The sequence below is a fragment of the Capricornis sumatraensis genome, chromosome 8, assembly GCF_032405125.1.
Source record: "Capricornis sumatraensis isolate serow.1 chromosome 8, serow.2, whole genome shotgun sequence".
NCBI classification, from domain to species: domain Eukaryota; kingdom Metazoa; phylum Chordata; class Mammalia; order Artiodactyla; family Bovidae; genus Capricornis; species Capricornis sumatraensis.
In genome coordinates, this window is record NC_091076.1 from 81,932,326 (window position 1) to 82,076,504 (window position 144,179).

The 144,179-nt window shown below is 43.9% G+C and overlaps 1 protein-coding gene across 1 annotated transcript; it reads right to left on the reverse strand.

The window, feature by feature from the left end:
• Positions 1-12,942: 12,942 nt before the first annotated feature.
• On the reverse strand, positions 12,943-98,850 carry HS3ST3A1 (heparan sulfate-glucosamine 3-sulfotransferase 3A1). Its single transcript, XM_068976884.1, has 2 exons — positions 98,252-98,850; positions 12,943-15,601 (listed from the first exon to the last, which is right to left on the reverse strand). Exons 1-2 carry the CDS (start codon positions 98,848-98,850, stop codon positions 14,980-14,982), a joined length of 1,221 nt encoding a protein of 406 aa, XP_068832985.1. The 3' UTR covers positions 12,943-14,979.
• Between the last annotated feature and the right edge of the window lie 45,329 nt (positions 98,851-144,179).

Sequence of the window (144,179 nt, forward strand, 5' to 3'; positions counted from 1 at the left end):
AAGGAGATCAAACCAGTCAATCCTAAAAGAAACAAACCCTGAATATTCACTGGAAGAACTGATGTTGAAGCTGAAGCTCCAATACTTTGGACACCTGATGCCAACAGCCAACACATTATAAAAGACCTTGATGCTGGGAAAGACTGAGGGCAGGAGGAGAAGGGGGCAACAGGATGAGATGGTTGGATGGCACCATTGACTCAATGGGCATGAGCTTGAGCAAACTCCAGGAGATAGCAAAGCACAGGGAAGGCTGGAGTGCTAAAGTCCATGGGGTCACAAAGAGTTGAACATGAGTGAGCAACTGAACAACTCTCCAGAAACAATCTGACATTGAAACTTCTGACCAGGATGCTGTGTGCATTAAAAGATGACGGTGGATGTAACATCTGGCATGGATGAAAAGGATACAGGAGTCATACAGAGCTAGGAGCTGACTAGCTCTGGAGGTCAGTTGACTTGGCCCAGACAGCCTGCCAGCGCCCCAGTACTTGCCACAGAGAAAGGTGGTCCCCATAGCTGTATGAATGAGGGATGAACAACCAGAGAAAGAGGAGACAATAGGATTCACTCATGAAACTTTCTTCGTGGTTTTCTTTACAAAAGTGTGGTCTCTAGGGGACTTCCCAGGAGGTCCAATGATTAAGACTTCTAATGCAGGAAGTGTAGGTTCGATCCCTGGTCAGGGAGCTAAGATCCTACATGCCTCTTGGCAAAAAAAACCAAAACATAAAACAGAAGCAATGTTGTAACAAATTCAATGAAGCCTTTTAAAATGGTCTACATTACAAACATTTTTTTAAAGTTCTTTTAAAATGGTCCATATCAAAGCATGCATGCTCAGTCATGTCCTACTCTTTATGACCCCATGGACTGTGGCCTGCCAGGCTCCTCTACCCATGGGATTCTCCAGGCAAGAATACTGGAGTAAGTTGCCATTTCCTCCTTCAGGGGATCTTCCCAGACCAGGGATAGAACCCTCATCTCCTGCATTGGCAGCTGGGTTCTTTATCACTGAGCCACCAGGGAAGCTTGACTGTAGCCTACTAGGCTGCTCTGAGAGATATAGACCAAAAGGCTTTGACAATGGCCTTCATTATCTTCATCCAGAAAATGTGATAGAAACCTCTGACCACCCCCCCGCCTTTTTTTTTTTGCCTCAAGGCTACAGCTTTACCCACTGAAAGGGCATTCATGGCCAAGCCTGTGATGACAACATGGCTTTTCTTGGTTGCTCTCGAACATAATGAAGCAGAGAAGAAAAAGCAGGCCTTTGGATTCCTAGCTTCACCAGTGGCTAATGAATCAAGCATGGCATCCCAGGATTCCATGGGTATTAATGAGCAGTACGTGCAGGATTTATGGGGGCATATGGTGGTGAGAAGGGACTCAGCTATGAACTGTTCCCCTGGAGTCGGGGCGCTGCGTGCCCAACGGGGCAGTTGGGTGCCAAGGAACAGATGTCTTCCTGCCCTGGTTACTCACCTGGGTTCTGTAATGAAGGAGGTCCTGGCTGACAAGTTCCTCCAACACATTTAAAACCACATTTCCTGTGAAAGTCTCTTGGAGGAGAAGTAAGTTAACGGAAAGCACAGTGAGGGGCCAGGATCAGGTTGCCTCGGGGAAATATATTCGAATTCACTCAAGACTATAGACCCGGCTGATGTAGCTATTCTGACATGACGTGGTAAACTTAGAGGGAGTTTTTCACTTCTTTCACATGCCTTGTCCCTATAGCAGGGGTGATATTCCCCCGAGCCCACACAAGAGAGGCCCCCCAGACCTCACTAGGAGGGGAACTGTTTCGTCCTGAGTGATGTGAATATCAGCGACAGCTGCCATTTATCAAGTACCCATCACTCGCCAAGCCCTGCTCTCAGAACCTGATGCACACAACTTTACAGAATCTTTGCAAGGATTCTAAGGATCTGATGTCATTGATATCTCCATTAACATAGGAAAGAGAAGCAAATTAAAAGCACCATCATCTGACTCTGTGCTCTTTGGAAACCCAGATGGAATACCCTCTGGGCTCTGGTATTCCAGATGTGGGTCTGGGGAGCTGAAATGTGATGAAGCTGAACATGCTATCAAAGAGGTCTCATACTCTTTGAGACCCCAGGGATCTTGTCCAGCTTTCTTTCTAAGCCCCATTTCCCCATTTGACCCCTTGAGCTCATGCCCTGAGGTCTACAACAGGGATGCAGACAGAGTCATCGTGTGCAGCAGCTTTGGCCAATTGGTAGCAGGTTCTCTAAGCATGTGCCTGGGGAGGATTTTCCAGGGATTCAGGGTTCGATACATCATTGCACTATGAACAGAGAATGGCATCTTCTGTGAGTGTGGGAGGCAGTGGACAACACAGGGGAGCCAGGTAACGTCCATCCCCCCACAGTGGTGCCATTGGGCCTCCACTGACCCTCAGTAGAGACCTGGAACAATAAACCGGCTCCTTAACTCCGGCGCTCTGAGACGCTGCTCTGTGGCGGCACTGTGCTGTCTCGCACCTTCACATCGCCAGCAACAATCCCATCCATCCTGGGAGGCTCGGGTCAGACATACTCCCCTGAGAGATGGTCCACGGTGATGTGGCTGGAGACTCAGAGAGGAGTTTCGCCAAATACTGGCCCTTGGTCAGAAGTAATTTACTTGAATCTCCACATAAAATAAGACAGACTGTCCCATAAGTAAGCGCCAGTGAATGCCAGCAACGGACCCTGTATTGTATGAAATGGGTGCCGTTTGTTACATACAATATAAAACACAAACAAAATCTATTTTATTTTTAAACAGGAATAACATGGAACAGAAAGCGGCCAACAAAGTACATACAAACAGATGGTTTTAAACTCTTTAAATCTCTGTCACAGAAGACATACACATTTCATGTTACTAGAAAGAGATAGGAAACCTGGTATAGTGATGCAACTTAATAAATATATTTAAAATGGGATTTTCCAGTTTTAAGCTTAATTTTATTTATTCAGTTTTTTGCCATTCCCAGCAGCATTCAGGATCTTAGTTCCCTGACCAGGGATCAAACTCATGCCCCTTGTAGTGGAAAGATGGACTCCTAACCACTGGACCATCAAGGAAGTCCCTTAAGCTTAAAATTTCAATTTATTATTATTGCCTATAATATTCTTTTTTTAACTTTATCACATCAAATGTACACTTAATACATTAAATGTAATTAACACATTAAACATTAGTGTCTAGTTTAAATTACCAGAGTAGATAAGTTAAAGAATTAAGAAAATTCTCAGAGAAACATTTTGAATAAAAGACCTCAGCAGCTTTGTAAGAACTAATCAAAAATTATGGACTGAAAACAGAAGAAAAATTGTATTTGCTCAGAGAAAAAGAAAAGGTCAATTGTCTCAGATGAAGCAAAATTTGCAATACTGAAAAGAAAATTCAAAGCACATAAAAGCTACCTTTTTGATGATTTAGTTATAGAAAAATATTTTTAAGGATCTTTGAAAGGCTTTTTTTTCTTTGTTAATGGTCATCAAATACAACCAAACAACTTGGAACTTCAAATAGAGTGCCCTGTTAATAGCATATATGTAAATATAACTTCTACTTCAACAAATATGAGAAAATAAATTACATTGAATCAACATCCACTACCACCAATGGTCTCCTTTCAGTTGCCTTTGCAATCCAGGGGGAATAAAGTAAATAAACATGTGCCATCGGCTTTAATAAAACCCAACCATCAAGGCAAACAATTAATTTGCTTGTTTTTTATGAACCTTGATACATTTGCAAAAATCCCTAGGAAGCCTAGATGTACCCTTGAAAAATTACAACTTTTTCTTTCAGAAAAGGCAGAGAAGCTAAAACTCTTTAACCAATTTGATAGATATATAAAATGCTAATAGTTCTAGCTGGGAGCCTTGTAAAGTTTTATTTCATAGCACATAAGTCCTATTTCATGGTAAATATCTTCATTTTATAGAAGTGCTACTAAAGAGCACTTGCATCATGTTGAGGTTTTGCAATTGTAATCATGAATTAATTCCATGACCTCAAAACAGTCTGATAAATACAACTTCTCAGTTTGATTAACCTAGTTTATATTTGGAGAAGTTGAACAATACCCTTGCCAGTATATGAGTTATCTTCTCTCATCAGGCTTTTTTTGCCTAAAGTTATCACTTGAAAAATCAATATATTCTAAACTTGCAAACCATCATCTTTCTTCCTCTCCTTTTTTTCCCCTTTTGACCACAGTGTGCAGTAAGTAGGATCTTACCTCCCTGACCAGGGATCAAACCAGAGACCCCTGCATTAAAAGCGCAAAGTCTTAACCACTGGACCCCTAAGTAAGTCCCTTCCGCTTCTAATAAAAACAGGAAATGTGAACTTATATTGTCTCCATACCTGATGATTACAGAAGTGGGATGTGGTATACACTGGTATTAAGTCTGCTCAATCCCTGTGCCAGTGACAAGAATTCTTAAAATAAAGACAATACTCTGCCATGTGGTTGCAAAGGTCTTAGAAAGGATGTGCCACTGAACTTAGGGGCTCCAAGGAATAGTCTGTGATGAACATGGAAAGATCCACCTTCAGGGGTGCTGATGAAAAAAAAGTTAATATTTGGCATCAAAAGGCTTGAGCAAACTTTAACATGGACACAATTAAAATGTGTCATCATTAGGGTTCACCAAGCCATCCTATTTTCAAGTTTGACAAAAACAAGCGTTTATCCTTATTGAGAGCTTATGGGAACATTTAAGACCATCTCACCTACTCTCTGAGGAGCCAGGTGAGCCTCTAAGAACTTTAAGGATTTATGGAAAGTCACAAGAGAGAATGGGGACATGAGGCCACGGGGGCTGCTCCCTGTGGCTTCTGACAGCCCTTCTCTGGCGAGACCCATGGTCCCTCCACCACGTAACTCTGAGGGTTTGCTTCCTGCTGGATGATTTAGAGTCAGCAAGCCTAGGTGGACTCTCTGCTGCCCGTGATTTGTTTCTGCAAAATAGGGGGTTGTGACTGTGGACTCTCAAACACGAACTCCGTCAGTGGGTTTATGCTACTCTTCTCTCCCTCCATCTCTGCTTCGAGAACTTCAGGATTCAGAAGTTTCCAGTGTGTGTTTGAGCAGCCTTCTAATTTCAGGGTGAAATAATCTTAAAATGGAGAGCAGTTATCCCAAGTTGCATAATCTGTGCGGAGAGGCCAGGAAATGCATAGGGAGATAGGGATATACCTGTGTAAAATTATTCATACAAATAGTCATGTCCTAAAAGATAGAGAGGGAGTCTGTAAGGCTTCTAAACAATAGCTACTAGAAACGCTGAAACTTACATAGTATTTGCTATGTGCCAGGCACTGGGCTTCCCTGGTGGCTCAGATAGTAAAGAATCCACATGCAATGTGAGATACCTGAGTTCAATCCCTGGTTTAGGAAGATCCCCTGGAGAAGGGATGGCAACCCACTCCAGCATTCTTGCCTGAAGAATTCCATGGGCTGAGGAGCCTGGTGGGCTACTGTCCATGGGGTTGCAAAGAGTCGGACACGACTGAGTGACTGGGCACACACGCACTATGAGGTGCCATGAGGAGCCAAATTTACAGAGACAGAGAGTAGAACAGAGGCTACCCGGGGTGAGGGAGGGGAGACAGGGAGTTATTGTGTAGAGTTTTAGGTTTAGAGTTTCTGTCTGGGAGGATGACTTTCTGGAGATGGATGGTGGTGATGCTTGCCCAACAACATTATGAATATGTTTAATGACACCAGATTATACACTTTATGGTTTAAGATGGTAGACTTTAAGTGTATTTTATCAAAGAATTTTTTAAAGATCCCTTTTTAAGAAGAGAGTTCCAAAGATCCCTTGGAAACTAAGTAAATTCCCAAGAAATTTAAGCCAAGTGGATTCAACTATTAAGACCTTAGATGTCAAGACATGAAATAATAGATATTGTCTTTTTGGGTCACTCGATTGTGGTCCTTGGGCAAGCAAGAGGCAAGAAGCAGAGTCCTCATTTCTAAAAGGTTATCAATGGTGATTCTCTCAGCAGTAAAGGATTCACAGAGTGAGGTTCTATCTCTTTCTCAAGCAGGGAATGGATGGTGCAGTTGGTAGAAAAAGTCAGAGTAAAAAAATCCACAGAAAATAGCATATGTCAGTGGAAAAACATGGTCTGTCTGGACCAGATCAAAGTGATGATGGAGGCAATGATTAACACAAGAATGAATAAGTTTCTTCATAGCTATATTTTACTGTTCAAGGTGGGAGGTAGCCTGTAAATTAAAGGGCCAAAAATGGATGGATTAAGAAAGTCTCAGTTTAGAAACTGTTATTAAGGACTTTTTTTAAACAGATTTTTTTTCCCCAGAATCCAGAAAAGATATGGCCATAGAGTCAAGGATTGAGAACACCAGGGCAGCAGGAAAAAGTGGGAAGTAACTCACAGTTCAAGGGTAGTCGTGGCTCCTCTGACATTGACACATGTGGCCGAGCAAGAGAGGAAGGAAATGTCTGGTGGCCAAGCTAGCACTGATTCTTATTAATAAAAGCAAATTTCAGTCACAATTTTTAAAAAATGTTTGGTGAGTTGGACAAATGATTGAACAGATAGAGAAAATGTATTTTATTTTTTATTATTTTTTGACAGTGCTGTGCAGCATGTGGGATCTAAGTTCCCTAGCCAGGGATTGAACCCATGCCCCTTGCAGTGGTAGCTCAGAGTTTTAACCCCTGGACTTCCAAGAAGTCCAATTGGTGACAGTCTTCAGTGGACTATGGCAAATAGTTAAAGTGATGGAAATGATAATCATTTTAAGAGACAGAAGAAAAATCGTTGTGACAGCCCCAGCCATAAAATGCTTCCAGACATTTCAGTTGGAATAAACTTGACAGTACAGTTTATCCTGTGCATTTAAAGAGAAAATGAGAAAAATTGAGGTTTAGTGGTACTGAATGATTCATGCAAGATTTCATCCTTTCTGGTCAAATCAAGACTATTCACAAAATTATCCACAAGTCCTGGGGTTTCATCATGAAGGCACAGAAAGAGCTGATGAATTGGAACATCATTAAAAAAAATAGAGAGAGAGGAAGAAGATAGGGTTAAGAAAATGGATGGATTGGACAAACCATGGATTCCTTTCATGGTCTATTTAAGAAGGAAGTGTTCCCTAGAGAAGGAAATGGCAACCCACTCCAGTATTCTTGGCTGGGAAACCCCGTGGACAGAGGAGCCTGGTGGGTTAAGTAAATCTAATGAATCTAATGAAGTGTTAGTTAAATCTAATGAATGTATAATCCTATTATTTATCAGCATGGCTATATCCCTGACCCGAAGCAATGAATGGGGGAAAATTTAAATAATGTAGGAAATGAGAAAGACTGGTTAGAAAGGTGATAAAGAGTCAGACAAAGGTGGGCAGCACAGTTTTAGACACACAGCAGACATCAAGGTAACAATACTAGAAAAAAAGCTGGTGGTATTGGTTTAGTCATGCAGTCATGTCTGACTCTTTGCGACCCCATGGACTGTAGCCCACCAGGCTCCTCTTTCCATGGAATTTTTCAGGCAGGAATACTGAAGTGGGTTGCTATCTCCTTCTCCAGGGGATCTTCCCAACCTAGGGATTGAACCCTGAGTCTCCTGCATTGCAGGCAGATTCTTTATCAATCCACCAGGGAAGCCCAGAGAACAATTAAAATGATGATGATAAAGCTGGAGAAACTAGAGTGAGAGTCAGTTAAATAATGAAGATGTCATTGGAACAAACTGGCCTGAAAAAGCAGGGAAGAGACTGCTGAGAGAGCTAAGGACACACGCTGAACGACTGATGAGGGAGACGGACTCTGGACATTTTGATCACTTGCGAGATTTGCAACTTGAGTTAGGAGACAGGATGAGGCTGGTCAAAAGAGATCTGCTTCCAATTTTTCTGTGTATTCATTATATATGGCTCAGGCTAGTCGAGTTTTCCATTCTGTTGATACAGAACTTTTTATTAATGGCCTCATCAAATAGCAGGGGCCAAACAGTCTGAAGAGGAGCTCATTATTTATGGCTGGGTGGAGGAAGAGCTGGATGTGTTGAGTACAGAATAATTTTACAGTTGAAAGCCGAGGCTGCTTGGTGCTTTTGCATCTTTGTGGATAAGAAGGGATAAGAAAGCTGCATCCTCAAGAAAGGTTTCAATGCCAGATGCTTAGATACTGGAGGGAAGGGTGTTTTTCTCTAAAAAGAACTTTTCCTAAAATGAAAAGTGTTAGTTACTCAGTCGTGTCTGACTCTTTGCAACCCTGCCAGGCTCCTCAGTCCATGGGATTCTCCAGGCAAGAATACTGGAGTGGGTTGCCATGCCCTCCTCCAGGAGATCTTCCCGACCCAGGTATCGAACCCATGTCTCCTGCATTGCAAGCAGATTCTTTACTGTCTGAGCCACCATGGAAGCCCAAAATGAAAAGACACATTCTAATAAAAGGGGAAGAGGATCAAAGAAGGCAGAAAAAAGGCCAAGTTTAGAAATAAAAAATAACATGATTTTGGGGCCAGGTGGTTACCAAAAGCGAAAAGTAACAGTTAAGAGTCTCAGTGAAAACAAAGGAATGAATCTAAAAAAAATAAGGATGCAAGATGACTTTTGGTATAGAATTTAGATATAATAAAATGTTGAGGGGTAAGAGGTCACCTAGAAGAGAAATGATATGGAAGCATGAAGGGCGGGGGGAGAAAAGGGTGCAAAGATATTTGTAAGTTATTCAGTTGATGGGACATGTGGAGTTTGTTGGAAATGCTGAAGAGCTATAACAGGTTAAACTTTTTTTTTTTTCAATTTAGAAATGAAAGAAACTATTCAGACCTAACTACAGTATAAACATGCTTTGAATCATTCTATATAAAGGTAAGTTATTATTATTCTAGGATATTTACTGGGACTCTTTGTGACAAAGAACAATTGATCTGAGCTTTAAAGGGTAAGATCAAGTGGTCTGAAATAAGAACTAGGGTTGGCTCTAGAGGTATCAGTTGATGGTAACTCATCAAGAACTCTTGTTCCCTCTGAAAAACTGCAGGGAAATAACCGTCAAGTTTTCTCACTTCCTACTGTTCCTTGGTTGACCAGCTGTTGCAGGCTTGAAATAAAGAAATCTGAGCTTAGATAAGGATTTGTGGGAAAACAGGTGGGAGAAACATGCCTCTGCCCAGACCAGAGGCAGACGACCTTTCAGGAGTGGAATGACAAGTCGCTGACCCTGGCCCTTGAGGTCAAGGATGAAGGGTGGGGCCCTAGAGGCCTGGGAAGTGTCCTTCCGAGAACACCTCCAGCTCCAGTCAAAGGCGTGCCCCCAACTTTCACCTCTGTTTCATCCATCTTCCTGTGGGCCCTGTTTTTCCTAATGTAAATACCACTGGGGAAATTGAAATCCATCTGACCTTCGTCTCTCCTGGTGTCTATATCAGATAGACTACTTTCCCTAGAGCTGAAGCTGAGAGCAGCTGCCTTAGGGGGACTGCAAGTATCTGAAGTGTGGAGTGGACAGCACGTAGCACGGTGCCTTTGAAGAGCGGGTAGAACTTAGACCAGTAGGTGAAGCCCATGAGGACACCAGGGATCTGTGGACACCGGTAGGTGAAGGCAGAGAGAAGGTACTTGGAAAGTGGACAGGAGCAGGGAGCTTGGAGGTAAGAGGGGAAAACCTACATCACTTCTCTTTGCAATGAAAAGAAGCCCCCAAGGATGATAAATACTCGATGTTTACTACAAGAAACATGTGGACCATAGTTTAACAATGTGTGGACTAGACAGTAACCTTGATGCCTCTGAGAAATTAGAAAGCTAGAAATCTAGCCTCATCACATACCAGCCAGCCAGAGCTAGCAAAGGACGCCGTTTCATCCTGTCTGACCCTTTGTACCTAAAAGATCAGACCCAGGATGATGGGAATGAAAAGGGCTCAGAGCAGAATGTATGATCCTTCTTTCTTATTACCTTTTGACAGTGAAATTAGAGGAGAGTTAAGATGTTGAGCATATAGCTATTAAAAGAACACAGCCAACAGTTGGAAATTTAACTAGAAAATTAGGGTTATAGCCTGAAACATACTCACTAAGTATCTTAAATGTCCCACAATGGATTCCTATATTAGAAGCTATTTCTATTTTCAGTTTTATTTCCTCCTGACTTAATAAAAATCCATTATTTTATTACTCTGTATTTGAGGTTGCACTGCTTTATAATTTTCCCCAATTCATTTTTTTTTTGAGTTTTAAAGGTTCTAAAATTTCATGATGTGACAAACAGGTTTGTGCTTTTCCTCTCCACTGTTCTTACCTGTGTAGCTGAGACTCTGAATGCAAATCTGTTTTCACATTGATGAAGATATTTCAAGGACCATAAACTCCACGTAACACTGATGCTTCTTGATGTTTGGGTTTTCAAAGTCCCATTCTTCCACACAAGCATAGGTGGGGGTTTTATTTCTATGCTAAGACACATTTTTTAAAAGATTTTTTTCTGATGTGGACCATTCTTTAAAGTCTTTATTTGCTACAATATTGCTTGCTTTACGTTTTGGGTTTTTGGCCACGAGGCATGTGGGATCTTAGCTCCCCGGTTAGGGATTGAACCCAAATCCCCAACATTGGAAGATGAATTCTTTAAAAAAATTTTTTTATATTTTTTATTTGGCTGCATTGTTTGTTCGCTGTAGTGCTCAGGCTTAGTTGCCCTGTGGCATGTGCAATCTTACTTCTCCCCACCAGGTACTGAATCATGTCCCCTGCATTGGAAGGTGGATTCTTAACTATTGGACCACCACGGAAGTCCCAGAAGGTGAATTCTCAACCAATGGACTGCCAGGAAAGTTCCTACACTAAGACTTTCACTGGGGTGAAAAACTCCATATTTTCCTAATTTGGGGAACCGTACCTTCTCTTTGATTCTATGGTGAACACATCAAAGACCTGGTAGAAAATGTGGCAGTAAGAATTCATCTTCCTCTGCTATTACTCATCCACTAGGGGTCAACTGTAAACCACCGCAGGTCCGTCTGAATTTAGCAGATTGACAGAAGCCTAGGCATTTACCTCTATTTCCTGACACTTGGTTGCATCAGGTGACAAGAAATACTGTCAAGGCACTCTCGTGGAAGAGGACTGAAGCTGTAAGCCTTGAACTTGAGAAATACTCTAGAAATGTTTAATGATCTTTTTTCATGTGAAGCTGTTTCCACTTCTCAGAAATGCAGCCATCCGTTTGTTACAAGCTGCTTCTGTGTCTCAGTTGTAAAAACCCAGCTCAGTAAAGTTTCTCTTTAGTACTTCTCTTGACAAGGCACACCCTTAAACTCTGATCTGCTTACTATAATGGAGTCATTTATAGAGTGAGAGAGAGAAATGTTTTCAAGAGAAAACCTAGAGTGCTGAGTGAAAGAATTACCAGTCAAGCACTAATTAGAATCTGTCTTTTTAGATCTGGTTTGGACACACACTAGCTGTAACTGGTTTACTTCTTCAGCTGGGAACCATCATTGGAACATCATTGGACATTTTGGGTGTGATGATTCTTTGTGATGAAGGCTCTCATGTACATTATTAGATATTTGACAGCGTCCCTGGCACTGATTCACTAGGAGTACCCTATACCCTACCATGCTTATTTAGAACCCCGAAATATCTCCAGACATCACTTGGGATGAAAAATTGTTTTGAGAACCACTGCCTTCAACCTTAGTTTTCTTATCTGTACAGTGACAGAATGTGAGTGGAAATAGGCATTGATTTAAGGAGAAAAGATGCCTTTACGGGTAATCTGCTACATTCATATAAACTATTATATCATTGCTTTACAGGCAGATTTTATTTATTCACATATTAAATGCTGTTTATCTTCATAGGTATCAGATTTGGTAGATCTCAGCTGACAGGATAGAAGTGTTTGGAAGAAACTTCTCCTCTTTACCAGCCAGCTTCCCTGGTGGCTCAGATGGTAAAGTATCTGCCTGCAACACAGAAGACCTGGGTTCAATCCCTGGGTTGGGAAGATCCCCTGGAGAAGGAAATGGCAACCCACTCCAGTACTCTTGCCTGGAAAATTCCAGGGACTGAGGAGCTTGGTAGGCTACAGTCCATGGGGTCGCAAAGAGTTGGACACGATTGAGCAGCTTCACTTTCACTTATCCTCTTTACAACTGCAAAAATCAAGAGTTAATTGATAGACACATCAGTGTTTTAAACCCCTGCACAACCAGCAGAAGAAAGGATTCAAGTGTCAAATGGGGATTTAATCCTGATCACTGTCAAGGTTTACTCTAACTTTGAGGATCTTTGAAAATAAGATAATTGGAGTGGGATTAATACTCCAGGAATAAGAAATATCCATTCTCTAGAAGCTTATTGATCTCTAGTCAATAGACTAAAATTTATTTCTCTTAGAATTTACTAATCAGAAGAATTTATACACTGTAGACATGGCTTCAAAAGCAAACAATTCAGAATGAAGCTGCAGACCTCTGGTTGTTTTCTACATCTGAGAGGAGAGCAGCAGGTCAGTGGACATGACTGTGGAGCAGACAGCTTGGAGGAGGGGTGACGAAGAGGCTCACATCAAGAGCACAGCCTATGTCTTAGGTGACGTAGCCAAATGGACATAAGAAATCTGAGTCCAAGTCCACACACAGCAAGGGGAAATATCACATAAAGGCAGAAATGGAAAATTCCTGGTCTAGGGTACACTGACCTGAGATATTCATACACTTGGTTAGGATAAAGAACTTCTACCATTCTTATGAAATCTTAGAAGGTTTTCCTGGAATGCTCTGTAGTCATCCATTTAAAAAGTTATATGAGAAAACAAAACAAAACAAAAATCTACATTCGAGAAGAAGTTCTTTGCACTCAAATCTGTTCTTTTATTATTTCTTAACACAAATAGATGAAGGCTGCTGAATACAATGGTTAGATGTGCTTGTTTCCTTGTGCGAGCCACCTTTGGGTGAGGCCAAGCAAATGCTTAGGAGAGAATCAGAAGCACAGACATAAGAGAAAAGATGAAAAGAGTGTAAAATGCATTTCTTGTTGCTGGTAGTGATGATTCAAGTAGAACAAAAAACAGGCTGTAGCGTCAGGAAGTTGAGGGCACAGAAGGGAAGGAGATCAGCTGGGAAAGGGGACCTGGATTTGGGGTCTACTTAACCCCCATAAAAGAGAATTAATAAATAAATCCAGAGATTTAAAGCAAGAATAGGATACCTAGAAACTTTTTTTTTCTTTCATTTTAATCCTGTGTTAGACTTCTCAAGAAATACATAGTTCACTCAATAATAGCATCTCTGTCAAATGCACAATAAAACTTCATATTTCAAAACAACATTGCGTTCTTTTGATTGACAAAACTGAGAAGAAAAAAGAATACTGTTTTAGAGTACTGGAGTGTCTGGTCCTTTATGTTTTGGCAGACATGGAAAACTTCCATGAGATTGGAGACATTTTCCTCTTGGGTTTAAACCTGTAATAAAATGTTGCTGACAGACTAATTATAAATGTTTTATATAGTTTGTGCATATGTGCTCTTCTCTAAACCAATTTAATTCCCATTAATGCTAATCTGGTTAATGCCCACTCACAGAGGAAAGGAGCACTCTTAATAAACTATTGATTTATTTGAGCTATTTAAATGGGGAACAGGCAGAAACAGATGGGAGAATAGAAAAAAAATCACTGTTTTACCCATATCTGCATTTCTTAGAGTATTTTCCAAATATTAATGAATATTATATTATAATTGGTATAAAGAGGAAATGGGGAAAAATAAAGTGACAAAGTGACAGCCCTCCCTCCACCCATAAAAAACTGAGGGCCTTGTAAATAAGATGATTTTTTTTTTAGTTCTAGCTCCAAGGTTAGAAATAAGATGTTATAAACAGAGGCAGACTTTCTTTGTTAAAAAAGAGGTTAAAAACTGAGGTTGATATTTGCAAACTCTTACTGAAGTGGGTTTTTCTTTAAGAAAAAAAATAAGGTAATCAAAACAAGAATAGGTAAATTCTGTCCCTACCACAGCTTGTCCTGCTCCTAGTGTGAGTAGCCACCTTGTTCTCCATGCAACAATCCAGTAATTCCCCTCACTTCAATTCAGTCGGGATTTCCACCTCTTGGGGTGCTTTAGCAAGCCAAGACTGCCTCTTAAAAGAAGTTGTGTCCAGGACAGAGTCGTTTCCTTGACCACAGCTGTGTAAGATGTCTGAAAGCCATAGGCTTGCCTAGAATTCAAAGCAACAGGAAACCCTCCCCAAACTAGCCAAGCATTTCTAAAGGATGTCTGTGCCTTTTCCATTCTCCCTGGGAAGAGTGGCACAAAACAGGGAATAAGTGGAAGATGGAGTTTTGTCAAGGGTCCACCATCTGGCAGTAAGATACATCACTTAACCTCCCTGATACTCAGTTTCTTTATCTGTAAAATGGGGCAAATAGCCTTCCTGATCTATGTTGTTAAATCACAGCTGAGTATAAGGATCAAGAAAGATGTAGTTGAAAACACTGTGATATCCGAGAAGTGATGGGTAACCATACAGAATTATTAATCAGGAAAAGGTTTAAGAAAAAGTGGCACAGGAACAAAATTAAAGGGAGAAAAACATCAAGAGAGATATCAGTTTTATCTGGGCTGTGTTAAAAAAGAGAGTGAGCTATACTCTCAGGAATTTCTTGAAAGTTTAAATGGTAACTGACACTCATACTTCATAACTGTGCACCTAAAACATAAAATAAAGATGGAAAATGGAGATTCGTGCAGGTTTCCTTTTTTATCGAAACCTTTGCGGTTGGTTGTTCATGCCAATGAGGGTGGAGAGGAGAACAATCTCTTTAACATTCATGGAAAAAAAAAATACTGAAACAAAATATCGGCAGCGCAAATATTAAACTGCTTTTTCTCTACCGATTGGTAAAAAAATATATTATCTTCTGATATTTTCTTTTTCTTTTTAAATTATAAGTTCACCCGTCCCAGCCGAAGTCGTGGCCCGTCATCTGGTAGAACTTGCGGTTGAAGGGCCGGTAGAAATCCCGAAGCTGCCGCAGCACCTGCGCGTCGATCTCGGGGTGGGGTCTGCCCTTGGTCTTGCCCAGGCAGTGGGGGCGGCCGCTGCCCTCTGCCTTCTTGAGGCAGGGGAAGCCCTTGGTCTGGTTGAAGTAGAAGTGCTTGTCCGAGATGATGCGCTTGAGGCCCAGGAAGTCCTGCACGCGGCCCAGCTCGCCGGCCGGGTCGCGCACCAGGCGCTCGCCGCTCACGAAGAGCATCTGGCGGGCGGGGAAGTGGCGCAGCCAGCGCTCCAGGTGCTCGGCGTACAGGCCGATCTGGATGGCGCTCCACGAGCGGTCCACCAGGCCCGCCGAGCGGTTCCGGAAGGCCAGGCTCTCGAAGCTGGGGATGTCGGGCCGCTTGGAGAGCGTCTGCGTGTAGTCCGACACGGCCCGCGTCACCGGGTCCCGGACCACCACCAGGAGCTTGGTGTCCTTGGACATGGCCGAGATGCGCGCGGGCGCCTCGCGCGTCACGAAGTAGCTGGGGGTCTTCTCCATGGTGATCTGGCCCTCCAGGGTCCTCGGCATCAGGTCCCTGCGCGGAGCAAACAGACCAGGGCGGGTCAGAGGTCACAGCTTTTTGGCCACACGTCTCCAAGTCAACACTTATTTAAAAATTGATTGTTAATGGGAGGTTAATTGCTATACAATGTTGTGTAAATTCCTAGTGTACAACAACGTGAATCAGCTATAGATATACACATACCCACTCCCTCCACCCACCCCTTTATCGCACCCATCGGCCCCATCCTACCCCTCTAGGTCATCACAGAGCATCAAGCTGCAATGTCAACACTTTTAATCCTGGCTCCATCTAATTACAGTTGTAGAAACATGAAAAAAAGCAAGCCGAATTTCAGAGCTGAGAGATACAGGAACGTCCCTCTGAAGCTTGGAGGTCAGATATTCTCTAACCACCTAAGATGTGAAGGCACCTTAGTCCAGAGTACAAGGAGTAGGAATCGACCTTCTCTGAGATCCTCTCCTGGTGTCACCTCTCCCTTACTTTCTGTCGCATCCAGCTTTTAGAGGGTCCTGAACATCTGCCATGAGAAGCTCAGGTCCCTGGGTGGAACAGAAGGGCACATGAGAGCCTGGAGCCTGACTGCCTTCCCCAAATGGGCTCTGTGAGCTTCTTTCTAGGAGAGCAAAAGTCTTAGGCACCCAGAGCCAGGCGGCCTGAGTTGAGGTACCAATCGCTCCCCTTACTAGGTATGTGACTGTGGCCTCGGAGAAGCTGCACAGACCCTCTGCACCCCTAGATCCTCGTGGATGTACTTTACGGGAAATAATAATACTATTTTGACCTCCTATGGTTGTTGTGGTGTTGTATAATATTAAAGGTATTAATATACCTCGACAGGTTAGAAAAGTGCCTGGCACAAAATAAGTGCAATGTAATTTTTTTATAATCATCAATCCACAAGGCTGTAAGAAAATAACCTTGATCAAAGTCTTTTAGGTGAATTAGAATATTGTAATAAACACAATTATACAGCAGTGAGATGGTGTTAAAATACCCTGAGCCCTTTCTGTGGTTTTCTTATAAACAAATAAATTATAGTCAACATAATATCATTGTGTAGTACACAAAATATTTCTCTTTATAATTTCTGAACTTTCCTATAACAAACAAGACATTAAATAATCCATCTTTTATCATCTAATAATTTGAAATGCCACTGTTACAATAAATATCATGGTCTCTATTGTCATGTTGTTACTATCATGTTATAGTAATATATTTTAATGTACATCAAAGTAAATTCTGACTCTGTTGTTCAAAACATTCTTGATGATTCTTGTCTGTTTATCCTTCCTGACAAATGTTAGAATCACTTGTCATGTGGGGGAAAAAAAATTCCTGTTGGAGTCCTGTTGGAGAGATTGCTACCTAGTTCAAGCATGAGAAAGGATGGGTTTCAGAGCCAGTCCAAAAGTATAAGCAGGTGAAATAAAACCTATGTATTTTTTGAAAAGTGTACTGCCATTAAATCCACTATTTATCATAGATTTGAAATATGTATCTGTATGTTGTTGTTTAGTGGCTAAGTCACGTCCAACTCTTTTGTGACCCCATGGACTGTAGCCCACCAGGCTCCTCTGTCCAGGGCATTTTCCAGGCGAGAATCCTGGATCCCTGGGATCTTTCTGATCCAGGGATCAAATCTTGTGTCTCATGCACTGGCAGGCAGGTTCTTTACCACTAGCGTCACCTGGGAAGCCCCAAGTCATCTAATACTGGTGCTTTTGGGGGTTGAGGATAAGAAAGGGACTAGAATCTTCAAATACATTTACAGTTTCTTCTGTGGTTACTGTTTTTTTGCAATGATCTGCTTCATCTTTGGTAAATTTTGTCAATTAATATTTTTCTAAAAATCACCCAGTTGAGTAGTTGTAGTTCTATGCCCTGTCTCAACTATAATTTTGTGGAGTTTTTTCCTTTCTTTCTAGTTTGGTAGATGACTTTTCAAATTTACTTATTTGCATTTTACTTTTTTAATGACATTTATTATTTTTCTATTCATGCTTTGCTCTTCCAATTTAATTAACTGAATGTTTAGTCATCTCAAGTAATAAAAACATTTTGACTCCTAGAGGAGAATATAGGCAAAACACTCTCCGACATAAATCACAGCAGGATCCTCTATGATCCACCTCCCAGAATACTGGAAATAAAAGCAAAAATAAACAAATGGGATCTAATTAAAATTAAAAGCTTCTGCATAACAAAGGAAAATATAAGCAAAGTGAAAAGACGCCTTCTGAATGGGAGAAAATAATAGCAAATGAAGCAACTGACAAACAACTAATCTCAAAAATATACAAGCAACTTATGCAGCTCAATTCCAGAAAAATAAACGACCCAATCAAAAATGGGCCAAAGAACTAAATAGACATTTCTCCAAAGAAGACATACGGATGGCTAACAAACACATGAAAAGATGCTCAACATCACTCATTATTAGAGAAATGCAAATCAAAACCACAATGAGGTACCACTTCACACCAGTCAGAATGTCTGCGATCCAAAAATCTGCAAGCAATAAATGCTGGAGAGGGTGTGGAGAAAAGGGAACCCTCCTACACTGTTGGTGGGAATGCAAACTAGTACAGCCACTTTGGAGAACAGTGTGGAGATTCCTTAAAAAATTGCAAATAGAACTACCTTATGACCCAGCAATCCCACTGCTGGGCATACACACCGAGGAAACCAGAATTGAAAGAGACACATGTACCCCAATGTTCATCGCAGCACTGTTTATAATAGCCAGGACATGGAAGCAACCTAGATGTCCATCAGCAGATGAATGGATAAGAAAGCTGTGGTACATATACACAATGGAGTATTACTCAGCCATTAAAAAGAATACATTTGAATCAGTTCTAATGAGATGGATGAAACTGGAGCCAATTATACAGAGTGAAGTAAGCCAGAAAGAAAAACACCAATGCAGTATACTAACACATATATATGGAATTTAGAAAGATGGCAATGACGACCCTGTATGCAAGACAGCAAAAAAGACACAGATGTATATAACGGATTTTTGGACTCAGAGGGAGAGGGAGAGGGTGGGATGATTTGGGAGAATGGCATTCTATCATGTATACTATCATGTAAGAATCGAATCGCCAGTCTATGTCCGATGCAGGATACAGCATGCTTGGGGCTGGTGCACGGTGATGACCCAGAGAGACGTTATGGGGAGGGAGGTGGGTGGGGGGGTTCATGTTTGGGAACGCGTGTACACCCGTGGTTGATTCATGTCAATGTATGGCAAAACCAATACAGTATTGTAAATTAAAATAAAGGAAAAAAAAATTATTACAAAAAAAAAAAAAAACATTTTGAAGCTACTATTTTCCCTTTAAGCACAGACTTGATCAGATTCCCCAAACTTCAACATGTACTGTTGGCCATTTGCATCACTTCACAAATATTTAGTAATTGCACTTGATACTTTTCCCTTTTGGTCCAGGCATTAGAATTGCTTTTACTTTTATTAAATTCTGATGGTTGACTTGCTGGTTTCATTCATAATTTTATTATTAATTTCTATGTTACCTTTGTAATAAAAAATGCACTGTGTGTTACATGAGTCTGCTTTTGTTCGATTTCCTGTAATTTTATTCCTCTTGTATACTTGCTAATTGTATATTATGAAAAATTTCAAATATACCCCAAAGTAGAGAGTACTATAACATACATCTCACATAACTTACATCCAACTTCAAAAAGCAACGGACTGCCAATTTCATTTCCTTCCTAACCCTCTGTGTCAACTCCCCCATCACCCCAAATGAATTACTTTGACGTTTATCTCAGACATCATGTCAACTGCTTCACAAACAATCTGTTGCCATGTGCATTTATACCTGGCACAAATTCTTCAACATTCGTGGCAATAAGCCACTGATGCTGGCTTAGTTTAGTGATACAGATCTCCTCACCATTTGCTTTCTTTGATATTCTAGTCAGCTTATCTTTACTTTTCTTTTGGAGGAGAAATGATAATTAGATATCTGATTCCTGTTGCTTTTTTCCTTGTTGATTTAAGAAATCTGCAATTCCTTTTTCAGAACTTTTAACTGTGCCCCCATCCCCCATTTCTTAGACACAGCTGAAGGTCTGGGTAAGAAAAAGCAAAGACCAGGGAGGTCTGTGTTGACACAAGGGAGACACAGACGGTCAACTGCCTGTGTAATGCTGGGGCCACACAAAATCCAGAGTTTGTCACCGTGTACGTGTGTATGTATACATATTCACAGTGACAAAATCTGTGGATTCGTCACATATAGACACACATATATGGGCTTCCGTCAAGGCTCAGCAGTAAAGAATCTGCCTCTAATGCAGGAGACTTGGGTTCAATCCCTGGGTCAGGAAGATCCCCTGGAGAGGGGAAGGGCAGCCCACTCCAGTATTCTCGCCTGGGAAAGCCCATGGACAGAAAAGACTGGAGGGCTACAGTCCATAGGGTCACAAAAGAGTTGGACAAGACTCAACAACTAAACAATGACGACAACAACAACAACAACAACACACACACACACACATATATATATCCCCCTTCATGGAACTGAGAAGTCGGCTAGACCAACCTACTTTGGAAGCTAAGTTACACTTTTATAAGATGAGCCAGGAGATCTATACAGAAACTGTTGGACTATCTCAGGGAAGAAAATTGGATCAAATGTGTGAAAAAGTTCTGGACTGTAAAAAAGCACACATCAGACACCACTGAAATGATAAGGAGGAGTAGTCCATGATTCTTTTTAAGAGTCAGCATTCTTGCCTCCTTTCCTATCATCTCTGACTTTTAACCACGCGACCTCATATTTTGCCAGTAGAATAGAGATAACACCCTTCAGATGGGAGCTGCTGGTGGGCAATCTCAGTCTTCCTGCCCTCCGGCCCCAGGGAGAAGTAGACTCCCCAGCGGCCTGTCAGCAGAGATTACAGTCATAGATTGTGCCAGCCCAGAGGAAATATTACCCATATCCCTGAAAAAGAGAAATGCTATTTTAAATTATCTTGATAGGGTAGGAAAAAGAGCTATCCAAAGTAGGAGGAGTTTAAAGAGGAAACAGCTAAAATAGAATTTCAGAGGAAAAACACATTAATTACTGTCATCTTCAAGATGAGGAAAGTGGACGGGATGGGGAGTCCGAGGGAACCAGGGGCTTCCTTTCTTCATAAAGGAAGAAATGCAAGTGCAAGTAAATCCTTGATGAGGCTTATATTGCAGAGAATTGTTGCTTTGTAAAAGGACTCATCTCAGAATTCTTTAAATAGCCATCTCCCTTTTAAATTCTTAGATTTGTTTTCATATTGCAACTTGAAGTTTAATGCTCAGAAAAGAGCTCCTATATCACACAAAACAAAATGCACATATATGTTGGAATATAGTATTTCAAAGTGTTTAGGCGAATTTAGACATATTCCTTCCTTACCCGAGTGAAGCATGTACTATGACTGTTTCGTATCAGGGCTCAGCCTGGGACACACAATAGAAGAGCCACTCAAGCATGATGGGAGCTTCTCAGAAACACTGGGCAAGTGAGGGGAGCAGAGAGGTGAGCGCAATGAGAAGACATGTGGGTTTGTCTAAAGACCAGAAAAGCTGGGGTGCAGGGTGAGAAATTCCAGTGAATAATGGACAGAGTGGGTCCTCAGTTCAGTTCAGTTCAGTTCAGTTCAGTCGCTCAGTCATGTCCGACTCTTTGCGACCCCATGAATCGCAGCATGCCAGGCCTCCCTGTCCATCACCAACTCCAGGAGTTCACTCAGATTCATGTCCATCGAGTCAGTGATGCCATCCAGACATCTCATCCTCTGTCGTCCCCTTCTCCTCCTGCCCCCAATCCCTCTCAGCATCTAAGTCTTTCCCAATGAGTCAACTCTTCCCATGAGGTGGCCAAAGTACTCGAGTTTCAGTTTTAGCATCATTCCTTCCAAAGAAATCCCAGGGTTGACCTCCTTCAGAATGGATTGGTTGGATCTCCTTGCAGTCCAAGGGACTCTCAAGAGTCTTCTCCAACACCACAGTTCAAAAGCAGCAATTCTTCGGTGCTCAGCTTTCTTTATAGTCCAACTCTCACATCCATACACGACCACTGGAAAAACCATAGCCTTGACTAGACAGACCTTAGTCGGCAAAGTAATGTCTCTGCTTTTGAATATGCTATCTAGGTTGGTCATAACTTTTCTTCCAAGGAGTAAGCGTCTTTTAATTTCATGGCTGCAATCACCATCTGCAGTGATTTTGGAGCCCAAAAAAATAAAGTTTGATGCTGTTTCCCCATCTATTTCCCATGAAGTGATGGGACCGGATGCCATGATCTTCGTTTTCTGAATGTTGAGCTTTAAGCCAACTTTTTCACTCTCCTCTTTCACTTTCATCAAGAAGCTTGTTAGTTCCTCTTCACTTTCTGCCATAAGGGTGGTGTCATCTGCATATCTGAGGTTATTGATATTTCTCCCAGCAATCTTGATTCCAGCTTGTGCTTCTTCCAGCCCAGCATTTCTCATGATGTACTCTGCATACAGGGTGGGCCCTAGGATGCCTTAATGTCCAGGCAAACAGGATTGGCTATTCCATTCACTTCGCAGGAGTGAAAATAATTTGGAGACATTTTATAGTAGAAATGGGTAGGATAAAAGGGTAGAAACTAGAATTACAAAGAAAAATTAGAGATGCTTATTTGTTTTCTCCTGAAGATGTCAAGGAGAAGAAGGAGTTTCACAAGAAGGAGTTTCACAAGCAAATGAAGAATTATTACCAGGTGCGTGGCACACTTTTGTTCTTTTTTCCCAAAGAAAAAAAGAAGAATTCACCATAGCCGAAGAGTAGAAGCAACACAAGTGTCCACAGAAGGCTGAATGGGCAGACAAAACATGACCTAGCCATACTGTGGAATATTATGCAGCCTTAAAAAGGGAACAGAATTCTGACACCTGCTGCAACATGGATGGGCCTTGAGGCCTTTATGCTGAGTGAAATAAGCCAGGCTCAGAAGGATACAGACTGAGGGATCCCACTTGTGTGAGGTTCCTAGAGGAGCTGAATTCACAGAGACAAAGTAAAATAGAGATTGCCAGGGCTGGGGGCAGGGGGAGGGGGAGTTTGTATTTGATGGGGATTTTAGTTTTGCAAGATGAAAAGAGCTCAGGAGAGTGACCACTTAGCAAGGTAAATGTACTTACTGCTACTGACCTGGGAAATGGTCAGTTAAAAATAGCTAGGATGGCCAATATTATGTCTATTGTAGCCTTATTTCTTTTAAAAAAAGAACTCACCCAGAAGACAAAGACATCAAATGGTATCGAGAGAGATGAATCAGACGGCCAGTTACAAAAACGTATACACTAGATGATTTCTCCTACAAAAAGCTCAAAAACAGGCAAAACCCACGTCTAGTGTTAGATGTCAGCTCAGCTGTTTGCCTTTGGTAGGGGGGCAGGGGCAGGATTAGTGACTGAGAGAGGCCACAGGGGCTTCTGGAACATCAGGAATACCCCAGTGCAGGATCTGGGTGCTGGCGACATGAGTGTACCGACCCTGTGAAACATCACTAAGTCAGATCCTAGGATCTGAGTCCTTCACTGAATGGTTAAAAACTTACAGCACATATAAAACCAATATAGTACTGTAAATTAAAATAAAGGAAAAAAAATTATTACAAAAAAAAGAAAAAAAAAGGGCATTATCATACACATTAACACATTCACTACAACCTAATTCCTTAATTTACCTGATTCTGAATCTCTTCCCTTCATTTTTCTCAAAAATGGCTTTTTTACAATTAACTCTTTGAATCAGGTCCAGATAAGGTTCACCTAGTGCATTTGATTGATCTTTAATTTCTTTTAATCTAAAATAAATCTCTTTTGTTGTTGTTGTTACTGTTATGCCATTTTTTTGTGGAAGAAACTAGGTTGGTTCCCCTTCCCCACATTGTGGAGTTTGCTGACTGTATCTTTGTATCATATAACATGTTACTCTTTCCATATTACCTGTAAGCTGGTAATTAGATTTGGAGGCTTAACAATTCTAGTAATCATTCAGATTTTTTTTTTTGTTATTCATAGGTAGTATATCGTGCTTCCTGTTCACATTTGGAAAGATGTTTGTTTGATTGTCCTCCTGTGTATACCTAGAGTAATTGATGGGGTCATGTTGGCATAGCCCTCTGTTGTCAAGTTGTGTTCCCCCATTTGGCCAATAGAAATCCACGGGGTGACTTCGGACAGTCTGCAGATTTCCAGTTCTGTCCACCTTTCATCTAATGGTCCTAATTTAACCTTAACTGATGAATGTTGCCTGAATCATTTATTTCACTATTGTTAACACTTTAAGAAGACTGAGAGACTTGTAGAAAATGAAATGAAAATTTTTGATTAAGAACTTTAAAAAAAAAAACAGTAAAAAAAAAAAAAAAAAAGGACCAATTTTCTACAATTCTCCAAGGAGCACATGGATTTCAAGAAGGGCATTTGCGAGACTTCCTTGGTGGCTCAGTGGTAAAGAATCTGTCTGCCAATGCAGATGACAGGGCTTCAGTCCCTGGTCTGGGAAGATCCCTCATCCAACTACTGCGGCCTGTACCCTGGAGCCCGTGCTCCACAATAAGAGAAGCCACTGCAATGAGAAGTCCATGCATTGCAACTAGAGAGTAGCCCCCGTCGCTGCAACTAGAGAAAAGCCCGTCAGCAGTGAAGACCCAGCACAGCCAAAAATAAGTAAATAATTTATAAAGAAGGGCATTTGCTAAACCAACTACATCTCCAATTTGTGGAAGTTCAGTAAATAAAGGGACAAGGTTTGAGCTCCCATCTCTAGGAACCAGTGGTCTTCCCAGGGACCCCTTGCGCCTCATCCCGGGTAAGTTATCAGAACAGGAGCTGCCTTGCCTCTGTCCCAGATGAGATTCTCCCAGCACTTATAAGCACCTCGGAGTTCACAGTGTCACGGAGGATGTGTCTCTACAGTGTGGACACAAGCACAGAGATAGCTGAAGAATGTGGTATGCTTGCAAAACATTTATCAATGGTTTTCTCCCGTAAGATAAGCTAGACATTATGCTCCAGTTTTTCGGAGGAAGAAACTGAGATTTAGGCAGGAGAAGCAGCAGGTCCAAGCTACCATGGCGGTCTGTGGGAGAGGACGGATGGTCCTCCCAGTGCCCGTGGCCAGGTTATCCCTGTCGCACAGGATGAGAGAAAAGTCAGCAGACAAGAGCGATAGGAAAAGGACATGCAGAAGGTGCCTTGGATGGAGCCAGTTCGATGGAGGCAGACCCAGAAAACGTGAGAAAGTTACCCCATACGGTGGCTGTGAAGAGGCTGAAAGGCCCAAATTGAACACAGATGAAGGAATTTGTCTGTTTGAAACAGGGGAGCTGGGTGAAATTAGACTGAAAAGGGGAGGGTGTGATTAATGTCAGTGAGAGATTAAATCTGAGTCAGCGTACAAGTCGGGATGGATCAGGAAAGCCCTGCAGGTAGTTAGATATATCTGGGGAGGCTCTTCCAGTGCGATCCCAGCTTGAGGAGCTGAGGACCTGGGTTAGGGGCTGATAGTGAGGAAGGAAAAGGTGGTGAGAAAGGGAGGAATACTGATGGGGGGACGTAGGGGGCCACACAACTGACTTACAGAACGAACAGAGGAGACGTTTTCTAGGAAGATCCCAAAGTTTTACAGGTGGAAAATGATAGAAACTTTACTTTTAAAAAGCCCCCCAAACAGATAGCTTAAAAAAAAAAAAAAAAAAGCAGTTGTGCTGCATAGCCAAAGGAACTCTGCTCAATGTTATGTGGCCTCCTGGATGGGAGGGTTTAGGGGAGAATGCATGTGTATGGATGGCTGAGTCCCTCTGAGGGTCACCTGAAACTGTCACAATATTATTTGTTAATTGGCTATACTAAAAAAAAATTTAAAAAACGAGACCATTGCTACACTCATTTTTATTTAAAAAATAACTAATGGAAGAAATACATCACTTAATTTATATAATGAATAAATAGAAGATACTGAAGAATCTTTCACATGAGGAAAAAAAAGGATTTCTGCCTAAGAATTCTAATGGAGTCAAAAGACAACACATGATTGCTTTTATCCTAAAACAAGGCTCAGATGGATCATACATCTCCATGAAGAAAATGGAGTTTCATAGGAAACTCAAAACTGGGAGTAGAAGTGTGGATTCAGCTTGGATTCTGTTGTTAAAAGCTATGTGACCTTAAGTGGATCACTTAACTTCTCTGGGCCTTGGTTTCTTCATCAGCAAAATAAGACCACCGTCTCCCATGTCTCAGAGGCCATCCCAGCTCTAAGGTTCCATGTATGTTCAGGGCTTCAACTCATTAGTAACCTGTCAGATTGAAAGTTCCGCCCAGCCTCGCACTTGCTGATCTCTTCTGAAGTGTGACTACCAATCAAATAAAAAGATTTTTGCAAATCATTAAGCAGGGCAACTTGGCATCAACAGAATTGATTTCAGGATCAATGAGGTTGAAGAGAATGCAGCTCCAGTAACGGACACCAAGGCAAAGTGCTGAGGCTGGTTCAGATGGAGGCTGTCTTGGCATCTCCCTGGTGCCTGGAGGCAGCAGAAAGACCAACCAGTCCATCCACCAGCTGAGTAATCTTGCTGCCTTCAGGAAGACAGGGACAAAGGAGACCCACCTCTGTACCTGCTTTTTTCTTTTTTTGGCCGTACCATGCAGCATGTGAAATCTTAGTTCCCTGACCAGGGACCAAACCCTGGGAACCAAGGGAAACCCATCTCTGCACCTCTCATCCTCTGTGGCCAAAACAGCAAAACAAGATGTCACTGCTAGAAAGTCAGATCCACAGAAAAGGACAGTCAGGAATTACCAATAACAGACCAATAACAGGCACAGAACAGTCAAGAATTCAATTCCAAGTGTCTTAGGAAGAATATGATGAAGACAGAAGCAAAAGAACCCATACTTAGCATTTACTGTAGACCAAGATATATTCTTTCTTGCAACTCACAACAGTGAAAAGCTAGAATTACTGGTGTAATTTCTCAGAGGAGGAAATGGGATCAGAGAGGTAACAGGAGTTGTCCAAAGACAGACAGTAATGAGTGAAAGGGACAGAATGAAAATCCAGGTCCATTCTGCCCCAAAGCACACACTCCTTCCACCTTCCTGGACCTGGGCAGCCAACCTGGGCAGGGGTCTGTTGGCAGATGGCAGATCCATCGCTGACCTTAAGTCACAAAGAGGGAATATTACAGGCACTACTTCCCTATGCATCTCAAGAGCGTGAATCATTCTGCCTGGAATCTTGCGAACAGGTTACAGACACTGCCTGTTTTTCAAAGGCTTTCTTCTGTAGGAGAAGGACCTGAGTTGTAAGGCAAAGGTAATTTACCTTGAGAAATAAATAAATCTGGCCCATGTACACATACATTTTTTTCCCCCTTTTAGTCTCTGCAACCAAACAGAACTGTGTGTCTGTTTCTGGAAACCTCCGGCAGCAGGAAATTCTAGGGAAAACATGCTCTTTTCATGGCAATGGAGTGAAGGTGGTTCCCAGGGGACCCCCGATGGTGTGAGCCAGGAGCAGAGGAAGCAGAGTAATCCCCGTGCCGCTGGGCCTGCGTCCCCCGGGCCAAGGGCAGCTATGGCAATATTTCTTTTCCTGCTGGCATTATGTGGGACCTCCACTCCAAACATGCCTTCTGAGGCTGGAAAGAAAACTCCCTCTTGCTGATTTTTTTGAGTTGGCTTCTGTAGGAAAGGAAGATGTATGGTTTTGGAACCGGCTCCCACAATGATCGAACCTCGATGTGCAAATCTGATAAGCAAACTGTCGACGAGATATCCAAGCATCAGACTTAAAGGCGGATACATTTCCCAGTGCCCTGAAAGCCAGTGTTCCTTCTAAACATCTGAACAATCAAGTAGAGAGACAGAAAGAGATGGTTCTCATCCTCCACGGGCTTATGGACAAAGGAAACCAGCTTATTTCAAGAAAGCAACACAATGTTCCTTGGCACTGCAGGGGAGGAGAGCGAAGTCAAGGATTCTTGGTTGATAATGTGGGGGAGCCTCATGAAAGGGCAGAAAATACATCTGGATCCAGGTCATGGAGAAGGGCAGTCCTGAAGGGGAAGAGGCAAGGGTTATCTGGGATCATAAATTCAATCCATAATCCTTGATGTCTGTGTGGGATCTCAGAGTTTCCCAAGCAATTCTATAATTTTTCTCATCTATGGACTCTTAGGAAATACAAAAATAGACCAGATCTTACAAGGCTCATTTCTCCACCCTCTTATTTTCTCCTTCTAAGTTTACTTCATTGGGAAACTCATGTGTTCATAAGATTGAAAATATCCTTTCTAACCTCATTTACAGCATCCTAAACTCTGTTTTATTTCTTTTTAAAGTTTTTTTTTTAATGTGATCCATTTCCAAAGTCTTTACTGAATGTTACAACATTGCTCCTGTTTTACGTTTTGGTTTTTTGGCTGCGAGGCATGTAGGATCTCAGCTGCGGGACCAGGGATTGAACTCACACTGCTGCATTGGAAGATGAAGTCTTAACCACTGGACACCAGGGAAGTCCCCAAAACTGTTTTAAAACGGTGTCTGGCTCTTGGGAACTGATGTACCTCTTCCAAAGTCCTCTCAAAATATCAAAGAATACCCAGAAAGAAAGCCCTAACCCCATTAAAAGCTAGACTTAACAGACCACCTAATAATACTGGCAGAATCTATAAAGACAACCAGAGTCTAAGAGAGGACCTGGAAAAAGATAGGGACTTTCCGCCTGTCCACAGTGGGTCTATCTCTGGACATCTGGTGTTCTTTATGCATCAGGCTAGGAAGGGATGATCATTATTCTGTCCAGGTGCACAGGTTTCAACACTAAGGGAGACAGTAAAGGAAGGGAAGCCTGGCATGCTGCAGTCCATGGGGTCACAAGGAGTTGGACACGATTTAGTGACTGAACAACAGAAATGTCTTAATGTTTCTAAATCTAGTTATAAAAAATGACCACAGAAAACAGTATTGGAGCTGGAGTTATTGCAAAGAACTGACTCACTGGAAAAGAACCTGATGCTGGGAAAGATTGAAGGCAAGAGGAGAAAGGGACGGCAGAGGATGAGATGGTTGGATGGCATCACTGACTTGATGGATGTGAGTTTGAGCAAGCTCTGGGAGCTGGTGATGGACAGGGATGCCTGGCGTGCTATAGTCCATGCGGTCGCAAAGAGTTGGACATGACTGAGCCACTGAACTAAACTGAACTGACAGAAAACAGAGATAAACTGAAATTAAATTAGGATCTAGAGCCTAAATAAGATTTATAAACTCTTAGAAGTGTGTGTGTGTGTGAGAGAGAGAGAGATTACAGAAAGACAGAGAGATCAAGAATAAGCTGAAGAAAGTCAGAAAAAGACAAAGACAATGACAATTTGATATCACTTATAGGTGGACTCTAAAAAAAAGGACGCAGATGAACTTATTTACAAACAGAAGCATACTCACAGACATAGAAAACAAACTTACGGCTACCAAAGGGGAAAGGCTGGGGGAAGAGGGATAAATTAGGTGTTTGGGAGTAACATCCAACACCTACTATATATAAAATAATCAGCAAGGACCTACTGTAGAGCACAGGGAACTATACTCAATATTCTGTAATAACCTACATGGGAAAAGAATTTGAAAATGAATAGATATATGTATATGACTCATTTTGCTGTACACCTGAAACGAACACAGTATTGTAAATCAGCGATACTCTTGAGTGCTCAGTTGTGTCAGTCGTGTCCAGCTCTTTGCTACCCTTTGGACTGTAACCCAGGGGAAACATGCCTGCAAGAAGAGAGTCAAAATACAATCTCTCCAAGTGGATGGACAGCAAGGTCCTGCTGCATAGCACAGGGACTGTATTCAGTACCCATCATAAAGCATAATGGAAAAGAATACATGTATGTATAACTGAGTCGCTCTGCTGTATCGCAGAAATGAGTACAACACTGTGAATCAACTATATGTCAATACAGACTTTTAGATATATACAGATGCATCTGTATATCTTAGCCCTGAAGCATACGAACTTGCTTCAGTTGTGTCCGTCTCTTTGGGACCCTCTGGACTATAGCCCACCAGGCTCCTCTGTCCACTGGATTCTCCAGGCAAAAATACTGGAGTGGGTTTCCATGCCCTCCTCCAGGGGATCTTCCTCACCCAGGGATTGAACCCAGGTCTCCTGCGTCTCCTGCATTTGTAGGCGGATTCTTTACCTCTTGAATCACCAGGGAAGCCCCCAACCATATTCCAATATACAGTAAACCGCCCCCCCCCAAAAAAATGAGCTGGAGAAAAGGAAGCAGATAGACTGTGCTCTTGTGGGGGCAGAATCACTGAGGGATAACTAGAGGGAGTCTCAAAGCAAACCCCCGAGCCAGCCTCGTGGTTTCACAGAGGCAGGAACCTCTGAAAAAACCCAAAGCTAGATAGACCCAAGACTTGGCTTAGACCCTGCTCACCTGAGCCCTGATTCACTGTTGTCTCCACGATTCAAAATTCTTCTCAAATTCTAGAAATACAGCGAGCTCTGGGTTTGACCATGCTGAGGTTTCAACTCCCTAAACAATAAAGTTCATCCCTGCAGGGGAAAGTCCCTTGTGGTCCTTTTGAGGCGGGAATGATGCATTAAATATGAGCCTCGATCAAAGGAAGGGCTGTTCTTCATCCTATCTGGTACTTTTAACCATGTTCCAAGATCAGCCATCCAGAGGAGATGTGGAATTCCTCGTGGGGTAGGCAGGGCCGGGGCTGAGGGTGGGGGCAACTCTCCTAACTCTAGCCATAGCCAGGGCTGCAGCCACGGCCAGAGGCACGCACACCCCCAGTTCAGCTCATTTTGGCTCCAGACAGGCTTTTATAAACGACTGGTCTGAGGGCTGTCAGCTTCTGTGCGGCTGCAGACAGATCCTCTCATCAGCCTGGAATTATCAGCCCTTCGCATACGTGCCACTACAGATAAGGCAAGAAATGTGCTTTCGTGGCTTGAAATTGACAATCTGACAGTAGAGCAGCGGAGACACGTGGGGGCAGGATGAGAAAAACCTTGACATTTTAGAAAGCCTCTTTGTTACATTTGGATAAGGATGCATTTTTTGTTGTTGTTGGTTTTGGTTTCCTTGATTTCTGTCTGTTAGGTTCTGGACACAGAGAGGGTGCTCCACAATATGCCTGCCAAGTTTATTTATTTGTATGTATTTTTGGCTGCTCGGGGTCTCCACTACTGTGCATGGGCTTTCTCTAGTTGCGGCGAGCAGGCTTCTCACTGCAATGACTTCTCTTGTTGCGGAGCACGAGGGCACTCGGACTTCAGGAGTTGCAGCACATGGGCCCAGTAGTTGTGGCATGCGGGCTCTCGAGCACAGGTTCAGTGGTCACGGCACATGGGCTCAGTTACTCCTTGGCATGTGGGATGTTCCCAGACCAGGAATCAAACCTGTGTTTCCTCCATGGGCAGGCGGATTCTTTACCACTGAGCCATACCATAGAAAGTGAAAGTGAAAAGTAAAGTCGCTCAGTCGTGTCCAACTCTTTGCGACCCCATGGACTGCAGCCTCCCAGGTGCCTCTGTCCATGGGATTTTCCAGGCAAGAGTACTGGAGTGGGTTGCCACTTCCCTCTCCAGGGGATCTTCCTTACTCAGGGATTGAACCCAGGTCTCCTGCATTGCAGGCGGACGCTTTACCCTCTAAGCCACGAGGGAAGCCCACACTATAGAAGTCCCTGCCTTTAAAGTTCAAAGCAGGAAAAATCAATGTGAAGCTGTAATTTTTCAGGGTCTGGGGCCCTGGCCTCCCTGGAAGTTCTTTCTGAAGTGTGCCATCAGGACCTGCCATCAGCTTCCCTGGGTTTGAGCTGCAAAAAATGACCTACGTTCTGTCTCACTAAGAGAACTTCCAAAATAATCTCTCTCTGGTGACACGAGACCAATCTCCAAAATCATGGTATCATTGTGAAGTGAGGCAAACGGACAAAACCAAGTTCGGGAGAGCGATCAGTGAGGGTTCACAGGTCCACTCCATCGACGAGGTTGCCACCTGTGCAGCCCAGGAGGAGAAAATCATGGCTCCAACAGGGACCAGGCAGCCTGCGGGTCAAATCCAGCTATTTGTCTCAGTAGCGAATAGTGAACACAGAGCCAGGTCCTTTGCTTACGAAGAGTCTGTGGCTGATTCTGAACTTGGACGGCAGGTTGAGTACTTGTGACAGAGACCAGATGGCCTGCAAAATCTAAACTATTTATGATCTTGACCTTTTCAGAAAATGTCTGCTGACCCCTGCTTTAGGTCATTATTGCCACCAGAACAAAATTATCATAAAAATCTTGACGGTAATGTAATTAGTATTTTGCTGGAATGAAGCATGAGAAATGAATTGTACTGCAGAAGATGTAATTGCTCATGATGTGTGTGTGTTTCCATTCATTACTCACCCACACATCGCTGGTCCATCCATAGATCCAACTGAGCAATAACAATTAAATCGAGTTACCTCTGGTATTTTGCCTAAACTTTCAGACACATAAAAACAATAGATTTAAGCATCATTGTTTTTTGTTTTGTTGTTATTAAGCAGTATTTCAAATTCAAGTATTTCTTCTATCAAAATAGAAGAACAGAATATATTTTGTTTAACTGTTTATTAGCTTGGTTTATCACTTTGGAAATGTTTAGACGCATAGGATGTTTAGATGTTGTCTAGGGACCTGTTAAGCACACAAAGAGGATGTACCAGGCCTCAGAGAGGTCATCACAGAGAAAAAAGGCAGACAGACAAAGCTTTGACTCCAAACAAGCCTGAAGGGTCCCCAGGAACTGGACTTTCGAAATGAAGCGACTCACAGGGAGGCTCTCCACCGCAGAGATGCTGCAGGCGTGTCGCCACCACCTTCGTGTGATGGAGCAGGAAGGAATCTCCCCTCCTATCAGTTCAGGGACACAAACCACCGCAGGTTGCAGGGTGTGATCCCAGAGGAAAACAGCAGCTTTTCAAAAGACCTTTTTTTTTTTTTTTGAACTGCACTGGGGTCTTAGTTGCAGCATTCAGGTTCTTTAGTTCTGGCATGTGGGAGCTACTTCCCTGACTAGAGATCAAATCTGGGCCTCCTGCCGTGGGAGCACGAAGTCTCAGCCACTGGACTGCCAGGGAAGTCCCCAAGGCCTTGTTTAAAAATTAAATTAAAAAAAAATTTTTAATGTACACATTGAAAAGGTTCATTGTGGAAAACTTGGTTTAGAGAAGCCCCAAATTCTTCTACATTCAGATGTAGTATCTTGAAGTCTATCCATCCAAGGCTATTCTATGCAATTCTTTGTTTTTTAAATGCAATTCTTTATAACACTTGTGAAGTGAGATCATTATGTATGTAAACCATTCTGAACTGCTTTTGCGCACTTAGAAATAGGAAATTCCTGACCTTAAATACATACTGACTTAATTTTAAATGACCATGTAGTAGGCTATGATATGAACTGCGACGAAGCGTTCAGAGAATTCCTTACTGTTGGCTACTTAGGTTGTTTCCAAAGTTAAACATTTCATTCATGTTTAATTATTCCCTTGAAGTAGAAGGGAAGGTGTGTATATTTTAAAGATTTTTGAATCATACAGCAAACTGGCCTTCTATGAAAGCATTTAAACTTTATCTCTGAATTTTAATATATTATTTTAGATATCTCAGTTCTACTTCAATATATTAAAGTATGTCTTCTAATGCATTCATTTATACTGTGTATTATGAATATTGCATAATTAATGCCAATAAATATATGGAAATAATTTTAAAATATTTAATACTTATGTTTTAAGCCAGTGAACATCTTCCCAGACATTTATTAAGAATGCTATTTCTAAAGACATTTCCTGGTTATGTATTTTGTCCTATTATTTTCTACTGAGATGCCTTTTTCTTAGATTTTATTTCCTTTATATTGATATAAGGAGTCTTTCAAAACACCATCTGATGTCAAGAAATCACACTGACATTCTTGCCATCTTCCCATTTCAAACACATGTAATTCACAGCACATGTTCAATAACTATTTGTTAAGTGAATGAACAAGTAAGTATCCGTTGAATTATTATTGTATGGTTACCTTTAGTTTTGACCCCAAGTGTAAGATTTTTATTTCGCAAACCTTTGTCAAGTGTCCACTTGGGTCAAGCACCCCACCAGAAAACGGAACAATGAGAATCAGAAAGACAGCAGCCCTGCTCTCAAAAAGCTTGCCCTCTTGACAGAAAGACAGAATAGCAAAGGGGTTTGGGACAATGACTGTAATAGGAGTGCTTAGATGTTCAGCGAAGGACCGGATCTGCCTAAGGGATTTAGAGAAGGCTTCACAAACACAGTGGTGCCTCAGTGAAGACTGGAGTAACAGCACAGTTGCACACAGTATGAACCTGAGACCCTGCAGGGTGGGGGTGAAGGCAGTCATCAGTGATGTTACATGCTGCTGCTGCTGCTGCAGCTAAGTCGCTTCAGTCGTGTCCGATTCTGTGCGACCCCATAGACGGCAGCCCATCAGGCTCCTCCGTCCCTGGGATTCTCCAGGCAAGAACACTGGAGTGGGTTGCCATTTCCTTCTCCAATGCATGAAAGTGAAAAGTGAAAGGGAAGTCACTCAGTCGTGTCTGACTCTTCGCGGCCCCATGGACTGCAGCTCACCAGGCTCCTCCGTCCATGGGATTTTTCAGGCAAGAGTGCTGGAGTGGGGTGCCATTGCCTTCTCCAGATGTTACATGCAGATTCACTTTTTCATGGGTTTCCCTAGAGCTTATCAGTCAAGTGGACCAAGGAGCAGGATTTTAGAAGAAACAGGGTTTGAAGCATGGAGGCGCAGAAGGTGGTGATTCAGGGAATTACAAGTGGCTCAGTCTTGCTGGAGGATAAAACAGGAGGGATTCCATAGGTTCAATTTACTGAAACAGCAGTGTCAGTACAGAAAACTTTATGCAAATGTGTGTCTACAGCAGCACCATCTCAAAATACCCAAAACAAGAAACAATTTACATGTCCATCATTAGGGGACTAGGTAAAAACTGCATATGCTATCCAAAAAACACTGTGCAAGGTTAAAAAGATATAACTGTATGTTTCAAATGAAGAAAGATCTCCAGTGTCATATAAGCCATAAAATGAAGATATTATCTCATATGTGTAAAAACAGATGATAAAAAAACACTCGTGTGTTAAAGGATGTTTCAGTGATTATTGGTCTGAGTGTGTTGATGGCTCCGATTCTTGGTCCCTCACACTTTCCTTGCCAATTGCCATGACTTTTACAGCTTTTTCGTCATGAACATGGAATCTATTTTCCCATGACGGGATGCTGAGTTCAGCCAGGTGGCTTGCTTTGGTCAATGAGCATTAACATTGTATAGTTATAACATTATACAATGTTATAGTTATACAATGTGTAACATTGTGTAGTTATTTCAAGAAGAGGTTTGAAAAACCTCCTGCATACGCCACTCATTTGTCTGGCCGCCACTGTGAGGTCATGTCTGGATGAGCCTTCTGGAGGGTGGACAATAAAGAGAACAAAGTTCAGTTACCCAATTATCCTAGCTAAGCCTACCCAAGACCAGCCTTCAGCCAGCTGATTCCCGAGTCATGTGGGTAGACCCTGGCAAGATCAAGACAGTCATCTGGTCGACTCACAGCTGACCACAGACACGTGGACATGTGAACAAGGCCAGCTTAAATCTCAGGCCAGCCCAGACCAGAAGAACCCTGCAGCCTTGTCAAACAAGCATCCATATGTCTCTGAGGTCTTGTGGTAATGTTATGAAACATGATTTTAACCATAATAACTGACATGATGTACTGGTATATAATATGGGCTTACCAAAAATCTGGACAGATGCTCACCAAACTATTAACAGGTTAGTGAGTGGAATTACTGATCAACGCACATGTCCCAACACGAAAAGTATTGCTGTACCCTCTAAGAAATAGAATTGCTCCTTCTGTTTTGACTCATCTTCCTTAACTTATTCATTCTTAAAATACTTTTATTTATTTATGACTGTGCTGTGTCTTCATTGCTGCAAGGGCTTTCCTCCAGACGAGGGGCTACACTCTAGTTCCAGCGCAAGGGCTTCTCATTGGGGCGACTTCCCTTGTTGTGAAGCTCGAGCTCTAAGGCGTGTGAGCTTCAGTAGCTGTGGCTCCCAGGCTCTAGAGCGCAGACTCAGTAGTTGTGACACACGGGCATGGTTGCTCCCCAGCATGTGGGATCTTCCCAGCCCAAGGATCGAACCCATGTCTCCTGCATTAGCAGATGGATTCTTTATCACTGAGCCACCAGAGAAGCCCTAACTCAGTCCTAAAATGCCAAAAGCAGAGTAAATAAGAAAATAGACCCCAATCCCAGATGTCTTAAAATGAAGTCTACATGGTGACAGCACTGGTTTGGTTTGCAAAATGTTTTGAATGGCCAGCATTGGTGCCTGTCTGCAACACTGATGGTCTGGACATGAGTGAAGCAGCCATTTAACCTTTATTTTAGCCTATTTCTTGGTAAGGATGTGTGTGGCTCCTGTTGGGGGTGGGTAAGGCTGTCAAGATAATGCTTGTGTCTCCTAAGAATGGGAAAAGCCATGATGAGAAACTGTTAGAGCTGCCTGAGATGCTGCACACACGAGCAAACAAGCTGAAGGCGCTCAGTATGGTGAAGCTGATGATGTGATGCTGATGCGATGAGGCTACTTTTAGCCACAGAAATGGCCAACTGCTATATGATCTCTCAGTCCATCCTAAAGGAAATCAATCCTGAATATTCATTGGAAGGACTGACGCTAAAGCTGAAGCTCCAATACTTTGGCCACCGGATGTGAAGACCTGACTCATTGGAAAAAGACCCTGATGCTGGGAAAGATTGAAGCAAAAGAAGAAGGGGACGACAGAGGATGAGATGGTTAGATAGCATCATCAACTCAATGGATAGGAATTTGGGCAAACTCCAGTATATAGTGAAGGACAGAGGAGCCTGGCGTGCTGCAGTCCATGGGGTCACAAAGAGTCAGAAATGACTTAGCAATTGAACAACAACAATAATATAATATCTCAGACTCCTTGAGCTTGATTTAGTTTGGACTTTCAGATGATGAAAGTAAGAGAGATCTTTTGTAAACACCTAGATACTCATGTATATAGTTATTTCATTCCCTTCATGCTGACCGTTTGGGAGAAGATATTGTTATTATTTAATCTTCATCAAGTCTAGAAAAAGAGCAAGTCACTAGACACTCATTGATTGGGCTGGACTGTTCTTCCTATTAAGCTTCAACAAATACTGTTAACTGCCTTCAAGGCATTTAAAATAACCATAAAATTCAAAGTATCAGAAGACCATCCCCTGGTATGAAGCACAGAACTTGGAGGTGGTTGGATGGAAAAATACTGTGAAAATGGGTCAAGTTTGGGACTAGAAGCATCTGGTTCCATTTCCTAATAATTATGTGACCCATAAGTGTCTTAATTTCTTGGTGTCTCAGCTTCCTCTTTCATTTAATGGAAATAATGAAATAACCCCATTATAAAAATCAAATTCAGTTACTTACTGCTTTCAAAATGCTAAGAAGCCGGCAAAAGACCTATGAAGAACTGACTAACATACCATTGCTGTTGGCACTCTCCATAGTTCTTATAATCGAAAGTTTTGACTTGTTATTAAGTCCCCTTTCCCTAATATGCCTTTAATGTCTAATTCGGCTTGGGTGAAGATGTAAAGAAATTATTCTAACAGGACAGTTCTGTTATCAACCAGTTCTCTTCAATCCATAGTAAGTTCAAGGAGAAACAAAGCTTTACATAAGATAGCAGTCCAACCATGCATTTAAATATTACAAAAGCCTGGCTGGGAGACACACAATAATTTGCCCAACACTGGTGGCGCCAGTGGTAAAGAACATGTTTGCCAATGCAGGAGATGTAAGAGATGCAGGTTCGACCCCTGGGTTGGGAAGATCCTCCAGAGGAGGGCATGGCAACCCACTCCTGTATTCTTGCCTAGAAAATCCCCATGGATGGAGGAGCCTGGAGGGCTATGTCCATATGGTTCCCAAAAGTCGGACACAACTGAAGTGACTGAACATTACTAATCAAATAGGATAAAGAAATCCAGGGCCCTACGCTCTGAGCCAGAGCAGCCTCTAAAATACTTCCTAACCAGTGCACATCTGTAGAACCAATCCATAGTGATTACAGCTAACAACGCTGGGTACTTCGCTGGTGGTTCAGTGGCTAAGACTCCAGGCTCCCAAGGCAGGGGGCCTGGGTTTGATCCCTGGGTCAGGGACTAGATCCCACATGCTACAGTGAAGATCTAAAATCCCAAGTGCCACCACTAAGGCCTGGAAAAGCCAAAATAAATAAACAAACAAGAATGCTCAAGAATAGGCAACATATTTCCATTTAGATAAATAAAACGCATCACTTATTCATAGGAAAACTAGAACCACATTCCTCTAGGCTGAGTTTGCTGACAGCTTGGTGAGGCCCTCTCACACCTGCCACCCAAAAGCAACATCATCTGCTTCCTTCCAAATTCTCCACCACTTTCATGCATTCTGCTGAACCATTCCAGTCCCACTGGAATCTTTTCTTCCTACTCAGGAGCAGAGGGCACACCTCCCAGGCCTGGGCTTTGGTGTTTCCAGTCACAACCACCTCCTTCTTGGCCGAGTGGGTCTGTAGACTCTATTCCAAGTCTCTCCACTTCGTGTTCTGCTTTCAGAGTCTTTGCTAATCGCTTGTCTCTTTTGAGGGGCACACAACAGCCCTTGCTTCCCTGCCCCAGTAGGCAGGATATTCTCTGCTTTCAGATGTCTCAGCCCTTCCAAATACAGTCTTGATCTTGGGAAAAGAAGTAATTAGCCTGATGGGGAGGAAACTACCATTTCAGCAGTTTTTTCCCTCCTGGGTTTTCAAGTAATAGAAGTCCAAGCCGGTCAGAATGAAGTCGAGGGCTTTTGGGTCTCAAAGCCCCACTAAGCTCCAATGGCTACAACTGGCACCCGGAGCTCATTAGTTCTAACCCGACCCTGCTAATCGCCCCGCGTGCTGAATCAGCCTCTGTGGACACTTGGAGGAGCATTCATTAGTGCTTTAACCTCCAAGTGGCCTTGGAGACCTAAGTCTCACTAGTTGACACACACTTGAAGAAAGGGGATGCCACGCAATAAAGGGAGGAAAAATGAGGCTAGCCAGAAAGACACAACTTGTCCTTGTTATTCCTCTTGGAAGAAACATGGTGTGTTATTAGGGGCAGTGTTCCCCCTTCTTGGTAACCCTGGCAGAGAAGTGTTTTTAGGTCTGTGGACACACCCTTCAGAGAGGGGTTCCTCAATCTTGGCACTGTGGGCATTTCAGGATGGATAATCCTTTGTGGTGGGCGACCCTGTGTTTTGTAGGATGTGAGCAGGTGACTTGAAGTCCCCAAACAATTGCAGCCAATAAGCCTCTACCTACTAGATACCAGAACCATCTCATCAGGCCCCTGGGGCATGACAACAACCAAACACGTCTCCAGACAAGTGTCCTCTGGGAGGCAAATTCATCCATGGTTGGGAAGCACTGCTTTAGAAAACGGCCGCCTGCACTGAAAAGAATAGACTACAATAAAATACCAGATAAGAATTTCTTAGACAGCATCACATAAAAGAAAGCACTCTTGTTTTTTTGAAAAGCACTTATTTTACTTTTTACTTTTAATTTATTTATTTTTTGGCCATGCTGCATGGCATGGGCGGGGGGGGGGGGGGGGGGGGGCGGGTCTTAGCTCCCTGTGTGCACGTGTGCTCAGATGCTAAGTCATGTGCAGCTCTTTGTGACCCCAAGGACTGTAGCCCTCCAGGCTCCTCTGTCCATGGAATTCTCCAGGCAAGAATACTGGATTGGGTTGCCATTTCCATCTCCAGGGGATCTTCCTGACGCAGGGATCAAACCCGTGTTTCTTGCATTGGCAGACAGTTTCTTTACCACTGAGCCACCAGGAAAGCCCAAACTGAAATAGACATCTGAAATGAGCTAGCAATGCTGAGTGTTTGAAAATGGGTCAGAAGTCGGTCAAGACAGGAACTGGAGGCAAGAGGTAAAGTCAAGAGTGAGCTGTTACACAAGTGAGGAGGTTCATAGGGAGAAAGCAGGAGCTAGGTCTCAAGGGTTCAGCACTGAAGACTCTAGAATAAGGCAAAAGATCAAGTTTTATCCGTTTTCCTCCAATACTTGATCCTTTCTAGGAAAAAAGTGATGTTAAGATCTGGCCATGTAGTTGTGCAGAAAATGGGTGAAATAAAGAAAAGACAAAGAACTTGGTTAGTTTCTTGAGAAGGAAACAGGATCAGGTGGTTGAGTCTAGGATGCTAACAATTGATAAAACAAAGCAGCGAAGGAGAAGGCTGTTGTTGATGAAAGACAAAACAGGGGATGGAAAAAACTACCTTTTAAAAAGTGGTCCTGACCAACAATATCAAAAATCAAATGCTGCAAAGATGTAAGGATGGTGAAGGCTGATGGTTCTGACAACATGGTGGGCCCTTGCTGCCCAAGTAGAGAATGCCTGCCCCAAACCCCCTGCCAATTTCCCAAGGTGAGGCAGGCTCTTTCAGTGTCTTGGATAATGATTACAAAGGACAGTGCTTTTCAGGAAAGGTCTGGACACCTTTCCCCACCTCTTGTGATGCTGGGCAAGGTGGCAACAGTTGCCTGACAGCCCCACAATCACAAGGGTGAACAATCCATACACTTACAGCCATCTCGGAGCCACACAACCTTCCTGATTTCCACTTTCTTTGTATGTTTTCTTATTTCGCTGATATATTTTACCCTATTTATTCTCATTGTTTTATTTGCATTTTGCTCATTTTCTGGTTTTTGAATCTGAAGATTGATTAGATTCTTTGGTAATCTGATATTAAAACATGTGAGGGCTTGAATTCACCCTTTGTGTATCACTGACTGGACAAGTGCGGCAGGTATCTAGTTTACTGTTTGTCCCTTTTCTAAAAGCCTTTTCCTGCTGAATTGACTTCCTCTTTTATTCAGGGATTCAGGAAAATGGTTTTGAATCTTGCAGTGGTTTCACTCATTTTATTTGTCCTTTTACTCTTACTTTCCCCTTGTGGTCAAACTGTGAGTTTAACATTAAACATTTCAGGAAACCTATTATCCTTCTTGTGCCTAAGCAGATAAACATTTTATCAATGTTTCGTAGCCTTTTGAAAAGATGGCCTATTTTCTGTTTGTGGGATATGTAGCCTTCTAATGCCTAACACACTCTGCTTCTGGATGAAAGCTTCACCATTCTGGGGACCGGGGGCCCCTCCCCATGGGCTTCCCTCCCCACAGTGTGTGCTGCCCCCAAAACAACCTGCCCCAGTTCCACTCCTCAAGCCCTAGGAGCTGTAAGGAGAGAGCGGAGACTGGACCGCCTGGGTCTGCACTCACCTACCACTGCTCACGTCCATCCTTTCCAAATGCTTGTTTCCCCCACCTCCCTTTTCCGCCTGGGCTTTATAAAAACACAAAACAGAGACTTTCTGTGTCCACAAAACAATGCTTCAAGGGAAGGGGAGGGAGGGAACGGGGCATGATAAAATAGAATGCTCGAGGGGCACAGAGTTGATTTTGCCTGATTATACTTGGTAAATTCCCCCTAATTGATCTGTTTAATTATTGATGTGGAAAGTGTTTGCTTTGAGAGAACTGAGTCATCAAGGGCCCTCAGGACGAAGGAGACAGACATCACCTGCTATGGGGTTGGCAGTCAGGGCAAGACCGTCACCCCAGAGCAGAGCGGACCTCACAGGAGGGGAGGAAGGGCTGGTGCCCATGGCCAGCGTGTAGAGCTCTCTGCAAGTGTGTCTAAGACCCCAGAGCCCACCAGCTCCTAGGAAGAGTGAGTGATAGCAGGATGGCGGGCAGACATTCCTGCAATGAATTCTCATTCTGCCACCGATCTTCCTTCTTCAACAAACAAAAATTTGTGCTCAGACTCCCAACCCTTGCCGCAGCTCATCTGCCTTTGTGGGTTCATCTCCCCTTATTGTCTGCAACTGTTTGGGGACTTCAAGTCACAAAAGCCTAATATTTAAAGTGTCAATGCAGTTTTCTGTAAAGGTGTCATAGAACCACTGGGCCAAGTGCTGATATCACAAATAATTCCCTCATTTTCTTCCCTGACATCCATCAGCATTCATTCTCTTGGCTCCAGGGAAAAGGTAGTGCCTCCTGGCGGGGTGGGAGGGGTGGTGAGATGGCTGGAAAAATGGATACTTGAATGTCATTGAAATGGAACAAGAATGGGAATGGTTGGATGGATCCAGCAGATTCTGATTTGAGAGTCAATTCAGAATGGATCCTAGAATGAAGGAAGGCCGTTTCTCTGCCTCTTTGTCTGTAAAATGTAGAGGCTCCACTGCATTCGCATTGAAATCCCTTCAGGTATTCAGGGCAAAGAATAAAAAAACTGACTAGGGCTGCCCTGCTGGCTCAGTGGTGAAGAATCCGCCTGCCAGGTTTGATCCCTGATCCAGGAAGATCCCACATGCTGTGGAGCAAGTAAGTCTGTGTGCTACGATTACTGAGCCTGTGCTCTCGAGCCAGGGAGCTGTACCTGCTGAAGCCCATGCACCCTAGAGCCTGGTGCTCCCCAACAAGGGAAGGCATTGCAGAGAGGAGCCTGTGTACCGCACCCAGAGGGTAGCCCTCACTCGCTGCAACGAGAGAAAAGACCACGCAGCAGTGAAGACCCAGCACAGCCACAAACAAAGAAATAAAATTATGTTAAAAAAAACTCTGATCAGCAGCAAAAAGCATGGAAGGCTCAGAGATGAGTTAACACTGATCCCTCTTCATGAAAGGACCTGCAGGCTGGCTGTGTGACCAGCAGAAAGGTCCCAGCTGTTGGAGCCCACAGGGTGCATCCCAGTGGGAAGCCCAGACTTTGCTCCAGGCAGCTCTTGCTCAGTGACTGGACAAAGTGGTGACACAGAAGCTCAGCCCAAATCGGTAAGCCTCTGATGAGCGATCTTGGCTATGGGTGGACCACTGGGGCTGGCAGAGACTGTCTGGTCCACACTGGGTCTGCCCAATCCAGGTTCTTTCCCTTTTCCTCCACAGGCAGCCTCTTTCCAAGGCATCTTTTATACATGTAACCCCTCTTCAGGATCCACCTATGGGAAAACCCAAAGAATGACGGGGAATGAGATGTAACAATATGGCATAAAACTCAGGAAAGGATGTGGTGAATCCAACCATGTGGGAAAACATGGTCAGGAAGGAAGTGGCATCTGAGGTTTCCTCTGAAGAATGAGCTTTCCAGGTGGCACTAGAAGAGTCTTCCCAGGCGCTTCCCGCCTGCCAGTGCAAGAGACTTAAGAGACGAGGGTTCAATCCCTGGGTTGGGAAGATCCCCTGGAGGAGGGTATGACAACCTACTTCAGTATTCTTGCCAGGAGAATCCCATAGACAGAGGAGCCTGGCGGGCTACGGTCCATAGGGTCGTAAAGAGTCGGACATGACCGAAGTGACTTAGCACATCTGAAGAATGAGTAGGGGGTTTAGTGGGTAGACAAAGAAGAAACTCAGCATTTCCAGCAGAGAAATGGATGAAAAGGCACACGATATAAAGATGCAGATGTGGGACTAAGCGCGCTGTGTGGGTACGGAGTATTCCACAACGGCAGCGGTGGAGGCAGGAGGGGGCACTGGAAACGTAAAGCTGGAAAATACAGGATCCGAGATATACCACCGTCACAGAAACCCAAAACGAAGCAGGACTCTATCATCCTTGTCCCCAATGTCCTCAGCCTGCCTTTAGTCTGTGAAAATACTTTAGCCAAAGAATAAGTTTAATCAGAGAGGTGAGAACATACAGAAGCAAAGGAAAACAGTCAAAGGAGACCAAATAATAATAGTTCAGTCATTAAACCAAGTGAGGGACCTTTAGTTTCCCCTCAAGGGTTGCAGACGGTATTCTGAGCCATATCCTGTGAGCTGTCTTATAGATACTGAAGCCTCCACCAGGTGGGAAGTCACCTACCTGATGACCAAACTGTAGCCACGACATAAGCTGCCACAATTCCAAGAACTGACCTCAAAGAAGTGGAAACAAACCGATCCTGAAACTGAAGCCTAACTGTATTTAAAACAATCAAGGTGACACTGGTGAGACCACTGATGACCAATTTCAGGACGACTGTCAGAGCTGCCTGTGCTGTTTCTGCATGTAGCCCCCTCCCTCAGCCTATAAAAGCTCTTGCCCACCAGTTTGGGGTAGGGTGGGGAATTGGCCTTTGGACCAGTGTATGCCCTTCCCCAACAGGTTGCCAGCATCCAAAATAAAGCAAACTTTCCTTTCCACCAGGGGCTTCCCAGGTGGCACCAGGGGTAAAGAATTCACCTGCCAATGCAGGAGACACAAGAGATGTGGGTTTGATCCCTGGGTCGGGAAGATCCCCTGGAGAAGGGAATGGGAACCCACTCCAGCATTCTTGCCTGGAGAATCCCATGGACAGAGGAGGTTGAGGGGCTACAATCCATGGGGTCACAAAGAATTGGACACTACTGAGCATGCACACATACACTCCTTTCCACCAGCCTGGCCTCTTTATTTGTTTTCAGTGGTGAGCAGCTGGTAACACTTTCAGTAACACTATTGGTTTGTAGACTATGGAAACGGTAACTCTGGGAGAATAAGCTACCCAAAGCAATAAAATATGGAAAGTTCCATAGCACGGTACTCCTGACAGCCCTAAGAAAAGGTATTTTACTTCTATGTAGGTGGTTTCCTTGGATGAATACCACCTGCTATTTGTCAGGGAGAAAATGAATTACTTGTCCCATGTTACTGCAAAATCAATCATATCGTAACACCAATCCATCATGTAAAATTTAGCCTCCAGGCTCATGTTTTCAGGAAAGAAACTGGCACTTAATACTCCCATCCCCATTTACTTATTCAGAAGAAAAAAAAAAGATCTGCCCATTGAGATCCAAAATAACTTCCTTAAGACTGCTATCAAATTCTAACAATGAAGTTCATCCATCCTGACAAAGTTTTCATTTTATAAATTACAATTTGTTCCAATAAAACACAGAACAGCAGACGTCCCTGGTGGCATAGTGGATAAGAACCCACTTGCCAGTGCAGGGGACACAGGAAGATCCCACGTGCCATGGGCAACTAAAGCCCATGAGCTGCAAGTACTGAGCCCACATGCCTTGAGCCTATGCTCTGCAACAAGAGAAGCCACAGCAATGAGAAGGCCAAGCTCTGCAGCAAAGAGTAGCCCCTACTTGCCGCAACTAGACAAAGCTCATGCAGCAATGAAGATCCAGTGCAACCAAAAATAAATAATTAAAAAAAAAACAACCCACGAAACAGCATTTGCCAAACTTCATTTGCGAAAACCCAAGAAACACACAGTCCTTTGGGTTTTCATTGTCGCAGGGGAAGCACTGTGCATGACAAATTTCACTTACTTTTCACAGCAAATCCTAGAAACATAACCCGTAAAAGTCCACCATTAAAGTCCATTTAAGTTGGTTGAATCCATTTCCCATTCATATTTGACCACAAGATCCTCCTGCCCTCATAACACCCACAAACACTAGAGAGGTAACATTATAGGGAATATATTTTGCTGGCAGACTTCACGGATTTCAGAAGCATTTCCTATCGAAATGTCATAGTAGCAAAGTAAACCATTGCTTTCACAAAATTCCATCTTTTATTTTTGAATTTGATGCCTTTGGACTCAAGGATAAAGTTAAGTAGGCTTCATTCTCAGCTAGGTATGTGGAGGGTCCTTCCAACTGGTCATGGTGTGGAAAGTCCAGGGAATGGTGGAGCCAGGAAATATTATATTTAGTATTTCTAGGGTCGAAAGAAAAGCTCCAAGCTGGAAGCACACATTGCAGGTATAATAAATGTCAGGCCTATGCTTTGTTGAGTTGCCAAGCAATCATCTATTGAATGAACTTTCTATTTTGCAAAACTAAAGAATGTTTGTATAGAGCTGTCTTGGTGTCCGTGACCCCATGGCAGTATTCCTGTGTCCATCTGAAGTTTTAGGGATATGAACAAAGTGGCACATTACTAAAAAAAATGATGCAAATCCATCCCACACAGCTAGAGAAAATGTAAGCCAGTGAGTCATGCTTTCAAATTTGGCTGAATACAGTGCTAAAAGCTCTTTGGAAATGTGTTAGGGATGTCCTACTAAGTGATATGCTTACTAATTTGATGCTTTCAAATTGTGGTGTTGGAGAAGACTCTTGAGAGTCCCCTGGACTGCAAGGAGGTCAAACCAGTTAATCCTAAAGGCAATAAACACTGAATATTCACTGGAAAGACTGACATTGAAGCTGAAGCTCCAACACTTTGGCCACCTGATTCGAAGAGCTGCCTCCTTGGAAAAGACTGATGCTGGGAAAGATTGAAGGCAGGAGGAGAAGAGGATGAAAGAGGATGAGATGGTTAGACAGCATCACTGACACGAATCTGAGCAAACTCCAGGAGATGGTGAAGGACAGGGGAGCCTGGCATGCTGCAGTCCATGGGGTTGCAAAGACTGAGCAACTGAACAACAACAGCTAAGTGAAAAAGGAGGTTAAGCAGGTGGGCTCTGGACACCCACCCTCCCTCATTAGTCAGCACAGATTCTATCACAGAGTAAGAGGTGCCATAGTTTTGTACAAACATTTGAAAACAGAGCTGTAATCTATCTGTCATTAGAAAAAGGGACATGATCGGGGAAGAAATGTCCTCCTTCTCACTGCTCTAAGTAGATGCAACATGAAGTTCCCAGGGGATTCTCCTGGTTAAGTCCGATGTCTCCAGTCATTTTAAATGTACAGGATGTTTACAAATGAGTGGTCCAAAAACGATGGCTTCATGAGGTCATGGGTCAAATGCCAAAAATCACAATAATAATAAGATAATTCACATACACTATCTCTAAGGCTTCCACCTTTCTGGATGGTAAAACTGAAGTGCAGAGAGACTCAACAACTTGTCCCAAGTTACCCACAGGGCAAGAGGGAGTGTTGGGACTTAAACCCAAGATGGGCATTGCTATTACAAAGTCATATTAAGTAATTCTAAAAACCTCTAAGTACAGCAACTTCCCATTAGCAATCTGTTTTACATATGGTAATGTATATATTTCAATGTTACTCTCTCAATTCATCCCACCCTCTTCTTCGCTCTTGGGGTCCACAAACCTGTTCTGTACATCTGCGTCTCTATTTTGCCCTGCAAATAGGTTCATCAATACAATTTTTCTTGATTCCATACATGTGTGTTAATATTCGATATTTGTTTTTCTCTTTCTGATTTACTTCACTGTGTATAAAAGGCCCTAGGTTCATCCACCTCACTAGAACTGACTCAAATTCACTCCTTTTTGTGGCTGAGTAATATTCCATTGTGTATATGTACCACAACTTCTTTATCCATTCATCTATTAATGGACATCTAGCAATTATCCTCTAATTGAAAATAAATTGAAAAAACAGGAAAAAAAAAAAACCAACCCTAGGTAACACGTGTTGAGATATAGGATAAAGCAGATCAATCCCAATGAAACTCAAGGTGAGTTTGCTTTGCAAAACTTGGAGGAAACTGCTACCAACCAAAATTTAAACGGTACTTCAAAAAGCTTATATCTTCAAATGGCTTTCTCTACATAATCTTCCCAATGGCTACAGTCAGCATCATGCAAAGTCACTGCATGTGGAAACGTTTAAAGGTTTGCAAATGTGACTTTTCATTTTGTTGGGGTCACACACAAGGATGAGGGGGCATGACCTCTCTTCCATCCGGTGATTTTACAGCATTAAGTCAAGTCCTTCTCTCCCACCCAAAACCTCTTTGAAGAGGGGTGGTGAGTGTGTGCTCACTCTACTCTGCCCAGGAATGATCCCAGTGGCTTCATAGTTTGATAAACATAATCAAGACCTGTTTCCATTTGATCTGCTCAAGCATCTATTCCCAAGGTCACCTTAGTGATATGCAGAATTCAAGAGAATCCATCTACTTCCCTGAATGTCTTGGTCCATTCAAACACTTAGAGAGAAAAACATAAAAAGGTATCTGTGTACCTTTTACCATGGCTTCTCTCCAGAGTACATTCAAGGTGAAGACCCATGGATTGAGTTTGTTCAAAGAACAGTCAACTCCTTAGACATGCTTATTAGTAAATGCTCTCCTTCAATATCTAGAACCCTTTTCAATGTTCAACCAATTTTTGTCATCGTTGTAATTCTTGGGTGAGCAGCTGCTCCTAAACGTGACATACCCTCTCATCAGAACAAGGAATTTGCATATGGCAGCTGCATGCATGGGGGGTGGCTCAGAGGTGCTGATCTTACCACATCCCAATATCTGCGAGAGAAAACATTAAAAAGGTTTGATTCCCTTAAAATGTTTCAGGCAGGAAAGACTGCCTTGAATGTTATAAACTTGAATAGAAAAAAAAAAAAAAGTTCATTTCTTCTATCCCACCCCCCAACTCTGTTCCCAGCATCTTTGTCTGAACGAGTCTCAAAAAACGTGTAAATCTTGGCCCAGACTAAGCAAAGCACCTTAAAAAGGAAGGTTGGAGAACTGTTTATTATTTGAAATGTCTCTCCCTAGACCTTATTTTTGATAAATTGGCTTCAGCTCCATTACTTCATGATATATCTCCCTTGACATTTAATTATACTTACTCCAAACACATTAAGCGAATCAGTCTGAACAGCTTCTTATTAATATGCAAATTTCTCCTTTGAAAACCCATGAATCTGTGAAAAATCTCTTTAGGCTTCCATTAAACCCACTCAGGAAGTTGTATACCTCACACAGACACTCGCTTCATTCACTGACTCAATGATTCAGCATTTACTAATTGTCTGAGTTAACTATTCTGGCCACATCAAGGGGAGGGGGTGGGGGAAGGACAGGGAACCAAATGGGATTCAGAAGCTGAACACTTAAAAGATGAATGATCAGAAGGCCAGGGCTGAATTAGCGGCTGTAATTAGCGTTGAAATTCAAGCTTCTTTGCAAATACAATCAGCCAGATGAGTTGAGATGGCCACTCTTTGCCAGAGTACCCCAGTCCACCAGTTAGCGACTCCTCTGGCCATTGCTCTCAAGACGGGGGTGGGGCAGCTGAAGGTGGGCTCCTGCATGCGGAGGGAATCTCCTTGCACGCACAAGTATTCTCTGTACACGTGTTTACTTACAATCGCATTTGCGAAAGACCTGGCTGTCCTGTAACAGGAGACAGGGATCCAGATGGACTCTTCTAGCTCCCAGAGGAGCGAGATCAAGACTGAGAGGGACCAATGAAAGTTCGGACTTCAAATTGGCAAAAGTGTGGTCCTGAGGCTGTCGAGGGTCAGAAACAAGTTCCAGAAGAAGCCACTGTTCTCAAAATCAGGACAAGAAGGCTACACTTCAGGAGCAAACAGAAATCCTGGTGGGAGGGAGGCTTCCAGGAGGATCCAGAACCTGACGACTCAGAATGCAAGACGAACAGAGTGGAGATCAAGGCAGAAAAGGAATCTGGAGATGCAGGGTTTAGGAGAGAATCAAGGAATTCTCTCTGCTCACAGGACACTTAAGATGGAGAAAGGCCACCACCCGCCATTGTCCTCAGATGAAAGGGTGGGATTTGGGACATCTAGGCAGAAGATGATGAGAACATCGAAAAGCAGCATGCTGGAATCAGATTCTGGTGGTTTTACAATCTTGGTGGCCTCGACTATTTCTAAGAAATATATGCAGTTAGTAAACTATACAGTGACATACTGGTTTTGACTCAGGATGTAAAGGGAGAAAACATAACAGGCTATCTTCATGATATCTGCAAGGGCCACTTCGTAGCTATGTCAACCTGCGCCTTCGTTCCTGTAAACGCCTGATTTTCAGAATGCAAGGATGATGTATTTAAGATACTTGGAATGAGCAGGAGTCATGAATGATCAGTTCTGTCATTAAACACTCCTTAACGATGGGATGCATTCCATTGCCCTTCCGACCCTTCACCTGAACAGGTGGACTCTCAAACATGCAGTCTATTTTTGTTATTCCAGGCACTTTACAACCTCCTTCAACCACTGAATTAGCGAATACTGAACCATGCTGTGATACTGGGTTCCCATGAGTCTCTGATCACAAAATTCCCTTCAGTTAATCAGCATATCATCTTGTCTTATGTGTGTTTCTGTTTAAATACATCTCATTTAATATATCTTGTTGATTCATTAACACTGAACTTGCAGCTAATCGCACACTAACTCAGGCCTGAACAAAGCTTATCTAACACACTGATTTTCTCCATAGAGCATATCACAGCCTTCCCATGCTCAGAAACATCAAATAGCACTTCAGTCCCTTCCCCACTGCCCCCTTCCCAACTATGGCTAAAGCTGCCAAACATATCAGTTGGTTAAACCATATCATTAAACCAATCAGTTAGTTCAAGGCATGAAAACAGAACCCTCCACAGGAGAAGCAGCTTCTTGTCTAAAAGTCACAGAGTCACGATGGGCTTTGTGGACATCAGATCCGCAGTCTCTCAGGGTCCATGATCAGAAGGGCTCCACCCTCCTTTCAGTGCTCTGCTGTTACAACTAAAATTTCATAATAATTTCTTAACAAGGACTCCTCCATTTTCACTCTGTGTCATGCCCTATAAAGGACACACCTGGTCCTGCATGGAGATAATTAATGACTGAGGGAGGACCCACCCTCAGATCCCTGGTCCAGTGCTTCTCACATCTGCATATAGTGACCCCACCTCTGAGGGACAGCTCACTTATGCAGCCCTGTGGCACATCAACTTTGTGCCCCAAGAATCCATCCATCCATCCATCCACCCACCCACCCACCCATCCATCCATTCACCTATCCACCCACACATCCATCCATCCATTCACCTATCCACCCACCCATCCATCCATCCATCCACTCACCCACCTATCCATCCATCCACTCATCCACCCCTCCATCCATCCACCCCTCCATCCATTTATCCACCCTTCCATCCATGCATTCACCCTTTCATCCATCTGCCCTTCCATCCATGCATCCACCGTTCCATCCATGCATCCACCCATCCACTCATCCACCCATCCACCACCCACCCACCCAATCATTCATCTGCCTATCCACCCAACTGTCCATCCACCCATCCATGCATCTGCCTCTCTTCCCACCCATCCATCCATTTATCTACCCATCCACACATCCATCCACCCATCCACACATCTATCCGCAGAGGATGGGTGGGCTGTAAGTTGATCTCTCTGCACTCCTCGACTCGAACACACTAGAATCACAGGCTCTGCTCTGCACAGATCTGGTTTAACTTTATGACAGGAATGAGCTAACAGACAGGCAGGTTAGGGACACAATCATTTCCTGGATAAACAGCATGGCCTTGGCCCATACGGCTGCATCAGTGGCATATTTTATGCATATGTATTTTTATAAAGTAGCTAGAGAAATAAAGTGACCCTATATCATCTAAGAACAACAATCTGACTTTCTGTTTGGCCGGCTGCCCTGTAGTCCTTCCCTCCACAGCTCCTGAAACAGTCCCCTGCCTGTCCCTGCTACTTTGCACAAAAGTGAATAAATCAACGTAAAACTCTTACTATCTTATTTTTTCTCTACTCCCCCCAGTTGTGTCCTCCCCGTCTTGAATGCTTTGAGAAAATTAATGCCCATGTCTCTGGCAAACGTATTGCACCTATAATTCAGCTTTAAAACAAGCACACCAGCAGTGGCCAAACCTTGGGGAGAAGGTTCATTTTTCACACGAGTAATTGAATCCTTCCCTTCAATTTCCTTTCAAGTATTAAAGACAACTGATGCCTCGCTGAAAAAACCTTATAAAATTTCCACCAGATACTTGTCAACTGAGGGTAGAGATGCCTCTTTTACAGGACAGGGATGAGGGGAGTGAGGAGAAGAGACTGGGAAAGCATACCCTGGGGTTCACAGGTATAAGGTTATTCCAAGGTACTGAAAGTAATAAGGATCTTTTATTTCATCAGCCTCCACTTTATACCATCAATATTTCAAAAACATGAAAATCCGGACGTCAGTGTTTTCTTAGGTGACAATCTCACTGAATTTAACTGAGTTTTCAACGAATGCAATAAACATTCTTTAGCAGATTGCTTTCCCCTACCACTCTTTTAAAAAGTGTTTTCTATCAAGAAATATCTATTTTTTTGTTAAGTGCCATATTTGTGTATTTTAAGTGACACATCAATTTTATAGTATTTTCTACCCAACAGAAATGACATGTCTTACCCCTTAATTGTCAGACATCCAGCAGCTGTTTTCTGAAACAAAGCTCACTGTGGTACTGCACAGCTCAGTCACCTTTTGTGTTTACAAGGGCAATCCCACCATTTTTTCCAAAAATTTTTTACCATTCCCTGAAATGGCTCAGTGGTTCACTCCCAGTCATTCAGATTATCCACTGAGTAGCCCAGGTCCTCCAGCTCCCAATCCAGCCCCATTCTGGGGGAAGGGAAGTCCTGCAAGGTCTACCACTGAGAGGTCCCTGATGTTTTGTTTTTCCTTCACTTTTCTTCACCAAGAGTCTAGGCAGCATCCAAAGATACAAAAGCAGAAGAGTCTCTCAAGAGGAAGGAAAAGTGCCAGGGAAAATCCTACCAAACCAAATCCATCAGTAACCTCTTGGCCTATTGTCTCAGTTATCTACTGCTGTGTAATGAAGTGCTCACAACGTAATGCTGAAAGCAATACAAAGCATTTTGTATTTTAGGAAGAGCTTGGCTAAGCGGTTCTTCTACTCCATGTGATGTCAATCGGACTCATGTAGCTTCATTCATCTTGGATCTCAGCTGGGCCTAGAGTAACAACATAGCTTCCATCATAAGTACGGGTCCTCAGCCGAGGGGGACTGGAGCTGGACTGGCTGACCTCCTTCTCCAGAGGGTGGGCCTCCTTGCACTGTGGGTCAGAGTGCCAAGGGAGCAAAAGCAGAAGCTGTCAGGTCTCCACATGGATAACTAAGTCTGGACCTGGCACCTCTGCCTTTGTCTACTAGCTCCTGCAAGTCAAGTCACACAGCCAGCTCAGATCCAAGGGAGAGGAACCACCTTTCAATGGGAGAAAGGGATGCACATATATGGATGGGAGGAACTGTTGGTGGGCATTGTTGGACACAATCCCAGATTATCACCCAGTGTTCCTCTAAACCAAGGTCCTAGCTCAGAGGAAGGTACTAAAGATCAGTGGGGGGATTTGTGGTCAGTCATCTCCATCATTCCACGTCAAAGGTTAGACCTGTTGCTGAGGAGCATCTTTTTCCTTAAACAACACTGCAAGTTTGCTATCACTGAGTCATTTCAAATTTGTTTGAGTTACAGATCAGTCCTATCACCAGAAGTCAAGCTGTGGATAAAGCAGGAAATTTGTACAGTGAAATCAGATCATGGGCAATTCCTCAACTACTCAGTGATCACGCTCAAAGAGAATGAAACATATAATGTTTTTATGCTGCCCTGTTTGATTCAAAAGAAACCCCGGCTTCCAACAATGCAGAAAAAGGAATCTCTCTTTGTTTTGTTTTGATTTTTACCATACGCCAATACAAAATATTTTTGGTGCTAAAAAAATTAACATTTTAAAAAAAAGAATCTCTTGGCGAAATTTCCAGGAACAAAAATAATATATGGGCTTCCATGGGTCTAAAAGATTCTTAGAGATCATTTTGCCTGTAGTTCAGTGATATTAAAAGCTCACCATGAACCATGGAAGATGAGATTCCATCTTATATGTTTCAAAACAAAGTCACCACAGAACTACAAAGAAAGGGTACCTGCCCTGCCCCCCAGGCTTAGGTGAGTAAGCCCTAATTCCCTCCATGGAAACATTTTAGACTTGCAGGTCCAGGCTGATAGACTTGAGTTCCAGCAAAAATTAGTTCCTCGAGATACATCTCTACTATAGATGACATGCAGTTTTATACAAAGAAAGTAAATGTTCTCTTTTTAATTTCTGATGGACTCTGATTACAAAGCTTTTCTAATTGATCAAAATATTCTCAAGCAACAATCTATACTGTTCTGGTGTTCCTGGTGTCACTAGCTTCTTGACACTGGGCAAGATCTTTTTCCATTCTCTGAGCTCCAACTAACCGATTCAGCAGTGCTCATCAAAGGAATGTTTTATGTCCAGTTAAAGTAAAGAAGTAAACATCATTGTCATCAGCGCTTATTCTTATAAAAGGCCTTACAGGTTACAAAGCACTTTTATGCAACAATTTCATTTGATTTCGATTTCTAGGGTCCTTTCCATCTTCAACACTGTAGATATGATGGATTAAAAAATGCATGGTCAATTGATAAAATATACCTTGTTTTAGCAGTTTGCTTTAAACAGCCAAAGAGTTTTAAAAGCTCCTGCAGTGGGGAAAATCTGATTTCTTTCATCTCTACATTTGTGTTGGACGACCACATATCATTTTCAAAATATTTTTCAAAACTTAAGGAGAGGTGTGATTTACTATTTAATGATCAGCTTCCACTCACACATGCTCTGTGGTTCATCAGGAGAAAATCACTGTAGAATAAGAACCTCCCAGAGAAAATGCATTCAATTTATCTTCTTAGAAGATCTTGGCATTTATTTCCACTGGGGGCTACCCAAAAGAGGGAAATGGAAAGGGGGGTGGGTCTCTGAGACTCACATCCTTCTTTGAGCACAGCAACTTTCCTTTTACCAGCTTTGTTCCATTTTGCCTCAGTGTAAAATTTCAGTTGAACCGAGAGTTCTAAGGTCACCAAATATTTGAAATCTACTGCTTAAAGAAACATATGTGGATTTGTAAATCTTGCTAAATCTACTTGTATATTGTGATACAATTCTCCTTACTGATGGTGTAAAAGATTTTTTTTTTTTTTACTGAAATCTATGATATGAACTATTCAGACTGACCCTGAATATCCCCGAAGGCCTCCTTTATACTTCTACCCTGTGGTTTGAATGAGTGTTGAATGGATGCCAGACATTTCCTATCTCTGTGCTAAACAGCCCAAGACTACAAAAGAAGTCAAGCCAGGGAAAAAAGAAAAAAGACCCAGCCATGAAGTTTGAAAGAATCCTCAGATGTTAATTCTGGCCCGAGTGCCAGAGTGATTCACTGGTGAGAGCTGCTGAGTAATCGTACTTTAGACTTCTTAATCCGTGTTCTATTAATGGATTTTAGCCACAGCTCGAAAGGTTAGGAATTAAAGACCACATTTCCACCTCTTCTTATTAAATTATTCTAACCTCATCCTCTGTAATTCATCACTGTCTCAACTCACTCTTGGTGTACATGTTGGGAATGGAAGAGCCAGTTTGTATAATTACCCTCTCCACCTTCCCAAACATATTCTAAGAAATTCAGGCCTGAGTCCAGTTTCTTCAAGACTTGAGGGGCCAACTCTTCCAAGTTTACATTCTGTGCTACAGAACAGCACCAGTTCCAAGAGACTCATGCTCCTTGAGAACTCTTCTCCTTTAGTGGAATCATAAGCTTGATTAGTTTCACTGTTGATTTAGGTTGAGTCTTCAAGCATCATGGCTGGGTGGCCATCTGTTGGCTGCTGACATAGTTCTCATTGGGTGGACACAAGTTCTGAAGGTTATTCCAATAAGGAAGATGCATGTCAGGTCTTTTTGCATCTGTGCAAAGTGCTGGTTTTCTCTAGTTTTTTTCTATGTATAATAAAGTATGGCTGAAGAAATGAAAGCTTTGATCCAATAGTACTTGTTATGGGATCAGTGTCTCTTTAAAGTCCATGTGTTGAAGCTTTAAACCCCAAAGTGACTGTATCCAGAGAAGGTTAAATGAAGTCACAAGAGTGAGCCTTAATCTAATAGGACTCATGTCCTTATAAGACAAGACCGAGACCCCTGGGATGCTCCTGCACAGCAGAGAGGCCACATGAGGACACAATGAGATGGAGGCCATCTGTAAGCCAGGCAGCGAGGTCCTGCCGCGATCTTGATGTTGGACTTGCAGCCTTCAGAACTGTGAGCAAACGAACTCCTTCCTGCTGTTTAGGCCACCCAGTCTGTGGTCTTCTATTGCAGCAGCCCTAGCAAACAAACTGTTTGTTGTTGTCATTTAGTTGATAAGTCATGCCCGACTCTTTGCAACCCCATGGACTGCAGCCCACCAGGCTCCTCTGTCCATGCGATTTCCCAGGCAAGAATACTGGAGTGGGTGGCCATTTCCTCCTCCAGGGGATCTTCCTGACCCAGGGATCGAACCCATGTCTCTTGCATAGGCAGGTGGATTCTTTACCGCTGAGCCACTCAGCTGGGGGGCAGCGAGGCGGGGGTGTTCCCAGAGGTGCGGGTTCAATCTCTGTGTTGGGAAGATCCCCTGGAGGAGGGCACAGCAACCCACTCCAGTATTCTTGCCTGGAGAATCTCCATGGACAGAGGAGCCTGTCGAGCTACAGTCCACGGCATCGTAGAGTCGGATATGACTGAAGCAAGTTAGCACACACAGAGCCACCTGAGAAGCCCCAACCAACTAATACAGAACCGTCAAACCTTAAGATCTGCAATCATCATAAAAGAGATTATTTCCAGGAGTCATTAGGTCTTTATCTGAGGGGCTAGGACACGGAAAATCTAATTTTTTTTCTCTGTGCTCCTAGGAGGAAATCTAGAATCTGCTAGAACTATAAAGATAAAGATTTGGGCTCAATTATAAAAAAAGAAGTTTTAATGGTTAAAGTCATTCAAAAGAAGAATGAGCTCTACACAAAGGGAAATGAGATCCCTTCACAAAAATAACCGTTTGTCGGGATTTTGAAGCATCATGTAGAATGCTGGACTACTATGAGTCTAAGATGATTTTAAGTGATAAGAGTAGGACTCAGCAGACCTCTTATCAAAGATGACTGTTAACCAGATCATAATCTTGGCAAGTTGCATGGCATCTCTTAATCTCAGCTTCCAAAAAAAATTTAAACGTAGTCTTTCTTTTTAAAAAATGTTTATTTATTTGGCTGCATCAGGTCTTGGCTGTGGCCTGCGTATCTAGTTCCCTGAGCAGGGATTGCACACCGGCCCCCTGCATCGGCACCACAGCGTCTTAGTCACTGGAAAACCAGGGAAGTCCCCCCAAATCTCTTTTTAAAGCAAGTACAATTGTTGTGAAAATCAAGACTATTATGGAAGCATTAGATGAACGGAAACAAATCATCACCATCAACATGTTGTCTGTGTCGTCAAATGAAATGCCATCCTAACCCTAAACCCTAAGCCTAACTAACCCATATATAAACATAGGCATACCTCATTATAGGGGATACAAGAAACACAGGTTCGATCCCTGGGTCAGGAAAATCCCCTGGAGTAGGAAATAGCAACTCACTCTAGTATTGTTGCCTGGAAAATTCCATGGAGAGAGGAGCCTGGTGGGCTATACAGTCCATGGGATCATAGAGTTGGACATGACTGAATAGGCATGCATTTTATTACACCTGGGAGGCTTCATCGCCCTTGCATTTTTTACAAATTGAAGGTTTGTGGCCACTCTTCCTTGAGCCAGCCTATTGGCATCCTTTTTCCAACAGCATTTGCTTGCTTCGTGTTTCTGTGCTACATTTTGGTAATCTCCATGCTATTTCCAACTTTTTGATTATTATTATATTTTTAGGGTGATCTGTGATCAATGATCTTTGATGTTAGAATTACAAAAAAATGATCATTTGCTGAAGGCTCAGAGAATGATGAGCACTTTTAGCAACAAAGTATTTTTTAATTAAAGCATGTACACTGATTTTTAGACTTAATGTTATTGCGCAGTTAATAGACCACAGTGTAAGCATAATTTTTATATACCAAAAAACCCACATGACTTGCTTAATTGCAATATTCTTTATCTTGGTGATCTGGAACCAAACCTGCAGTATCTCTGAAGTATACTCATGTCAGCATCACCCAGAACATCCAGCACAAAAAGTATCAGATGAATCTTAAAGGGTACCTTTAAGATGACACTCATCTCTTAAAGATGAGTATCTCTTTAAGAATATCTCTTTAAGAAGATATTCATCTCTTAAAGATAAATCCTAAAGAGTATCAGATGAATCTTCATGTCCTGCCTGCATGTATATACAGCTGACCCTGAACAACATGGGCTTCAATTGTGTGGATTCACAGGGAGTTTTTTTCAATTAATATTATGCAATACTCAGCTGGTTGAATCCATGGATGTGGAAACGAGGATATGGAAGGCTGAGATGGGGCTTGGGCATCTTCAGATTTGGTACCCACGGAGGCTCCTGGAATCAATCCCTCATGGATATTAATGGATGAATGTTTTTATTTCTTGTTCTAGGTTTGCTTTAAAAACATAAACAAGTGTTTATTGAAAAGGCGATCATCTAAACTCCTTGACAGACCAAACCCTGAAACTTTGCATGACACCAAAAGAAAAAGCAGAGGGGAAGTAGGACAGAGGGTTCTATTTCCCCTAGGTGTAACGGGATCTGTCTAAGCTGTAGGCGCACAGAAACAAACATCAGTCCTTCGTGATTAGGTCTGGGACGACCTTTGTAACTGAGGCAAAACTGCCTTTGCCATGAGTCACCCTTTGGAGGAAAGGGCTGTCTGCCCGGAAGCAGAGCTGCTGTCTCCCCTGCTTCCATCCATCATTTCTCTGGCGCAGCCCCAGCCTCTTCACTGACTCCGCTTGGCTCACGTTGCCGTGGAGAAGAGATGTCAGGAGACTCTGACTCAGGTGAGCGATAAGGAGCAGATGGTGCCTCCATCACTCCAGCCCTTCAGCACACTCTGCTCCTCGGAACACGAGTAATTATTATAAATGGGTGGGTGATCGGAGGAGCAAAGATGCAGGTTTTCCAAGGGGACCTGCAAAGCCTCATCTTCTGAAAGGAAATGCAGCCGCAGAGGCAGGCAACACAAAGGAACCCTGATTGGATATTGTTGTTTAACAAGACGCTCCCTCCGCGGGTTGTTGTCTTAATCTGATTAATGAAATGAGGGTGCTAGCAAGGGGGTCAGCTTGCTACATCTCGTGGCAGACCAGGTTGGGCAATTCCCCTCTGAGCACCAATTCTCGGCACTCTTGTCAGATAATTGTTTATGATGAGATGAATGCATGTGGCCACGTCGGGCGAAGGAGACTGATGGATGGGTTGTTAATGACGGAAATAATCAGTTTGGTAATAGCTGGCTCCCGTGTTTGTCAAGTGCCAGTGGGAGGATTAACATCCCAGAGACCCGGCATCTTTATCTCCAGGCTGGAGTCTGACAACTGCCCAAGATCACCCATGAATAAACACCGTGCCTTCCCCAGACATCATTAAACTGCCCATGCAGATATGCCTACATCACGCTGATATCTTAATGACACCAGCGAGTATCCCGGTAATGAGACCAGGGGACAATGAGTGAATGGAGACATGGATCCTGTGCCGGCTCCAGGGAGCACTTTCCCCAGTAACCCACCCCATGGTTTGCTTATCATCAGGGCGGAGCTTTCATTTCTGGATTTTTCTTTCCCCTTGGTTTGCCGTCATGACCTGAGAAAGCTTTTCTTCCTTCTCTAGACTTGAGGGCTAAGCATCTCTCTTAACAGAAGAGGTTTTCATATTTTCTGTCCCACTCCAGTGGGCCCCATTTCTGTGGCTGAGTGGCCTCTGAAATATGCCAACCTGTGCTCAGGACACGGATGAATGTGGATTCTGGATCTGGGGTGACATCACCTTGTCCATGAGGTCATGGAAGAGACCTCCGTCCTGGAAGGGACTGCCTCCTGCTTGGTCTGCATCACCCAGGGCATCCAACCCAGTAACTTTAAAAGTCTCAGATGACTTGTTATTTCCAGGCTCTTACCAATTTTAGGGGGTGCTTTTGTATGGGATCCCCTGTGTGTATTTTTCTGCTTCGTTTCCACCACTCCTTCCACTCTTTCTTGTGTCATCAAATGAGATGACTAGATAGCATCACTAACTCAATGGACGTGAACCTGAGCAAACTCTGGGAGGTAGTGGAGGACAGAGAAGCCTGGTGTGCTGCAGGCCATGGGTTTGCAAAGAGTTGGACACAACTTTGCATCTGAACAACAACTATACAGACTCTCTCCTTGAAGCTAGGATATAGGTACTCCCATCTTGTCTCATTCCTTTATCATCACAGGGGCAGGGCGGGGGGGAAACGGATCTGCCTCCCTGCTTTCTTCCTGCCAGCTCCATGTCACTCTTCTCAGCTTTCATCATTCTGCAGAGAATATCCCCACTGACCTCCCCATGGAAACTGGACCTCCTCTTCAGCCCCTCTCTTTAACTCCTCCCTTTACTGAGCATTCAGAGGCTTACTTTCCTCATCCGAAAAATAAAGAGTCTGGATGAGATCATCATTTTTCAAACTGCATTCTCTGAACAATTAACCTTTCTAGCACAGGGCCATGTAAGGATGTGCAATAAATAAGTGTTGAATAAATGAAAATATATGTGCATGAAAACATGGATTTCATAGACAGATAAGTTCAAAGAGAGTTGAGATACATGTGTTTAATGTTAAGGACTTTCAGACCCTGTGATGTTCTAAAAAGTACTATGAAGCTCCAAGACCCCATGGTATGCAACTTTTAGTGAACATCCCGCTGTGGAACTTGTGTTTTCCAGGTTGCCTAGGAACCTCACGGAACATACACCAGACTCCAAGATGACCAAACTTCCCACCATTATTCTATGACCTAGTAAATCATACGACCTTGTCTTTTACACAGAAACCTGCCCTCCACTCCCATCCATGTCAGGGAAGAGAAGAAGCCTTCATCTCAAGCCCTTTCCTCAGCATCTGACCCTATGCCTCACCTTTTAACACCTCGCTATTTAATGATACTAACAAGTCCAAGTCTCACTGTCTTCACTGACTCTGTCACTGTATTGCTCTTATATACTGTCACAATCAGTTCAGGCTCCTGTAACTCAATAACACAGATTGAGTGGCTTGAACAACAAACGTTCTTTTCTCACAGTCTGGAGGCCGTGAGGTCTAAAATCAAGGCAGTAGCAGATATGGCGTCTGCTGAGAACTCTCTTCCTGGTTTGCAGATGGCCCCCTTCTCACTTCTCGCTCTTTCATCCCCTCCCAGCTGTGACAGTGCACCAGTATTATTTTGCTACTCTCCATCTCAATATTTGTGAAGAATGCTGTTCAGGTATTTTGTGGCTTCCCCATCCATTCATGTTTTCTCATGACTAGATGGGAGTCAAGGATTTGGGGGAAGAAAAGCCCGCCCAGGAAGACCCCTCCCTGCATTACACCAGGGGATACAAGATCTCAGGGGCTTCCTTAGTGGCCCAGACAGTAAAGAATCTGCCTGCAGTGTGGGAGACTCAGGTTCAGTCCCTGGGTTGGGAAGATCCCCTGGAGAAGGGCATGGCAACCCACTCCAGTATTCTTTCCTAGAGAATCTCATGGACAGAGGAGCCTGGCAAGCTACAGTCCATACGGTTGCAAAAGAGTCAGACGTGACTCAGCAACTAAAACAACAAACAACAAATATTATATATGAAAGCTGTTAAGACAGTCAATCCTAAGTGAAAGGTTGGTTTTGGTTTAGGGAGAAATTCAAACTGAGGGATTTATTCAGGACCAGGGAAAGATGACTGAGATACTTTCCTCTGGTGTAAAATTCCAAGGGCACCAAAAATTCAGTCATCAGAATAAATAAGATGTTCATGCAGTATTTTCAGAAATAAGAATTGATGCAAAAATATCAATCACGAAGGAGCAATCTTTTAAATAAAGGTAGGGTCACCATTTATTTGCTCAGGCAGCGTGTTCAGGTTCCCCTGACAGGCTTCCACCTTCTACCGAGCATACAGCACTGAACGGTCCTAAAACCCAGCTTGGATCTCACCTCTGCCCTGTTCTAAGGACCACATGCCTGTGCATTCAGTCTCTTCAGCTGCGTCCGACTCTTTGTGACCCAGTGGACTGTAGCCCCCCCAGGCTCCTCTGCCCATGGAAGTCTCCAGCAAGAATACTGGAGTGGGAAGCCATTCCCTTCTCCAGGGGGTCTTCCATCTCATGCTCTTTTTGTCCAGCTGACAGGCACTTACTGGTTTGATTTAGACCTGCGTTGATGGCTATCTGGCTGGCAATCCCTGGTTTTAGTTTCAAACACTTTAATTTTCCCTTGGCTGACCGCGGTACTTATCATCTAAGTGCCAAGGTATGTCAGGGCAAAATATGATTGTGACACTGATCAACACAACTTCCCTGTGAAGGTATGAATCCTCAAGGCCTGGAAAAGTGGACGTGAGGAGGGTGGAAGGGGTGTTCTTTCTACCTCTTCTTAGGCGGCTGGCTTTGGCTGTGTCAGCTCATTTGTAAACTGATTTATAAAAAAAGAGTCCCCATCTGTACTGAAATGTGTTTGTCTCCAGAACTCTGCCTACTGGCTGGGGAGAGAGTGAGCCAACCAACTCCAGGATCAGGACCATTCAGTACTGCATTTGTTACTAACTTTTCACGGTGGTCTGGGGGACGGGGTAGGGGAGGGACTTCTCAAATGCAAATTAAAGCAAAGATAAAAGTGAAAGTGTTAGTTGCTCAGTCCTACCCAACTCTTTGCAACCACATTAAATGTAACCTGTCAGGCTTGTCTGTCCATGGGATTCCCTAGGCAACAGTGGGTAGCCATTGCCTTTTCCAGGGGATCTTCCTGATCCGGTGGTCGAACTCGCCTCTCCTGCAATGAAGGCTGATTCTTTACCATTTGAGCCATCAGATAAAGAAAGGTATGGCTAAAACCTTCTCTCTTCCTGCCATGTCTGAGCCCTTGAACTTGAGAAGGGGAAATGGAGGCTGCAGATTCGGCTAAACAGCTTCCCACATCTAATCTTTCTGCAACAAGCTAAAAATCAGAAACGAGTAACATGCGAAGGCCCGAGCCTCGGTCCTGCCCGGAGCAGATTCACCACTCAACAGAAAGTCTTAGAAACAAAGCAAAGCAAAATAAACAAACAAGAAAACCCCCAAGAATAAGCCTATGATCTGTCGAATGGATAAGATGTCTCATCTATGAGACAGAAAAGCCCCAACTCAGGTTACTTTATGGAGAAGGTTCTTTTTCCTTTGAATCTTTGATTTTCCTTGGGGTCTCCAGCTCCCATATTTCTGTACCCTTGTCTTGTGTCTAATTTTCCTGTGGAATTCTGTCTGGAATTTTTATAGGGAAATTATTAAATCATCCCTTGCTCTGAGGTTCCTATCTGTAAGGGTTTCCAAAGGAATAAGATTCCTCCTGGGTATCATTTTAAGGAAAATCTGATAACAATGAGGGTGGTTAGGCCAAGACGGTGACAATTTTTAAAAAGGGAGTACCTGAAAGGGTGCATATTAAAAAGCAGACACCACTTTGGTGACCAAGGTCCGTCTAGTCAAAGCTATGGTTTTTCCAGTAGTCATGTATGGATGCGAGAGAGTTGGACCATAAAGAAGGCTAAGCATTGAAGAATTGATGCTTTTGAACTGTGGTGCTGGAGAAAACTCTTGAGAGTCCCTTGAATGGCAAAGAGATCAAACCAGTCAATCCTAAAGGAAATCAAGCCTGAATATTCATTGGAAGGACTGAAGCTCCAGTACTTTGGCCACCTGGTGCAAAAAGCTGACTCATCAGAAAAGACCCTGATCTGGGAAATACTGAAGGCAAAGGGAAAAGAGGGAAGACGGAGGATGAGATAGTTGGATGTCATCACCAGCTCAACGGACAGGAGTTTGAGCAAACTCCTGGAGATGGCGAAAGACAGGGATGCCTGGCCTGCTGTAGTCCTTGGGTGGCAAAGAATCACACACGACTTAGCAACTGAACAACAATAACAACTTGAAAGGGTAAGGGAATGAGGTTAGAAATGATGAATGTAAAAAGAGATATTTTTCTGAGAAATCAACACTATTTCATTTTGTGCCTGGGAAAAAAAACTCTGGAGCATTCAGAAAAGAGTGTATCAGCTGACCAAAGGCACCTCAGACAAGAAAAATCTTCTTTTTTGAAGCAAGGAGTGCTTCTTGATTGCTTCAAGATGTGGACTTTTGGTGTCATTTGGACTTTTGGTTCCCCTGGGACTTCCACTTCCTGGTTTTTCGTGATCAAGTAAATTTAAAATCCTTTTTTTTTTTTTCCCTTCCCATGGGGCAGAGTCAACTCATGAGCAAGCATCACTGTAGCCCAAAGGCCAGCCTTGTGAACAAGAAGTCCATGTGTCGTCTATTGAGTGGCCAGCCTGTGCACCAAGCAGGACAGAGGCTTGGAGTTTCACGGGTCCAGCTGCAAAGCCCACAGCCTGAGTCCAGCAGTCTGAGCAGCTTGGAGCCTTCGCTGAGTGCAGGAAAGTAGCAGGGAAATTCACAGTGCTCAAAGAGGTAATTGCCAGTTATTGCTCTACTGGTTCCAATTTTAGTAGTAAACGAGCAATGTATAATGTATCAGGCTTATTAAAAAATAAAAATGAGAAATAAAAGTGCTCCAAGGGGAACGGCAAACCCGCCAAGTTTTCCCAGACTCAGTCATGACCAGAGCGGCCGTCTGAGCACTCAAGGTTCACGTGTGCTGGCGTTCCCGGGCTGCGGTCACCCGCGGGGCACTCGGGTCACTGCACGGCCCTGACCAGTGCGCGGCCTTCTTCACCCAGTGCTGGTGACTCAGGAATTGTCATGTCCAAGCCCTCATTAGAAGCAAATTCGTTAGAAGCATGCTTAGCCTTCCTCCAAAAGAGAGAAAAGGCAAAGATTTCGTTTCTTAAGCAGGAAGATAAGAAGTTCATCGAGGTTTCTCTCATCTGCCGGGGTAGGTGGCGGGAAAGACACTATCCCTGGAACAGATGTCACCTCCCGCCAGCATCTGTCCACCCTCAGCTCCTCTCTGGCTTCTTATATGGATTAAACTACGTGATCTGTTCGTAAGTGAACTCCTTGTAGGCAAACCGCCATCATGCTAATCTATCCTGCACCCTCACCTTGCTGCACAGTTCTTCCTGAATTCGCCTTTAAACCATTCCAGGTACCTGGCTTCTTAGCAAATAATAAACCAACCCTTCAGCCCAGAAGTGACAGCTGTCCCCCATGGACTCCCAGTCTACCTACCTCTCCTGGGCCATCACCCACTCCTCCCCAGCTTGCCACCCACATTCCTGCTGATCCGAAACACCTGGCACTCTGAGCGCAGGTAGAAGCCTAAACACCTCTCTGTGCAGCCCGCTGTCTGCATGCAGCTCCCCCCCTCCCCAGCCACTCTGTTCCAGGGGCCTTCCCCAAACCCCTGCTCTTGTAAACCGACCCCAGGGTTCCTACAGTGTTAGACTAAGAATTCCCGATGGAGATGCACGGTCCACCCTTGTTTAGAGGGCTGACGTATTCAACATTAAACACCCGTTTCACATACACAGATTCAGCTTGGCAACAGAGAGACAGGATGCCCTGAAATCCTACAGGTGATTTGTCCTGATATTCGGGAGGGGGGCTTCCTGAGAAAGTAAGGAGGGATGCTATACCTCTGCAATCTCCCCCTCCCCTGGGGGACCCTCAGGGTGGAAGCTCGTCACCCTGCAGCAATCCAGACCCAATCAAAGGGTTTCCCAGGGGAATGTTTGAGTCTCTAAGAACTTGCCTTACATGTGGAGTTTAAGACCTCATATTCAGGGGACTTCCTGGTAGTCCAGTGGTTGAGAATCTGCCTTGCAATGCAGGGGACACAGTTTTGCTCCCTGGTCCCGGAAGGTCCCATATGCTCTGGGGCAACTAAGCCCATGCACCACAACCACTGAGCCAGGGTGTCCCATCAACTAACAGCCAATGCAGCCAAATAAATAAATGAATACCTTGTAAAAAATGGATCTCACATTCAAACAAGACACAACCCACCTATGATACAAAGGTGGCCCTTTTGAGTGAAATCATGACAATTAGAAAGATACTCAGCAGAAGGTGCCAGGACAATCTTAACTATTTGAGATAAAGTGCCTTCTGTACCTTAAACCACACATGAAAGGAAATTCCAGACGGGAAAAGACCTAAGTGTGCACAGGAAGATATTCTATTTTCTATAAGAACCTGAAAACAGAGCTGCACCTGCAATAACTCCTGGAGCAGGATTCTCTAAATATAAATGCAAAGGAAACCATCATGAAGGTAAAAGGTACCTCTGACGTCATTAAAATCGCTCCCTCTCACATCCTTCATCCAGGCTTAGACAAGTGACAGAAGGAGGATAAAGATCTGGAAACCTTGTTCAGCACTGAAAAACAGTGAAGGGCGGCCTCCGCCTTGAGCTTCAGGGTACTTCTGCAGCCAGGGTGCAAGTGGAATCATGTGAAGGGTGGGTACTGAAGGCCGTGACCCTTGGGCACCTTTCCTAAGTGAAGTGCAGGTATGAGCAGTGGGTAGTGGCTTCCTTGGAGGAAATCCTCAACTCTCCCTAGAAGGAGAGAGGGTGAGACAGCAAGAAGAAATCACAGAAAAAGCACAGACTTGCTCAGAAACTCAATGGCAACAGGGTTTGCACTCCGCAGAACCCTCAGGACAGCAGAAATTTCCCTGAAAGAGCACGTAGAGGCAGAGGAAGTATGTCAGACACAGTCACGTCACCTACTTTAGAGACGACTAGGCCAAACTGAATGAAAACAGACAAAATCAGCAAACTCCCAAGTAGCTAAAGCCCATGCAGAAAGCAGCCATGGAGACCAGCAGGTTCACAGAAACAAACAGGTGGTCAGAGGACAGGCTGGAAATGCTTTTCTGGTAGGTTCTCTGAGATGCCACCTCTTCCCTCCACCTCCCAGCTGCTGAATCACTTAATTAGACTGGATTTTCATTAACTGAACCTCCTGTTTATCCGGGGTGAATCACACCCCCTATTTTTCGAGCAAATTAAAGGCCTGAATAAAACCTTGAATGTTCAAGTATGAGTCAACAGATAACAACAGACATCAGTTCTAGAAAGAGAAGCCACAAAATTAAAGGAACAAAGCCTTAAATAGAAAGGAAGAGCAGAGGTACATTTTGAAGAGGAAAAAAAGATTTACAGTAAATAAACAAAACTTGAAGAAAGTTTTAAGTGATATCTGCCCCCTAAGTTCACCAAACTTAAATGTAGACTTTACAGAAATGGATAAATTGTGAAATACTAAGGATAAAGACAGGCTAAGAAAGAGCAAGAGTTGCCATATGATTCAACAATCCCATTCCTGGGCATATGTCCAGACTAAACCCTAATTCAATAAGATACACACACCCAGTGTTCACAGCATCACTATTCACAATAGCCAAGACATGGAAGCAACCTAAGTGTCCACTGACGGGTGGAGAGAGAAGATGTGATATATATATACAATGGAATATTCAGTTCAGTTCAGTTGCTCAGTTGTGTCTGACTCTTTGCGACCCCATGGACTGCAGCACGCCAGGCTTCCCTGTCCATCATCAACTCCTGGACCTTGCTCAAACTCATGTCCATCGAGTCAGTGATGCCATCCAACCATCTCATCCTCTGTCATCCCCTTCTCCTCCTGCCTTCAATCTTTCCCAGCGTCAGAGTCTTTACCAATGAGTCAGTTCTTCACATCAGGTGGCCAAAGTACTGCAGTTACAGCTTCAGCAACAGTCTGTCCAGTGAATATTCAGGACTGATTTCCTTCAGGACTGACTAGTTTGATCTCCTTGCAGTCCAAGGGACTCTCAAGGGTCTTCTCCAATACCACAGTTCAAAAGCATCAATTCTCCGGCGCTCAGCTTTCTTTCTAGTCCAACTCTCACATCCATACATGACTACTGGAAAAACCATAGCTTTGACTAGACGGACCTTTGTCGGCCAAGTAATGTCTCTGCTTTTTAATATGCTGTCTAGCTTTGTCATAGCTTTTCTTCCAAGGAGTAAATGAATAATGGAATATTACTAAGCCATAAAAAGAATGAAATAATGCCATTTGCAGCAACATGGATCTACCTAGAAATTATCATACTAAGTGAAGTAGGTCAAAGACAAATCTCATTTTAGAGAAGGTTTTTAAAAAAATTGGAAAGACTCATAATAAAATGCTGAAAATATTAAAGGACTACAATGACTATATGGATAAATGGGAATAACATGTTCAAATACCTTATAGAAATTAAAAAAAAACTGGGCAGTTATTTATAGTATAAACAGGTAATAAAAATAAAAATATGCAAGTGAATGATTTAAAAAAGCAATTCTGGATGGTGGTTGCCTCAAGGGAAGGGTGGGAGAGGCTGGAATCCAACAGGGACTCAGGGGACTTGCATTAACTTACATGACCAGCTTATGTCTTTGAAAACATCTGTATCCTTCTGTACCTATGTCTGCCGCAAATATGGCAAAATGTCAGGTCTGGTACATGAGAAATTATCAGTATTATTTTTATGCTTGATGTATCGTATCTTTTAAAAATAGCTGGATAAAGGAGACACCAGAGAATAAAAGTCTTCAACATCAGACAAGCTAAATAAAGTCTCGTAACTGTCATAAAAATATTTACAAAATGCCAAGATCAAAAATAGCACTTGAAAAAAATGGCAAGGTTACTGAAAAGTAATTAGGGCTTCCCCAATGCCTCAGCAGGTAAAGAATCCGCCTGCAATGTAGGAGACACAGGAGATGGGGGTTCAATCCCTGGTCCGGGAAGATCCCCTGGAGGCAGAAATGGTAACCCATCCCAGGATTCTTGCTTAGAGAATTCCGTGAACAGAGGGGCCTGGCGGGCTGCAGTCCATAGGATCACAAAGGGGTTAGGACACGACTGAGTGACTAAACAACAATAAAACAACTGCAGGAAAACTCTTTCCAATGTTTTCTCCTTTTAACTGAAAGAGACACCAAAGTGAGGGGAATTAAAGTGGCCTTCCTCACGTTTGTGGGCTGAGCACAGGTTGGTGAAATTCGAACAAATTCCAGCAGATCATGCAAAGAGCACAAAACCTGAAATGCTTGTAGCCCAAGGGGATGCGGGTGTAGAAGAGGCGCCAAAGACCAGAAGCCAATGTCTGCATCGCCCTCATTTCTGGTCCTAACACATCTAAGCAGGGCCGGCCCCCACCCTTCATGCACATGGTCCCAGAAGCTTTGGCCTCCACCTGGAACCACTCAGACAGGAGTCTCTGCAGGAGACCCAGGGCATCAGTGTTACCAGCTCCCCAGGTGGCTCCAGGAAGCAGCCAACATAGGGACCCAGTGCCCTGGGTGGAAGGCAGCCCAGACTCAGGCTGCAGCTGAGTATTCTGGTCTACTGCCCAGAGTCAAGGAGTTTCTTGTCTCAGGAGGTGATGCTGGTCTGCACTTCTCTCTCCCTGCTGCTGACGTTCTCCCAAGCCTTCTTCACAAGGAGTTGCCAGACCAGGAGCATCCCTAAAGGCACTGGCCACAGACCCCCCAGGGCTGGAGACACTGGGGAATTCTAGCGGGAGACGGGCCCAACCGCAAACAGCAGCCCTTTTGTGCACTGAAGCAGCCACACTGTTGTGTATTTTGCCAGCACAGAGGTCCCGATTAGGAGCGACCAGGAGAGGCTCTCGCTGCTGCTCTCAGCCGCCAGCAGCTTTCTTGGAGGACAAGCTCTTTGCATTGACAGGGTTCACACTGCACTGGGAGCTGGCAGGAGAAACACACCCACAGCTGCGAAAGCCCGCTGCAAATTCAACCCTACAGACAGCTAACTCCTCCAGCAAAGCCCAGCCTGTCAAACACCCTAGAAATGGGGACCAGTGATGGACTGGCCCCTGCCCCGTCTCCTCTACCAGGGCCTTCCCGCGCTGTCCTGCGTGGACCGGACCAGCGCCTTTGGCTCTGTGTCCAGGGGAAGGGGGGCTGCAGCCTGCAGCCTGCCACACGTGCCAGAAGATGAGTCAGACACACATTTGGCCCAGAGGAGTCCAGGGTGACTCGCTCTGACAGATCCATCTGCCTCCGACAGACAGATGGACAGGCCCCAGCCCCTTCTGTGAGCACTGTTACATCCTGTCACCAGCGCAGCGGCCGGGCACTCACGGACAAACAGCGGGCGAGGCCAGTAACCCTATCCTATTCCTGACATTGCCGCCCCCTCCCGCCCCCTCTGATCTCCTTACATCCTGGGATTGAATGGCCCTATAAAAATGTCCAGCGTGAAAGACAGATTCAAAAACTGGAGAAACACTATCCGGATGGAGGTCCTTTAACACCCTCCCCCCAGGCCCCTCCGTACCTAACCCTAGCCCCCACCCCCGGCCGGGCAGAGAATTTATGGGCTGTAAGTCCTGTTTTTCTACGTTGATGGAAATCGCTGGCAAACATTTCCACCAGGGCCCAGCTCCATCCGTAGAGTCAAATATCAAGGCACCCAGCTGAGCTCCAGGAGGCAGGGTTTATGAAGCCAGCCGACGTGCCCTGTGACTGTAAACCATCTTATATTTACTATGACAGGACCGTATTCGAGTTCATAAAAAAGATGGGTTTTCTCTAACTTCGGGTGCCTGGAAGGCCCGAGCTTCTTTTACAAGGGGATTGTGTATCAGGAGTGGATACAGAGCCTGAGGAGCTGAATCGGCCAGCTGTTGTTTGCTCACTTTGCTGGGATAACACAGTCGAGTCAACCCAACAGGGGCTCTCAACCAGGTTCCTCAGGTTCTCAGGGCTGCACTGAAGGTGGGTAACATACCTATGTCTGTGATGCACACTGCAGACGGAAGGCAGTGGGGAGAGAACCCACTGTTCCCAAACTAGTTCCAACCCTCCTCCCTCTGGGGATATTGCTGTCATTGTTGTTCAGTCACTAAGCCGAGTCCGACTCTTGGCGACCCCATGGACTGCAGCACGCCAGGCTTCCCTGTCCTTTACCATCTCCTGGAGTTTGCTTAAACTCATGTCCATTGATTTGGTGATGCCACCCAACCATCACATCCTCTGTCACTCCCTTCTCCTCCTGCCCTCAATCTTTCCCAGCATCAGAGTCTTTTCTGGGGATGGATGGACCCCACTTGGAAAGGAAATGATGAGCCCTTCAGATACGCCACTCAAACCTTGAGGATGGTTAGATCACAGGTCATCCGTTCAGGGGGACAACCGTTTTGAAAGAAACAAAAGTTGGAGCCCGGGGAAGTGGAGGGCTTAGAAGGGCCGTATGCTACAGAAGAGGATGGAGAATTCTCGGCTCTTGGAGGCACCTGAAGGGTCCGTGTGCTGGCCGGTACCCACGTCCTGTTCAGATTGAGATGCACAAGGATGTTACATCAGCTGGAATCAGGGCAACAGGAGGAGGATCTGTGTAGGTAATCTACGAGTCGGAATCTGGACAAACTAAGTAAAGGTCACAGATGTCCAGCCATTCTGCGGTTCTAGCACAGGCTGGTAGGGGGAGGGATGCTGGGGGCATTTAGCTTCCTTCAGGTCTACAGTAGCTGGATAGGTTGGAAATTCAAAAGGTTCTTTCCAGCTTTGCCTCTAGGAACGACTGATACAAAGACATGTAGCCCGGCAAAGCATCATGAAACGACCTTTTCTTGAGACACGGGTCCCCCATGCTCGAGTTCCCTTGCTTTCTGGCTGTGGAAATGTGACCTCAAAGAGCATGGCTGGAGTGCCTTCACGTCTTGACTATATGTTTCTGAGCTCTTTAGATGCTTTTCATCAACTATGAGAGGGCAATTTAAAAAGCACAAAACTCTCTGTTTGAGAAAATGAATTCTTAGGGACTTCTCGGGAAATAAGCAATTTTTAGAAGATGTCTGCTCTCTTGGACCTCGGCTGCAACATTTCAGCCTCCAGCCAACCCTGCTGGCTTTGGACCGGGCCTCACAATCTGAACTGGCTCTGGCCAATATATCCTGTTACTGTTTGTTCTGAATTTAGAGTTTCTGTGTACCGACAGACTCCCTCAGTTTGTCTCAAGTCTGAAGTCAAGGGGAGATTGTGTCAGCAGCCAACGGCCTCTGTGCAGTCCTAAATGGTGGGCTTTTTTTCCCTCCAATTTCAGAGCTTTTCACTGTACTTGTGGTGTATAGTTACTTGTTGCTGTTTAGTCACTAGGTCGTGTCCGACTCTTTGTGACCCCACAGACTGAAGCACGCCAGGCTTCCTTGTCCTTCACCACCTCCCAGAGCTTGCTCAAACTCACATCCATTGAGTCAGGGATGCCATCCAACCATCTCAACGTGTCGTCCCCTTCTCCTCCTGCCTTCAATCTTTGCCAGCATCAGGGGCTTTTCCAATGAGTCGGCTCTTCGTATCAGGTGGCCAAAGTATTGGAGCTTCAGCTTCAGCATCAGTCCTTTCAATGAATATTCAGGGATGATTTCCTTTAGGATGGACTGGTTTGATCTTCTTGCTGTCCAATTATACCATCCCCTAGACTGTCTAATTGCTAAATTTATTGTGCAGTAGTGACAAATACATTGCGCCCTTAAAGCTGTCCATTTTATCTTCCTTTTAAAAATGTGAATGTGTGGCAGGCAGATACTTGAGCCCCCTCTTAGTGAAAATTAAATGTTAATAAAACAGTAAACCCATTTTAAAAAGTCACAAAATCGTAACTATTAGCACTGACGCTGGGCACAGAGTTTTTGTTAATTAATTATTAATGAATGGCCCAAGATACTCTTATACAATGAAACATTTGGACTTGTCCCCCTGACCAAAATCAGCATCACCACTGCTCTGTAGAAAACTAAAAAGTTCAGGATTGATTTTAGGAAGCTTTTCATGTTAATCCAAGAAAACCCATTCTTCCATCAGCAGCACCTCAGGACATGTGTTAATGATAATTTTTCTACACTCTGATCTTTATTCAGTCTGTGCACAGCAACATGTATTTTTAATGCCTTGGTGTAGAAAACAGAAGTATGGAGGAAGTTTGAAAGGAGTAGAAATTTTCTCCAAAGATCCAGGTTCTTCGTGATGGAGGCTTCCCTTTCTGAGAAACGTATCCAATCTGAGAATCTTTCAACGTCTGAGTTTAATCCATTTGCATTTAGCTTGATTACTTATAAATTTGGACTTATTTTATCCCATCTTATCTGCTGCTTTCTAGATTCTATGTCTATTTGTATGTTCTACTGTTCCTATACTATGGGGAGGGGGGGGCAGGCGGCGCTGGCTCATTTTTTTTGCCTTCCTTCGGGTTGACTAAGTTTATTACGCATTTTATTTTACTGTCCTCCAGTTTGAAGTGATTCTTTCAGCGGTTACATGTAAATCGTTTGCCTGATGATTAACTTCAGGAAATCAAAAGTGAACATCACTGTCAACACGGCCCCCACTTCACCTCTTAGTCTCACTAATAATCCAACCCATTTATTACTTTTATTAAGTTTCTTTTAAATGCACTAGCATGTTTACCCAATTCTTGGCTCCATGTGGCTTTTATTTTTAATACATCATGCTTTCCTTATGGATTCAGTCTTTCTTGATAAAATATGTCATTTAATAGTTGTTTCAGCAAAAATCTGGGCGTAGTTAACTCTATCTGAAAGTTCTTCACGTTCTGTTCTCTGGACATCTTATTAAATGTACCTTGGACCTAGCAAGTCTATTATCTGTGGCTATAAACCATCCTCTTCCAGTCCCCCATCCTGTTATCTCTTTGGTAATTTCATCGAATCTTTTAGTTATCTCTACGTTCTGGCTGTTTGGCTCTTGTGTTTGGTAAACCTATCAGATTGATCTCTTGGTTATTACTGCTTGTTTCTTCTGTTTCAATCTGCAGCTTAGCCTAGCCACTGAGTCTTTCCTTTCAACTCCAGTGTTCTTCCCACACTCTCTTTGGTCCTTTCCCAAATCTTTTTCTGCTATCACACTTTTTCATTGTAATTTTTACATATTTTAAAACGTCTTTAATAATTTAAAACAAGCTGTAAGCACCTTTCAGAGTGTTATATCTTTGAGGTCTGCCTGGGGTTTGCCAGATTTCCTGTCTTTCATTCACGGTTGATTACTTTTCTCAAGTGACTGAAATTGCTAATGGTGTCCACACCCTCTACTGTGGTTGTTCATGCTGGGGAATTCTCTTGGGAACCAAGCTGTAGAAAATCCAGAGCAGTTTCTGCCCCCATCCCACCCTGCTCAAGACACCAGGGGTTTCAACAGTCCTGAGACCAGCTCTTGTGTCGGCTTCTCAGTGTGTACTTCTCACATTCACAGGAAGTATAAGCTCAGACCACATGCCAACATACAGAACTGCGGTTTGAGTGTTTTGTGGGTGGTGTTTTTTCTTTTGCCCAAACCCCTGTTGAGAAGGCAAGGTTCTCTGCCACATTTTTCTGAGCCTGGGAGGCGAGCCATGAGGTCAAAGAGCAGGGGGTTTGTCAAGGCATTGGGCAGAAGGAGGGGTCGCTGTACTGTCTCTCCTGGCAAACACAGGCCGCATCCCAGAACCCCACCTTCTGGCTGCAGGTCCCCCGTCCTGGGCAATCACCACGGTACCACAGCCTCAGTGTGCACTGCTCCGGCAGGCGGGAATTCCCAGTCTCTGGACTCTGGCTGGGTGCACGTGTTTTTGTTGTGTGCTTAGTCGCTCACTCGTGTCTGATGCTTTTCGACCCCCATGGACTGCAGCCGGCTAGGCTCCTCGATCCACGGGGCTTCTCCAGGCAAGAACACTGGAGTGGGTTGCTATGCCCTCCTCCAGGGGGTCTTCTCAACCCAGGGATCAAACCCAGGCCTCCCACACTGTAGGCAGATTCTTTACCATCTGAGCCATTGTGGTGGTTGTTATATTTTAGGCAACATTCCTGTGTGTTTATTGCTGAAGGGTGGAGGGTAGGCCGAAAGGAAAGCATGTCTTTTCCCATCTTGGCTTGTCCCTTACAAGTGTTTCTGAAATAATTACAGGCTGTTTTTTTGAGACTATATTGGTCCCACATCTCGTGAGTGAAGTCAGCATATGTTGTGGGAACACACGGCAGACGCACACAGCACAGAAGTCCCCCAAAGCAGACTCCTTGAAATGCCATTGTGTGCACAAAGCCTGATGCTCGCTTTGACTCTAGACTGAATCTGATGAGTCACCACTCCTGTTCCTGCCAGCTCATCCCATTCCCCTCTTTCTGTACAACCAGCCATGATCTATACTTTATATTCCAGCTCAATTTTTTTTTTAATTTTTGATTTTGTATGGGAGTATAACTGATTAACAATGTTGAGGTAGTTGCAAGTGGACAGCAAAGGAACTCAGCCACTACATATACATGTACCCTTTCTCCCCCAAACTCCCCTCCCATCCAGGCTGCCAGCTAACACTGAGCAGAGTTCCCTGTGCAGTACAGTAGGTCCTTGCTGGTTATCCATTTTAAATGCAGCAGTGTGTACATGTGCATCACAAACTCCCTAACTATCCCTTCCCCCCAGCAATCATAAGTTCATTCTCTAAGTCCGTGGGCTTATTTCTGCTTTATAAGTAAGTCTACTTGCATCATTCCTTTTTAGATTGCACATATAGGGGATGTCGTACGATATCTCTCCTTCTCCATCTGACTTACTTGACCAGTCAAGATTTTTAAGATGTTCATTTCACACAACTAGCAACTTCTGAAATTTTAATGCAGGAAACTAGACTGGAAGTAAAATTCTGATGTACATCCAATCCCCTGGGGTAAAGAAGGCAAAACAGAACTTCCAGAGAGCATACTCAAGACTCTCAAGGATGCCTGCCCTTGCCACCTGGCTGGTATCCACAGTCTCTGCTCTAAAATCCTAAAACGGGTCTTGGCCATCTCCCACTCCTCCCACCTTCCTGCTCACAGAAGCTGGGACCTGGGAATTCTATTCCGGGCACTGCTAATCCCCCCTTGAAAGTGGCACAGCACAGAAGACAGGAGCTAGTGGGTTAACCTAACGGTTCATCTAACCTCTCAAAGTCTCTCAACAGCTCCAACGTGATAAAACCTTCCAGAATTGACAGTCAAATATTCTCAACACATTTGTGAGACTCCAGCTGTTACCCAGGGATGCAAAGTAAACAAACGCTCGTAGGCTGCAGAAGGTATAAATCAGCAGTCAGGGCTACTAGCCGGCAAAGGAGGTTCATTTCTGGGATGTTCCAGTCTCTCCCCAAGAAGACTGATGGCTTCCCTCTTCCACTGGCTACTACCAAAGTCACTTCTTGCATTTTGTCCTAAGATGATGAGAACAACAGATGCGTAGTCCTAATACACTTTTTCATGATAAAGGTAGGAAGGGCCCTACATGTATGAATGAGTTCCATTCTGAGAATATGTTTTGAAGTCCAATTTGTTTGTAAGTCCAAACAAGCCAGCCTATGAACCAAACTAACACAACTGGCTACATAATACTATACTCTATCAGGTTTACAACATGTGTGTGTGTTAATCACTCAGTTGTGTCCAACTCTTTGTGGCCCCATGGACTATAACCCACCAGGCCCCTCTGTCCATGGAATTCTCCAGGCAAGAACACTGGAGTGGGTTGCCATTCCCTCCTTCAGAGGATTTTCCTGACCCAGGAATCAAACCCAAGTCTCCTGCCTTGCGGGCACATTCTTTACTGTCTGAGTCACCAGGGAAGCTCTGGTTTATAATACTTCTCACACAAATAATACATTAGAAGCAAACAAACGAAAACTAAGACATTTTTATTTTTACCATACTTTGAAAAGGACAGCAGTAGCAGCTACATCACCACTGCTTTTACGCTTGCTTCTGTTGGGAAGTTTGGGACAGCCTGGGCTTGAAATGAAGATACTGCGCTACTGTACTTCACACAGCGCTGCACAGTGAAGGCCACAAAAGCACAGCCACTTGCAGAGGATGCACGCACGTGACAACGTGCTCCGGACACATCAACCAGCTGATGGGACTGGACGTGGAAACGCACGTCCCCATCTTTGAAAGCCCACAGCTTGAAGCTTCCCCTGTAGGGGACTTACTGTCTAAACAATTTTGGAAACAGGAAGAGAAATCATCACTGGTACTTAATTTCAGCATGCTAGCATTTAATGTATCTTCTTTTCATCTTTTTTTTTTTTTCTTTTTGCCTTACTTTATTTCAGTATCATGTGTGCTGTGCTAAGTTGCTTCAGGCATGTCTGACTCTTTGTGATCCCATGAGCTGTAGCCCTTTGTCCATGGGATTCTCTAGGCAAGAATACTGAAGTGGGTTGCCAAGCCCTCCTTCATCAGTATCACAAGCTGTTATCCAAAATCATTTTATCCCGTGTACTTTTCATGTATTTACAGGAGCTTGGGATTCCCAAGTACCTCATTTTTTAAAAAAATCCCAACAACCCTCTAACTCGAGCCAGGTAAAAATTCTTGGCCATGTTTTACAGAGAAGGAAAGGCTGACACGGGCATTTGATGGTGAGTTGCTCAGCAGCACAAAGAGCCAAGAGAAGCTCATTGTCATCAAAGCTCTCTCCCAGATGTCTGCAAACCCAGGGAGCTAGGGTTCGTGACTTCAGCCCACACAAGCTCATGGGTCATGAGAACAAGTGCCACAGCTGGAGTTAATGGGAGAAAGTGGGGCCTGGGGGTGGCTTGGAAGACCAGTGTCACTAGTCTAGCTAGCGTGTGCCTCCCAGAGCAATAAAGCCAGTGTTCTTGTGAGTTGTATGGTCCTCAGGGGAATTCCAAAAGAAAAAAATCCCACCCGCATACTCTGTGTGGTGGCAACTTCGGAATGTCTATAGTGAGATGGCCTTGATGACCTTGGCTCATGTGGATCTACAGATCCTGCGTTGTTTCTAATCCAGTCTCCTCAGTTTTACATTTTACACTCTGCAACTGATGCATTATTTTAGCATAAGCACTTCTCTATGAAACTGCAGGGAGAAAATCTCCCTCAGAGGGCATCCAAGACGGCGCTGGGTACCAGTATGCCAACTCCAATGGTTTCAGTGACTGCTAAAACTACTCCAACTTTCCCAGAGCCCCGTGGTGTCTGAGGAGAGTCGCTGTGCCCTGAGGCATTGTGAAAACAAAAGAGAATCCAGAGTCGTTGGAAAAATATGGGATAAAACAAGCACAGTGGGACTTTCCTGGCAGTGCAGTGGTTAAGACTTCACCTTCTACTGCAGGGGCCACACATTTGATCCTTGGTTGGGGAACTAAGATCCAGGATGCCACATGGTGTGGTCAAAAAAAAATTTTTTTTTAATTACTAGAAATATTTTAAAAAATGTTAAAAATAGACTCCAGGTAGTGAGTAGATGGACACTTACTATAAAATCCTTTTAACTTTATACTGAAATGTTTCATAACAAAATGCTGTTCTACATATCAATCTTCCCCTAAGTCATGGAGGGATAGATGTTTTCCATCTGCCTTCATCTCCCTTCTCATCCTTCACCATTTCTCTCTTACCTCTGTGAATTCCTTGAGAACATGTCTCTAAAGATGGTCAAATATGTTCAGAAAACACTGAGTCGAACCCCCTTTTTAAGAAAACAAGGGGAATGGACTTGTTCCAGGTCATCACCTGAAGGGTTCAGGAGCAGGTCTCCCAGGGGATGGACAGCTGGACCTCTGTCTCGAGGAGGTGACTCGAAAGGACTCGACAACACTCCTGGACACTTTAGAATGAGATTTAAAAGAAGCCGGGATGCTAAGAACAAGGTAGGAGCCAGCAGAGGCAACGAGAGAGCAGTTTTGAGCATCTGATCCTGCAGGTGCAGGGATCATGTCTTCTTGTTCAAATGGAATTTTCTCTCTGTGTTTGAGAATCCTGGAAACTTGATCACATTTCTACCTGTACAACACTGCCAGGAGTATAAATTCACACCATCATTTTAGAAATCAATTCAGCAATATGTATCAAATATTCACAGCCTTTGACCTTATGATTCTACTTCTCAGAGTTCATGCCAAACAAGTTGGATTCAATATAACAAAAAGCTCCACAAAGATACCCATCAAAGTACAAAATAGCCCCAAATTAAAAAGTGATTAGCTGGGCTTCCCCAATGACTCAGTGGGTAAAGAACCCATCTGCAACACAGGAGACATGGGTTTGACACCTGGTTTGGGAAGATTCCCTGGAAGAGGAATTGGCAACTCACTCCAGTATTCTTGCCTACGAAATCCCATGGACAGAGGAGCCTGGCAGGCTACAGTCCAGGGTGTCGCAAAACAGTTGGACATGAAGGGGCAGCAGAACAGGAGCAAAAAGTGATTAAAGGCTAAATGATAAGTAAATTATGACGAATTCTTAAAAGAGGACTTAGAAGTCATTACAATATTTATCAAAGGTCTAACAAGGTAGTTAGAAAGTGTGTATATTAAACTTCTAAATGATAAAACTCCTAACAAATTGTACATATGCCCTGAGTCTAATTAGACCAACAAAATTTTTAAAATATGTGATACACAGTAAAATGCCTGAGGAAAAAATACATCAGATTGGTACAAAGCTCGTCTGTAGCACATCTGCTACATTTTCTGTGATGGTATATGGTCAGCTGTGCTGTAACTCACGGTACACATTCCCAGATCCTCCACTATAGAAACTCACATCATAAAAACCACAGCGCTTATGTGGAAAACAGAACAAGGGTACAACACGCTCGAACGTTATCAGGGGCACGCTTTTTGGAAAGGTAGGAACCTAACAATAAGGGTAGCACAGTTTTCACACCTGAACTGGTTAAGAAATTCATAGATACAACAATAAATATGACACTCAACCTTGAAAAAGCCCTGGTGTTTTCCATGGAAGTAGGCATTGGGAAGATTGCAGCTTGGGAGTTATTGTGAAGTGTTGAAGGAAGGTTGTCAAAAACGCGACAGAAAGTTGCTGACCAGACACGGATGAATGTGGGTCAGAACTGGAGCTGAGCCGAGGTGGCTGGTGGGTAGGAGAGGCAGTTATCTGCATGTGTATGTAGACTCGTGTAGACGTACACGACTCAGTTCAGCTGAGCGCACTTTTCTGCATTCATCTAGTGTTTCTTTCCGGAGAAGGCAATGGCACCCCACTCCAGCACTCTTGCCTGGAAAATCCCATGGACGGAGGAGCCTGGTTCTGCAGTCCCTGGGGTCGCTGCGAGTTGGACACGACTGAGCGGCTTTGATTTCACTTTTCAATTTCATCACTGGAGAAGGAAATGGCAACCCACTCCAATGTTCTTGCCTGGAGAATCCCAGGGACGGGGGAGCCTGGTGGGCTGCCGTTTATGGGGTCGCACAGAGTCGGACACGACTGAAGCAACTTAGCAGCAGCAGTATTTCTTTAAGGCTTCCACGGTGGCTCAGTGGAAAAGAACCCGCCCACAATGCAGGAGATGAGGGTTTGATCCCTGGTCTGGGAAGATCCTCTGGAGAAGGGCAACCCATGTGGCTCAGTGGTAAAGAACTTGCCTGCCAATGCAAGAGACACAGCTTCGATCCCTGAGTCAGGACAATCCACTGGAGTTGGTATTCTTTGCCTAGAAAACTCCATGGACAGAGGAGCAAACGGGCTCCAGTTCAGGGGGTCGCAGAGTCCAACACGACTGAGAGACAGCACACATAAATGTTATCAGTGTTTTAAGATGTATCAGGAGATGATTTGTTGACCAGAGTAGCTATGGGGCCGTTTTAATATTAATAAACTTCAGTCTATCAGATAAGTATTGGGCCAAATGACTCAGAGGTCATTTCCAATGCTAATATGAGATTTTACCATCATGTACTTATTTCTTAATAATTGATTTTGGGATAAGTACAAACAAGGTCAGTTTCTAGAGACCGCTTTAGTACCAACTCTGTGAAATTCAAACAGGAATTAAATACAATAAAAGTAAATTCAGTCACACTGTTCTGAGCCTAAATTTTTCAAGTTTTCAAAAAAATATTTACAACATATTTTTTATTTAGTTGCAGCTATGCCGAATAAAGCTGCAACTATGCCTTATTTCCATCCTTTTTACATGATCGGGTGCTGTTAAACAGTCTGCATTATTTTTCTGTGATTATAGATTCCTCTTTAATTAATGTCTCAGCATTTCGGTGCAGACAGAATACAACCCATAGACTCAGATTCGTGAACATCGCCTGCGAACGATATGGAAGCCAACTTGAAATTTTCCTCTGATTTTCAACTTACCTTGACTTAAGAAAACAGACACATACACACGAAAAGGCCTTTCCTGGGAAACAGTTTGTCCTGCGGGACACTTCCCCTTCTGATGGATGTGATAAACGGGGAAACGACTTGTTTGGCAAAGTATAGGACATCATTACTCAAGTCTGAGTTCAACAGTTCAGATCTGTAAGGCCTTGGGGAGGAACGAAAAGTACTTTCTTTACGGAAAATGATTTTGCCCACGCTTTCAAAAACTGAGCTAGCATATTCTACTAAGTTCTGATAAGAGGCAATCAGAAGTCAGACACCCACATCACTGTGTTGAAATTGTTTACATATCTAATGAGAATGCAATTTTTAAGAACTTCCTGTTTTGAACCATTTCACTTGAACCTTTAAAACTGTGCTAAGACTATAAGACTAGTTGCATGGAAGTCCCATGTTCAAGTCTATGTACTAACAGAGCTGTTAAAATGAACTATTATTTATTTGCTTTTTTTTTTTTGTATAAACAAAGGAGAAACATGCCTGCAAGAAGAGAGTCAAAATACAATCTCTCCAAATAGATGGACAGCAAGGTCCTGCTGCATAGCACAGGGACTGTATTCAGTACCCATGATAAACCATAATGGAAAAGAATACATGTTTGTATAACTGAGTCACTCTGCTGTATCGCAGAAATTAGTACAACATTGTGAATCAACTATATATCAATACAGACTTTTAGATATATGCATATATATCTGTATATCTTAGCCCTGAAGCATACTAACTTGCTTCAGTTGTGTCCAACTCTTTGGGACCCTCTGGACTGTAGCCCACCAGGCTCTTCTGTCCATGGGATTCTCCAGGCAAGAATAATGGAGTGGGCTGCCACGCCCTCCTCCAGGGGTCTGCCCAACCCAGGGATCAAACTCACATCTCTTATGTCTCCTACATTAGCAGGCAGGTTCTTCACCACTAGCGCCAACTGAAAGCCCTATATATATATATTATAGGGGCTGGTACAAACATCTCTACATTTGGGAGTTTCAGGAAGCACAAGTATATATTATATATATATATATATATATATATATGTATCTCCATTGATGTTTGATAACAATCAGAGGATTGGTCATGGCATGATTCATCTCCAACAGATTTGTAAGTGAAGTGAAAGTCACTCAGTGGTGTCCCACTCTGTGTGACCCCCAAGGACTATAGAGTGCATGGAATTCTCCAGGCCAGAATACTGGAGTGGGTAGCCTTTCCCTTTTCCAGGGGATCTTCCCAACCCAGGTCTCTCACATTGCAGGCAGATTCTTTACCAACTGAGCCACAAGGAAAGCCCAAGAATACTGGAGTGGGTAGCTTATCCCTTCTCTAGTGGATCTTCCTGACCCAAGAATCGAACTGGGGTCTCCTACATTGAAGGTGGATTCTTTACCAACTGAGCTCTCAGGATTTGCAAGGACTTCATAATAATCACCTATGACATCTGTATATCTCTGTTCACACATCATATCATACCACTCATGATTTTCCTGTTCCCTCTCCCCAAGAAATCAATAATCTCTTACAAGAAATCACATTTGACATTCTGTCATATTTTCCCCAAACCCTCTTTCTCAGCTCTGCTGTCTCGGACAGTCATCCCAGCAGGCACGCTGACAGAGTGTGACTTTCACTTCACTTACAAATCTGTCGGACATGAATCATGCCGTGACACACAAAAATCCCCAGAGGAATCTGCCGAGAACAAGGGTGCCCACCAGCCAGACCTGAACCGCCTTTCCCAGCTCACGCCCCTCCACGTGGGTCTCTAGGCCCCTTTATCGGTGGCCTCTGAGGCATTCGTTCCAAAGTGTTTCTCTTTCTCTTTCCCTCAAGTGTTCCACTTTCTCCACTGCTGCAATCACGTAGTAATCTGGCCACACACTGAAACGCTCTCCAGTTCTGTTGCACTAATGCAGATGGCTATGGGGTGACTGGTTTCATTTTAATCAGGATATTAGCTGAGCAAAGGTTCCATGCAGTCATTTGCATACCCTTACTCCTTGGAAGAAAAGTTATGACCAACCTAGATAGTATATTCAAAAGCAGAGACATTACTTTGCTGACTAAGGTCCGTCTAGTCAAGGCTATGGTTTTTCCAGTGGTCATGTATGGATGTGAGAGTTGGACTCTGAAGAAGGCTGAGCGCTGAAGAATTGATGCTTTTGACCTGTGGTGTTGGAGAAGACTCTTGAGAGTCCCTTGGACTGCAAGGAGATCCAACCAGTCCATTCTGAAGGAGATCAGCCCTGGGTGTTCTTTGGAAGGAATGATGCTAAAGCTGAAACTCTAGTACTTTGGCCACCTCATGCGAAGAGCTGACTCATTGGAAAAGACTGTGATGCTGGGAGGGATTGGGGGCAGGAGGAGAAGGGGATGACAGAGGATGAGATGGCTGGATGGCATCACTGACTCGATGGACGTGAGTCTGAGTGAACTCCGGGAGTTGGTGATGGACAGGGAGGCCTGATGTGCTGCAGTTCATGGAGTAGCAAAGAGTCGGGCACGACTGAGCGACTGAACTGAACTGAACTGAAGCCCTCGAGGGCACCGTAGGCTCAGAATGGTGTGACTGGATTCGGTTTCGTGATATTCAGTTCCTGTTTGAGTTTCACAGACTTTGTACTAAGTCTCAACTCTCTAGGAACGGAATTTGTTTGTTCTTATTGTTTCTGTTTAGTTGCTAAGTTGTGTCTGACTCTTGGGGACCCCAGGGACTGTAGCCCGCCAGACTCCTCTGTCCCCGGGATTTCCCGGGTGAGAACGCTGCAGGGGGCTGCCACGGTTCTCTGCAAGTCTCACACACTCCCCTCCCCTCCTCTTCTCCAAACTGATCCCCTGGATCCATCACCATGCTTTTTAAAGGCCCCCCACCTCAATTTCTGAGTGACCTGGAAAGGACCACCACAGTGAAATAGATTAATTAGTTACAACATTCCAAGACTAAACCTAGAGAGATGCCATGAAAATAGCTTCTGAACTTTAGATACCCGAGTATCCTTATTTTAAGCCATTTTCAACTTGCAATGTCCTCCAAGTCCTTTCTCCATAAGCCTCTAAATCAGAAATGACTGCCATCAACTTACATGAGAAATTAACACTACAGAAACAATTTTTTCCCACAAGCAATAAATTTGTGAGTCAAAGAGTAGGAATACGTTGGTTTGCTTTTCTCAGTTTTTTCTCCCCCTCCCTTTTTTTTAATGCTTTCTCATCATCACCAAAATTCCCAGCGAAAAGGAAACATTACAATGTCCACTATTAGGCATTCATCAAGAATAAATAAGATGTCACCATTGAAAGAATATCCATGGTTGCAACTTTGAATTTCAGTGTTGGTAAGAGGAAACACAAAGTATTCAAATATCTTCATTCTTTCAGGGAATTTTTGAGTGAGTTTGCAAAAATATAGGGATTCTTAAAGCAAGTTTATTTTGCTTTCTACCCTTGCAACGGAGTTTAGAATAGGCTCGTGCAGCACTGCCTTGGAAATTAGCCACTGCACTTTTCCCAGAATGTTCAAGAAAATTAAATAGGAATATCAATCAGATGCTACTTGTGTGTAAAAACTAATGCAGGAAGCCTTAAGTATCCATCCAAAGAGCACAATCTGCAATTAAAAGAAAAAAAAGGGATTTCTCTGGTGGTGCAGTGGTTAGAAATTTGCCTTCCAATGCAGGGGGCATGGGTTCAATCCCTGGTCAGGGAACTAAAATCCACGTGCCATGTGGCACAACTAAAAAACGTAAAACTTAAAATTAAAAAATAAAGTGTTAAAAAATAAAATGCATCTGAGAGTTGGAAGATTTTGTATGAAAAATGCAAAATATCTCATTGATAATGTTTTACTGTTGATTCTGCATTGAAATTGTAATATTTCAGGCATATTGGCTTCTATCGAAATATTATTAGTCTCCCTACACATGCCATGAAATAGTCTCAAAAATCCTTCCCGACACTTTGATCCCAGTTTGACGTCTCACTCCTCACCTGCAAACTCAAACTGTTGGCTGAAACCACAGGGTGGGAATGCATTTCAGGACAGAGGTCAAGTGACCCCATCACAGGATGCCCAGCCATCCAAATGGAGACGCGGAGGAAGATGTATGTAAATTAAACACATACTCAAGTACAAAGTCAAGGAAACAGCAAAATGCATTATTAAACTGTTTTCATATTAAAAAAAAAAAAGACCAAAGACTGCTTGGATGTGTTATATGATGGCTTTTCTAAAGTAAAATGTTTGTCATTGAGCACATGAATCACCTTTACATGAAATGCCATCGTCCTGCACAAGTCTGCATATGTCAAAAAGTTCCCAGAGGTCACTCCCAGGATGGACTCTTCTAGCCTCATCTGGCCAAGAGGAGCTGTAATTTCTGAGTGATACCTTGTGGGGAGTCCATCAGCTACATCACACATCCTCAACACCTCCCATGAGTGTTCATGATGGATACTCACCTGAGAGTTACATGATAAGTAAAGTAAGGGAAGGTCCAGGGACATACATGAAGCTTTTAGCCTGTCCTAGAAGTCTGAAAAGCATGTCCAGTGCACCAAAGGCTTGTTTTGGTCAATACAGTTTGACTGGGACATAGCCAAGCCCATTCATTTACATATTGGGAGGTAGCCACATCCATCATTTACATAAGGAAGCTCCAATACTTTGGCCACCTGATGCAAAGAGCCCACTCATTGGGAAAGACCGTGATGCTGAGAAAGACTGAAGGCAAAAGGAGGGTGGCAGAGGATGAGATGGCTAGCATCACCAACTCAATGGACATGAATTTGAGCAAAGTCCAGGAGACAGTGGAGGACAGGGAAGCCTGGCGTGCTGCAGTCCATGGGGTTGCAGAGAGTCAGACACGACTGAGTGACTGAAAAACAACAAGGCTGCTCTCCTGCTAAGAAACAGAGTTGAATACTTGTGATGGAGACCGTCTGACTAACAAAATCTAAAACATTTACTATCGGTCCTTTCCAGAAAAAAACTGCTGACCCATGACCTAAGGCATCATTTTTGTTTCACGAAACAAATAGTGAATCTCTCCTGTGACAGGTAAAGTTCCAGGGCCCAGAGTCAGAAGGTGGACAAAGAGTGAGGTGAGTTTCTGGAGGGACACCCCCAGCATGTTCACTACAGTCTTTTCACGCAGGACCTCTGCTCACACTGGCCAGTGTTTTTCAAAGTTTTTCCTAACGAGATCCACTACTGACAAGTACATTTGATCTTCAACCTTCCTGCACACACCTGATCTACTTATCTGTGTTCATACCTGAAGCAAGTTTGTCAAGGTAATATTTGCCTGGGTTACTACCTGGGATTCACTCTCCTATTTTATGCTATTATAACCCTTTCCATTAAAAAATAATGATTGGCTTTATTATACACCAATGTCTTGCAATTCAGAGTTTGAAAAACTCTTAGTACACACCAGATTTTTGCTGGTGACGCGGATCTTCACTTCAAGCCAAAGGTTAAAAACTAGCAGCCGCTCTGGGTCAGATGAGGTTGATTTACTCCATTCTTTGCAGAATTTTGGGCTTTCTGAGTTTTTGTTTTGAACATGTTAATTATTTCTCACTATGGTTTCTAAAAAATCAATATCCCAAGATTCTTTAGAGAAATCAGAGGGTATGTCAATTAGAAGTCTGCTGCTGCTGCTACTAAGTCACTTCAGTCGTGCCCGACTCTTAGCGACCCCATGGAGTGCAGCCTACCAGGCTCCTCCGTCCATGGGAGTTTCCAGGCAAGAGTACTAGAGTGGGTTGCCATTGCCTTCTCCGAATTAGAAGTCTACCTTTCTGTTAACTGTCAACTGGAGCCAAGAAGTGGTTTCTCCAATATTTGCTTCCAACTTGCCACCTTTTGCCACAGAGCAAGTGCACCTGAAAACCCCAAGAATTTTCATCACAAGCATTAGCTCCCCATGACCTCTCCCGGTATAAATATGAAACAGATTAAATGTATTTTCTTTCCATCATTAAACCTTAGCAGGGCATTTTAGCAGACCCTCTGGCTTTGGGGAAAGCCTTTTTAACAGATACTGTTGTAATCTCAAGTCCTCCTATAGCAAGAAGAAAGAGAAAGACCTCATTAGGAAGAAAAACAAGCAGCTTTTATTTCTTAAAAAAGAAAAAAAATCCCACAACATTTGATGAAAGAAAACTACAAGAATAATTAAAGTCCAGCAGAAAATTAAGAAAAAGAACCAGATGCCAGATGTTTACTTGACAGCTTTGTTTGTAAAACGAAATCGCTTCATCACTGCGGCCTGTTTGTAGGGCCAGAAATTTTCAAAGCATCCACCGGGAGCAAACACGGCTTCAGTTAAGGAAGGTGATGAGGGGAGGGGAGCAGTTAGCCCTGAGAATGTAACTTTCACTGCAGCTTAATCCAGCTCCCTTTTTAAAATACCTGAGCGTAATGAGTATCTGCAAAGATTTATGACCGTAACAAACATACCATTTTTGACTTTGTCACTCAAACCAGCCTGGCAACTTTGATATTTCCTATTGAAAGGAGAGCTCTAATCCAAATGAGAACTCTGAAAAAGGGAAAGGAATTTTATTCCTATAATTTGATTGATCACTTCCTACTCCAAATGCTCAAGAGAGAAAAAGAAAACATTCTCCTGTCTGTACTTGGATTTCTCCCACTAATCTTTTACAAACAGGTAACAACCATAAAACAAATTACTTACTAGGATCCATAGGCCAATGGTGCTAGCTGGGTTCCAAAATCTGTAAGCATCAAAATATTGGTGAAAACATCTGACATGAAAGCCAGAAATGCAAAGATGAATTGATCACTGACTCAACTTGATTCACTGTTTTAATCACCAGTCTTGGAAGGAGAGAAAATAATGCTATCAATTGTTCCATTCTCTGGAATATTTTTGCCATTGATATAAATCCTCCAAAATAAAATTTACGTAATTCAGAGCAAGCAATGGTTTCCCAGTTGTAGTCTTCAGAATTTTACGATGAAAAATAGAAGTTCTGAGTGCTTGTCTTTGGTTTAATCTTAGGCAAGGCACCCTGTTTTTTCATAGGCAGAAAACAATCTCTAAGATACCTTCTAAGTCCAATTTTCTTTACAGTTTCTGATTGTTAAAACCAAAGAAATGCAAATCAACAGTCATGTCTTATTTGGCAATGACCTGACCACTACAGTATAGAGCCTGGCACTACTAATGACAAATTGGCAGAATAATTAGATAAAAGTTATTAATAACAACAATAATGAAGATCAACAGAAGAGTGCTGGGGAGTAAAAACTGGGCTATGGCCTGACTGGGAGTATCAACACTTCTAAAGAATAAAAGTGTCAATCTGAAATACTTCAGAAAAGAGTAAGGTGGACTTTGGCGATGACTCAGCCATGTTCAGGGCAGGATGGTTGGGGGTTTCCCACAGTCAAAAGAGAGAACAGGGTTGAAGATCTTAAGGAATGAGTACAGCCACCAACTCACCCTGCCCCCTACTTCTAGGAGCAGCCAGCCGCCTTCTCATTTTATTTCTGACAATATTTTGGCATCCCCATGCAGCCATTTAGAAGGAGGAAACTTGCTCATCTGGACCACTAAATAAAGAGGATTTTGTTTTCCTCCATGCTGATTGTTATATTTTAATGGATGGGTGATAAATCAATTGGATGGCTCAGGATTTCTGATATGCCTACAGATGAACTCTGTGAACATCACAGAACATTCTCCTGGGTGGGTCATAGGCTGGACCACGAATCTAGTCTTAACACATTTAAGAAGCTTGAGATCATGATATGTGTCTTTTCGGACCACAGTGGTATGAAGCTAGAAATAAGTGACAAGAAGAAAAATAGAAAATCCACAAATATGTAGAGACTGAACAACACGATGAGTCAGAGAAGACATCAAAAAGTAAATTTTGAAAATAACTTGAGACAAATAAAAATGGAAAGGAAACACACCAAAACCTTACGGGATACAGTAAAAGCAGTTCTAAGAGGGAGGTTCATAGTGATAAATGCCTGCATTCAAGAAAGTCAAATGAACAACCTAACTTTACCCTGCAAGGAAGCAGAAAAAGAACCACCACCACAGTTATTAGAAGGAAGAAAATAACAAAAATCAGAGTGAAGATAAATGAAATAGAAACTCAAATGACATTTCATCAAATGTACATTGCAGGCTCAAATATTTTGGTATATTTATAAGGTTCCAAACTGCATGAAGAAAAGTGTATGCCACCTAAGGTGGAAAAATGCCAAACAAGCCCAGAATAGCATTAAAGCATAGAAATTATTTTTATCTACACAAGCATTTAATAACTTGTCCTTGGCATGATACAGGTTCATAAAACAGATTCAATCAAGGTAAGTGAGTCAAGGATTAAGAGGAAATACTGTTATCTTCTTTGAGTCTCGAGATGTAGCCAGAGTTGTTTTCTTGTTTTGCTTTAGTAAAAATGTAATTTTTATTTAATATTTTGTTAAAAATATCAAAGGAGATGTTCTGAGGCAGATTTTCATAATTTTATTAAGTCAGAGCCTCCGATGCACAACTGTGGGCTTAAAAACAGAAGCAGAAAACGCCAGCATGCTGGCCAGACGGGAACTTGGAGTCTGACAACACTGGCATCCCAGGCTTAGTTGTTCCAGCAGGAAGAACCACCCAGATTGCCCAGGTCCAGCCCTCCAGCACTATGGAAACTGGACTTTCTCCTTTCCTCCCTCGCCTTCACACCTGCAGCTGTTCCAGATCTGCATCGCTGCTGCAGTGGGTCTCACAAGCCAGGGTCTAAACCAAAGGTTAGAGCACAAGGTCAGGTAAGGAGATAGACTAGTTAAACTGAGGGCACTTCCCTGGCGGTCCGGTGGCTAAGACGCCATGCTCCCAATGCAGGGGGCCGGGGTTGATCCCTGGTCGGGGAACTAGATCCCACATACTGCAATTAAAGAGCCCATTTGCCCCTACTAAGACCTGGTGCAGCCAAATAAATAAGTATTTTTAAAAAAGAATATTTAAGCTCACCCCTAAAATCTAGACTGTGTTGTCATCCTAGCTTAAGGCACATCCAACAGGCACGGGTCTGCCCATCCCTCTAACCTACATCGCCAGCTTCCCCACCCCTGACAACTCCTCCTCCTTGATTGGAAGCAACAACAGACAAAGCCAGATGCCCACGTCAGATTTTCCTCTGACTCCCACTTCAGCCCTTTGTGTCCTCAAAAACCCATCACCAACATCAAAGCTTTTGCTCTCCAGCCTGAGAGGGCTTCAGTCAGGGCTGGGTGACTTTATACCTTTGTGGCGTGACACTTGCCAGCCACAAAGAACAGAAAAAGAATACAAAACCATCTCTGCCCATGCTTCAGAGACAAGAGAGAAGGCAGGGGAGCCCTGAGCCAACTTTATTATGAAATAAGCTGAGGGAAAGATCAGCATGTCTGGAGCGACAGGTGCTGGCGTGGAGGGGAGCTGGCTAGCCCATGCTGGGGGGCGTGATGGGGGGTGGAGGGAGCTGGGAGGGGAGGAGCAAAGGGCTCGCTTGGTAGAGGGTTTCAGAATGAGCCCTCGTGCCCTCTGCCTTCTTTTTGTTTTTCTGTTCCTTTTTTTTAATTGGAGTATAACTGCTTTACAATGTTAGGTTAGTTTCTGCTATAGAACACACTGAATCGGCTCTAAGCACATATATAGTCCCTCCCTCCCGAACCTTTCCTGAACCCTCATCCCACCCCTCTGCCTTCTTTGTTAATGATGCTTTTTCTCCCTTGGTTTTGGGATCATTCTAGACAAGAAAATTGTAAACAAAACAGTGCAGAAACTTCTCAGAAACCCTTCACCCAGACAGCTTCCCCCGAGGTTATCAGCTTCCCTGGTAAAGGATCAAACCAGGAAACTAACCTTGCTATGACACCATGAACTTAAACCACACACGCCAGTCACATATCCTCAGTTTTTCATCAACGCCCTTTTTCTATTCCCGGGACACAGTGGACGGTACCAGATTCTACGTGCTCATTAGTAATTAGTCTCTTTTGTCCGCTCCCTTACTTTGCTAGTCTCGATCTCGACGTTTGTGAAGAATGCTGCTCAGGTATTTTGTGGCTGCCCCATACGTTCATGTTTTCTCATGACCAGACGGGGGTTGAGCATTTGGCGGGGGCAGACAACCCTGCACATGAAGCCTTTCTTCCTGCACTGCACCAGGGGATACAAGATCTCAGGGGCTTCCTTGGTAGTTCAGATGGTAAAGAATCTGCCTGCAATGTGGGAGACTCAGGTTTGATTCCCTGGGTTGGGAAGATTCCCTGGAGAAGAAAATTGCAACCCACTCCAGTATTTTTGCCTGGAGAATCCCATGGACAGAAGAGCCTAGTGGGCTACAGTCTATGCGGTCGCAAAGAGTTGGACATGACTGACTGACTGACTGACACACACACACACACACACACACACACACCGATCTCAATAGGAAAACAAGGGGATGTCACTCACATCACCTGGATTGGGTGGGGTCTGCCAGGTTCCTCCACTGTAACATTCCTATAAGCCCCTTACCATCCATGCTTACTTTAAAAAAACAAAAACAAAAAACTGGAGTTGAGTTGATTTGCAATGTTGCATTAATTTCAAGTCTAGAACAAAGTGATTCAGATACACATACGTATCTGTTTTTCCAGGTATTTTCCCCATATAGGTTATTACAAAATACTGAGTAGAGTTCTCTGTGCTATACAGTAGGTCCATGGCTGGTTATCTATTTTATATATAGTATTGTGTACCTGCCCACCCAGCTCCCCAGGCCCTGGACAGCTTCACAGGAAGCTGTCTCCTGCTGGAAACTCTGAAATGACCTTCCTATAAGACTGTCTCACACGGATAGATCTTCCAAAGTGTATCTCAGGCATGTCAAGGGTTAAACAGGCTTCTGGGTGCCACCCCATAAGAATCCTGGGACCCTCCTCAAGACCCTGTCCAACAGGGTGGAAGAAATAAGACTGCATGACTGATGTTGAAATAAAAATCATCTGGAAGTATTTTCATGTGAAGCTGGTTTTCAGAAACAGAGGCAAAACACACTAACAAAACTAATCTGGGGCATATGGTATTTCTTTCAGGCATGCACATTTCTAATACAAATCTCCTAATCACTTCTACCTTGTTTTTTAGGTTTATTGTCAAGGCAGGTCTTTTTTATTTCTCTCTAAAGGACAACCTCCCTGCCTGAAAAAGTGGGCTCAGGCAGAGAGGCTGTAAGTGCTACCCAACATGATTTTCCCTCCTTGTTTTTTGTTTTTTAAAAACAGGGAGACCAAATATACGCTGATCATGATGAAGTTTTCCCGGTTCAGCCCTTTGGGCTCCTTGCTGACTCTCCCTCCCACTAGGTGGCGCTAAATGTCACATTCAAAGTGGGCTGCTCTCAAGAGTCCCTGAACAGGATTTTTTTTTTTTCTTTTTTTAAATTTTGCAAGAATATCACAAGCCTAACGTCAAGTACTAAGTTTCCTTCTTACTAAACATTTCCTCTTTTCTTTTTTTAAACATTTACCGCCTTATGTGCGTGTTTGCTCACTAAGCCGTGTCCCACTCTTTAGGATTTCATTGACTGTAAACAGCCAGGGCTCTTCTGTCCATGGGATTTTTCAGGCAATAATACTGGAGTGGGTTCCCATTCCCTTCTCCGGGGGATCTTCCTAACCCAGGGATGGAACCTGGGTCTCCTGCACTGACATGTGGATTCTTTACCACTGAGCCACCTGGGAAGCCCACGTTTATAGCCACCTGATAGCAAATCTGAACTTCTGGAATACAGCTTTCAAAGGATCACAGATTAAATGTAACAGTCAAGACCACATGAGTGATGTAAAAAAATCAGAAGTTGTACCACTGGAGGCAAGCAGCTGGGAGTATGCTTCATGTCTCTGAACTCGGCATTTCCGCAATTTCTAGGTTCTGGTTTCACGTAAGTTTATTTCATATAGGCTTATTTATTAACTGTATCAATATCCCTATGCCCATAGAGACTTTTTAACTGTATCAAATTAGCAAAGATTTTAAAGTGCTGGCAAACATTTTAAAGACATTCTTACAAACGCAAAGACTAGGGAGCCAAAATATTACTGAAGTGCAGTTTCCTCTGGTTATAATATTAAAGGCATATGCCTTAATAAGAAACCTCATTTCCACAATAAGGATTCATCACTTAAGGAGAAACAAACTTTCTCAAAGCTTCAAGGCCAGTATTACTAGGAAGCACACGGAAAAATGAAGCTCTTTATCAGCTAAGTTCCTGTTCCTTGGTGAAGAAAGGGAAAGCTTTTCCCTAAGGAAAAGCGCTACCTCTATGAAGTTTCCGACCCAGCAACCTGATGGTAAGTGTGATGTACAGTTGTTCAAACGCATCCCATAGACAGGCAAGCCTTCACTGTTTATATCAAGTGGGTTTGTTTGCTCTGTGACACTCTCCTCCTAAGACGGGAGCTTCTGGCCTGTGTAAGGTCACTCCCTCTTGTCATTAACTGCAAAAGCTTATTTTGTTCTCATGACCCTTCCAGAACACAGATTTGGTATGTCCTCTTTCTGGGCCCATCCACAGACATTTCCATGAGACAAATATTTAGGCCAGAGCGTTTTTAGGTTTTTTTTTTTAGGGAAGGCAGGAGATGACAAAAGGACGCTCTATCAGCATGTGATGAAGCTCATTGCTCTAAGTGAATAATCACTCACACCAGGCATTCCCACTCCAGGCTGTACCAAGCATGGCTTTGCTGTTGTTGTTGTTTTAATGGCTGGACTCAATATCCTAGACCCTGTTTCACTTGAGTCTGATACTGCTCAGAAGTTCCCTAACCACTAAGTAACATTCCTGTTATCAGTTCTATCACTTTCTCCACCTACTGGGTGCCTCCTCTTGAATGTGGGTTCATGCACAAACCTGAGTGCACGTGCACACACACACACACACAGACGAGACTGTTGAACTTTTCTTGCTGGGGAGGCCTACCAGGGCATGAACCCAAAACAAAATGGCAGCATGAGGCGTCTCGAAGGCACTGTTTGCAATCTCCCACTTGACGGAACGAGTCCTGTCACTGAGGACTCCTGGGAGCAAATGAATGAAAGACATGATGCCCTTTCCCCCTCCAAAGACACAGGACTCAGTGCCCAAAGCTGCTTCTCCCCTCTTCCCCCTCAACCTTTCATCCCTTCCAAGGTCCTTCACTCCCCTCTGAGGACACAGGGCCTCTTTGGACGGGAGCCCCCAGGACCTTGCATGGGTGGCCAGACTCCTGTGGCTCAAATTTCATCCCCCACCCTTCCTGCAGAAGGGCTGGTGGCTCACAAGGGTGGGAAAGCGAACACGGGGGTGCTCTACAGCTGCTCCCAGCTGCTCTGAGACGCCCATCACCCCCGATACGAACCGAAAGTGCCTCTGCTCAGCCTGCCTCTCCCGGGGATGATAAACAAGGCCGTGATAGGGAAGGGCCAGAGAGCTTCACATTCTGAAGCCGTGGAAAGAACCATCTCCTGAACTCCAAGCTGAGTCACCTCTGATCTTCCTGGATACTACACGGGGGTCCCCAAACTCCGGGACCTAAAGTCTGATGATCAGAGGTGGAACCGACATAACCATAACAGAAATAAAGTGCACAATAAATGTAATATGCTTGAATAATTCTGGAACCACCCCCCCCCACCCCAAGTCCGTGGAAAAATTGTCTTTTATGAAACCTGTGCCTGGTGCCAAAAAGGCTGGGGACCACTGCTACAGAGTAAAATAATATTGGCAACATTTTTCTCTGTGAAAATCATCCAGTCTCACTAAAGAAAAAAAACTGAATCAAAATATAGGAATGAGATATGCTAGCATAAGAAATTAGACAACGAACACTTAACTATCTTGTCCCAAAATAAAAGACTGAAGTGTTAAACAGAATGCAAACATATACATACATATATAAATACATAGTATGTATAAGCACACACACGTATCTTTAAATACTTTATAAATAGGTATTTTTTATCTTAGGAGGTAAGATAAAAGCTAACGTATCTTTTTAGGAGACAAATAACCATACATTATAATTGGTGCAAATAGACAAGCAGAGTGGGCGAGGGGGGTTCTTATTGAACTCCAGGTTCATCTGGTCTTGAGCTACAGCAGAGGTGTCTGGTCTTAGCTTTCAGAAGAAATCTTAAAGTTTTGAAATTAATGAAATAATTCCCCACTTTTCTCGAGGGACCCGCCACACATCCGATGGATGAGGAGACACAGTTTGGTGAAGATTGCTTTCCCGTGATGCGTGAGCCAGACATTTGTCGTCGTCCTTGATAGCATGTCGGCTAAATTAAGTCATGCGGAATGTTTTCTAAACCCCATCAGGGCGGAGTTTCATACCCAGAAAACTCCACTGAAGCTTCCTAAATTATCATTAACAAATTCCCTGACATACTAAAATATCCCTATGTTTCACTGATTTGAGAGTACTATTCGGACATTTTAAATCAATATGAATAATTTCCTTTTTAGAGATTTTGAATACACTTGTTTTCTTAAGCTTTGCTACACACTTGTCCAAACGAAGAAACCATTGATTACACTATTTCTGGGATGTAGTTTAAAAAAGTACAATTAATTTTCTTCCATAGAGAGAGAAATGTATTGACACGTCCCAGCAACAAACGTTTTAAACTATCAAACTCAATTTCCAAGAGATATTTCTCCCAACTTCCCATCAGCAACAGATTTGTGCCATCATCAGGACGGTAGGGGGCGCTGCCACAACAAACTATTCTGGCAAATGGAGAGAAACTTCACTGGGTGAAAAAACAAGGCAAGATTTAGATGATTCTCCCATGTCAATGGGCATCTAAAAAATATTGTACAGATTATTATTTTTTTTTGCTTGGAATAACTCACTTCAGGGCTCAAATAATAGGGTTTTCTTTCTGTTCCTGTGTGTGGGGGGAGGGGGGTGGCATTTCATAAGTGTGTGTTAGAAATCCTATATTACAATTTTGGGACTGAATCAGGAAGGTCTAAAAGGAATCCCTTTACCTAAAATACTGGCTAAACACAAGAGCTAAAACGTGCCTAATAGATGGTGTTGTGTGTGATTTTCTTTTTCATGTTTAAGTCTTCAGTCTTTTCCACAAACATCTAAATTCAAATTCAGAACCAAGATAAAAGAGAACTGTGGCAAAATTTCATTAAATAATCGCATAATCCAGCCTCCATAGGTTGGACTTTTTTAATAAGAGTTTTCCATGTAATTGAGTTAAACTTAAATTTATGCATCCAATAAAAGACCATTGCAAATGGTAAAACAAAGACATTGCTCCAACACTTAGAAAATTAAATTCACCAAACCATGAAGTCTACTGTGCAGTTATGTTTGTAACCACCATAAATTGCTTTATAAAACTCCTCTACCCAAGTAAACAATCCAAGGAGATATTTACTCTACAGCATGCATCCAGTTTCCAAGCAAGAAAGCAGCCTAAAAGTTTATGACTTTTTCTTCTTTTTTTAAATTGCCTCTCCCTTCTAAAAAAAAAACCAACTTGTGTTTCTAGTTACCTTGAAACCTTCCTTCTCTTACACAAGCTCAGAAAGGTCCACAGAAAATAAGATCCAGCTCTCTGGATATACTGTACCCTCAGATACTCATCTCTGAAACGGGAAGAAACAATCCTACTTTGTGGAAAAAAAAGTCTATGTGGCGAAACGAAAATATAGGGGGTTAGTACTGAATATTTCACTATACATAAAGCACCTCAGAGTCCAACATTGTCTTAGATGTTTTGGGGCAGTCGGCTTGAAATGTGTTCACTTACAGCCATGTACTGGGCCGCATTCAATGCAAACTGCTTTAGATAAGAGTTTTAGGGGGTGTTTAATCACTTCTTTCTTGTGTCCTTGATGGAAAAAACAGAGCTGCCTTTGTGCTAAGAAGAAGGACCTGTTGTTTCCAGATTCAACAGGTCATTTTTATAAGAACTTCCCAGAGGATACAACAGAAATGACAGAAACACAAGGGGATTTTTTTAAGTGGCTGATGATTTTAAATGATATATATCCCATAGCACGGGAAGGCTGTTTGTTTTTCTTTCCAACAAATGGAAAGTTACTGTTTGAAACATGTTTAATGTTCAAGTTTGACTTTTAGGACGAAACCGTTTTCTCCTGAGTTGGGTTACTGTAAATTTGCTTCCTGTGCTTGACTCTCAAGTAAATAAACTTGTCACATCATGTCCATTTCTCTTTGGGGGATGAATGGCTAATTGAGTGGGCTTTTGAAATATACTTAAACGGTGTTGTAACTTTTGTAGTATCATTTCAGTTAAAATAATAAGGAGAAGGCACATTTAATGAACAAGATAAAACTTTAGAAAATGGGAAATTCCAGCATATTTTTCCTTATGCTCTGAGGAGAGAAAAAAAGCACCAATATTTTATGGCAAACAAAACCCAGGTGACACTAAGATTTATTAGAGTTTGGCTTATTCTGTTATTAAAGGTGGTCTGAATTTGAGAAGACTGGCAAATTTAAGATTAAGATCTAAATCAGCCTTGTTTCCTACACTGCATTAGGAGGGTTTTTTCACAGCGTTACCAAGATTCCTATTTTTCCTCCATTTTTCTTCCTTTAACAAAAATTTCGGCTACCTCATTTATAAAGGGAATTGTTCGAAGATCTTTAGAATAAAGTTTCTACCAGACCAGAGACAAAAGGTACTCTTTTCCACAAATACAGAAGGCATTTTGTACAATTTCCTTGCCCTAAACAAAAGTTATTGCCAACAAAGCCTTTTTTAAAACACACTCACATACATACCCCCAAACCTAGAGTCTAGTTTCTGACACTTGAAGTGTCTGTATTACTTACCACTCGGAACAATTATCTATATTACTTACCACCCAGGACAATTCTCTGGCAAAGAGTTAACGTAAGTAAATAAATAGGCGATGGCAAAGACTGCATTAACCCCAGGGAACCGCCCAGAAGATAAAGGAGAAACAGAAACAGGTTTCCTTGGGGAAAGGATCCACTCACTAGGTTACTTATCTAGTAATTGGTGAGCAGGTTTCTAACTTGGCAGGGACATTTTCTCTCTCTCTCTCTACTTCCCACAGAGTAGGAGAAAATCAAAAGATGGGCTATTTGGGGAGAAAGGAATCCGACAAACTGAAGAAAAATATCTCTAAGGCCAAAATATCCACCGCCACCACCCCCCCCCCCGCCCTCTTCCACTTCACTGTGGAAATAATGTCTATATGGCAAATCGAAAATACAGGGCTTTAGTACTAAATATTTCGCCATATTTAGACAGAGGTAGGGTGGGGGAAAGACCTCTCATCTTAAGGACAGCTACTGGTGACCCTCTGCCCACTGATGAAATCTGGGAGGGAGATGCACTCGGTGAGGGTCGCCACGGGCTCCTGGGGCCCCCTCCGCGAGCCCCGGCCGCCCCCTCCCTGCCCCACGTCCGCTCACCGGTACCAGGCGAGGCCCTTGTCGTAGCTACGGTCGAAGAAGTGGGGCTCTGCGCCCACGGCGCGCACGTCGGGGTGCACGCGCAGGAACTCCAGCAGCGCCCGCGTGCCGCCCTTCTTCACGCCGATGATGATGGCCTGCGGCAGCTGCTTGCTCCCCTCGTCCAGCAGCAGGGCCAAGGTCCCCGGCGGAGTCTCGGCCACGCTGCTCCCGGCCCCGGAGCCGCCGAGACTCCCCGCCAGCCCTGGGGGCTCCTCTTCCCCGGCCGCCTCCTCGCGGTCGTCTCGTTGGGAGGGCGGCCGGCGCCTCGGCCGCGGCCGCACTTGCAGGAGGCGCTTCCTTCGCGCGGCCGCGGGCCACGCGGCCAGCTCCCCCGGGCCTCCGGCCAGGACGCCGCGGCCCGGGGTCCCTGCCTCCTCGCCGCTGCCCGACCGCCCCACGACGGGGCCCGACAGGGTCTGGCAGCGCTCGGCCAGGCAGTAGAAGACGTAGAGGGACGTGAGCAGAGAGCAGAGGGTCAGCAAGAACTTGCGGAAGACGCTGCGGGACAGCGGCTCGGCCGAGGTGGGGTGGGCGCCGGCCGGGCCCGGAGGGGCCATCCTAGCCGGAGGCAACGTCGGGCAGCGCGCGGGCCATGCTAGGCCAGGACTCCGCCAGGTGCCGGGACATCCTCCGGGGGCTCCTGCGCGCTGGACCGAGGCCACATCGCCCTGCGCCCCTGCGGCCGTGCGAGCTGCCCCGGCGGCAGCAGCCGGGGCTCCTCCGGGAGATGGAGGCCCCGGAGCCGCGCGCGGGATCCCAGCCTCCGGTCGGTCGAGGGGGCGGGAAGGGGGACGTGATGCCGTGCTTAAGAAACCATCGTCTTAGACTCGCCCAAGTCCTCAGCCCGGGGCCGCGCTCGGCGCCCCAGGTCCCCAAGAGTTGCCGGAACGGGGATCTCGGCGGCGGGTGGCAAAGGAGTGCGTCTTAGCCCCGGGCCGGAGCAGCCTCTCAGCGCGCGTCCCAGCTCAGCGATCGTGCATCCCTCGCTCGGTCCCGGAGAGCGGACGCGCGGCTCCCGGGCCACTGGGCTTCGCGCGCTCCAGACCGCGGTGGGGACAGCGCCTCCAAGCCGCCGCTTGCTCGGTCCCCGGCCCGCCTGGGTGCGCGCTCCCGGCCCTGGGGCGAGGTCCCCCGAGTCCCTCTGCCGGAGCGGGAGCCAGAGGGGCCGCGCCCAGTCGTCCGCTCCTCTCCGTGCGCGCCCGGCCGCTCCGGCGGCTCTCGGCCCCACCTGGGAGCGGCGCGGCTGAACCGGGATGCGCGGGACGCGTCTGCAGCCGCGGCCACTGCGCTCCCCGCCTCCCCGCCGCCTCCCGGGCAGTCGCCGCCGCCACACGTGGAGCTCCGAGGGCAGCAAACTTGTCGGTGACGTCAGCGGCCGGGGCCGGACCAGCCCCCGGAGGAGCGCAGGGGGGGCGGACGGGTGCGCCGGGGAGAAGGTGGCGCGGACCCCGCGGCGGCTGCCCAATGACCGCAGAGAGGGCGGGGGCGACCGAGGCGACGCCCCTTCCCTACTCCGCCCACCCCGCCCCCTCCTCCGCAGCCGGCTGCCTCGCCCCCTCGGAGCCAGGCCGGGTCTGCGGCGGCTCCTGGGACCTCTGACCCGCAGGCGCGGGGGCCGGATCCCCGGGACCTGACTTCCACCCCGCGAGGCCCGCGCTCCATCAGGAGCTCCCAAACCACTCCGACGCCACTCAGCCCAGCGCAGCCCCGACCCCTCCGATGCCTGTCCTCGGGGTCCCTCCCTCCAGGGTCGCTCCGTCCTGATCCCGGAGCCGCCAGCTCCCCACCTCCGCGAACCTTCGGAAGTTTCGTTGGCGGCGGTTCCCGGGACCGTGCCGCGCGCCGCGCCCCCGGCTGTCCGGAGAGAACTGGATTCCTTCCCTGCGGCTTCGCCTCCTACCTACCCTGCCGTCCACTGCGGACTCCTGGGCGAAGCCTTCTGCCCGCAGCAGCTTTTGGTGCTTTGTAGTTTTTTTCATTTCATTGTTTCCCGAATGTTAGTTTAGGATGATCAAAGTTTCCCAGGACCTAGAAAGGACCAACCTCTTAGGAAATGAGCCAATAACTGAATCAAATGGAGAAATTCAGAATTTTTTTTAAAGAAATCAACTCCGATTCCAAATCCATAGGCCCAGTTTTTGATGAAGGAATTCTTTTAGTGTTGTTTGTACGTGTGTGTGTGTGTGTGTGTGTGTGTGTGTGTGTGTGTGCCTTCGTGCGCGAGCGTGCGCGCGCCCCAGTGAGGAGTTAAATGTCTTCTCCCGCAGCGGTTTCCTGGTTCGCTTGCCCCCCCCTGACCCTACATCCTCTCCCCGCGCTCCTCAGAGAGCGGGTCAGAAAGGCCTACAAATCGCCTTGCTGTTTAATGGAGGGAGGTGGCCCGTGGAACCTGCATGAGGTGGTTTTTAATTCCATCCGATTTGTTCCTGATTTCTTGGTTTCCTGGTCTCAGCAGGATGCCCCGCAATGTGGGCGGTAGCCTGGCCACCTCACCCTCACCCTTGCAGGCCATGCGGGCGGCTTTCGGGGCGCCCGGTGGGTGCTGCCCATGGCTGGCCGCGGCCGCCGAGCTGGGGTGCGGGGGGGCTCCTGCTACCCAGTGTGGGGACTTGGCCCGCTTGCCTTCCCGCGTTCCATCTGACGTGGAAGTGAAGTCTTTATAACCTTTCCAGGGCGATCTGGCGGTTTCTGACTCTGGGTGCCTGGGTGGAATTGCTGTATGTGTGCCAGCTGGATAAATACTCAGGGCTGGACGTGGTTTTCTGTTTATGAAGTGCCAATCCCAGCCTTTTCTGTCCACTGGTGAAGAGTTTGTTAGGTTCTGCTGCCATAAAGCACTGAGCTTTTACAAGGATGAGCAATAAGTCCTGCCAAGCTTTAATGCCTCATTGTGTCCTAATACTGGATGTCAACAATCTAGTTGAGCTTTAATATATTTTAGTTTATCTCTAGGTGTTTCAGTCTGACTTGCAGAAGTAAGACCAGAAAAAAAAAAAAAGAAGAAGAAGAACATAATTTTAAACTTATTCTGAAAACGTGCAATCCCATAAATGTTTACAAACATGGTTGGGTTTTCCCATCTGGAAATGGTGGTGGCCAAGTTCCCTTCTAGCTTCAGCTCCAACATGGCTTTCACATTCCAAGTACAGGTATTTCCTTTACGTGGGTATTCAACACACACCCTGTGTAGGAGACTGGGGTTCTCAGAACCACTCACACCATATCTAGCTCTAGGGCAGCCCTGTACCTTAGAAATAAAACATAAGCCGTGAATACAAGCCCCACAGGTCATTTTAAATGTCTAGTAGCCACCTTAAACACTGTAAAAAGAAACCGCTGAAGTTAATTTTAGTAATATGTCCTGCTGCTGCTGCTGCTAAGTCGCTTCAGTCGTGTCTGACTCTGTGCGACCCCATAGACGGCAGCCCACCAGGCTCCCCGTCCCTGGGATTCTCCAGGCAAGAGTACTGGAGTGGGTTGCTATTTCCTTCTCCAATGCATGAAAGTGAAAAGTGAAAGTGAAGTCGCTTGGTTGTGTCTGACTCTCCGCAACCCCATGGACTGCAGCCCACCAGGCTCCTCTGTCCATGGGATTTTCCAGGCAAGAGTACTGGAGTGGGGTGCCGTTGCCTTCTCCTACATACCTAGAAATGAGATTTTAACATGTCAATATAAAAATGACTCAAGTCATTTATGTTCTTTCTTTTCATACAAAGTCTTCAAAATCCAGCATGTGTTTGGCACCACAGTGGCCAAACCATCATGGAAGCCAGAGAGCTTGGAAGCCTGTTGATGTCAGCTCTCCAGGTGAGCCTCCTGGAGCAGAAGCAGGGGGTGACATGGATCTGGATGAGCAAGCAGCCGATGTCCTGCATGTGGGGAAACACAGGTCTTGCTGCTGAGTCGCTTCAGTCGTGTCCGACTCTGTGTGACCCCAGAACGCTGGAGTGGGTTGCCATTTCCTTCTCCAGTGCATGAAAGTGAAAAGTGAATGTGAAGTCGCTCAGTTGTGTCCGACTCCTAGTGACCCCATGGACTGCAGCCCACCAAGCTTCTCTGTCCATGGGATTTTCCAGGCAAGAGTACTGGAGTGGGGTGCCATTGCCTTCTCTAACACAGGTCTTAGGGGCTTGTAATCTCAACGAGACAAAACATGCACACACTCTTTAGAATGCAACAGTACACTGTTCCAGCGAATGACTGAGTGCTACCCACTCACCAGATTCATATCCAGCTCCTGGATGTGCCCTGAAAGACGGCCAAGATTTCCCAAAGTAAGTGGAATTGAAGAAGGACCTTGTTGAATATCGAGTAAGATTGTTGCAGGTGGAGATGAGCATAGTGGTATTTCCAGATTGAGAAATGAGCAAAATTATTATAAGACCATATTAAGAAGTGTTTTTACCACTGTTTTTGTTGTTGCTTAGTCACTAAGTCGTGCCTGACTTGTTCGCGACCCTGTGGTCTGTAGACTACCGTGCTTTTCTATCCATGGGATTTCCCAGGCAAGAATACTGGAGTGGATTGCTGTTTCCTTCTCCAGGGGATCTTCCCGACCCATGAACTGAACCTGTGTCTTCTGCATTGGCAGGCGAATTCTTCCCTGGCAGAGCCACCAGGGAAGCTGTCTTACTGCTGTTAGTGGCCAGTATTAGTCTCTGAAATTTGGAAAAGAGGATGATGAGGGAGAGAGACTAATGATATTTACTAAAGGCCAGGTAGGAGCTGGGGCTTGCTCCTAACAGGTCTTACTCTGAGTGGATGCTCAAGCCTTCTGTTGCCATTTCCAGTGTTGAAAGAGGCCAGAGTTTCCCCAGCTACATCTCGAATCCTGGTGGGTATTCCATAGCAAAGTATTCTGCAATAGAATAAATTCGAAAGACTGTACCCTCTTGGGTATTCCCAATAGACATTAGCATGTTACAGTCTCTGAGATGACGTTTTAGTAAAGATACCAGTTAAATTTGCTTCATCCAATGTTTTCCAAGCCTCTTGGACCATGGACTCCTCTTACCCATGTCCTATCCCATAACATTCATTGTTCTCAGAACATGCCTCAAGAAATGTAATCCTAAACTTTATAAAGGCTCACTGTTGTCAGGAACCTCAGAGGACAAATGTTTTCTGAACAGAGAGGGGCCTCAGCTGCAGATAGTGAGGGCTGGCTTTACTTTGAGACCAGGTGGGGGACATTCCACCCATGTATCTGGAATTTTCTTTGTTCTATTATTTCTCCAAGGACCCACCTCCCCTGAGGGATAGGACTTTAACTAAGGTCTTGACAAATGGTCATTTTCATGAATTACTGATTTGGAAAAAAAAAAAAAAGTAACTGGAAAGGTTGATAATTACTCATGTATCTTGCTTCTGTTCTGTGTCAATTCTTTCTGATTCTGTGACATATGAAAGAAATGGGTGCAGGTTTGGAAATACACCTTATCAAGAGGTGAATTAACATGCAAAAGGATCAAGAGACATTTTCAGTAGACTGATTGCTCAGGTTCTCAAAATCTCCTGGGTACAATAAAAGCTAAGCATCAGAAGAATTAAGAACAGTTAATTGAAAAATGGTACCTATTTACATAAATTGCAGGGAGCTAAAAGTTGAATCAAGGTAGGTTATGTGAGTTTTTTGTTTGTAATGTCTTCTCTGTTTCTTTTCTGAAAGTAGAGGATGCCCAGTTCAGTTCAGCAACTGAGTTCAGTTGCTCAGTCATGTCTGACTCTTTGCAACCCCGTGAACCACAGCACACCAGGCCTCCCTGTCTATCACCAACTCCATAGTCCACCCAAATTCATGTCCATTGAGTCGGTGATGCCATCAAACCATTTTATCCTCTGTCGTCCCCTTCTCCTCCTGCCCTCAATCTTTCCCAGCATCAGGGTCTTTTCAAATGAGTCAGCTCTTTGCATCAGGTGGCCAAAGTATTGGAGTTTCAGCTTCAACATCAGTCCTTCCAATGAACACCCAGGACTGATCTCCTTTAGGCTCAGTACATAATTTTCTTTGTTTCACTATAATATTGGTGTTTCTTTTATTTAAAAGATATCATAGGGACTTCCCTGGTGGTCCAGTGGTTAAAACTTTTCTTTCCACTGCCGGGAGTGTGTGTTCGATCCCTGATCGGGGAGCTTAGGTCCCTCTCAGCCAAAAAAAAAACAAAAAACAACCGAAGCAATACCGTAACAAGCTCAATAAATATTTTAAAATTGGTCAACCTTAAAAAAAAATAGTTTTTATGGTAGAAGATCCAAACCGAGTTAATCTTTTAGGTGAACTTTAGAAGGATGTGAGGCATAAACAATAGACGTGAATGATAAGGTGATTCTGAGTGAGTTTCCTTAGTTCTCCACTTCTAGAGAAGATTTTTAACCTTTCCTGTGTTGCAGGAGAAGATATGAGTCAGAAAAAAAGTAGAAGAGGAACAGGCTGATGCTTCCTGTCCGCCCTCCTCCAGAGATTATGTCTGGCAGGAGCTAGACTCTCTAGATGAGCCGAGGGAATCTGAGAGCGAAGGAGACTTGTGCAACGGCCTCCAGGGAAACCCAGAGAAAGGGCAAGCCTCAAGGAAATCCCCCACCTCAGAGCGAAGGAGAAGGGCTGTGGGATTCCTTAGCAGGAAGCACCAGCAACAACTACCCCCTCAAAACGCCAGAGTCATGGAAGAAGCAACAACCAGGAGGCAGTGGGGTCCAGATAAGGATGCAGGGTCTGGAGAAGCCTAGAGGTCAGGAACAAGGCATGATGCAACTGTAATAGGCATGCACTGTGACCAAGGACAGGGAGGACAAAGTACAGCTCGTCAGATGCCCAGTGGACAGTAACAATGGCCCAGCTCAGATTGTCTGTGATGTCTTAGCATCTCTAAGACCAAACAAGAGATAACAGAGTGGGAGCAGAGGGATTGATAAGAAGATGGGAGCAGGGGAGACAGAAGGAGACCCCAAAGTTACCCAGAATGGACTATGATTACATTTTTGCCACTTGTTAAAGTGAAGTCACTCAGTTGTGTCTGACTCTTTGCGACCCCATGGACAGTAGCCAACCAGGCTCCTCTGTCCATGGGATTTTCCAGGCAAGAATACTGGAGTGGGTTGCCATTTCCTTCTCCAGGGGATCTTCCCGACCCAGGGATCGAACCCGGGTCTCCCGCATTGTAGGCAGACTTTACAGGCTGCCTCAAGCTTTACAGTCTGAGCCAATTTTTTTTTTTAATACTTTAGAAAGCTGAACTGAATTTCCATTTTTAGTGTGTATTTTAACAAATGGCAAAAATGTAATCATAGTCCAAGGATACCCAGAATGGACTATGATTACATTTTTGCCACTTGTTAAAATAGGCACTAAAAATGGAAATTCAGTTCAGCTTTCTAAAGTATAAAAAATTTACTTTGTGAATACTTGATTTCCAACTTGAGATTTTTTTGTGCCCACTACATTCTCTTAACTACTACAAACCAGTCAATCCTAAAGGAAATCAGTCCTGAATATTCATTGGAAGGACTGATGCTGAAGCTGAAACTCTAATACTTTGGCCCCCTGATGGAAGAACTGACCCATTGGAAAAGACACTGATGCTGGGAAAGATTGAAGGCAGGAGGAGAAGGGGATGACAGAGGATAAAATGGTTTGATGGCATCACCTATTAGGTGATGGACATGAGTTTGAGCAAGCTCCGGGAGTTGGTGATGGAGATGGAAGCCTGGCATGCTGCAGTCCATGGGATCACAAAGAGTTGAACGAAACTGAGTGACTGAACTGAACTGAACTGAACTGAACACTGAGGGCTTCCCCGGTGGGGCAGTGGTAAAGAATCCACCCACCAATGCAGGAGTTTCAGGTTCAATCCCTGGGTCTGGAAGAGCCCTTGGAAGAGAAAATGGCAAACCACTCCAGTATTCTTGCCTGGGAAATCCCATGGACAGAGGAGCCTGGTGGGCTATGGTCCATGGGGTCACAAAGAGTTGGACACAACTGAGCGACTAAACAACACTCTCTGAAGTAGGTATGGACCACTAGGCTTAGTTAGCTCATTAGAACATGCCTTGACATACTGAGGCAAAGTACTTCTTTCAACAAATGGCTTTTATTTTACTTCTTAGTTCCAATTATTGCTTCTACACAATAGTGTACCTTTTCCAGACATATTATTAAGCAACTGGGTGCAAGATTCATTCCTGCTGATAGTTTCTGCACATGGACTTAGTCATTTTATCCATCTGATCACACCCCATCTCTTTAGCATTCTGCCTTTCAACTTCTGGCATAATATTAGCTGGGGCTGCAAAGATAAAGCTTATCTTTACTAATCAAACACTAAAAGCCCAAGCTCATGTCTGAGCTTTTTGCAGCTTAGCCTCTGACACAGCTCTCACCCTTTTAAAGAATGTGGGATAATTTCAAATCCTGGACTGTATAAGAATGTGGTTTTTATAGACCCATTTGCCCAGAAAAAGAAATAACATTCTAGACATGGCTCTATAGTGATTTTAAAAAGTAGTTTCTTCTTTGTATATCATTAGATCTCTTTTTTCCCTTTATAAACAGGGAAATTCAATCTAGTGTACTAAATATCCTAAGAGATCATGAACAAGACAAAAAAATTACCTGGAAAGGGGTGTTCTGAGTATGTTTCTTACCTAAGCAATTTCTCTACTTATTGCAAGTTAACCTTCAAACTTTACCTTCTTAAAAGATGAACTAGTTTTCCTAATAACTATTCTTTCCTTGCTGACTTGAAATGACATGCTTTTCCCACATTCAACTTGAAAAGTGTTAGTCTCTCAGTCCTGTCCAACTCTTTGTGACCCCATGGACGATAGCCCACCAGGCTCCTCTGTCCATGGAATTCTCCAGGCAAGGATAATGGAGTGGATTGCCATTTCCTTCTTCAGGGGATCTTCCCAACCCTGGGATCGAACCCAGGTCTCCTGCATTGCAGGCAAATTCTTTACCATCTGAGCCACCTGGAAAGCCCACATTTAACTTGATCCATATTCATATCTGTCCTGGAACATTTTACATTGTTCTATGATGGCTCAGTGGGCAAAAAATCCACTTGCAATGCAGGCAACACAGGAGATGCTGGTTCAGTTCCTGGGCTGGGAAGATCCCCTGGCGGAAGTCGTGGCACCCTACTTCAGCATTCTTGCCTAGAGAATCCCACGGACAAAGGAGCCTGGGCTACAGGCAGGGCTACAGTGTAACTTCTGTACTATCACTTTGAGACTCTAAACCCTGGACTAGCATTTCAGAATGTGTTGACTATTCTCACATCTTTATTTTCCTAGAAATTTGAAGTTTGTTGTATCAATTACCACCCCCCTATATGCTGTTTTGGAAAAGGCAATGGCACCCCACTCCAGTACTCTTGCCTGGAAAATCCCATGGACGGAGGAGCCTAGTAGGCTGCAGTCCACGGGGTCGCCAAGAGTCGGACATGACTGAGCAACTTCGCTTTCACTTTTCACTTTCATACGTTGGAGAAGGAAATGGCAGCCCACTCCAGTGTTCTTGCTTGGAGAATCCCAGGGACGGGGGAGCCTGGTAGGCTGCCATCTATGGGGTCGCACAGAGTCGGACACGACTGAAGTGACTTAGCATATGCTGTTTACATTTTTATTGGACTTTAATTCAGTTTACTGAACTTGAGAGGAAATTCACACACACAAACACACATATATATGTATATACATACATATAAATGTAATCCCTTCCAAGAACACTGTAGCACCACAATTATTCTGTTCTATTGAATTATATTGCATGGCCACAGGATGAATTTTTCATTGTCTTCATAACATTCCTGCGTCTTTTGTTATGGTTATTCCTATGTGAGTTAGATGTATGATCATTTTGTAAATAAATCTTTCTTCAAGATATTTTCAGGATTTCCCCCTGATATGTAAGCAAGCTATTGCCTTTTCCACAAATGTTCAGGAACTAGCACCCTTAGTGGACACTCCTACTAGCTTCATGGATTTTCAGTTGACAATCATTTAATGTCTAGTAGACAAAAATTTTAAATCTGCTTTCCAAATTGTCCACCTCATTCATTTTCCTTGCCACATTGAATTGGTTAGAACTGTAATAATAAGGCAAAATAATAATAAAATATCAGATGTCCTTCTGTTTGTGTTATTTATGGAATACTTCTGTATTTTGACCGTTAAAATGTAATATTTGTTCTTTTTCCATTATGGATTTTTTTAATCTTATTAAAGAACTAGATAACTTCATTTCAAATGTAGAAATACAGATTAACTGGGATTTTGTTTAATATGTTTTACAGATACTGAGATACCTGTTCTTTTTTATTTGTTTTCTGTAATGTTTCATGTTACGTCAATGTGTGTCGAAGTGGAGGTGTGTGCACATTCACCTTCTTAGTAATGTAGTATTGTTATTATTATTATTTTATTTTGCTATTGTATGTGTTTAGCTAAAATTTTATTTGGGATGCTTATGTCAATATTCATTCAAAAGGCTAAACTTCTATTGTATTCAATTTTATCTTTTTAATTATGACTAATCTAGATTTCTTAAATGATCCCCCAAATCTATATTTTTCCAAATAGTCTATATTTTTCTCCACACTCTGCAAGAATAGAAATAATTTATATGAGAGCAATATAAAAATTATTCACAAAGCAGTTTGGATCTGGAGCCCTAATGGGAAAGGGTATGCATTGACAATTTAAAAAAATCATGGTTGCTATATTCAGATTTTCCACCATTTCTTGATTCAGTAATTATTCCTTAAAATATTCATGAAAATTTAGATCAATGTGGTAATCTGAGCACTCATTACCTTTGAGAGGAAAGGAAAAAGTGTAATGAGTAGACCAGAATTGTTGCTGAGTGTGTGAAAGGAAGCCAGGAGAATGCAGTAGACACAGGGATCCAAGTGCTACCCAACATGCTGTAAGATGAGTATGCTGCGGTGTGGTCCCAAGGCCACAGTCACAGGTGGGTTTAAAGTGGAGGAGTGATTAATTCCTCAGGGTGACGAGACAGGAAGAGATGCTCAGCCTTCTTCCTCTGCCCCTCCCACCCACACTGCTTGCAGTCTGGTCCAGCAAGGGGAAGCTCTCAGAGGCTCTGGGTCTCAAGGGGCCAGCCCACCTCACCTAGTAACCCTATCTGTGCCCAAACTACATAGAAAAGCATAGGCAGAGAAACAGAGGATCTTACAAGACTTGAAAAATATGAATTCACTGTGTTCATAGGCTACAAAATAGCCAAACATCAGTGATGACATTTGGTTAACCTTTGAACCACCAGGAAAGATCGATACTCAATTGCATTAAAAGAAGAAACAATATCTGTAGGTAAATTGTAGAAAAGAAAAAAACAACAACAAAAGCACTTTTCAATAACAAATTTAATTCATCAGTGAGGATCAAGAGAATATTGTATTCCTAAGAAAGATTCAACTCCATCTCTCCCTTGAGATGGAAAATTCTTCACAGAAAATCTCTTTCCCAGAAAATCTTCACAGTAATTTCTTTTACTCATTACCTAAAGAAAAGGGTAAAAATTGAGAAACAAGCTACTTTTCTCCCACTACAAAATTTACCAGAAGGAAAGAAAGGAAAGAAAAACAGGAAAACCAATTGGAATAGAGCTGGGCAGTAATGCTTGATTCTGCGCCTATGTTTGTTTCAATCCTTAGAGACCATTCTGGTGAATGGACATAAGCCTGAGAAATTTTACTAATATTCCCAAGTCTGGAGAGATGAAAACTGAGGAAGCAGCTTTATCTTTTGATTCTTCTAATCAATATGTAATAGAAGTTACCTCTGGGGAGCAGTGAAAGCCTGAGATAAATTACTGAGTGTCCTCATCCCATTGGCAGAGTAAAAACATCGATGACAAAGAATATTTTCAAGAATAAACAAAAAAAGAAAATTCAAAAGAGTTAGTTGTTGACCTTTAGGAAGACAAGTTGCCACCCTCCATCAAAATAAAAACCTTCCAGAAATTTATTCCAAAGAAATACTTGCTCTGAGCCCAAAGATGCAGAGACGCTCATTTTTCATGTTTATAAGAGGAAAGTTGCTAACATCCTAAATGTCCATCAACAGAGAAGTGGTTTAAGTCATATAAAAGGCTACCTTCCTAAGGAACATGCTGAAGCTGTAAAATCAGATGAGATAGATCTACATGTCAACACTAGATTTATCATCAACTCATTTGCTTAAGTGAAAAAGTAAGTCCCAGAGCAGTGTGGATAATATTATCTCACAGGTAGATTTTCCTATATGACACCGAAGACATAAATGCATGCATATGTAAAAGTACCAGTGGAAGAAAAAATGAACTCTTGACTCTTGATGGTGGTTATTTTTAAGAAGAGTGCTAGAGAGACAGAAAAGGGAATGTTCTTGTTTTTTGCTGTATGTAATTGATTTTTTTCTATGACAATATGCTTATGTTTCCTTTGTATAATATTTGCTCAATGAACGTTAAAAACATGCTAAAATCATTCTCTTCATCAAAGGATTCAAATGGTGGATAGTATTCAATAACAATTTTTAAAATATTGTACCTGTTTATTTCATGATTCTAATTCTTATTTAGTATACTTGTGTTTAGCCTCCCTTCAGGTGGCTCATCGGTAAAGAATCTGCCTACCAGTGCAGGAAGTGCAGGTGATGCAGGTTGGATCCCTGGGTTTGATGTCTGGGTGACGAAGATCCCCTGGAGTAGGAAATGCCAACCCGTTCCAGTATTCCTGCCTGGAAAGTTCCATGGACAGAGGAGTCTGGTGGCCACAGTCCAGGGGATCCCAAGGAGCTGGACATGACTCAACACACACACATCACTTTTAACTAAGCTTGCCAGAGTTATATATGTTCATTTATTTTATATATATAAAAAAAGAGAAAACAACTAAGGAGTAAAAGTACCTTTTTCTATTTTCTGATTCATTGATTTTTGCTTGTAACTCTATTGTTTCCTTTCTTCTTCTTTCCTTAGATGTATTTTGTTGTCTGTTCTAGAATCTTGAGCAAGAATAGAGATCATATTTTATTTATTTTCATTTTTTTTTTGTCGTTCAGTGATGGAAGTTTTTAGGTTTTAGCTTTTTATCTAAGTAGAACTTTGTCTACATCCCAAAGCGTTTCTATGTGCTGTTTGCATCGAGCTAATGTTTCTTTGCTGCGTGCTGGGCATTGTGCTATGAACCTCATATGCAAAGCAAGAACAGTCTGTCTCATTTTACATTGCAGGTACACAAAATATCTCTTTGGGAAAAGAGCACCCCCTCATTCTTGGTCCTCGTGGCCTGGAAAGCCTGGATCCAGCATGATTTAGAGGGGTGAGCACAAAAGCCAGAACTTGGCCATAGTAATTGGCTCATGAACAGGCACAGGACCCAAACCCAGTTAATTAAAACCTTTCATGAGACCTTTACTAAGTGTCAGAAAATATATACTGTTTATCAGTCTTTAGCTGGAGTCTTTAGCTATATAACAAAATGAAGACAGGTACTTTAGCCTCCTTGTGGATAGAAGTTGCCTGAGAGTGAAAACAAACACAAAGGTGTGAAATGGTATCGTCTAAGAGTAGGAGAGTGAGTTTATCAGGAAATGCAGCAAGCACAGCAGCCCGCTTGGCACTTGTCATGAACAACAGATCAGCACAGTTGTGTTTTCTTGAGCTGTGTTCAGTCAGTTGCCTGGGTGCAGCTGAAATGCGTCAAGATTAGGGACTCCGAAGTAGAGGTTGTCAAATACTCTGAAGTCCAAGAAGAAAAGGGAGTTAAGGGAGGGATTGTAGGAAAACCATTCCATGGAAAACTGTAGAATCTAAGCTGAGTGGGAGAAAAGGGAAGGTATGAGTGGGCATCAAACAATGAGAAATAGTAAAAACCAATGAATTTGAAGTGAGTGACTAGAAAAATAACGTGTGCTGATGCAGGGCTTTTGGAGATGGTGCAATTGTTGGTCACGAGACGACCTAAGGGAGTCCTTTTAAAACTGGTTTTGACCTTGAAAGTGAAAGTGAAGTCGCTCAGTCGTGTCCGACTCTTTGCGACCCGTGGACTGTAGCCCACCAAGCTCCTCTGTCCATGGGATTCTCCAGGCAAGAATACTGGAGTGGGTTGCTATTTCCTTCTCCAGGGGATCTTCCTGACCCAGCGATCGAACCCAGGTCTCCCACACTGCAGGCAGACGCTTTAACCTCTGCACCACCACGTTTTGACCTTGGCCTAGAGTAAAAGGTACATTTTAAAAAGTCACGACCGCATACACATATGCGTATATGCATCTTTACATCCATTTTTCTCTCCATACATTTTATTTATTCATTCATCTATTTATTTAAAGGAATTGGCTTTTGTGAGTATAGAGGCTGCTTTTTTGGTACTGCTTGTGTTAGTCACTCAGTCGAGTCTGACTCTGTGACTCTATGGTCTGTAGACCACCAGGCTCCTCTGTCCGTGGGATTCTCCAGGCAGGAATACTGGAGTGGGTTGCCATTTCCTTCGCCAGGAGATCTTCCTGACCCAGGGATTGAATCTGGGTCTCCTGCATTGCAGGCAGACTCTTTATCAATTGGCAAGTCTAAAATACTAGCTATATGAGACTTCCCTGGTGGTCCAGTGGCTAAGACTCCACCCTCCCAATGCAGGGGGCCCAGAACGGATCCCTGGTCAGGGAGCCAGATCCTACATTCTGCAACTAAGAGCTCACATGCCACAGCTAAAGATCCCACGTGCCACAACTGAGACCCAGTGCAGCCTAGTAAATAAATAGATATTTTAAAAACAAACAACCCCGCACCAACTACTAGCAAGATGCTTTACCTGTATCCACTCTAAACCTTACAGGTCTCCTTTAGCATCTTTGATGCCGGACCACGCTTTGTACGCTGAGCAGGTGTCAGTAAGGATGCCCTGCTGATCAGCCTGGCTGTGCGCTCCTCTACCCCACTGCTCTTGTGTGACCTGGGGGCCAACAGTGTGTCCCAGAGGCTTGTTACCAAAAGTTCTCTATCACTTGAGCCAACACACGTGACCTCACAGGGCAGCAAGTATTTGCCACCAGTCTCACTGGTTCTTTTGCAGAAGTAACCTTGCCAGGTATACCTCTAGCATGCTTGGATCGAGTGCCAATTATAACTGAAGTACAATGTCGTTAGTTACACAGTTTTGAACTGCTCAACTTTCGCTTCATTAAATTGACATCACCAAAGTGACATAATGAAGGACTGCTGACAAAAAGAAAATCAGTTCAGTTCGGTTCAGTTCAGTTGCTCAGTCGTGTCCGACTCTTTGCAACCCCATGAATCGCCGCACGCCAGGCCTCCCTGTCCATCACCATCTCCCGGAGTTCACTCAGACTCATGTCCATCAAGTCCATGATGCCATCCAGCCATCCCATCCTCGGTTGTCCCCTTCTCCTCCTGCCCCCAATCCCTCCCAGCATCAGAGTCTTTTCCAATGAGTCAACTCTTTGCATGAGGTGGCCAAAGTACTGGAGTTTCAGCTTCAGCATCATTCCTTCCAAAGAACACCCAGGGCTGATCTCCTTCAGAATGGACTGGTTGGATCTCCTTGCAGTCCAAGGGACTCTCAAGAGTCTTCTCCAACAACACAGGTCAAAAGCATCAATTTTTCGGTGCTCAGCCTTCTTCACAGTCCAACTCTCACATCCATACATGACCACAGGAAAAACCATAGCCTTGACTAGACAGACCTTCGTCGGCAAAGTAATGTCCCTGCTTTTGAATATGCTATCTAGGTTGGTCATAACTTTTCTTCCAAGGAGTAAGCGTCTTTTAATTTCATGGCTGCAGTCACCATCTGCGGTGATTTTGGAGCCCCCAAAAATAAAGTCTGACACTGTTTCCACTGTTTCCCCATCTATTTCCCATGAAGTGATGGGACCAGATGCCATGATCTTCGTTTTCTGAATGTTGAGCTTTAAGCCAACTTTTTCACTCTCCTCTTTCACTTTCATCAAGAGGCTTTTTAACTCCTCTTCACTTTCTGCCATAAGGGTGGTGTCATCTGCATATCTGAGGTGATTGATATTTCTCCTGGCAATCTTGATTCCAGCTTGTGTTTCTTCCAGTCCAGCATTTCTCATGATGTACTCTGCATGTAAGTTAAATAAGCAGGGTGACAATATACAGCCTTGACGTACTCCTTTTCCTATTTGGAACCAGTCTGTTGTTCCATAGGTCTACAATATACCCCCTGTCCATTTGAATCACGGTGGAGTCACATCTCAAAATCACTAAATGTAGACATTCTTCATTCAGTAAAAGTTATTGTAAAATCCTTGGAATTTATACAGAGATGAATTTCTGATCATATACCCATTATAGAAATAAACTTGGTTACATCAGATCAAATCTAACACTCCCATTTTACAGATGAGGAACTGAGGGATTATATGAAAGGGTAACTGATGTGCATATTACGCTGAGTTCTGGAGTTGAACTACCTGAGTTTAACCCTGAGTCCACCTCCTGTCAGCTGCCTGATCTTGGGCAAGTCACCTAATCTCTTCTGGCTTCAGTTTCCTTATCTATGTCAGGAGGATAACAGTAATATGATTATCTATGATGACTGAATTGACATGAACAGTAAACGAGTTAATACATATAAAAGGTTTTATAGAGTGACTGACTCAGAGAAAATGCTCTTGCATTCACAGTCGTATCCAGATCTTTGCAACCCCATGGACTGTGCCCGCCAGGCTCCTCAGTCCATGGGATTCTCCAGGCAAGAATACTGGAGTGGGTTGCCATTCCTTCTCCAGGGCATCTTCCTGACCCAGGGGTCAAAACTGCGCCACTTGTGTCTCCTGCCTTGGCAAGCGGATTCTTTACCACTGTATCGCCTAAAGGGAGGCTAAACACAAGTGCACTAAAGAAGAATTAGATCATGTAAGAAACAGGTGCACTATCTTAAAAATTACAATTAAATACTATACACTTACTGTCTGTGTGTGTGTTAGTCACTCAGTTGTGTCGGGCTCTTTGTCACCCCATGGATGGTAACCCACCAGGTTCCTCTGTCCATGGGATTTCCCAGGCAAGGATGCTGGAGTGGGTTGCCCTTCCCTTCTCCAGGGGATCTTTCCGACCCAAGGATTGAACCTGGGTCTCCTGCATTGTGGGCAGATTCTCTACTGTCCGAGCCACCGGGGAAGCCCATACACTTGCTGGACTGTATATTTCATCACCAAATGTCCCCGTGCCCATCGTTCTACAAGACAGAGACTGAGGACCAGGTACCAGGAGACAAAAGCCCCAGGTAATGGCAGTACAGTGAAAACAGGCGTGCCAGTTATCAGAAGTCACAGGTAGCTAAACACAAGTGTACTGAAGAAGAATTAGATCATGAAAGAAACAGGTGTGCTATTTTAAAAATTACAACTAAATACTATACACCCAAACACCTGCCCAACAAAAGAGGACAGCATTCGCAGAGAAGGGGCAGAGGGTATGCAGCTCAGGTTACATGCGAGACCCCTGCTCACGCCACGATTGTCGCAAACATGCTCTTTTGGACAGTGTGATCCAGAGATGTCTGCTGATCAGAGTCGCCTGGGACTCTTGGCAGGTGTGCTAGGACCCCTGCCTGCTCTCGTCTACTGAATAAGGGTCTGTAGTGGAGGGCCCTCTAGAGAGGTCTTTGTGTAACAAGCATTCCAGGTTCTTCTCACCCCTAGGGAAGTCTAGACAACTCTGACTTCAGAGACTTCTTGAAAGATTCAAGTGTGGAAGGCGGCGGTCTAGTCACTTAGCATGAAGAGGCTATTGACATGGCAGAGCCGTTAAAGTGAGTGATGCTAGCTGGTGGCCTGGAGAGGACATCTGGGGGAGAGATGTAAACAATTTTGAGTTGGCATGCTTTGCAGACGTCAGCCTGTGTCCGTGGCGTGAATTAAATAGGTCACAAATTCTGGGCAAAAGGGACAGTCCACCATTGGCAAATGCATCATAAGTCTTTCTCCTTAAGAATTTTCCTGATGACAGTGTAGGAAACAAATCTAGATATTCCACAGAATCGATTTGTCATTAACAGATTTACAATGTAATCAATGATATAGGCACTTTAGTCAAATGAACCACACAGGAATAACAGTATTAAATGCCTGACAGCTTTGAAAGTTATTTATCTGTCCTTCTCTCTATAAATCTATACATATCTTTTTATTGATAGAAAAAAGGAAATGCATATAAAAATAGAGACATAGTCCTTTGAACAACTACCAGCTTCCCCTTTAACTTATCTCAATTTTCAAATGGCATTCTAACTATAAAATGAAGGGTGCCATAAGTTTGTCAAGCAATCTGTGTGTGCGTGTGTACACTCAGTCATGTCTGACTCTTTTGTGACCCTATGGACTCTAGCCCACCGGGCTTCTCCGTCCATAGTATTTCCCAGGCAATAATACTGGAGTGGGTTGCCATGCCCTCCTCCAGGGGATTTTCCTGTGTTGGCAGGCATTGGTTGGTGGATTCTTTACCACTGCGCCACCTGTAATTGTTAGTGGCTGGAATAAAGTTTCCATGCCCCAGAAGATAAAGTTTTTGCACAAGAGAGAGAGAAAAAGACTCATGAGAGCTTATTGGGAGAGAAACTTCTATGCCTTTCTGCCTTTGCATTCTATGAATATTGTCCACTTTGCAAGTTGGAGGTGTCCCACAGCTTTAATAATAATTCACATTTCCTGTCCTATACTTCTTTGGCTAGAGTTTGCATGAACTGCGTGCAGTGCTTTGCCCACCAAGAGAGAAAGTCGTTCAAGTAAACTCTTTCTTTCTGGAATTCACACCGGTCCCCTCCTTTTCCCTCTCCCCCTTCACCTTCACCCTTCTCTTAGCCCAACCCTGCCCTTCCCTTTTCAAAAAGTTGCATTAGTCCTTTACAAGCGCGCAAGAACAGAACCAAACGCCTCGCATCTGCTCTCGAGTTCACGGATTAGCATGAGAATAAGTAGCCAGTGTTTCAATGATGCACAGTCCACTGGGTGAGAATGGGGGCTCAAGCGCGCTATCAGAGGACTCGCTGGCTCCCGCCAGATGTCCAAGGCCCAGGACACAAAGGCGGTGAACCCAGGGCTTTAACAAATCACCTTTCTCTGGGGCTAATCACTCAAGAAAAGGTTTTGTTGTGGGTTTGGAGAGGGTCAGGTTGGTCTTTCTCCAGTGATCTGCAGCCTCGCCCGGCCCCTCCAGCCTTCACCCTCTGGCCTTTCTAAAGAGACCTCTCATTTCTTTCCCCCTCGAACGCAGGGCTCGGAGGGCAAAAGCCGCATGCCAGGGTCTCCCGAAGATGCAAGGGCTGCAGGAGGCTCATTAATCAGTGGTGGCCACGTCACTGGCCTGGCACTCACTTGCTCTCTCTGAACAATAAAGAATTTAGCAAGAATAAAATGGCTCAGTGGGCACGTAGAAGGTCAGACCTAGTGGCAAGATGGTTCCAGTGTAATCACAGTCGGAGGAATCCTGTACTTTCTGGAGGGGAGATCTGTAAACCGGAGAGCGGTGGTTTTCAAAGTGTGGTCCCTGGACCAGGAGGAGCAGCATCACATGGGACCTTGCCAGGAATGCAGATTCTCCACTCTACCCTGACATCCGCAGCAGAAACTGGGGTGGGTGTGGTTGTTGTTCAGGCACTAACTCCTGTCCGACTCTTTGCAACCCCATGGACTACAGCATGCCAGTCTTCCCTGTCCTTCAACATCTCTCCAAGCTTGCTCAAACTCATGTCCATGGAGTCAGTGATGCCATCCAACCATCTCATCCTCTGCCATCCCCTTCTTCTCCTGCCCTCAATCTTTCCCAGCATCAGGGTCTTTTCCAGTGAATCAGCTCTTCGCATCAGGGGGGCCAAAGCCTCGGTTTTAGCATCAGTCCTTCCAAAGAATATTCAGGGTTGATTTCCCTTAGGATTGACTGGTTTGATCTCCTTGCAGTCCAGTGGACTCTCAAGAGTCTTCTCCAACACCACAATGTGAAAGCATCAATCCGTGTTTTTAGCGCATCTTCCAGGGGATTGCCATCTCTAGAAAGTCTCCTTCGCTCCAAGGAGAAGAAACTCTAGGAAAAGCTTTTTCACACTAATTTTACATCTTTACCCCTCTCTATTCTCATCTTAGAAAGATGGAGTGACTGACCCTCCTGATTTGTCCATGACGGTGGGGTTTCTCATTATGTAGGACTTTCAGTTCTAAGGCTAAGAAAGTCCCCAGGCAAACTGGAACAGTCAGTCTCCCCGCCTGAGGAACAGAGTCTGGCTGACCATTCCTGGACTGACCCGCCTGCCTTCCACCTGCCTGCTGCTGCACTGCTGTTCCGTCACCTTTTGGGTTGGATAAGATACTAGAATGAAAACCATCAAAGGAGAGAGTTTTAATAATGCAAACACACCAGAGGGTCACAACTCGAGAAAAGCTTACACACAGCACTGAAGAGCCAGCAGAGCCAAAAATGAACATATAAATAAAATTACACACACACACACACACACATATGCAGGTGACAACCATGCAGAGGCTGTGGATTTTATATCAGAAAAAAAAAAAAGGCTTCTTTGAGAAATAGGGTTTTGCTGCCTTTACAGAGAAAAGGCTCAGAAGCTTCTTCCTGGACTCAGAATGAGAAGGGATATTTTTGTCACCTTTCCATAATCTTGGAAAATCATTAAACCAGTTGGTTCTCTATGCTCCCCATTCTGCATACTATCTACTTCAGTTAGGATGCTCTGCTAGTTTGTCCTGATATCTCGTCTGCTGCTCTTTAGAAATTATGTATCTGGCACCTGAGGTCAATGGAGAGATTTGAAAGGGACGTGTAGTTTGAGGGGTTCCCTGAATTTGAGGAAGTCTGTGGCAAGGTGGAGCCTGGCTTTGAACATCAGGGATCTGATAACTGATGGGATGCAGGACACAGGTAGAAGGAAGGGTTACAGGTGGTCACTTTGGACTGTGGGGGGCGGGTGGCATGCTTATGGGTTAAGTACGCAGAGGTCACAACACAGCTGCTTGACCCAGATGTCTTCCATCACAGGAAGTGATTGGACCTGACAGGTATGTAGGGCTTGAGAGGTAATATTTGGTCCCTGAAATAAGGAGAGAAGGTCTGGTAGGGATGGTGAAGATTATGCTCACTTGCAGCAATGGCAGCCTATTGTCAAACTCCTGATGGAATTTGGGAATGTTTGGTTTAAAACTTACAGGGAAAAAGAGAGAGAGAGAAAGGGGAAAATGAGGGTGTAGTTGAAGGAGCATAGTTTTGGAGCTCCACAAATCTTGTTCAAATCTTGCTCTTTGTCTTGCTGATGTGACCGTGGGCAAGTTACTAGAGCTTCCTTTTGCTAGCAATTGGGATTAATATTATCTGTCTCCCAAGGGTTCTGTGAGGATTAAATAAGCTAATATGTGCAACATGTTTTGCAGAGTACCTGGTACACAGTAGATACTCCATAAACGCTGAGAAACAATGTGAGATAGTAGCAAGGACGTGGATTTTTGCTTCCATAGTTAGATCCCAACATCTAACTCTGACCTTTTGAGTATGTGACTTTTGTCATTGAAGCTCCATCTGCAAAACTAAGTTCATCTCTGAGAATGACATTGACATACACAAAGCGCTCAACGTTTCACTTCCCCAAACCGCATTAACCACATCCTTCTTAGAATTCCCACACTGTGTGCTTAAACGGCATCCCCAACCATGCACGGTAACCAGGTACTCTCCAGGTTTCCCATTTCTAAGTTCCCCGTGTACTTCTATGTATCTCCAGCGGGGCACCCGGCAATGAACTCTGGAATGAACTGAGCCTTAGAGAATGGGCATCTAGTAACTAGGAAGAGGACCAATTTAACCTGAGCCCTGGATCTGGGAAGGGGAGGTCAGGGCACGCCTAGAGGGTCACTGGCTTCTCTGGCGCAGAGCCAGGCCAATGGGTGAGGGGCGGGGCTTGGACTCAGGACTCCTCGCCCTGTCAATGCTCCTCCTATAGGCAGGCCCTCTTTTTTTTTTTTTAATTGAAGTATAGTTGATTTATAATGCTGTGATAATTTCGAGGTGATTCAGTTATACATATATATGTGTGTGTGTGTGTGCATTCATTTCATATTCCTTTTCTTTCTGATTTATCACAGGACATTGACTACAGTTCCTTGTGCTATCCAGTATGACCTTATTATTTACCCATCCTATATATACTAGTTTGCATCTGCGAATCCCAAACTCCCTGTCCATCCTTCTCCCACCCTCATCCCCTTGGCAACCACAAGCCTGATCTCTGTCTGGGAGTCCATTTCTGTTCCAAGTGTACAGATGCTAAGCTGCCTCAGTCATGTCCAACTCTGAGTGACCCCATGGACTACTTAGCTCCTCTGTGAGATTTCCCAAGCGAGAATACTGGAGTGGGTTGCCACTTCCTCAGGTCCCTCTATCCACAGATAAGTGATATATGGTATTTCCCTTTCTCTGTCTGACTTACTTCACTTAGTATTATCATCTTTAGTTGCATCCGTGTTGCTGAAAATGGCATTATTTTGTTCTTTTTTTATGGCTGAATCGTATTCAGTTGTATACACGTACCACATCTTTATCCATTCCTCTGCCAACAGACATTTAGATTGCTCCATGTCTTGGCTATTGTGAATAGTATTGGTATGAACATTGGGGTTCATGGATCTTTTTGAATTATAGTTTTGTCTGGATACATACCCAGAAGTGGGATTGCTGGATCATATGATAGTTCTATTTTTAGTTTTTTGAGGAACTTTCATGCCATTTACCATAGTGGCAGCCCCAAGTTACATTGGCAGCCCCTTTTCTTGTTGCCCCCATTCCTGTGACCCACCCTGGCTCTCAGGGTTTGGAAACCATGTTGGGTGAAGTCCAGGCAGGGGGCTTCACTAGACCTCTGCCTTTATTTTTCATTTCTGTTCTCCAGACAGCAGACAGCAGGGGAAGGCCTCCTGGAGCTGGAGTCAGTCTTCAGGTCAGACTTCTGGACTCCACCGCTTCAATTGTATGAAACTGGGTAAGAACAGCTGCCCCACCTCTGCCCAGGAAGCACTCACCATGCCCAGCACATCACCCAGGGGGTCTTCCCTGCACTTTGTGAGGCAGGCAGGAGGTAGGACCCTAGGTGTGGGAATCTGAACCTAGGTGTGATTTAGTGACTACTGAGCCCTCTGAAGTCAGGGGCTGTTTTGTGGCACAATTAGAACTCTCAGCAACCTCTCTGATTCAGGCTGCCCTACTACATGGCACCAACCAAAACTGTCTCTTCACCCCTAGTTCCTGCCTCTGCGAAATGAAGGAGTTCAGTGCAACCAGGCTGTAGAAGGTTGAGCCCAGCTCAGACCGTCTGGCCCCAGGACTGTCCACCTCCATGACTCTGAGTGGTGGAGGGTGGTGTGGTTGAGATCACATACTGCAAGCCAGTAGGGCAGGCATAGGATCCAAGGTGACCTGAGGAGTTTCCTTAATGTCCACAAGGCATCAGCCTCCCCATTAGAGAAATGAGGAAAATGGTACACATAGTTACAACCTCCCAGGGCTGTGATGAAATTGGCAAGCAGTTAATATATGTGACCTGCATGGAGCTGCGCCAGGCACCGAGGGCCACCATGTGTTAGCCAGGGCCCCCTTGTCAGGGCGTGGGTTCACCCCACACTGATTTCAGTGGGGGCTGGCACACAAGCACCGGCCTTAAGCCCACTGCTAGGACTTTGTGCCCTGGATTTGCTTGACCCTCCTGTTCCAATCTGGCTCGCTCACTGTGGTCAGAGTGGAACCCCACCTGGAGGTGATAACTAACATCTCCTGCTTCTGCTACGTGTGCACCGTTTAATGCAGTCCATCATTCTGGGCACAGCCACAACAGGTGCAGCACAAAGATGAGGAAACTGAGGCACAGGATGCTGAGTGAGGAGTCCATGGTGACAAGGAAGTGGCCAAGTCTAATGTGAGACCCCAGAGGCAGGCGAGTGAGGGGTTACCCAGTGGCTTTTCTAGAAGGCATTGATGGGAAGGGAGGCCACTTGACTTGAGCTGGTTTTCTAGCAGACTTCCTGCTCCCCAGAGCTGCAAACAGTACCTTTGTCCTGGAAGAGGAAGAAGGAAAGAGGTGGGTTGATGGCTGCTCTCTCAGCAGAGGTTGCTTTATGGTTATTTCCTCTTGTTCATAAATCATGAACGGAAGTTGATGCCTTTGTGTTCCCAGCAGTGATATCTTCAGGCTGGCCTCTGGCTCTGCCTGGGTTCAGGATAATGCTGGCCAGCTGGTGTGAAGCCTCTCTGGCTTGCTGGGTGCATCTCCAGGGCAGAGTGGACCCAGCAGCCTCACTGAGGGAAACAAAATGTTGGGTTTTTGTTGCAGTGTTGCAAGCAGATGGCAGCATGTGTCCTGACGTGGATGGGTCCAGTGGAGTGATCTTTAGCACCTGCTCACCTCGGGCTCCCTCCCCACTGCAAACCAGGGCAGAAAGAAGCCCGGGGCCCCATCACCCATCTAAATGCCCCATGCCCAGGACCAAGAGGAAGTGGAACAAAAGGAGGCTCCTTGCAGAACGAGCCCAGAAGAGGAGCAGCTCAGGCAGACTTCCACTGGCCTCTAAATCTTGAATCGCGTTTCAAATGCTATTTAGCATCAGTGAATTGGGACTTGAAGCAGAATTAATTGCCTCCAAATTGTGTCTTTCCTCCCAGCCATCCATTAGTTGCTCTGGCAGAAGGATAATGACACTTCATGAAATACAGCCACAGAATCGAGCCGTGTTCATCGCATCCTTGGAATGAGCTCAAAAAAGTAAAAACTTTCCAAGAATATATTTTTCCCCAGGGTGAGAATGAATATAAAACACTTAGGTCACCGCTGCCTTCTCTTAAAAGAAAAACATGTTTGTCTGTTTGCAAATGATGAAACTTCGGGACCTTTCAGATTTTACGGTAGAGGAATGTTTCAGTTTCAAATTGCAGTAAAAGAGTCTGATCTTTATTTCTGGGGCAGTTTGCTTTAACCCAAGGTGCATTTCATTCTTGGTGACTCTCGCTGCACAGAGAGAGGGAACTGGAGACAACTGAGGTCAACACTGTGCTTCAGGAGTCTTTTCAGTCATTTTTGGAAATTGGTGTTGATGTCAGAGCTGAAAGCTGGGTCCAGTAGAGGCTGAGAGTTACACTACTCCAGTAGAGCCAGTTACACTGGCTCTGCTAGGGAAAGAGTGATGCCCACAGAATTTTAAATCCCCTTGAAGATATTTAGGGTTCAGAATGAGTACCAGGAAGATGTTAGTGAGGTATTTAACGCCTGTATTCCAACTGGCAATGGACAAAAAGCTGAAATACTATAGAATCAGTGATGCTCAAGTGCAGAAAAGAAGGGCTGAAAAGATCTAACCATTAGTGCCTGTGTGAGGGTGTGTGTATGTGTGCATGTGTGTGTATGTGTGTGTATATATATGTGAGTTCTGCTATGACCAGGTCTAGTGGGAGCAAATATTGCCATCAACTGGCAATAAAGAAATCTAATTTTAAAGTTGTTGTTGTTGTTGTTTTAAATTTCAGGGCATGCTGTAGTTGTAAGCAGAAAATAATACTATGTAATTCATGTCATTTTTTTAAGCAAGGGCCACCAGGTCAATTGTGCACCGAGGAGACAATGTGAGTGAGTGAAGCAGTGGAGGGGAGAAACTGAGTTAATTCAACTGTCACCAAGTCACAATGCAAGGCCCGTATCGCTGTGTATATTCACTTCTCAGAAAAACCTGGACGCCCTATTTTTTTTTTTTTCCAATGTGAAACTTCTTCTCTTTAATTGGCTTAACCATTAAACACATATACCTACCATCCCATCTATAGGCCTCAAAGTGAAGTTGCTCAGTCATGTACGACTCTTTGAGATCCCATAAACTGTAGCCTGCCAGGCTCCTCCGTCCATGGCATTTTCCAGGCAAGAGTACTGGAGTGGGTGGCCATTTCTTTCTCCATGGGATCTTCTCGACCCGAGGATTGAACCCAGGTCTCATGCATTGCAGGCTTTACCCTCTGAGCTACCAGGGAAGCCCTCATCCCATTTACAATTTGACCTCTCATCTGAAACAATGCTTCTGCTTGAAGAAGTGATAAAGCAAGTGTTTTGCTGATATTCATGGAGTCTTCTTACTTATGCCTGGAGGCAATGCGAGCAGTGGGCACACGGGTGAGCTAACGCTGTTGTTTTCAGTCACTTAGTCATGTCTGACTCTTTGTGACCCCATGGACTACAACATGCCAGGGTTCCCTGTCTTTCACCGTCTCCTGGAGCTTGTTCAAACTCACGTCCGTTGAGTCAGCGATGCCATCCAACCGTCTCATCCTCTTGTCATCCCCTTCTCCTCCTGCCTTCAGTCTTTCCCAGCATCAGGGTCTTTTCTAATGAGACGAATCTTTGCATCAGGTGGCCAAAGTATTGGAGCTTCAGCTTCAGCATCTTCTCTAAGACTCTCAAGAGCTAACATGGGAGGAATCAAAAGCCCTTTCCAAAATTGGTCCTAAGCCTGAAAGCCCTGAAGCCAAGGCAGTGTTGCCTAAAGTCAGTGATTTTTCTCTTCCTCTCTGTTCTCTGCACCTGCCCCACCCACTCTGATACCAAGTTTATGTTGTTTCAACTTCATGCTGATCAGCTCTTGGCATTAATAATTCAAGAGAGGAAAATAAGAGCCACATAACTTTTCTGCTTACATGTTGAGTCCAACAGTGAAAGAGTCTCATGGCTGAAACTAAGGTGGGGTCTTTAAAACCCTCCTCTGCATTTTCCAGGAGGCTGTGAGATGTGGGAAGGATCTGTAAACAAAGGTAGGAGTCTTGAGAGTCCCTTGAACAACAAGGAGATCAAACCAGTCAAGCCTAAAGGAAATCAACCCTGAATATTCATTGGAAGGACTGATGCTGAAGCTGAAGCTCCAATCCTTTGGCCACCTGATGCAAAGAGCCAACTCATTGGAAAAGACCCTAATGCTGGGAAAGATTGACAGCAGGAGGAGAAGGGGATGACAGAGGGTGAGATGATTGGATGGCATCACCAACTCAATGGACATGAGTTTGGGCAAACTCTGGGAAATAATGAAGGACTGAAAAGCCTGGCATGGTGCAGTCCATGGGGTTGCAAAGAATCAGATACCACTGAGCAACCAAACAACAAGGAGTCCTGGGGTCCAGTTCTGGCCCTGCCACTAACTAGATGTGTGACCCAGGTGAGTCTCATCTTGATTATAGCCTCCACATCTCCCCTGATTTCCAAAGAGCAGGTCCAAACAGTAGCAACTGTTTAGCAAATCAGAGAAGGGAGGGGAAGTTGAGACAAGGGAGAAGTGGTCAAGAAACCATAGTGAAGCCTCGAGGCAGGTCCTGGTTCCACCTCAAGATATGCACAGAGCCCTTTCGCAGATAAACCCTCTCCAGGAGGGGAAAGTTAACTCTGTGCAGCCCACAAACACAGACTGTCTGGAACAAGAAGGTTGATGATGCTGACCTCACATCAACCAATCAGAAGAATGTCCACGAGCTGATCACACGCTCCTCTTTGAGCCATCACTATTGATGTAAATCTCCTCAGTACCCTCTCCAGGTTGGGATGCTCAATTTTGAGGACATTAAGACAATATGGATAAAGCTATTCTTTTCTGCTAAGCTGCTAAGTCACTTCAGTCATGTCTGACTCTGTGCGACCCCACAGACAACAGCCCACCAGGCTCCCCGTCCCTGGGATTCTCCAGGCAAGAACACTGGAGTGGGTTGCCATTTCCTTCTCCAATGCATGAAAGTGAAAAGTGAAAGTGAAGTCACTCAGTTGTGTCTGACTCTTAGCGACCCCATGGACTGCAGCCTTCCAGGCTCCTCCGTCCATGGGATTTTTCCAGGCAAGAGTACTGGAGTGGGGTGCCATTGCCTTCTACTTCACCCAAAACTCTGTCTCCGAGATTCCTCTGGGTACGCGTGTATAGAGGCTGAGTTTTGGCTACAGCTCTGCTGCTCTGTGGGAGTCTTGACCAGCCCTTTAGTTTACATGGGAGTGTGTGCAGAGAACATTGATGAGCAGACTGCAGCTCTGTGACTTACAACCATCACAGAGCAGGTATCATCATGAACTGTCAGAAAGAAGAATGGTTCGAATCAGCCTATTACCTTCTACCATGTTTTACTACCCATTTGGCATGATTGATGTTATAGAGAGCTCTTAAGATGACACTCAAGAGATCTGGTCTAGATAAGTGATGCAGAAATCACAAAATGAAAGAATTTTCCCCAAAGAACCATGCTTCCAAGATCAGCCACTGGAACCTCATCATTCGGTTACACAAATGATTCCTTCTTTTTACAAAAAGATTCCATATATTCTATGTGTGAAAGGCTATTTCCTATTTTATGTTTATAAAGATGTAAATAGGAATATACATTATATTACTATGTGCTACAAATAAATATATTAGCAACATCACTTGGTATATTTGCACTTACAGCCCTTATGAACAGGCACAGGTTTCTGAATCACTGTTATCAGTTATTGACTATCCTTAAATTGGAAATTTTTATTTATTGAAATGCCTTCTGTCTTAGCTTGGGCTGCCATAACAAAACACCTTCTCCTGGGTGGCTTAAGTAACAGAATTAATTGTTCAGAGTTCTGCAGGCGAGAAGTCTGGGATCAAGGTGCAGTCACGATTCAGTTCCTGATGAAATTTCTCTTCTTGGCTTGAACGTAACCACCTTCCTGCTGTGTCTTCAAATGGTCCTTCCTTCACCTATGCAGGTGTGTGGAGAGTGGGAGAGCTCTAGTCTTGGCTTCCTCTTCTTATAAAGACATTAACCCTATCAGGACAGTGTCCTATACTTATGACCTTCAGTTCAGTTAAGTACAGTTCAGTCCAGTTGTCGCTCAGTTGTGTCCGACTCTTTGAGACCCCATGAATTGCAGCACACCAGCCCTCCCTGTCTACCACCAACTCCCAGAGTTCACTCAAACTCATGTCCATCAAGTGGGTGATACCATCCAGCCATCTCATCCTCTGTCATCCCCTTCTCCTCCTGCCCCCAATCCCTCCCAGCATCAGGGTCTTTTCCAATGAGTCAACTCTTCGCATGAGGTGGCCAAAGTACCGGAGTTTCAGCCTCAGCATCAGTCCTTCCAATGAACACCCAGGACTGATCTCCTTTAGGATGAACTGGTTGGATCTCCTTGCAGTCCAAGAGACTCTCAAGAGTCTTCTCCAACACCACAGTTCAAAAACATCAATTTTTCGGCACTCAGCTTTCTTCACAGTCCAACTCTCACATTCATACATGACTAATGGAAAAACCACAGCCTTGTCTAGACAGACCTTTGTTGGCAAAGTAATATCTCTGTTTTTGAATATGCTATATAGGTTGGTCATAACTTTCCTTCCAAGGAGTAAGCATCTTTTAATTTCATGGCTGCAATCACCATCTGCAGTGATTTTGGAGCCCCCAAAAATAAAGTCTGACACTGTTTCCACTGTTTCCCCATCTACTTCCCATGAAGTGATGGGACCAGATGCCATGATCTTCGTTTTCTGAATGTTGAGCTTTAAGCCAATTTTTTCACTCTCCTCTTTCACTTTCATTAAGAGGCTTTTTAGTTTCTCTTCACTTTCTGCCATAAGGGTGGTGTCATCTGCATATCTGAAGTTATTGATATTTCTCCCAGCAGTCTTGATTCCAGCTTGTGCTTCTTCTAGCCCAGCATTTCTCATGATGTACTCTGCATATAAATTAAATATGCAGAGTGACAATATACAGTCTTGATGTACTCCTTTTCCTATTTGGAACCAGTCTGTTGTTCCATGTCCAGTTCTAACTGTTGCTTCCTGACCTGCATATAGGTTTCTCAAGAGGCTTATTTAAACTTAATTAATTTCAAAATGGCCCTGGCTCCAAATATGGTCACCTTGGGAGTAAAGCTTTAGTATATGAATTTGGCAGAGAAGGCAATGGCACCCCACTCCAGTACTCTTGCCTGGAAAATCCCATGGACAGAGGAGCCTGGTAGGCTGCAGTCCATGGGGTCACTAAGAGTCAGACACAACTGAACGACTTCAGTTTCACTTTTCACTTTCATGCACTGGAGAAGGAAATGGCACCCCACTCCAGTGTTCTTGCCTGGAGAATCTCAGGGACAAGGGAGCCTGGTGGGCTGGGGTTTATGGGGTCACACAGAGTTGGACACGACTGAAGCAACTTAGCAGCAGCAGCATATGAATTTGGTGGGAGGACACAGTGGAGTCCATAGCACCTTCTGCTGACACAAGGTCTGAGTATCAGTTCAGCTCAGTCGCTCAGTCATGTCCGACTCTTTGGGACCCCATGGACTGCAGCATGCCATCACCCTGTCCAACACCAATTCCCAGAGCTTGCCCAAACTCACGTCCATTGAGTCAGTGATACCATCCAACCATCTCATCCTGTCATCCCCCTTCTCCTCCTGCCCTCAGTCTTTCCCAGCATCAGGGTCTTTTCAAATGAGCCAGTTCTTCGCATGAGGTGGCCAAAGTATTGGAGTTTCAGCTTCAGCATCAGTCTTTCCAATGAATATTCAGGACTGATTTCCTTTAGGATGGACTGGTTGGATCTCCTTGCTTTCCAAGGGACTCTCAAGTCTTCTCCAGCAATACAAAAGCATCCATTCTTCAGCAGTCGGCTTTCTTTATAGTCCAACTCTCACATCTATACATGACTACTGGATAAACCATAGCTTTGACTAGACGGATCTTTGTTGGCAAAGTACTGATATGCAGGCTATCTATGGAAACCTCTCTTCCACGATGGATGTTTGTACGATTCTGCTGTAGAAAATACAAAGACATTTTTCCCCCTTAAATCTGTATTGCATAAATAAAGTAATTCCCACACTACTCTCATCAAGTGAAAAATGTCATTCTAAAGCCAGATCTCTGGGAGACAGTGAAGGACAGAGAAGCCTGCCATGCTGCAGTCCGTAAGGTTGAAAAGAGTCAGGCAGGACTTAGCAACTGAACAACAACAACAAAAGTCAAATTGAACATGACAAAAAAAATACACTATGATATACGGAAAGCAATACATTTCAAGTTATTTAAATTGTGTTTTCATGTGTAAACTTTGCACATGACTTCATGGCAAATAGATGGGAAAACAGTGGAAACAGTGAGAGATATTTTTTTGGTGGGGGGACTCTAAAATTACTGCAGATGGTGACTGCAGCCATGAAATTAAAAGATGCTTGTTCCTTGGAAGAAAAGTTATGATCAACCTAGACAGCATATTAAAAAGCAGAGACATTACTTTGCCAATAAAGGTCCATCTAGTCAAAGCTATGGTTTTTCCAGTAGTCACATATGGTTGTGACAGTTGGACTCTAAAGAAAGCTGAGTGCTAAAGAATTGATACTTTTGAACTGTGGTGTTGGAGAAGACTCTGGAGAGTCCCTTGGACTGCAAGGAGGTCAAATTAGTCAGTCCTAATATTCATTGGAAGGACTGATGCTGAAGCTGAAACTCCAATACTTTGGCCACTGGATGTGGAGAACTGACTCATTCGAAAAGACCCTGATGTTGGGAAAGATTGAAGGTGGGAGGAGAAGGGGATGATAGAGGACAAGACGGTTGGATGGCATCACCAACTCAATGGACATGAGTTTGTGTAAACTCCAGGAGCTGGTGATGGAAAGGGAGGCCTGGCAGTCAATGGGGTCACAAAAAGCCGAACACGATTGAGTGACTGAACTGAACTGAACTGTATAAGTTTTTGCATATTAAGGGAATGGCTATTCAGGGTGTTGTTCCAAATTGATGGTAAATAAACTTTAAAGATTTTGTAAGTTATACTTTGTTCAGAACAAAGCACAAGATGGTCATTCATGTAATAAATGCTTCTGCTGGTCCCTAGAGAAATGTAATAAAACTGAAATTTTTTTAAACAGAGTGTACATCCAGTTGTGTCCAACTCTTTGCAACCCCATGGACTATAAGCTACTCTGTCCATAGGATGTCCCAGGCAAGAATACTAGAGTCGGTTGCCATTTCTTTTTCCAGGGGATCTTCCCAACTCAAGGATCGAAGGTGCGTCTCCTGCGTTGGCAGGCAGATTCTTTACCATCGCGCCACCTGAGAGGACTAGCTTGCAATAGTGTAGCCAAAACTGATCATAGATATAGAAAAGCCCATCACGGTGTTCAAAGCAGAACGTTAGACCGTATGGTCTCCTTTTGTACAAAGCAAATATGCTCAGGGTTTCTTCACTCTATGACCAAAACTGGTCTCCATTGCTCTTCATTGATTTCTCTGCTCAGAACTGTCTCATCACTAGCTCATTCCCACCTCATATCTCACTTGATTCCCAAGGCCATCCCAGATAAGTCCTTCAGGAAGCTCCCCTGAGCCTGCACAGTTCCCACGGGGCAGCCCTCTGAACCTGGCCTTCACATGCAAGGCCTCTTTCCTGTCTGGGTCCACTATAAGGTTCTTCTTATGTCCTAAGATGGCTTCCTTTGATCCAGATACTCACCAAACATTCATTCGATGGGCTGCATAAGACTTTCCAAGAGGGCGAGAGTCATGTTCTTTACTACTAAAATTTTGATTCCTCAGTAAATATGTCAGCATGCCTAATGGCTGAGTGAGTTGCATTCGAAATTCCATATGGTCTTTGATGAGGAATCACTTTATTTTTTCTAAGGCTCTGTGGCCTGCCTCAAATGCTCTTGTAGACTCTCATGAGTGTCATTGTGGGGGGGATTCCAGTCTATCTGACCCCATGTTGTATGGCCTTGTACACATGCTATAAGCTCAGTATGTATTTTTTGAATAAACAACGGAAATGGGATGAGAAGACATGCATCACTTACACTCCCCTCCACACTCAGCAGCCTCAAAATCCTTGGCAACTTAAAGCAGCATTAAAATCTGCCAAGTTGGGAATTTCTGGCTAGCACCAGATCTCATACCAAACTTAGATGTCCATCAGGGGATGTCACGAATAGCTGTTATAGTTGTAAAAATGCCCGAGGATGCCACACACATCCCTCCCAAGGTTGTATAATCTGTTTAGCACCTATTGTAGGAGGAAGTTTTCCTTAAAAAGACAAAATAAAACCAACAACAGCAATAATAAAAAACTTTGGCATCAATTAGTAGTTTCCAGGCAGCACTTGAAGTAAGGATCCCTGTTAAGGGGCCCTGACCTGGAAAGATATTTACTAGAAAGAAAACCTAAGGACTTCACTGGCAGTCTAGTGGTTAAGACTCCACACTTCCAATGCAAAAGGCCCAGGTTTGATCCCTGGTCAGGGAACTAACATCCATGTGGTACAACAGGAAAAAAAAACAAAAAGTTAGGAGACAAGGGAAGACAAGGCTTGCATAGTTAGAAGCTCAGGTAGGCTGTATGAGCTCTGACCTACATGATATCCAAGGGAACTTTTAGGTTAGGATAATAAACTTTAGGAGATAGGCTAGTTTGGGTCATTAAGAGGTTGACCAGGATTTAGAGTAATGAAAGAGCATGTTAAACTACTCAGTTCCACTACTTCAGAGAGAGTTGATTTCATGAACCAGACCTAAAGGGCAAATAAACCAATGGACCACAGACATAACAATGATCTTTGTGTGATGGGATTGGGATTGACAGTGATGCTATAATATCTTGATCTTCAATTTGGTCCCTTGAATTGGGATTGACAACAACAATTCCTTCATCTGGGATTGACAATGATGCTATAACATCATGACTTTCCAGGAAGACCTAGAAATTTAAAAATTATGTTCTCGTCTTGGTTCTGAAACTTGAGGTCAAAGGCTTCCCAACAGTGAGGGTGTTTCTCTATTTGTAAGGTTGCTTCCCAGGATGAATGTTTATTGACAAAAGATGGTCCTAGTTGAAAGGTTCCAAGTGGAGATAGAGGATTTTGATGGACACACAAGACTAGCCTCTCCCCGTAGCTGATCTCAGGACCTGCTGGCCTGGGGCTCCCTCCTTATCCCATGGACCATGAGCCTGATGACACTGGGCTTCTGTCCATTTTCCTTGCACATGCTCCCACCTCTGTAGGCTGGAGAAGGTCTACAGACCCTTGTTAGCATCTTAGCAAGATTTCCTGACTGAATGAACATGGAAAATAGAAAATCAAGTTTTCAAGACACCCACAAAATGGGCATCTTTACAGCATTTTCTGGGGAAGAATTTTCATCCCTTTAAGAATTCATGTCTATCACTGAAACCCTAATGCACTTTCTTTCCCACTGAATGGTTCCACTTTTCTGGGATGATATCTGCCAATAACTTCCCCATTAAGCTAAATCTAGGAGAGCCATTATCCAGAATTTTCTTGAATTTATTTATGGACCTTAGATTTGGAGGATTTTTTTGAAAAATAATTTTTAAAAAGTCCCAGTCAGTTGGAAGTCAGCATGTTCAGCTCAGTTGCTACAGATGTTGAATGGTTTCAAGCCAGTCACTTGACTTCTCGGGGACTCAGTTTATACATTTGTAAAATGAGAGTGTTGACCTAAAATGCTTCTTCAGGTTTCCCAGCTCTGGCATTCAATGTTTCTATGTTTCCAGTATTTGTTGATGTTTTAAATAATGTTACTCCATTCCCAGAGGCCCCCAGATCTGCCATACCTCTCTCCAGATTCCCGCACAGATAAATAGTCCCAGGTGGAATTCGTTTAGATTTATTATTATTATTTTAATAGCTACCATATATCCAGTGCTTACTATGTGCAGAATATATATTATCTGACATAATCCATGTGTAACCCAAGTACTGGGCTTACCTTCCTCCATATTTTGGGAGAGGGGAATTTGTCTTAAAATGGTTTCTTACTCCAACAGGCAGCTGCTTTTCTGGGTTGCATATTCCTCTTGGCTGCTCTCTGCTGCCTCTTGGACAACTCTCACTGCACTGCCAGCTGGTACCGGAAACTCTGAGACTGTCATCCTTCTTCAGGTGGTTCTGCTGCTGCTATGCTGGCATCAGGGGATTGGAAAATGTGGAGTGGTACTTCCCTTTCCTCTTGTATTTCTTAATTCCTCCAGCCCAACCATACAAATCTTATAGCAGATATAATGACAGCATTGGGAATAACTATTCTTATCCAACAGAGGAAACAATAACTTAGAGTGGGATATGAAATAGGATTGTGCCCAGAGCCCCAGATAAGACAACGAATGAAGAGAAGACAGATGGATGGGTGGATGGATGGATGGGTGTATGGATAAGTGAATGGGTGTATGGGTGGATGGAAGGGTGGGGAGTGAATGGATGGGCGGGTGGATGGGTGGATGGGTAGAGGGATGGGTGGGTGGATGGGTGATGAAGGGGAGGTCTTTGCCGTATCCTTTAGGAAGTATCTTTCAGTTCATAATCTTATTCTCTATCTTGAGAGCCTCCTTTCTTTCTCTCTGAGAGAAGTATATTCTTTTATTCTTATTTCAAATAGTCTCTACTTGCCTTTCAGAAAACCACATCTGCAGTCCACAAGCATTGATCTTAGCTTAGATTTCATCACCTTCCTCCTCCAGGCAAACAACATGTCACACTAACCCACGGCGATGTCTTTCCCAAATGTCTGAGTTACTTAGCAGAGAATCACATCACAGATGGTTTCATCCAAGCAACTCAGTTACAAGTCTCCGAAACATATCAGACAAATTCAGGGTGAGCTTTGACCTTTCAAGTTCCTTTCTGTTCAAAGCCTCTCCTCTCTTGTGAGGTCTAGGTAAGCCTTCTTCACTCTTCATATGGTTTTCTTAACTATAATAAGGCTGAAGATTTACACACAACTTCCAACACAAACAATTTTTTAAATAGGGCATATGGTCTATAGGAAATACTTTTTTTCCTAAATGCAGCATAATCTAAACAGATTTCTTGGGCCACCATAAAAATGTGGTACATTTGTTACAATTAGTGAACCAATATCAATCTTCGATGTTTCGAAACACATATAAAACGCATACTTTATGCAAATTTCTTTGGTTTTTAGTTAACATTCTTTTTCTGTTCCATGACTTCATCTAGGCACCCAAAATATCACATTGCATTTAGTTGTGTGTTGTCTTAGGTCCTCTTGGCTGTGACAGCTTCTCAAGATATTAATTGTTTTCGACAACCCTGACCATTCAGTGAGATTGGGTTAGGTATTCGACAGAATGTTTGATCTTTTCCTCAGGATTAGGCAGAGATTTTAGCTATTTGGAAGGAAGACCACAGAGATAAATTGCAATTCCATCACACTGTCAAAAGCCTACATAGTATCAATATGTCATCAATATTGATGCCAACTCTTATCACCTGGCTGAAGTAATATGTGTCAGGTAGAGTGGTTAATTCCGGTGAGATCTTACAAGTTGGCATGAACTGCCTGATAAATACTCTCCCATCCATGATGTGGGTCTCTCCTTGGTAGATTCAGAAACCTGATTATGCCAGGAGGATCTATTTATAGTAACCGATCACAAGACTAACATATAAAATCAGAAAGCCATTTTATTAATCTCCCAAGATAAATAAGACTTGGACCTGAGTCCTCGCAGCTGCTTGGTCAGCAACTTTCTTTTCCTGTAGGCAAACCCACGTGGAAGTCAAATTACAACCAGGGGTTTGTTTGTTGAGCATGAAATCAGAAAAAGAGAAGCTGGTTGGGTGTTTGATGGAATCGAGTTAATATAGCCTCAGGTGTACATTTCCACAAAACGGAGAACCTGGCAACGGACCAAAATTCCTCCAAATTCATTGGTCGAGTTTCTTCTTTTCCCCTGACAGCTCTTGTTTATCTCTGGGTCCCTCTTTGTCTGAACTTCTGTGGCTGATCTGTACCTTTATCCAAGGACACTGTTCTTTAGTAAGAACGTCAATTAACGTGAACATGATTGCATATTATGCTGAGCTAAACACCATTCTTGCCTTCCCTGGTGGCTCAGATGGTAAAGCGTCTGCCTACAATGCAGGAGGCCTGGGTTCAATCTCTGGGGAGGGAAGATCTCCTGGAGAAGGAAATAGCACCCCACTCCAGTATTCTTGCCTGCAAAATCCCACAGATGGTGGAACCTGGTAAGCTACAGTCCATGGGGTCGCAAAGAGTTGGACACGACTGAGCAACTTCACTTTCACTTTCAAACACTATTCTATCTTTTTCTTGTGACTTTTCATTTCTACTTGAGTCCTGTAAAATTCATTAAAAGTTTAATTCTAAAAGATAAATCTTATTTCATTAAAATCTTAGAAAGGATGTCCCAAACAAGGACCACAGCATCTACACCTCTCTGAGTTGAAAGATAAAGCGGGATAACATATGTAAGCTTCTGGCACTTACTTGATAAGCATTAAAAAGTTCTTTCATTTCCTTCCCCTTACTTAATGAAAACAGGTGTTGAAGAAAACACATCCATTTTTCCCTTGTGTATTCCCCACATGAGAATCGTTTTCGTAAGTTTTTTTGCTGGCCAGGAAAGCAAGGGTCCTGAAAGCATTTTTCAATCACAAGCCTGGATGGAGATTAAAAGACAGAACAAAACAAAAACATTAAGACTTTCAATGACCGATTCTCATTCACAAGACCCTGGTAAATCAGAACCTGACTCCCCCAAATTAACATCAGCGTTAGGACATCATGCGTTCTGCCTTCCATCCGTCACAAGGGGATCCAAGCCAAGGATCTCGGGCTTTATCTTGGTGGTGAATTCAGAAACTGGGCTGCCAATTTTCTGTGTAAAACAGAAAAATTTTTTAACATTTTTTAACAAAATGATACAGGAATAGGGGGTGAAGGATGGGGAAAGTATGTGGGGAAGATTTATAAGTTTCAGAAAACTGATCGCTTATTTTGAGCAACTCAACAGAAGCATTGTTCTCAAAAGAACTTACAACATACAGTGAAAATGGTTTTAATAGGATGTGAGGTCAATTAACAAGCATATTCAGTAACTACGTTTAAAGATTCATTGGGAAGCTGTCAACCCATCTTTAATTAAGAATATACTCCAGATAGTGTAGTGGTAACATCTTGTGTTATAATTTCCCTAATACTGGCTGAGAACCAATTATGTACCAGTCTCCATGCTCCGGAGTGTCACGAATTAGGACTATATTGTAATTTTTGAATTTATTTTTTGATCTCTCAAAACCTGTTCATTGAGGCCTACTTATATGTTTGTTGAATTTAGTCTGAAAAAAAAAGGGGCTGTCATTCCCACCAGCAACACATGTAAATTAAATGTACAATAATGATATACATGATAACACATCTCTTTTTACGCCTCTTGATATTTACCATAAGAATTAACTGCCTGCTATGTGGAAAACAATCAGGTGATATCTCTAAATGTAATTTCATGTGATTCTCATGACCCTAATAGCTAGTGTTCGCTCTCATTTCCAGATGAGGAGACTGCTACAAAGTGGACTGTACATAAACGTTTGAATGAATGCGGGTAAGTGGCCTTTAGGAACTTGTTCAAATTTGTATGTCCACCTGCATCCTTTGCAACACCTCACAATTCCTCTTAGTAACATATCTCCTCTCAGTCAAGACTTGTGGAGATCACAATTAAAGAAAAGATTAAGATTTGGGGACCTGGAGCAGATTCAGAAAGATGTTTTCAGAAAGACAAATGTTTTGGGAGGCTGCCAATCAAAAACAAAAGCCAAATCTCATTCATCGTATTCTTGGACCAACAGAGATGAATTTCAAACTGAACTTGTGTCATTTCCAAGCTGATGCAATTATTATTTACACCAAGAAAAGTGTTTTATTTCTTTTTCTAGGAAAGCATTTTGTTAAATGGAAAGAGCGCGGGACTTCCCTGGTGGTCCAGTGATTCAGAATCCATATGCCAATGGATGGATTATCAGGGGCCAATCCATCTGACACAGTTTGATCCCTGGACCAGGAAGATCCCATATGCCTTGGGGCAGCTGAGCCCATGCATTGCAACTGCTGAAGCCCATACACCCTAGAGTCCGTGTTTGCAACAAGAGAAGCCACTGCAATGAGAAGCCCGTGCCCCACAACTGGAGAGTAGCCCCCACTCGCTGCAGCTAGAGCACCGCCCCCCAAAGGGGTAAATGAATATTAAAAAGAGAAAGAAAGCGAAAGATAGTCAGGAATCCTTGACTCAGTCAGAGAACCCACTGGCCTTGGTTTCCTCATCAATCAAAGATGGGCATTGGCCCAGATGACTTTTAGGGTCTAAGAATTCAAAGTGCCTTGCCTCAATCACAGCCATTCTTTTCCCGTGACCCACTTTCCCAGCTGCGTGCTTGGGGAACAGATCGACAGCAGCAATCACAGAGTCAAATTCCCATTGAAAACACAAGTCTTGTTATTTTGGTACCAATTACAAGGTTATGGATCATGCTTAAAGGTGTTTAATATGCTGTAATGTTTAGACACACTTGGCTCCAACATTTATGGGAGCTGTTTGTAGCAACAAAGCGGCATGCTGTCACTCTGTAAGTATGCAAGGCTGCTATAAAAACAGTACAGATGGGCCGGAAAGAAAGAGTCTCCAACCGGCTCCAGAGAAAGGCAGCAAGTGTTTTTGGCTGTGCTGAGGGTTTACCTATGATGAATCTCTCATCACCCGGAGCCTGCTTTTATAGGTGTACATTTTGCTGTTGCTTCTTGCTTTGTTTCAGTCACTGATGTAGACTGTTTGTAAAAATGGATATATATATATATATATATTTTATGAGACCACAGTTCCGTGACTACTGTGTTCCTGTTTATCTCTTCTCACATGTCAAGGTGACAGGTGGCTACTTCTCAGGTGTTGGGAACATGTCCAGAGATGTCAGGTGATGCAGTGATAATAGGAGAGAGGGGTGATTGCCTTTAACCCCCCAGATCATAGTCCTGTTTGGGTCCTAGAGGGATTGTATTCCTGAGGCAAACTCAGCATATCTCCATTTTTAAAAATCTACTGAAATATGCTTTTAAAACAGAGAAGGAAGTGAAATGCGTCATCCGTTTAAGAACCAGATTCCTGGCTGAAACTGGGTTTTATAACTTGGGGTTGGGAGAGCTCCCACAAAGAAAACTTTCTCGGCACTCATTAGTTCTCAGGGACTGGCCATGCCAAAATAACCTTTTCCATGTTGAAAACAGGCAGCCATGTGCATGCTTCTATAATCTCTCTCGAAAAAAAGAAAAAGAAAACAAAAAACCTCACGGACTTCATGGCAGAGCCTTGCACTGAAGGCATCATGTTGACAGAGGAGCAGCTGAACTTGAAGGAATTAGTTTAATAAACTGAAACATACAAAGTGGCAAAAAGTTGTAGGGTGGTTGGAGATGAGAAAGACTCAGGAAGCAGAATAGTTTAAGAAAAGTCAGCCTTAACATACAGCTGTCAGCTGAACTCAGGTCTACATTCTGAGCACTCTGCAGGGGTGGTGCCTACACTGGAGATGCAAAGCAAAAGAAGATATGATCCCCTATCCTTAAGAAGTTTACCTCCAGAGCAGACACCAGCAAACTATGGCCAGTGGGAGCAAACGGCCTCTTCAGAAGGTAAAGAATCTTCCCTCAATGCAGGAGATCTGGGTTCCGTCCCTGGGTGGAAAGAGTTCCTGGAGGAGGAAATGGCAACCCACTCCTGTATTCTTGCCTGAAGAATTCCATGGACAGAGGAGCCTTGTGGGTTACAGTCCATGGGGTCACAAAGAGTGGGACATAACTGAGTATCTAACACACACACACACTGAACTAGAACTGGGCTTTACTATTTTAAAAGGTTGAAAAAAAAAAAGGAAAATAAAATACAAGAGTTAAAATGAAAAAGAGCATACCAAACCACCTGTGGCCCACAAACTAAGATATTTACTATACGGCCTTTTACAGAGAAAGTCTTCACGGGGAAACTTTGAATTACAATCAAAATGACAAGGGCTAGAGTGGGAGTAAACATGCCTTTTGCCGAATCCAGCAGAGAGGTGTGTCACCCAGGTTGGAGAAGTCAGTGGAGACTTCTTGAAAGAAGTGGCAGCTTCCCTGGTATTTGTGTGTGTTGTGTTCAGTAGCTCAGTTGTGTCAAACTCTTCATGACCCCATGGACTGTAGCCCACCCAGGCTTCTCTGTCCATGGAATTTTTCAGGCAAGACTACTAGACTGGGTTTCCATGCCCTCCTCCAGGGGATCTTCCTGACCCTGGGATCGAACCTGTGTCCCCTGCATTGGCAGGTTGGTTCTTTACCACTAGTACCCTATAGAATGGCTAGAAACTGGATAAATAAAGACAGTGGAGTAGCGATTGAACATTCAAAGCAGAAGGAGCAGGGTGGTGTAGGAATGGAGAGAAGCTATGTTGTAGAAACTTAGGTGGACAGTGAGTTGTGAGAGATAAGTCTGGTTACTCAGGTGTAGATGGGGGTCGCCCCCCTTCCCAGGCCCAGGTTGTTTCCCCTGTAAGTCCAGACAATTCTTTGGGGGCTTAAGCCAACTCTCTCGCAGACTGGTAGCAATCAAGGGAGAACAAAAAAAGGCAGGATAAAAGCTGACCTAGACGAGGATTTGAGCAGAGTGCAGAGGCACTGGTCTCACCCGCCTGCGGCAGGTGTGTTCTCCAGGTGCTCAGCCATCACTCCAGCTGCAGTCCTGCCAAAGCCCTGCGTTCCCGTGGGCTTCATTTCCCACCACCTCTCAGCCTCAAAACCTCAGCTCTCCTCCTGGGAACGCCCCAACCTCTCCTTTTTAACCTCCCTGGCCTCACCACACACAGAGTTCCGATAAAACCTACTTCTGTGGACAAAGGCGTCCCCGCTGCATTGTTTGCCATCGGCCAGATGAGTCTTGTGGTCATGAGATGCTGTTGGAAATACTGAGAAGGGAAACACACTTGGAAGATTTATTGCAAGTTCATGTTGCACTGCGGCTGACTTCAGTGTTCAAGAAAATGAGACTTTTTCCTATAATTCAACTGGGTATGTGACGCCGGCCCAGTCTGCCAGTTTGCGGTAGCCATTTCCAAGTAAGCTGAGGCCCTTCTGGACCTACGTGAGGTCACTGTATGAATTAACCGTGGTCAGCTTGGTATTTAACCTGCTCGATTGAGATTCCTCTGCCTCCACGCTTCCTGGGGGAGATGATCTAAGTTCTGAAGGTTTCCAGAGTGTGAGAAAGGAGGCAAGCTCGCGGTCATCAGCATTCATGGGCCAGCCTCTGCTGACACATACAACCCTCGCTAAACTTTGGTTATTTCTTTCTATTACTGTACATCCTCCACTACATTCTGAAACCCAGTCCAGGAAGCTTACCCTTTTCCTAACCACACAGGCCTACCCTCAGCCAGTTTTGAGACATATTAAGGACACAAAACTGTCTAACGTCCTCCTGGGTCTCTCACAGGAGTGTCTCAGGTCCACTCTGCCTGGAGACATCTGATCATCATTGTCTTTTTTGTTTTTCTTTAAAACTGAGGTACAATTTGCATAACATAAATTTAGCCATTAACCATTTCAATCAGTGCAATTCAGTGGCATTTATGCCATGTACGAATTTGTGCAGCCATCACCTTTGTCTAGGTTTAAGACATTTTCCTCGCTCCCAAAAGGAATCCCAGTACCTATGAGACAGTCACTCCCCATTCCCCCTCCCAATTCCCTTGTAACCCCTGCTCTTCAATCTGTCTCTGTGAGTTAACCTTCCCTGGATGTTTCCTATAAATGGAATCATACATGTGATGCTTTGTGTCTGGGTTGTTCACTCAGCGTAGTGTATTAGAAGTTCATCTGCATTGTAGCAGGTTACCAGTAATTTATTCCTTTTTAATGGATGAACACCATGCAATTGTACAGATATATTATATTTCTGGACCTAAGAGAGTTCACTATATGAATGAACCGAGGTCAATTCAGTATTTCGTTTGATTGACATTTGGGTTGTTTCTGCCTTTTAGCCCCATATGTATGCATTTGTTTGAGCACCAGTTTTCAAATCTCTGGGGTGTATACCCATGAGAGTGGGGATTGCTGGGTCATATGGTAACTCTGGGGCTTCTAGGATTGCACAGTGGTAAAGAATCCATCTGCTAATGCAGAAGATACAGGGAATGAGGGTTCGATCCCTGGGCTGGGAAGATCCCCTGGAGAAGGAAATGGCAACCTACCCCAGTGTTCTTGCCTGGGAAATCCCATGGACAGAGGAGCCTGGCGGGTTGCAGTCCACAGGGTCGCAAAGAATAGGACGCAACTGAGCACAGCACAGCATGGTAACTCTATGTTTGGCTTTCTGAAGAGCTGCTCAACTGTTTTCCAGGACAGTTGTATCATATTTTATTCTACTATTGATTTTTCAGCCCTGGAGACACCCTGATGTAGAAGATTTCTCTTCTAACTTGCCACCTTGTTGAACTGCACCCCAAACTGAAACATAATAGCCTTCTGTTTTGTGAATCCCACATATTCCTTTGCACCACTGGCCTCACCAACCAGGGGCTCCAAGAGGCACAAGAAGGAGCAGAGTGTGCAGTACAAGGACCCACTAGAATTTGAACTCTAGTCATGTTCTCGGCGCTTCTGTTCATATCAGCTGGTCAAACTTGATGTCTTTGGGTTGAAAACTCTAGGCTTAGATCATTGCTACTAAGGATGACTTAGCTCATACTTCTGTGTTCTCACTCACTTCTGCTGTGAGCACTCAGTCAGGGCCTTATTCTTCTGGCACTCAAAGCTTGTCTCCAAAAAAGCCCAACTCAAGATGTCTGCAAATAAGAAATACTAGTGAAGGTGTGGAGAAATCGGAGCCCTCCTACACTACCAGCGGAAATGTAAATTGGTGAAGCCACTGTGGAAAACAGTATGAAGCCTCCTTAAGAACTAAAAAGAGTTTCCATATGACCCAGCAATTCTACTCCTGAAAAAAAGCGAAAACTCTAATTTGAAAAGATGCCTGCACCCCAACGTTCATTTCAGCACTATTTACAATAGTCAGGACATGGAAGCAACCTAAATGTCCATCAAAGAATGAATGAAAAGAGAAGATGTGGTATAAACAGGTATGGAATACTATTCAGCCATAAAAAGAACAAAATAATGCCATTTGCAACAACATGGCAGGACCAGGAGATTATCATACTAAGTGAGGTAAGTCAGAAAGAGACAAATAACGTATATTACTTATATGTGGATCTAAAAAATGATACAAATGAACTTTTTACAAAACAGAAATAGACTCACAGACATTAAAAAAAAAAAAGTATCATTTCCAAAGGGGGAAAGGGATGGGGGAGGGATGAATTAGGAGTTTGGGCTTAGCAGATACACATAACTATTTATAAATAGATAAACAAGGACCTACTGTGTAGCAAAATATCTTGTAATAACCTATAAATGAAAAGAATCTGAAAAGGTATGTATATATACATGTATACATGTAATGTATATGTGTACATTACATGTATACATATAAAAGTACATGTATAAAAGTACATACATACAGGAATAAAAGTACATGTATACATGTAATCAGGACTTTTTGTTTTCTCTTCCATATGAAATAATTTTTTCCTATACTTTTGCCCTCATTTTATAATTTAGAAGCAAATTTCCAATGAACACTTCTGGGCAAAGCCATGGGAAATACAATACTATTGACCACTAGAAATTAAGACCATGAGCTCACAGTCACTTATCAAGGCACACACTTTCTTGTTCGTTTATTGTTGTTTTTTGCCCATGGAGCTGCGGAGATCTTATTTCCCCGACGCAGAATTGAACCCAGGTCCCAGCAGTGAAAGTGCTCAGTCCTAACCACTGGACTACCAGGGAGAACATCTTTTTCCACCACAGAGTTGAAGGGAGATAAGCAAGTCCAAGTCTTGTCTTCATGAGTCATATCGTTTGTAACTGATGATAAAAATTGTTATCTCATTTATCCGATATCTTTGGGCAAGAAAGCATTGTGCATTAGTCAGCTTTCCAGACAATTAAGGCATGCTGCCTTGTACAAAAGGTTTTCTTTTTTAATTACAATTTTATAAAATATTTTAATGCACTACATAATTTTCAAATGCCCTTGACAGACTATATTAAACTTCATTTGACCTTTTATTGATGATTCATGTCACTCTTATGAATTACAATAATTGTTCTCTGCTGTAAATCAGGTTTGCTCTCAGGGGAAACTGGAAAGTATAAACCTGTTTATTCTTCAGTTAAATTAATACAGGCTGCTGTTGTTTTTTAATTCCAGTTTCTGGATTGTTTTTAAAAATTATAATATCTTTTTTGCTTTGAACTGGTCAAAACTGCATCTTCTTATTTTCATCCCATATCCATCCCAGTACCTTCAAAAATAGTCCATGAATCCAGAAAGAGCAGGAAGGTGGAACATTAATTGCGGAGATAGCCTAGAGATCTAGGAATGGTGCTTTTCTAATTTCTAGCTTCCATTTCAGGTCTGGAAAATGAGGTGATTAAAGTAGAAAGGCAATTCAGTGATATGCAAAGGGGCATAAGAGAGGTCTAAGATCAGGCTTCCTAAGTGCTCTGAAAAAAGACTGAGAGCTTTCCCTCCAGATGCTCTGACAGCTATTTTGGATACACTGAAGCTTTGCTGACCCATCACACGCCAGCCAGTTGAGGCTGCTGGACGTTTGTCATCTCAATAGTGAGTTGTCATTCTGCTTCCAAGATGAATGGACACATTACGGAATAATGACTATAGCTGAAATGCAATGTGTTAATTGGCTCATGTGGGATTAAACTAGTTGAACTGAATTTCCGTAGGACAGGATCTACAAGCAGAATCTATCACTGCCATTTCAGTTCCACCAGTTACTCTGGACACATCCTTTCCCCTCCGTCGTACAGCCGGCTTGTGCTTTAAAATGTTGGTAACATTTTGAAACGTTGGCAG

Excerpts from the sequence above, each read along its gene's own strand:
- HS3ST3A1 (XM_068976884.1), bottom strand. The coding sequence starts at position 98,850 with ATGGCCCCTCCGGGCCCGGCCGGCGCCCACCCCACCTCGGCCGAGCCG. Across the intron at positions 15,602-98,251 it reads AAGGGCCTCGCCTGGTACCG|GGACCTGATGCCGAGGACCC; the intron begins GTGAGCGGACGT and ends TGCTCCGCGCAG.